Consider the following 117,988-nt stretch of genomic DNA (forward strand, 5'->3'; position numbering starts at 1 on the left):
AGGGGTGACCCTATCAGCCATAAAAGGAGAAGTTGGTAATTCCATGTTTGTGATTTCTAGAATATTGTATCATTAAAACATCACAAACTCATTTAATTCCCCTAAGAAGTCTGGTTGCTCATGAAATGCAAGTGAGGACATGATAATACATAGAATCTTCATGGGGAATTGGTTCAGCACTACAGCTGAAATTGCTCACCAGTTCAGCACTGAACAGGGAAAGAATCTGTTTCAAAGTTTAAGAGCATTTGGACTGAAAGCCCACTCCACAGTGACCAAACTTCTCATTAGCAGAAAGAATCAAAAGGTGAGACTAACCTTTGCTGAAGAGTATGTGTGGACAGAGAAGTGGTTCAGAGTTCTCTTTAGTGATGAAAGCAAGTTTAATTTATTTGGGTATGATGGGAAGTATTGTTTATCGACAAACTGGGAAAAGGCTGAATCCAAAGTATGTAAAGAAGTCAGTGAAAGGTGCAGGAGGATATGTCATGTTTTTTTTTTTTTTCAGCAGCAAGAGTTGGACCCCTCATACAGCTACATGGCAGAGTAAATGCAAGTGTGTATCAGAACATCCAACAACGCGTGGTTACTTCCTTGCATTCATCACTCAACCAGCCAGCAATTTTCATGCAGGACAATCCCCTCATGTCACACTGCAAAACCAGTAAAGCAGTTAATTGAATATAAAACATTGAAACAATGAAATGGCCAGTCCAGAGTCCTGATCTAAGCCAATAGAAAATCATTGGTGACCAAGTTATAGCAAAGAAACCCACAACTGTCACTGGACTGTGGAAGAGACTGCAAGAAGAGTGGACCAAAATCAGTGTGAGACTAGTGATGTCCTGTAGCCACAGATGCTGAAGTCATTGAAAGCAACAGCCTGTACACTTCCTACTGATCGGTGACTGTTGTAACTTTCAGAAAATGTAGTTGTAATCGTTCTGTGCTACAGTCATTGCTGTTCTCTAAGATCATTGGGTGTTCTGCAAAATAAAGGTTTTATGTTAAACATCTTAGTAATTTTATAAACCTGTTCTAGTGGCACGGTGTGCCCCTTACAAATACTCTTCAAGCCTGAGGTCCAGAGCCTACCCAGAATCACTGGGAGCAAGGTCGTGAACATAACCTGGAGGGGGCGCCAGTCTGTCACAGGGCAACACACATTCACACCTATGGAAACTTTTGAGTTGGACTTTACTTAATATATAGAAATACTAACTTGTTTTCCACTACATTGTCCCTTAAAATAGATATTGCAAATGAGAACTTAATTTCCTTTTAAATGATTATTCTGGATAAAGGATTATGACAATGTAAAAAAAATGCATTTTGAGAACGTGTCATTATTATGGGGAAAATTCATTATTTGTAGTAAATAATTTAGATATGTCTAGTTTTACTTTTCAAGGGTAAGGTTGTGTAATTTGGAATATTAAGTAATTTTGAGAGTAATTTTTTATATATTTTTGACCAGAAATTGAGAATAGTGCCAAAATTATTAATTATAAATTACTTAGAATTAGGTTAAAATGTACCTGGTATTATATCATTGAGGAATTGTCTCTCATACTAGTCCCAGTAAAATTGATGTATAAATTCCAAAAGTTATTTCACTCCTTTAGAAACAATTTAACATACACATTCGTCAGTAATATTTAAGGGACTATGTTTATTGTAATTTTACAAATCTGCTGAGATCAGGAGTATAATTCATAGTCTCACTACTCCAGTGGATTGTTCTAGTGCCACACTCTGGCCGAGAGTGAAAATACAGCCTGAGGTGGGTTTACTATCACATCTCCAATGGGGGGCGCTCACAGTGCATCCGATACAGTCCTAAAAGTCTCCTACCAAGGACTTTGTTGTGGAAATTTTCGTAAGGTTCTCAAACCATGTATATGTCATTATCATAATTCAGAATATTATTTAAAAGACAATTTTTATTTTCTGATTCCGTACATGTGGTGTTTCCATTTTATGGCATTTGGTGGACCCTCGTCCAAGGCATCTTACAATTTTAATGTCGTGTCAGAGGGAGATACAGCATTTCTTACGGGGTTTCCTGCCCAGAGGGCAAAACCTTCACATTCTTGTCATATTCTGAACCCTGTAAATACTAAGGTTTGTGTTCTTTTACTCTATAAGGGTCCTTCATGTCCGTTTTTAGTATTTTAGTTTTTCCAGTGTCCTTAGACGTTTCTTGGAATTGCACGGAATTGTTTTTGTCCCCCATAGAAAGTACATAAGTGCATACATAAGAAACTGCCATAAGTACATAAAATGTGTGCAGAAAATGTGTGATAAATTGTAAAAATAAAATGACCCCTCTGTAGTCTTTGGAAGCTAATATTGCTTCTCAGGATTTATCTATTTATGTCTCATTTTCACACAAGCCCAATTTTCTAACTAACTATTTCTGCAAATAGTCGTATAAATGGGTGAATACATCTGAGAATATTGTTTTCTTATTTTTATGTTCAAAAACACACAATGAAGACTTAAATTCACTTAAATTTAAGAATCCTAAACGATGCTTGGACTGAACAACCTGTTATTACTTTAACTTTATAGAGGTATGCAAACCCATTTAATTGCTGGTATTTCCTCACTACAATACCCAGAATGCATTGCACAAATGTAGCTGACAACTAACACAGATGTGTTTTCTGGCTACTTAGCAGGAAAGTTAGCCATATGTCTTCCTTCTGCATTAACCAGCTTAGTGTGGAAAATTTCAAACATCACGCCCCCTGTTTTAGCTGGAAAGGAACTGAAAGCAGAACCTCTTGAGACTATAGTGGCACCACAGTAAGAGGTGCGCAGACATGTTTATAACAAATATAGTACAGAGTAAATTGTTCAAATGGTTGGATTGCTCCTTTAATACACCGACTGCAGATTGTCAAATATGTCAAGAAGCCCCTATCAGTCTACTCTTTAACCCTTCATAGTTGCAGGGTGTATATCTAAGAAAAGGAGCTTGGTGTTTTATTCTCTTGCTGATGGTCTGTGGCCCCAAGACACTCCAAGGACCAGCCAAGCAATTTGTTAACAAAAAGTAGGACCCTGCCTTGTGTCTCGGTGCTTGTAATGAGGTGTTTGGACAGTACACTTTGACAAATTTTCCATAGTGCAGCTGGCATTCTTCAGCATGGCTTCACCCCATGCTTTCCAGTGAGAGATTCATGAACAGCCTTCTGTTGATCTTGACTTTCCTTGAAGAACGGGGAAATGGACACCATCACCATCTACATGGATCAGGAATATCAATTTGCATTGATATCATTACCCCGTAGTGCTTGCTGGAGGTGCAGATTTGAGCCCTGAGTGAAGGAGGTCCATTTAAAGCTTAGCTGGAGTCAGTTATAAATCCAACCATCTGAGGAATGTCCCTCCCACTTCTCACCAACATACATATCTTTGGATGAAATAAACACACATGAGCACCGTCTCTCCAAGTTCATGACAGAACAACGATTGGATCAGGTTTGGTCAATGAATTTAGTCAGCACTGATCTGATCTGTTCATGGTCTTCACAAAACAAGTTTATAAGTGAATTTTGTTTAAGGACATAGCAGAAGGTTTATCATGTCCCAATGCACAGCAGGCCTGTAGTATGAAAACAGGCCTGTGACCCATCATAGACACCACGGCTAAGCCTTTAGCATCAGAAATACTTTCAATGTCAAAGCAAAGTTTGGCAAGAGATGTAAAGACCACTGAAATAAAAACACGTGGAAGAATTTCCAGGCACCCACAGTAAGAGGTGAATCAGACATCCAAGTCATTTTGGGTAGGGGAGGGGTGTGTTGGACCTGAAGAATCACTACAGAAATTAAGTACAAGACAAAAGTCAGTTTCAGAAAAAACACAGGTAACTGTATTTAACAGAAAATTACACAGTTCTAAAGTTCTAAATATTAAATACTACATAACGTCAAAACTGTCCCGCTTTTATAGGCTCCTTACACACTTCATTAAGTTTTATTTTCACTAAGTATCTGCAGAGATATTTTTTTCTCCCCACATCTCTGAAGCTTATTTAACCACACTGGTTACATTTTCTTCTTTTCATTCAGCAATGTTGGGGGTCTTGGTTCTCCTCTTTCACCTCCTTTCAGACCCACAGCATTAAATTACTTCTAATAACAGAGAAGATACAAACAGGTGTGGATTTTTCAGATCTAAAACAAAGGTGCAAGCATCGTGTACTGTTGGTGGTCTCCCAGGTTTTGCATGACTTTTATGAGTCCCATTTTCTCTGTTCCTTTAAAAAAATGTTTCTTCCTCATTGTATTATATCTACTTTCATCCTGAAAATAAGCATGACTGTATTCTAAAAGGAGGGTTCTCTGATTGGTGCAGTTCTGTAAAACATTCTTTAAAGTTTTTTCCCCACTGAAATGGGTTATCCTATATCTTTAGAAATATTGCTTTATAAATGAAGTATTTGCCTCTCACAGTAACTAAATGATTGCACTTATATCCTTCAGTACACTTATCACTCAAACAAAAGTGAACAGAACTGCAAGGGAATGTTTTCATACATCCAGCATCTCTCAGCACATAAACCTCCTATAGACACTACACTGATTAACCATAACATTATGACCACCACCTTGTTCCTATACTGACTGCTCATTGTCTCAACACACTGACCATACAAGAGCACTTTGTAGTTCTACAATTACAGATTGTAGTTCATCTGTTGCTCTACATTCGTTGTTTGCCCAGATTCACCCTGCCCTTCAAGGGCCCTCATTTGTTATGAATGTACACTCTTTTCTAAATCTAGAAATAATGAAACTGTATACAGTAGTGAACATCTTCCACTGCTCCACAGCGCAGTTCTGAGGGTGTAAGATGTTATTAACCTCTAGCTGATGCTGAGTGTTGAGCATGGTGACCTTAAAGCTCACAGTGCTTTAGAGAGTTCCATTTCATGTGTTTTCTGTACGATTATATGAGCTGTGTATGCACAACCGAACATCCGTGTCCAGAATGGGCTGCACCATAAAGTAGCTGAATTCACTCGTTATAAGGAGTGTCTACAAACATTTAGACATATGGTGTATATAAAGAGAGGGAGGTAATGGTATTAAAAATTTACAAACCCATCAAATTTGTATTTAATGACATGGACCTCAGTAAATATTTAATGTTAATTACTGTCTTTCAATCTTACTGTTTTCTCTCAGTTTATTTTATTTTATTTTCTTCCTTTATTCCCTTCTTTCTTCCTTACAACTTCATTCCATCTTTTCTTTTTTTTCATTTTGTGCTGTCTTTAGGACAAAGAGATGTTGTTCCGTTTACAATGTTTACACATGTTGAATTTATGACACTGTCTGTGTTCTTGAGAACTAGATGAGGAAAGAAAACACAGAACTTAAGGCTGTCTCTTCAGCTCCTTACGCCCCCATGAGCAAAGAGAGAGAGAGAGAGAGAGAGAGAGAGAGAGAGAGAGAGAGTGTGTGTGTGTGTGTGTGTGTGTGTGTGTGTGTGTGTGTGTGTGTGTGTGTGTGTGTTCAGTGCCTCTATCTCCACTCACTGAGCTCTTCATTCACTCTGACACCACACACGTCGAGATGGAGCCTCACTGCACTTTCACTTGTTCCATTTAAACTCTGTGGTGAAGGTCACAGTGAGAGAGAAAGATACGAGGACAGCTCTTGGGGCCTGTACTTTAATTCTAAATTCCATCCTAAATTTCTACTTTAGGTAAGTCCTCGGCATACATACAACTCGTTTATAAAAAAAGTGTTTATGAACTGTGCTGCTGCTGGTAACTTGTTTTCTTCTACTGAGGTTTTATAAATGACCACTTAAACAGAATTTGAACTTATCATCTTTCTTTAAAATCAAATCTCAATTTATGGAGGTTTTATAAACGAGGACCTTCCCAGGGGCCACCCTCTGGGAGAACAACTCCAAGAGGAGGATAGCTTTGTTTTAAAACATTGAAATATGTCTGTTCATGCAGACCAGGATTTGAGATCAATGCAATGTTAACGCTAAAATACACAGCCACAAAGTTAACTGCTTATTTCATGCACAATGCTTTTAACATCTTAACAACTTCAGACATGTTATTAATAAAAAATAATGACTGTCAGTGGAGGGGTATTTTATATATTGGGGGAAAATTTAAATACATGTCATAACTTTAGCACAGTCATTTTTATATTTTTTCCATCCCCCTCCATGTTAAATTCAGCCTATAAACAGTTAAAATGCTATAAAATCTTCAGAAATGTGTTCTCTAGAAAATGTATATTTAGTTTCACATGAAAAACCAATATGGCCAGAGAATTCTAAACATTGCTTACACAATTTAATTTTTAAGCATTTAAATGGTTGGTTGAGTTCTATTTAATTGCCTTGTCCTCAGAGCCCTTGAAAAACATTGGAAAATGTGCTGTGATATCATTATAAAAACATAGATTAATTATCATTTGCATATTAACCTAACTATGGTGATTAAATAAACTGATACTATTTCCAGAGTGGGTTTAATGGAATTTTTAATACTAAAAGTGAAACATGACACTGATAATATCCAATAAGACCCACATACACATTAGAGTAGACATTTTATTACCAGTTCTCATACTGGAGTTCTTTGTCATATCACTGAGATATTCCTCACGTAGCTGTCTGTGAGAACATGGTACATATGTGTAAAATGAAAACGTCAATTTTTAAACTTGATTTGAACAAATGATCTGAATCCTACCGTTTTTACTGTTCACTTAACATTGCTCCTCTTTGTTAACATATGAACATTTTCCTCATTGGCCTCTTTATATTAACACTGACATTAACCTCATACTGGGTACGAGTGCGTGGTTTCTGTGTGGCTGTAGGTAAGGGGGATAAATTATACATTAGTAAATGTTGAAACAACGAGCTGTGTTATCACTCTCACTTTAAAATGGCAGCCAGACACTAAGTGCTCCAGCAAGATGACAGGCCTAATTCACATACCAATGTCATTTCACAGTAGCTCACCATAATATTATGAGCTCTGTCTCTATCTCAACAGGGCTGGTATTCCACTATTTACATTTGAGAGATTTAGATACTATACACAGACAAGCATGAACCTTGGCACCTGAAAAAGGTGTGGATATGATTTCTTCTTGTGGATATTCAAAACTTACTAATGGATGATAGAGTATCTAACTGCCCACACACACACAGGAACACAGTTTGCCTTTATATAATTTCAGTGATTTTTATGTGTAATGTTATATATATCAGCACAGAGCTTTCTCCTTGACCCTAGAGTTGTCAGTTGCCCTGTAGTGATTATCTTAAGTTTATTTAATTAGTTTTACCATGAGATTAATGTAGTTAAACAATAATGGACATATTAGGTTTCAATTTATGATTATGCAAACTGAATGCCAGTATTTCTATGGGTTTTTAATGCAGGAATCAAGGAATTCATATTCTTATTAATTTATATTGTGTCATATGTCTTCAGCACTGTATGATTTACCTGTTGTTTTCACCAAATTTATATCAAGATAAATTCTGATGAATCTGTAAACAAGACTAAAATCACACTTAATATTTAAACTAGCAACACAAACTGTTCCGATTCATGATCCAGAAAACTCAGACAAATTGCTAGTCCAGCTGTAACCAGCTATAGTAAAAGCTGATTAACAGTAGGCATTGTTAGCTAGCTAGACGCAGGGTTGTGCTAAACGTGGTAAACCAGCAAAACAGTTAACATTCTAATCATTCAAGGATGTAAAATTTTGTTTGTTAAAAACGAACACCTTTAAAACAGTACTACTATATAAACAACTGTTTCATTTAACAACATTAGTCGTTGGAATTTTAACCGTTTTATCCCTGAAGCTATGTCCTGTGTGAATTTTTTTTTCCATACTACCAAGAATTTCCTAAACCTAATCCCAAACCCAACAAATTTAGAAATATATATATATATCCTATTCATGACCCAACATAGACACAAAGACACAAAAAAACACAAAATGAACCACTGTTCTTTACGCTGTCAAATATAGACTCCAAAGTATGATGGTGAACAGACTGCTCAGCGGTGCAATCTGGAAAACATTCTATAGCACCCCATTAACCTATGAGCATAAAGCCATAAAAAACACTGATTAATTCTGTTTTCACCAACCTGACACAGTCTAAAAGCAGAGAACAAACATGTTTGATCAGTCATTTTCCTTGACAAAAGGTCTATACTGAATAAATAAAAGAAAAGTCAACATATTAGTCAGGTGAAATCTGAGGCTATATTCTTCAAATCACTGTACTTATAACTGGGCTAATTTATCAGCACATTTGAAGCTAATATTTATTTCTTTGAACATAGAATGTTCATAAAGGATTGCAGTATATGAAACGTTCAGTGCTTGTTTGACACCTTATATTGTATTTTCATTAGTATCCCACGCACACACACACCTGGTCTCTTTTCACTTGCTGTCAGTCATGGTCCATGTTGGGTAGAAGGGAATTAAAAGTAGGGTCACCCACTATTTGACAAACAAACTCTCACTTAATAATAGGGGATGGAGAAGGGGTGGCACAGAAATCTTTATCAATGTTGTTTGATTACACAATTTGGTAAACAGGACAACGAAGATTAAGGCCTCTCAGCCAAAACACCAGACTTCTGCAGCAATAGTGTGCTAAAATGTGTTGCTGGTTTGACTTCATGAACTCAACAAAACCCATCAGAATGTAGCCGCAGTACTGTGGTAAGTGTGGCTGATTTAAATTTATATTTAAGGCATTTAGCAGATGCTCTTATCCAGAGTGACCTACAGAGTTGCTACGTGTTCAGCTGGAGTTTGTATTAGAGCTTAAAATACCCTTGAGCTCAGATACTGCCAGGGTAAGGCCAGCGCTGACACCTAGAAGGAAAATAAAAGAATAGAGAATTATCACAGTATAAGTGCAATAACAAGCAATAGTTCTGTGTTCTCACTTAGAAAGAAGGCAGGATATACAACAAAGAGTTTCAACAAATGCTTAGTGCTCACTTACGTAATTCAGGAAGAGATGAGTCTTCAGTCTGCATTGGAAGACTGCGAGAGAGTCTTCTGTTTGGAGAGCCAATGGGAGTGCATTCTTGGTGCCAGGACAGAGGAATCTTGTCGCTTGTCTTCCATGTGTCTTGCCAGGTTGTGGGTCAAGTTGGGCTGTACTTAAAGCTCAAAGGGCTCAAGGCACAGATCAGCTCTTGACCATTACCATAAGGTAGGGAGGGGCTCGTCCATACTTGGCTTTGTAGGCAAGCATCAGTTTTAAATCTGATGTGGGCGGCTGACAGGAAGCCAGTGAAGGGTGTGCAGCAGAGGAGTAACATAAGTGAACATGGGAATGTTGAAGACAAGTTGTGCTGCTGAACTTTGGTTTGACCTCATTATCTACATCATCAACACAACACACCAGAATGTTGCAACGATACCATGCTACTCAAAAAGAAACTTGATATGTGTTGAAATGTTATCTTTGTTGATGAAGTGTACAATGTATGATGATGTGTTTTATATTCTGTACTAAAGGTCATAATGTGGAGATCTTGAGCGCACAAAACAAGAGAAGATGAACTTTACAAACTTTACAATCCATGATGGAAGCCAAAACTACACCAATGTGAGCAGTCCTAAAGGATACACACTGCCTGAGCAGGTTCTCGTCGTTCTGGGTCTGAGCGCCTTGAGTCTGATCACAATTATTGGCAACATTCTCGTCATTGTGTCCATCAAGGTCAATAAGAACCTCCAGACAGTCAATAATTACTTTCTCTTTAGTCTAGCATGTGCTGACCTGATCATTGGCTTGTTCTCCATGAACCTCTACACAGTCTACATTGTGACTGGCCATTGGCCTTTGGGGCCTGTTGTCTGTGACCTGTGGTTAGCTCTTGATTATGTGGCAAGCAATGCCTCTGTGATGAACCTCCTCATCATCAGCTTTGACCGCTACTTCTGTGTCACCAAGCCCCTCACCTATCCAGTGCAGAGGACTACCAAAATGGCAGGTTTGATGATCGCTGCAGCCTGGATCCTGTCCTTCATTCTGTGGGCTCCAGCCATCCTCTTCTGGCAGTTCATTGTAGGCAAGCGCACCCTGAAGATGAATGAATGTAAAATTCAATTTTTCTCCAATGCAGCTGTCACCTTTGGCACAGCCATAGCTGCCTTCTACCTGCCTGTGGTTATTATGAGCGTTTTGTACTGGCAGATCTCTAAAGCCAGCCGCAGCCGCATGAGGAGAGAGAGAGGAAGGGTGTGTGGCACTGGCCAGGACACCAGGATTCAGCCCATGTCAAGCTCTGAGGGGAGTGAAGCAAGGACACAAAGCCAGAGAATTGAGGACATGGTCAGAGCAGGACAACACAGTGGTTCAGATGCCACTACAGGTAGGTTACCAAATTAGTCACAGCTCTGCAGTGACTTTAAACAATCATCCTGTCATATTTTTACAGTTTAATCTCTTTCACATTTGAACAAACTCAGAAATTCAGAATATATTTAGTGTCTGTTAAGTGTGCTTCTTTTTATAAGTAAATAAAATGTATAGTCTCCAATTTAGCAATTTGCAAACTGTATACCATTGTTGCCTTATGCTGTAGAGTTGTTAACTTGCCTTAAATAAATGTGTGGATTCTGTCATTTTGTGACATATCATTATTTATAAAAATCGACAAAGACAGCAGGCGCTGCTGTTTTAACCATGCGGTGTACTTTGTCCATGATAATACCTACCATACAATGCTACACATCACATTTTAAATTTGACTACATGAAATGATGTCATATGAAGCTTGTTGGGGAGTGTGTTAGACATGATCTTTGCAAAAAGCTAATTGCAAACTGGGTGGCATGTTGACGCTGCTCTTCAGAATCTTGGGAGTACTTGGTTCAAACCCCACCATTTAAGTTACTGTCTGAGAAAATTGGTGTGTTCTCCCTGTGTGTGTGTGGGTTTCCTTTGTGTGCTTAGGGTCACTGTATATATCCAGAAATAGTAATTTTTCAGGAGAAGGAAAAAACCTTAACTTTCAGTGGAAAAATATTTTATTCCAACTAATTTTGGAGCATTTCTATTGGTCTATTCATCATACACATTTTCTCAGTGTGAAGGACAGCTGCTGTGTTCAAATGATGCAACAAACTAAAAATCCACAAAAATGAAGTGGAATGGAAAGTGACAATATATTGGTAGGTGGATTGGCTGTGTGAAATCGCCCACGTGTCAGAGTATGTGACTTGTTGAGTGTGTTATGCCCTGTGATGGCCTCGTGCCCTGTACAGTGTGTGTTCCTGTGACTTTGAAGTCATTTCCAGTAATTTTGAATAGGCTTCAGACCCACCCTGACCTTGAACAGGATGGCACTCCACATTACAGAACAAGAATGAATACATGCAAATTCCTGTGTAAAACAAAACAGTCAGACTTCAGACACTACAGTCTTGTTATAGATGAGTACATTTATGTAGTTTTGGGGATTCCACCACTTTAAAATTAATTGCATTTATAGTATAATTTGACATGCATTTTTATTAAGAATACTGCTTCTGAGAAATGTATTCTGAGCTCATTGGATCTTTTAAAAAAATAATCTGGCATATGGCAACTATGCAGAAATAATGTTTAACATCATTACCCTTTCCCCAGGTGAAGACAGAGAGAGTGAAAATGACTCAACATCTGACAGTGTTATGGCCTCATCCAATCAGAGAGGTGAAGACGTTTCTGTAGAAACTAATGGCATCAAGAGCTGCCCAGCTAAAACCTCATCCCAAGTGAAAGCAAGCTGGGCCAAACTGACTTGCTTTACAGCTTCCAGAAAGGGTGGAGATAGTAGGTATGAACCTGCCAGTGCAAATGAGAAGACCAACAATCGCAAAGAAAGGCAGAGACTGATGGCCTTGATCCTCATGCATCCACACAAGAAGAAGAGGAAGAGTATGTCCTCCAGAGAGAGAAAGGTTACAAGAACGATAATGGCCATTCTGGTAGCCTTTGTTGTCACATGGACACCATACAATGTAATGGTATTGATCAACACCTTCTGCGATTCCTGCATCCCTGATTCCATGTGGGTTTTTGGCTATTGGCTGTGCTACATCAACAGCACGGTTAACCCAGCTTGTTATGCTTTATGCAACGTAACTTTCAAGAACACCTTCAAACAATTGTTGATGTGCAAGTACAAAAACATTCGCACAATCAGATAAAGCAATGACAAGGGCTTTCGTTGTCAAAGCCTGCATGCATATTGTATTAAAAAGTATAGAGAAAAAAAGTTCTGGATCAGTATTCATAAAATATTAGTAAGAGTGCTGTTTATGGATCAGACTTTTCCAGCAACAGCACTGACATTAGTAGGCATTCATGTATGTTTAGAGCTTGTAGAGAGGACGCCACATGCAGTCTGGAAAATGATGACGACGATGATTTAAATCAACAGCAGTAGAGAAGGGAAAACAAAAAAAGCACAATGCCCCACAGCAGGGGACACCCAGTGAAGCAAGGAAACCATGAAGTGAATTAAAGTATGAGCACAGATGTTATACGTGAGCTAAATTTGCTTTTCATTTTTGTAACTGTTGTGTGAACATGACACTGAATAGAGCAGGCTGGTACCAAACAACAGCTACATAACAGATAATTAACTATTTAATACCTTTAGTGAAATGATGAGATACATGATCTTCACAGTGGTTATAGTCCAGTACATAGCAAATATATATGCCTCTGAACATATTCAATAATTTAATCATACACCATGTTTGCAGCTTTACCCAAGTTACTACATTAGCAGTTTAATTGCAATGCTTTGCTCCATTAATTAAGGATTTGTTCCTCAGGCAAGATTTGTCTCAGACAAATGTCCACTAATAGACTTTATATGAACTGTGCAGGTGTGATATACTATGTTTAAGAAATCCATTTATACTGATTTTATTATAAAAAAAAACAGATCAATTATTTTATTTGTTTGAGGGGTGTTAAAATCATGAGTGCAAGTAAATATTAACTGGTGTAACAAAAACCCCAAGACATTTAAATAAAATAAAGAGCTGTTAAACCAACAGTGAAAGTGCATGTTTAGTAGAAAGCTAGAGGAAACACAGGAATCTGACATTTCACTCATCCAAATTCTAAACACACTAATGAACCAGCCAGTGTGATCTACACAATTTAGTTAAAGCTCTTTTAAATGAGCCCCTATCCTTTGTCAAGCATTGTACTTGAAGCTCATTAAGGACCACTGTGTTTTGTACACCTATACTCATTTCCCCCATTTTAATAAAATAGTTTTATAAGACTATTATAAAAGACATCTAGAATGAATCCAGTCTGGATAGAAAAATCATGTTTCATCTGAAACAAATTAATATAATTTCCTTGCTCTGAGCATCACTTCCAAATTCTCAAGAAACAACCAATTTCAAAAACAATTTTAATTTTTTAGCATAGGAAAATAAACAGACGTTCCAGACATTATCTTACAAATGAGTTGACCATTTACACTTTATATATAATTTTTTTGTTTTTACAAAGTTTTAAATTGCATATGTTTATCTTACTAAGAAGGACCAATACAAACTAATGACTGTTCTTTCCCCCAAATCATGTTGAAACCATTATCTCCTGAAACATCCAACCACGTTTTATCTTAAGAGCAATAATGAAGGTGAGGACGAGGCTAATACTTTAAGGCATTGACAAAAATCTTCTTGTCAGTATAATCAAGTCAGACAGAGAATGTGATATATTTCCGAACAGGCCCTAAAAACATTTGACTAACCACTTACTAATCGAGAAGCAATTAACAAATATAAACTTTCTGACAATAACACAAAAAGATGTTCAGTGTTCTTATTGCATGCCACTCAACTACTCAAACGTCCCTTCACATACATACATACATAATGTGTGTGTGTGTTTTAAGAAGGTGGCAGTAACATATGAGGTAGTACAGACTAAAATGTGATGCCTGATGAGGTATCATCTAACTCTTTCACCTTCAGTCATCTGCCACAGACCTAGGTTCAGCACTTTAAGGCATGGGAGCTGCGTTATCCGCTCTAGTCCCCTCTTAGTGATTTTGGTGCATCCGTACAGGTCGATCCCAGTCAGCTGAGTCAAATGGTCAGCAATGAGCTCAAGCCCCTTGTCTGTAATGCGCACACATTGGCCAATGTTCAAGGTCTTGAGCTCATGCATTTGTCGCACCATTCTGTTGATGCCATCGTCGCTGATGTGACATGAACACAGGGAGAGGGACTTGAGCTGGTAGAGGCCTTGGGCGATGTAGGCCAGGCTCTGGTCTCCCACTTTGTCACAGAATGACACATCCAAACCAAACAACCTGAGAGAGCCCATGGACAGGTGCATGATTCCTGTGTCGCTGATGTTGTCACATGAGCGCAGATTGAGGGTCCATAGCTGCGTCATGTGCGACAGATGGATCATGCCGGCATCAGAAATCCCACCGCAGAAACTGAGGTTCAGGACTTTTAGCTTGCTCAAGCCCTTGGAGATGTGCTTCAGAGACAGGTCAGTCAGTTTCTGACAGTCCTGCAGGGTGAGGTGCTCCAAGCTGAGGCAGCCCTCTGCTGCACTGCGGGTCATGCCAGCCAGGTGCCCAATGCCCACATCAGAAACATGCCTGCAGCTGCGAAGGTTCAGGCTCTTCAGTCTGTGCAAGCCCCATGCAATGAGAAGCAACCCTGTGTTGGTGATGTTGCTGCAGCCACCAAGTTCTAGGAACTCCAGGTTCTTTAGGTACTGCGCAATTCGCCCGAGGCTGGAGTCCGTGATCTGCTTGCATAGGCTCAGGTTGAGAATCCTCAGGCATGGTATATCCTGCACAAACGCATGTCCCAGGCCGTTGTCTGTTAAATTGTAGCATCCACTCAAATTAAGGCTCTCAATGTTTGGCATGCCCTGAATGACGTAGCTCAGACTGCGCCTCAGACTGAGGATCTGCACTTTCTTAATTCCTCGTGTCTGAAGGCTGGGGAATAAAGAAGGGTTTGCTCTTCTGAGGTGAAGTTTAGCTTCCACTCCCCTCCACACTGATTTGTGGTAGGACGCGTCTCTCCACGCCACACAAACCTGTGCAACTCTGCCTTTGCCTTTAACATCCAGGTAGCTAAAAATCATGGCTAAAATCTCTGGAAAAAGGTTTGAAACGTGCGTCTCCATTTCAGCTCCTGGACAAACTCGTGCCTCACCAGGAAAAATTAAATTAGCCTGCTGGCTAACTGAACTTACTTTGCTACTGCCGAATAAAGTTCCCGCACATTAAAATGGTATTTATTTACTCATGCCTCAGATTAAGTTAAGTTTTTCGGCCCTGGATGCTTGAAAGACACCCATATAAGCGACTTTACCTTCATTTAAAACTCACATCTGTTATCTGCGTTGTGTGAAATTAGCTAAGCTAGCTAGCGTTAGCTAAAAAAACAGGCTAACCTTAACGTTACTCAGAAGAAAAGCCGTCTCCTATATAAAGTAAAAACTGTGAGGCATTGTCTGTAAAATTACATTTGGACTAGACGTCCGCGAAAAAAATCACAACTTAGACACTGAAACTATAAAAGAAAATAGATGGTTTTACGAGAAACGAGATTAAAACCGTCGCTGCCCGGCCATTGTAACTATTAGGGAGTCGATCCTAAAAAGAGTCGGTTCTCTTATTCCAGAGCTTTCTTGTTTGGGTATCGAGAATCGACTCCGAACACTCAACAGTCGGGAGTGTGAGATCTGGCACAAAGAGAATGCAAGGAGAAAAAAAACGGGTATAGAAAAGTTATAATGATCTTTTTTTAAGTGTACATAATGGCATAACACATATAAAAGACACGTCTTCATATTTTAACGCACGATAACGATACTGTATTAAAAATTATTGGAAACAAATAAATATAAAATGTATATTGTCGTTTTACTGTGTTCCATTAATAAGAAAATGTGTTGGAGTTTTTCACTTAAAAAATAAAATCATACATGCGTATGTTTGTTTCGAATGAATTGTGTGGAACTGACTCTTCGAATCGACTCTATTGATTTGAACACCGGGAATCAGACCCGGTATCGACTCCTGAACTTCAGGAATCGAACAGCTCCGCTGTGAGACTCATTTCCGGCGGCCTTTGTCTGCTTCTGTTCAAATCTCACTGCGAGGCAACAATGGATCACTAAAACTGAGTTTATTATAAAAAAAGGGTACTGATAGCATCCACTGTTTATTATCTCACTTATAAAATAGAAAACCCCGCGATATTCAACAGAGAAAAGCTTCAGTTCGTTTAATTTAAGGAATTTGACTTTTACAGTCCCCCCTCAGTGGACCGGCCCGTGCTGACGTCACGGGGTCGCAAACGGCCTTTTTCTGTGGTTCCTTTCAGACTCATTTTTTTAATTCTCATTGTAAAAATTTATTTCGATTGTTTCACAATGGTTCACCGAGAGCCTGGTATTTTTGAAGTCTTACTTTCTTGGGTTTATGCTTCAGATTTTCTTGTGGATAGGGCAGGGTGTTTACTGTGAATATTATGCTAAAGCTATCTAACACAGACGTCCTTCAGCATCTTCAACCTGATCAACTACAACTTGTGTTATTGTGGGTTATGAATGATACATTTATAAGAGACATGTAGTTGTACAATCTCCACAGAACAGCACTGACAAACAGAAATAGCTCCACATAAGTTCACCATGCTCTATGCCAGGCATGGGCAGGAGGAGCATAAATCCCCCAGCAGTGAACTGTGGAATAGTAGCTACTCTCTGGAGTGATGTAGTATCACCCAATACACCTGTTATGAGCTAGAGCGGTGTTTATGAACCAGAACTAAACTTCCAAATTCATCAATACGTTTCTTATTCCTATTGTTAGATAAATGTCCCAAAATCCTGTGTAAACACTGCCCATAAGAGTACAAAATGTTATTGCAACAAATAACACCTTTCAGGATTGTTAATACTCCTGATTTCACAACAAATGCTTGAAGATCATATGTCCATATATATTTTACAATATCATTTGTTTATATTTTACCCTATGGAATAATTAATATAATATTCACAATTTATTGCAGCTATTTTTTTTCAAAGGTAAATTATTATTGCCCACTAATAATGATGCAAATAATTGATATAATTAAATGGTATGAATTAAAATGTCAATAAAAAATTAATATTGTCCTGGTAAATGTGTGGATTGGAATGACCGTAAATGTGTATATGACCAACAAGGCTTAATAAAATCCAGAATATCTTTTATTTCAGAAACATGATTTTGACAATTGTCCAGCATCATACATGAATGATAACAAAAACATAGATTGCCAAAAATACAAAGCTAGGTTTTGCCAGTAGGTTTCATCTTCAACCTCCACAACTACATATCTAAAATCATTACATGTGTAGAAAATTTTTTCAAATTTGTTCTATAAAATAACAGAGCCTTATAATACACACACACACACACACAATATATATATATATATATATATATATATATATATATATATATATATATATATATATATGGCCTGAAAGTCTATTTGAAAAATCTTATATCTACAATCACAATACAGTTCACATTTTCACAATGGTGTGCAAATATAACTTTTAGCTTCCTGTGTCTAAGATTTTTGCATTGAGCCATAAAATTGCTAGGGTAATTCCACACATTTTTTATTAAAATAAGCCTGACAAATGACATAATTTCAGAGGAATTTACTGATCAGAATTGTTAATTGTGGCAATAGATATCTGAAGATTAATTTCTATATCAATGACACACAATGGTCATAGAAACATGGCCTGAAGTTAGAGACATTATTTTCTGCTTTTGTGATATTGTTTAGAATTAAAACAGGATTCCAAAATACATTCTAGACAAAGATGTACATGCAAGAAATACATGCATTACAAATATAAGAACTCAGAAGCCACATGTACAAACCCCATTTCTGGAAAAGGAGCATAAACCAATGGCTCACACTCTGCAGACAAAGATACAAAGATGCATAATGGCTCACCACTTTGTGCCAAATTGTCAAACAGTTCAAAAAGAACGTTCCTCACCTCAAGATTTATATACATGGGCTTGGTAGTAAATTGTCACTTCAGCATTGTCTGCCACTGCATCCAGAAATGCAGCCTGAAACTGTTATACAAGAAGAAATCCATTAATTCTATGTAGAAATGCCACTGAGTTATTTGGACTAAATAAAATTAAAAATGTTTGAATGACATTGGAAACATTTTTGTTTTAGAAATGAGGTTTGCAAATTCACTGGTGTTTCTGGTTAATAAATAAAATGGCTGTATTTATGTTGCTAATATTTTGGTATACTCCATGGCAAAAAGAATCTGAAAAAAAAAAAACAGTCAAATGTTGCATGATTTTTACTACTTTAATTTACCGTTCACATGCCAAGCACTGATTTATCTTTTAAAAATAAGTGGAATTCCCTTTAAAGTGGCTTGGATAAAAGAATCTGATTAATTATTCTTCAAGTTGGTTTGTTAATCAAATATGTGATTATCATTTAGTGTCAGAGCATTAATCAGTGTTGAGTATACCAGCTCAAATATAATATCTGAAGCTTAGGATGCTCAAATATTTTAATATTCTCTACAGCTCACACAGAGGTGGCATTAAATAACAATATGGAACAAATCTTTAAGTTGTGAAATTGTATTTGCTCTATTAATTTATATTTACACAGACCACTGGTCAGATTAATAAGAGCATGGTATAAATACAGCTAAAGTTAATTATCTAAACTCAACTACAAATTGTACAAAATTATTTACTGATGTAATAGGTGGGATCTGAACACAATACAGTATATTTAGCATTTGTCTTAATTGCTGACGCCCCCTTTTCCCCTATTTTACAGTAGTGCAGCTAAGAATACAATAAAGATTTGAGCGCAATATATTTTTTTGAAACTAGCATGCTAAACAGGTAAAATCCCCTTCTGCTCTTGGTCAAGTTTGATCTAAACCCTAAGACAGCCCTAAAAACGAATGAAATGATTATTTTGGATCAGAGTCCGAAACAATCACAGAGTTAACATATTCACATTCATGTCTTATTTATACATATACGGAGGACTGTATAAGCAAATTCAGCTCTCCATATATCAACAGCAGGTACCTATGAAACTCAAATATTGCAAAAAATATTCAATAAATCCATGTAGTGGATTTGTAATGCACATTTTATAAAAGCAATTGCTCTTAAAAACAAGAAGCATCCAACAAAGCCAGAGATGTTTGTCCTGTCAAATAAGTTTGGCAGCTGGAGTTTGAAGAAGCAGGAATCATAATTTCAATTTCAGTATAGATAAAATTCACCATTAATGTGTGCACTTACTGGATTAATCCTGCTGTATTCTGAGTTCACTGAATAGCCACTGAGGCCACTGAGCTGCAGCTGATAATGTTCAATGCTTCGCCATGTAACAAAGTCAGCTGGTTTTCCGGCTGGTCCCGAAAGAGTCGGAGCGACAGTGGGAAAAATCAATGAAGATCCCATCCTGGTCTGATTCCAGAGAATCTACACCCTGCATGACAATAGTTTCTGGGCTGGAGGAGCAGCTGGTGGGTGAGGAGACAGTCTTCTCCACCTCAGAGTTGGATACCTGAGGGCCAGAGTGTAAGGGCCCTGCTGAATTATGGACAAAGATGGTGGGTGATACAAGAGCAGGCTGTCCTGACGCTCCTCGTTTGACCCCAGATATGGTAAGGTCATGGTCCAGAGAGAGGCGTGGGGTGGAGCTGGTCTCTATGCCCACAGAAAGCGAAGAGTAGCCCTGCTGCTCCATGATGGAGGTGACCTCGCAGGCTGAGTGCCGCCGGATGCCCACGCTGCTTACAGAGCTGACCTCAGAGTCGTATTCAGCCACAGGTGTCAGCATTGGGATGTTGTAGCTCTTGGAGCGGACCACTGGGTTAGTGGCCTGTATGTCTCCCCCAGGCTTTGACCAACACCACTGCAGACGCTTTTCTGTGTGAGCAATGAAACATGCAACATTTTGATGTGGCATTTATGAAAACCTTTTATTCTGTTCTGAGCATCAGCGATTAGAGAGAGTGCAAGAAATAAAAATGGAAACAGGAACAAAACAGTGAATTTTTAAATGTTGTTTTACCAAAATCAAGGAAGATAAACCAAATGTCTGACATTTTGATTTGTTTTTAACAGGAGTGCACCTGCTCTAGATTTGTACCTATTTTCCCAAGAGGGGTAAGTGATTATAACGAAATAAAGAGATCGTTATTAACGTATTTAGATAAATAGTGAATATGCATTAGATCTCTGAAAGTAAAACACCACCAAATCTTTCAGTATTTAGTAATGCGTTATCTTGGGAAGGAGAAATGCTTTTGCCCGTTTTGATAAAATATAAATATTATTCACATTCAGCTTTCGTGTCCTACAATTCATTTCTAATCATTGGTGGACATATTTACTCTGTTTATCATCTGTCTTACCAATCACACAGGAGCAACCAGTGGAGTCACAGTCATGAGAGCACAGCCCCTGTGTGCCCAGGTAAGGTGACACAACTTTCTGAATGATTGACTCCAGCTTCATATATTCCTCAGTAACACCTCTGGAGTCATGGACACCCTGCAGATCACAAAAAAAATCAAACAAAAAAACACAGCACACAGATTCACACATGCAGAAGGAAAACAAAGGCCAGCTTTCACAGAGTATAATAATGAACCTGTCTGCTGTGTTGCATTAACAGAATGTGGTCCAGAAAACTCTAGAAAACTGTTCACATAAAGCTATTTTGTTACCCAAATAAACCCTGGTGAGACTTACATAATGGATTTGATCATTCTGGAATGGAACTGAATTGGGATTTATTCTCTACTTTATTCTATACCTGAAGGACCAGAAGCATCTGGACAACAGAAGGTGGGATGCGAGCTCTTGGTCTGGACAGAGCCTCTTCCAGCTTCATGTTCAGGGTGATGGTGTTCCGGAACAGCAGCAAAGCCAGCTGACGCACTGATGGCTCCTTTCCCTGACAAACATACAGTATATACAGGGGTTAGACAATGAAACTGAAACACCTGTCATTTTAGTGTGGGAGGTTTCATGGCTAAATTGGAGCAGCCTGGTTGCCAGTCTTCATTAACTGCACATTGCACCAGTAAGACCACGTGCATCTAGTGGTTCAAACATTGTATCCTGAAGGCAGTGCCATGTATCAGGACGACAATGCAGCAATACACACAGCAAGACTGGTGAAAGATTGGTTTGATGAACATGAAAGTGAAGTTGAACATCTCCCATGGCCTGCACAGTCACCAGATCTAAATATTATTGAGCCACTTTGGGGTGTTTTGGAGGAGCGAGTCAGGAAATGTTTTCCTCCACCAGCATCACTTAGAGACTGGCCACTATCCTGTAAGAAGAATGGCTTAAAATCCCTCTGACCACTGTGCAGGACTTGTATATGTCATGCCCAAGACGAACTGACGCTGTTTTGGCCGCAAAAGGAGGCCCCACACCATACTAATAAATTAGTGTGGTCTAAAACCAGGTGTTTCAGTTTCATTGTCCAACTCCTGTACATAACATAAGACAATAACAGATACAACAAACAACAATAATAACTGTAATCTCTCTATATAATATTTTACCCAGTGGAGAAACAGTGCAGAATCAAAGACTGGTTCAAGAAAGACAGTCATATTATTGGTTAGTGAAACAAATATATGCATGTTAGGATATTTTTAATTTGTGTAAGCTTGGAGCATCTAGTTACAAGGGTCTGAATTATTTTAGCAAACAACATGCTTCATTACATTCAAAGATTCTGAAAAAATTAGAGATTTCACTTCAGATTAATATTTCACTGCAGTCCATTAAATGTATTTCCATAATGGTAAATATACAGGAGAAGCCAAAAACTTTCTTAAATCTCAATGTAGGTGATTTATTGTCATCCATCCATCCATCATGACATTTGCTTGTGTTTTCAAATGTAATAGAAAAATGAAAATGGAAAATAAAGTCGGTTTTCATGGGGCCACAATGATTTGTAACCCTTCAAATTTTCATGACTTTCAAGGGAGATTGCCCTACATATTTTGGTAGATTTATTAAGGTTTTTGCATGTTTTTATTGCCTCAAATATATTTAAATCTGTCTAAGAAATACTAGGTTTTAACTATGCTGTGAATATGGCTTTAGCACAGTTTGACTGTGGAATTCAGGAAAGCCATACACCAACACAAGACTGAAGAAAAAAGCAGGTAATTCCTTCTCGTCACAACTCGGTGGTTATTCAATTTACTAAAGCAAAATGACTCAGACGGTTTAATTTGAAACATGTCTCTGCTCACTTTAATCCACAGGCATGGCTGAGTATCTCACTGCTGTTCTATAGCTGAAGTACTAGAAATGTCTCTCATTGTCAGTAACTTTGAACAGTGCTTCAAATGGTTCTGAAATAATGTTATAAAGCCCAGTCAACAACAGGGTGATTTCATTTTGATAATTAACAGAGCTCTCATTGCAGTAAAAGCTCAATATGAATGAAGCATTGTGCTCTCATGTGTTGCAGTTACAAAAGGAGGATGTCTGTGAATATCACACCTGAAAAATAGCTAAAAACCAGTAGAGGGCCCTGCAGCATTCATGTTCAAATGACCATTCCTTAGTTCACAGCTGGGTGCAAGCTGTGCTCAGTTTCATTTGTGATATTTATGGAAGTCGGTTTTAACCTCTTGGAAATATTTATACCCATTTTGTATCTCACAATAATAATAATAATACGTATTTAAATAGTTAGGACTTGCTATAATCAGTAATGTAACAATGTAATAAACTTGGGTAAATGAGTTATGGTTTTCTAACCCAGAGGCTTTCAATCATGATCCTAACAATCCACTGCTTACTGAGGTAAAATGGATGAGTAAGAACAGGTAGAACACCCAAGACCAGGACAGTGGAACTTCAGAGCAGGACTGAGAACCACTGCACTAACCAGTCATTCAATGTGTACTGACCTGACTAGGCTCAGAGTTGTTGATATGTGCATTCTGGTGTTTGATCAGTTCATGCTTTTGTAATAAGCAGAGTAAAGTATCCTGACCCTATGCTTTGGAATGCCAGTGTTACCTGGACTGGGTGAAATATGGCCTGGAGCATTGAGAGAACATCACAAAAGAAGAAATCCCAGGTCTCAGCCAGAGAGTCCAATAATTTTTGTCCTGAGAAAAAACCAACACAAGGACCTAAAGCTGTTAAACGTGTAAATAATTCAGTTGCTTGAAATATCATATTGAGAGAGCTGCACCTGAAGAGTGAGACCTCTACTGTGTTTGACTATTTACCTTCGTAGAATCTTATCTTGTCCCTCAGAATTACCATGCCTTTAGTCAGCAGCTGATTCTGAGGGAAGAGAAATAAAACATGAGCAAGAAAGAGTTTCAAATCAAATACAGGTTTCAACATGTTTCCTTACCTGAAGGTATTCAGTGAAAAAAGAGCCCAGTTCTGTTTTTAGCAGTTGTCTAATTGGACAAAAAGGAAAAAGTTTAGTGAACTTTCATGTTCTAAATAATTCAAGCAAAATTATTATGTCTTGGAAAAGGAAGTAGAGACTGATACAAAATCATTACATCTACATCATTTTTAAAATGGTGTTATGCAACATTTTATATCATATTAAATTTTAAAAGCCTTCTAGGGCTTCAGAAACTAATCACTGTAAATAAAATTTTTTAAATGTTTGTAATTTTAGCTCAGGTTTAATTATTGTAGTCATTATGCTTGTTGTATTTAAAGTCCATATAATGCTGAATAGTCAATGGTCCAATGAGCATTTTAGAGCTCTGAGGTATGAAGGAAGATACAGCCATGAGTGTTAACTGGTTGAGACTTACTACTCAAAGCTGTGCCCTAGATGTGCAAATGTTTGTGGACACCTGCTTGTCTGATTTTTTTCTTCCAAAATGAAATGTATTAATAGAGATTTTGTTCACCTTTGCTGCAGTAACAGCCTCATCAATCCAAAGCCCAGTGACCATTGTCTCATGTGCAGCTGATCCACATCCTCTAATTCTATTGGCCAATGCTTTTCTATTGAATTTCTTTGGAGATGTTGCCATGTTGTGTTCACCTTTATACAGTATGATTATAAACCTTTGGAGATTCCGTGTATACAGCAAAAATACAAATGATAACGAGCATTTAATTGTCATTGTACAACAAAATATATCTTCCGCATTTAACCCATATGTGGCAGTGAACATACACTCAGAGCGGCAGGCAGCCAACTGGGAAGCAGTTGTGGGTTCAGTGCCTTGCTCAAGGGTTTAGGGATTGAACCGGCAACCTTCTGGTACTAAGCCCTGTTCTCTAAGCTCTATCTACTATTTGCTACTATTTATACCAGCTCTGACGACTGTGAAGAAGGGGGGTGGGGGAACAAATAAGTGAAGGAATGATATGAACTGATATGACAAAGTTGTACGTGCTTTCTGTCAGATTTGTAGCTGATAAACCTCTTAGTTTAGGCCCAGACAAAAATCTGTCAGAGTGAAAGTAATGCATAACTCACAAGCGAGTAATCTGAAAGGCAGCTCACTTTGCAATTGACTGAGGAGGGACTAGTAAATTAAGGAGTGCCTGGGAAGAATGCATGTGGTTCAATGGATTTGACTCACCTTACACCTTCATTTAAGGAATACAGCTCATTGTCAGCCAACCCTTTCTTCTGGAAGACTCCAATAACTGCATTGTGAATGCTGCAATAAACACAGTATTATATATATATATATATATATATATATATATATATATGCAATAGTAAGTATGGATTAAGCCTACGTTGTACTAAGCTTGTAATTTAAAGGTTTGAGCCTTGTCTTCTTTTGTAAAATTAGGGTTTCAGAGATACTTCAGGGATATTTTCTCACATCAGCCACAAAATAATCCTTCTGGCCAAAATGCAATCATTTACCAGGTGCACTTTGACCAATTGTCCTTCACAGGATCCAACACGACACCTGTTCAGGTCACAATCATGGTGTTTGGAAATATATTTCAGTTAAGACAGTTGAACTAAGTTTAATGTTAAATGAACCAAAAGCTATATTTACAAAACCCATTTCCAAAAAAGACACTTTCTTAAAAAATACAATAGATGCATGTTTACCATTGGATCACATCACATTTTCTTTGAATTTTTTAATGATATGAGAATTGTAGACACTAATTACAGCAAATGGAATTCACACATTCTTGCTGTATACAAGACTTGAGCTGCTAAACAGTCTGTGGTCACCATTGTCTAATTATCCTTTTCATAATGCATCACACATTTTCAGTAGGAAACAGATCTGAACCGCAGACAGGTCACTTTCTGTCTACGAAACCATGCTCTTGTAACTCATGCAGAATGAGTCTTGGTACTGTTCTGCTGAAATAAAACATTTTTCTCAGTTCCTAGGAAAATACATCATCTTGTTGGCAGCATATGTCCCTCCAAAATACAAATGTAAGCCTCCACATCAATGACACCTTTACATATCTGAAGATCACCCATGCCATGGCAAATGACACACAGATGCTGATTTTTCACTTTTTGTTCGTAACTTTGTCTGGATTGTCTTACTCATTTTTGGCACGCATAATCTAACAAATGTTTTTCCTAAACAAGCAGAAACATGACCTTTAGACCACAGAACACATTTCCACGTATAACGATGGACTGTGATAAATGACAGTTATTTTCCAAAGTACTCCTGAGCCCATGCGCTATGTCCATTTCAATAGCATGACTGTTACTCAAACAACACTGCCTGAGGACTCAATGGTCACTCACATTCAGTAGTAGGTTCCACCCTTGGTATTAACACATCAAGATTTCCCGTTACTCCCTCAATTTTTTTCATGATATTATGTAATGTAGATGGTGGAAGACTTAAATGATTTGAATTATTGTACTGAAAAATATTCTCCTTTATTTTCTCCCATGAAGTGATGGACAATTACCTATTTTGCTTGCAATGAGTGAGCCTTTGGTGAATGCTTTGATATCTTTTGTATTCACTTACTTATTGTGTAATGCTTCTGAATAATGTCATGAAGTTTCTATAAATTGCTCCCTCTTATTGTCCTCTGTCCCAATATTTGGAGTGTTGCAGACATCAGATTCTAAACTTATGTTTACAAAATACAATCAGGTTGGTCAGTGAAAACATTGAAAACTTTGTACATATGTCCATATAAGATTCAGAAGAATGAATAAATCACAGATTCATGTTTTTACTGCATTTAAAATGTTTTTTTTTGGGGGGGAAATGGGGTTTGTACAGAAGCTGAAACTTAAAAACAGTTCAACTTGTCTGTCACTTTTTATAGCGTAATGTGGGCGACACTGTAAGGCAGCTATCAAAGTATTTTTAGAAACACTGGATGTTTTCTGGATGAAAAACTGTCTGCATGTAGAATGTTCACCTGTTCCATGTGGCGTTAGGTCCTGAACCTTGCTCTTCCAGAGACGTCTTCTCACTCTTTCCCAGCTGACTCAGGTTCGGAGAACTCACTAACTTCAGCCGGTACAGAGTCCTCATGATCCCGAGAGAGAAGAGGAAACATGCAACAGTTAGTCTTAAGCTGACAGCGGGCGTGTTTGTTTGACACGTTCGTGTGTGTGAGTGTAGAGAGTAAGGAGAGAAGTGAAAGGGGCAGCTGAAAGGGAGTCAGAAGATTTCAACGTTTTTCTTGAGAAATCTGTTTCCTTCCTTTTCACACCTAAAACTTTTTTTTTCTTAGTCTCTCGCTTTCTCTCATACACACACCCTCACTCACATTCTCCTCTCTAAATTTGTCTTAGAATCCCTCTCTTTTTATTTCTCTCACTCAGCCTGTATCCTGTATTTCTGTTTTTGTTTTCTATTTTCTCCTTCTATATTTCTCACATCATTCATTCGCTTTCCCTCACTACACTTTAGTTTTCTTTCTTGTTCTCTCTCTCTCTCTCTCTCTCTCTCTGCTTTCACGTCAAGCTACACACACACACACAGTTATATTAGATATTGCTCTCTTCCAAATATATCCTATGATATTGCAAACAAATCTATTGTTCTATACTTTCTGAAACACAAATCGTCCCTAAATTCAGACACATGATTTACACAAACACAGATCATTAGGACAGAGGATATCCCTGCAGTAACAGTTTCACACAGAGAACTCGGGCTGTGTGAGGTTGAGGTCACAGAGCAGCCTAGAGAGCTGTGTGTGTGTGTGTGTGTGTGTGTAGCTTGAAGTGTAAAGCAAGCAGGGACATTATTCTGTTTGATTCTAATCAGGCATTTCTCTACAAATCCACTATAGAGACACCACAGGCAGGAGAAGTTAGTTAAAAACGCTGAAGGTAAATTTCTAACCAGCCACATGCCTGAAGAAAGCTGTTTAGTATGGGGCACTGCTTATCTCTTGAATTATTTACTTTAGTTATACACTTTTCATTAGTGAAAGGTACACGAAGCAGAATATCTTCCATTACACCATGTAATAGTAACTCTACAGAGACACTTCCAACCTACGGTTTTAGAATCACTTTTCATGTAATTATACTATTTTATATGGACAATAACAGATCATACAGTGTACATTTAAATATTAAAATCTCCACATCTCCAGAAAGTATGTTCATGTGTTTTAAAGGAAATGTAATGTATTTGATAAAAAGGAATATAATACATATATATTGTAATGCATATATTATTGTTTTTGGCATAATTAGAACATTCCAGCTGTGCTTTAATTGTAAATCTGTTTTTGCTTTCTTCTGGAAAATCAATGTTTTGAACATTTGAAATATTTGTTCCAACATTGACTATACAAATACATGTAATTATATATTTATATATTGTTTGTCCTCAATTTACCTGCTTTGAGATTTGATTTCCACTGAATTATGCAGAAGTCTGGACATTTTTATAGGTTAACCCTCAGTACAATAGACCTTTTACAATCTGCTATGGACTGATAGCTATAGAGTATATTATACATTGCAATTGAACATATGTCTATATGGTCCATCACTATTTGATTCATGTGAAGTTGCACTGGACTGTATAACTGTGTACATTTCAATTTATAATATTCAGTAATTCCGTAATTCCGAATTTCAGATTGTTTTCAAAAACACCCCCCCGCCCAAAAAATAAAATAAAATAAAGTAAAAACATGGTGTTTTTTTGACTATACAAATGAAGAGTCCTTAAAAACAGCATACTATCTATACTTTACATAACTGTGTGCCACATGCTGGACAGTATATTTGACAATTAAACTGCACTGGTAAATCCAGCGCAATATTGACCAGAGCCTGAAACAGTCGAGCAAAACTTTCCATTGCTCCCATCGACATCCACATTCCTATTGATTCATCAGTCCTCAAACAGGGGACAATACCACTGTTTCACAATAGGTGATACTTTCTGATGACTTCAACTATACTGTATGTCCAGAAGAATCCTGACACTCCTTCTAATGAGTGTGTTCTTACTTGTAAGAACTGTATTCTCTGAAGTGATGAAGCAAAATCCAGTCCATTGAGATAAGCTACAATGATATTTATGATCTAGAACTTATCAATTAACAACAATACCTGACCTGACTCATGATTTTGTGCCTGAATTCAATTGAATCCTTAAAAAATGGCCTAATGTATAGTTAAAGCTTTCCCATGAGCATAGAGAGTCCAGGATTTAGATACAAGTTGTATTTGTAATTTTTTTAACTCACAGATGCAGCTGTGAATTCAAGAACCAACAATGTTTTAAGAGCTCTGAATACTGGAGAGTACTTTCCCATGTTCTCTTGTGTTTAAAAAGCAGAATAAATCATGAACCTGAAAAGAAATATTGAAACAAACATAGGAAATATTTGGTTGATATTCTGCTCTTGGGACCATGGTTCTCCTTGGCCAGAGCTGAATAGGGTGAGAGATTAACTACATAAGTAATACTCAAAAATAATAAATAATCTCACCTCCGGAAGGGGTGACTGCTCCCCTCCATGTGTAAGCAGTGTGGCAGGGATGCCAGTGCAGAGAAACTGAAAGAGGTCGATTTGGGGGTGGGTGGTCTACTGGGGGTCCCACTTAAGTCTTCCAGCATCTTTATCTAAGAAGCGATCCACTCCTGCTTTTACTCAGAAAGTCTCTCAAGCCCCTAAGAATAGAAAAACAGGCAAATCTTTCTCATGAAAACCTGTTTCACAGCTGGTTAAATATAAAACAAATAGCACAAATAAACAGCAGTTACACCTTCACAGAACTACTGCATTGTTTAAAGTGGATTTTCAAGTTCCACTTGTCACTGACAAGGAAAAAAGTGATAAAAATGTATCTCTGTTCATCTCCATTATATATTTAGAAGTTACTGGCTTCAATGCATCATCTGTGTTTCCTTAGTTTATGACATAAGAAATCCTGCCTGTCTGAATCAGCCTGTTGGAGACTGTCTTTGGAATACGGATTTTAAGGTGGAAAATCATCAGTCATTTACAGCTTATTTCGTTCCTAATACAGACGTTGGCCTAAACACTGCAGGGACGTGTAAACTATGATACAAACTTGATTTTGACTGGAGCGGTGTCTTTAGTGCTCAGTATATTCAAACGTAAGGGCGTGTTTAGGTGTTTAAATGCTGTATGTGGTCTTCCCTTTGAAAAAACGCATCGAGAGGAGCGCCATCTCCTGGAAATCCACTGTTCATTCATAGTTCAACAAAAGCCTACAAACAAAGAGTCTTGCATCAGACCAACCTCCTCGCCTGCACACGCTTGCTCTTATGACGGGAAAAATGATATTACAATCCTCACATATTTCACACACAGCGTTACTGATTGGGGTCTTTCTCTGTTTAATTTTCCGTTCCCGTGTATACAGATGCTCTCAGGTTGCCTTTATTCCTTTACAAACCTGTACGTTTTGAACGTGTTAACCGCACTAAACAAGACCATTTACACAACCCGACTGTAAAGTCCTCCTAAGCCCTACTAGTTTTTACTAGAACTCAGGGACGTACTTCCTAATCCCTCAGATTCTAGTTGAACTTTCCCGTTCCACCTTAAATAGTGCAGCGGTTACGTTCTGGAACCTGAGGTGCCAAAATGTAACTGCTGCACAGCTTAAGGTGGAACGGGAAATTCCAAGAAGAAGCTGAGTAAATAGGAAGGATATGACTTCACATGGACTAATTGTTCCTCCAATCGTATTTTTCTGGCTCTAACACTCAAAGTAAACCCAAACGAACAAGAACAGGCATATTTAAGTCTATTCACGCCCTTTCTGTAATTATTTGTAAATCATTTAGTTTTTCCACAGGAGAGTTCATTCACCTGGTACTCAGTGTACTTTAGTGGTGAATGTATAAAAAAAGATACAGGCATGTAGAAATGAATTAAATGAATAGTTCTCAACAGAACAATCATAGTAAGTTTAATATCACAGTGCGCCTTAAAATGGAGTAGACGTCCACGGCATAACTCACCATCATGTGCTCCAGGTATGTGTAAACTCCATTCCAGTGGTCATACACGCTCTGGTTGTTTTTAACTTTGGAGAAAATACACAATGGAGACACAGATGAGATGAAATGGCTGCTTCTCCTTCTTTTCCCATACAGCCCCCTGTTTCCCAGCATTAATCCGTGAGCTCCAGTGTTGGCTGCTGTGAGGTTTGAACGTCCATCATTCCTCTGCTTTAGCTCCTGGTTTTCTTTCCCTTTGCTGGCAGACTCTCAGACAGTTCATACAGAGAGACTCCAGACTGGTGGCGCTGCTCCGATCTAAAGAGCCACAGCAACAATGTATTAAACACACAGAGCTGGATTAGAAGGCTGCACGATGTGGCCAAAAGCATCACGATACACGATAGACATTATCATCATACACGGCACGCATCGTATTTTTTTACAGGCAAAATGTCATAACTTGTAGTGACACATTTATATGCTGCATTCATAGACCACCTGTTTTCAGGAAACAATTTTCAGTTTATTCACATACACTTTGTTAATTTGTCCCACGGCTTAAGTTGTTCTCTCATTTTCTGTAGTATTTGTATTTTTTTCGACTACCATGATTTATTAATTCTTGGCCACTGTTTCTTAATTCATTCAGATCATTTGTAAATGTTCATGATTTTTTTAAAATCCTGCAGATGTTTGGTTTTATTAAACAAACAAGAACGATGTGTAAAATGAATGAACAAATTAAGGAAACTTAAAATAATATATACATATAATTCCAAATAATTATGATATTATTATATTATTACACATTATTCTAAACATTATGTGACTTAATATAATATTTGGAATTTTGGGGTAGTTTTTTAATACACCTGAGAGGTATATCTCTCTAGCAATTATTTTGGAAATATCAACTACATTTTAAAACTCAAAAAAACTCAAAATCATAGAGAATCATAATGCCAGTATTAATTTTTATTATTTTAGTATTTCTATGCTGAAAAAAGGGATGCATGTATTTAGACAATAGAGTTCTTGTTATTTATTTATTTATTTATTTATTTATTTATTTTGCCATGAATACTGAAAGAAACCAGGCCACGGCATTTTTGACCTAAATGCTGAAATACTCAGTAGGGGGTCCATTTATGTCCTGTCCAGTTTCCATCCCATCTGTCAGACAGATCCCCCTCTACCAGGGTTAATCCTTACACTGCTATAGACACACTGATGGATTTTTTTGAAAACATGGAGAATAATTTGGTTATATTTTACAATCTTTCAATAAAATCCCTTGGTTAAAATGTATTTTTATTGACTGTAATGTTATCTGTAATATAATATAATATAATATAATATAATAGAATAGAATAGAATAGAATAGAATAGAATAGAATAGAATACGTTGAATAAAAATCAAAATATATCCCATCTTCCCTATGTAATGCTCTATATGAAATAATAGCTTACATATCTAAACAGTGCTTTATGGCTGTAGAAGCCAGGGGCATGTCTACGATTCCGTTGGGCTGGGCACTCCCCATTCTGCCCTCAAAAGATTACATTCTAACAACGCCTATAGTAGGAGACATGATTTCTTGACTTGAGTGTGCCCTACGTAGGAAGTAGGGGGCCATTTGAGATGCGACAATAATGTGTATGACGCGCTGCTCGACCTGTCACGTGACCTGAGTGCGCCTACTCTCCTTTCTTTGGCGCGGGAAACAGAAAATTATGGGCTCATGTTTTACACTTAAATACTTTTACACGCTAAAACACTTTTAGAATCACGGTGTTCGCGCACACAGAGCTCCGACAGAGGCCGAGTCGCTCAGCAGTGGAGAACCGCAGGAGCAGAAGTGATCTGGACTCGCTGAAGTGTCAGAAATCCTGGAGTCAGAATGAGGCGAAGTCTGTGGGTGCTAACGTTAATGTACCGCAGCTGGGGCTCGCTTTATTCATAGTGTGAACTCTGAAAAAAGAGCTGCTACTCACCTGTTTACAGCTACTGTGTTAAAGGACAAGTGTAACGGAAAATATTTAATGTTACAGTTCGGACAGAATGGACCAAAACTGTGAAAAAACAGGGGAAAGTAACCAGTTCCACACAAGGACCAACAATATGTGCTTCGGACAGGTACTGGAAATATACCAGTTTAAATGGAAATGCCACCCCCTATTAATAATTCTGCATAATTCAATAATTTCCTAAAGTCATTCAGTGTTTTTTGATGTAAAATGCTCAGTTATGGAGAAACCTAGAGTCTTCATAGTCTTCACAGTGGTGGTAATGAGCACCAGACATCTGACATGTTATCTAAAAGAAGAATTGCACACAATATGGATACATGTACACAACAATACGAGTAAAGTATTTTGGTCTAAAGCATGTTTTTAAGCCATTAATGGCAAATTGGTAGACATATCATACATTGTGACATGTTTTAACACAAATTTCAGTCCAATGTAAATTTTCAGCTTTAAACTCACTGCTCCCAGGAGGAGGAGTCAGAGAAAATGGCAGTAAATCCAGTGAGAACACAAGATCTGGCAGCAGGTGTCAAGTGGCATCTGATTGAAATTTGAGTTCTTTTTATCCTTTATGCAACAGAGTTATGACGTAGTGACACAACAAAATCAAATTATTGGGTCCGTTCATTTCTCCTACCAGTCACAAACGTGCTCCCTCTAAGGTCCCCCACCTTTGACTCAGGTTAAGGCATCATAAGCGGCTCCGAACATGGTCCCAAGAGAAAAACCCGGGGCATCATGAGCGGCTAGTGGCTGGAAGTGTGAAAGTAATTCGGACTCTGTCATTCACAAGATGCCAACAAACCTGGAGGGTGAATCCTAGCACATGCTTTCCACTGCATCTTTTCGAACTTCCACCAATGGAACATCACTGGACTGCTGACCGAAGCATTACTAGTTAGTGAACCTCCAGGCTCCCAATAATAGGAGCAACTCTTAGGCAGTTGCACCATTTATACCACTTGAGTTAATCTGGCTGTCAGGCTTGGCCTAGTTTCCAGTGCTTTTAGTGTAGAATTGTACTTATTTCCTGATTGATTTAGTGATTTAGCTCATGGACTTAATCTATTGCTGTGGATAGTAGTCACAAACAACATAAAAACCTGCTGTAGAACTGGACAACTGCACCTTTTTAAAAAAACTGATTTATATTGTGTAATTACAAGAGATGGTGGGTTTCCTCTGGGTGCTCCGGTTTCCTCCCACAGTCCAAAAACACACGTTATTAGGTGGATTGGTGACTCAAAAGTGTCCGAAGGTGTGAGTGAATGTGTCTGTGTTGCCCTGTGAAGGACTGGCGCCCCCTCCAGGGTGTATTCCCGCCTTGCGCCCAATGATTACAGGTAGGCTCTGGGCCCACCGCGACCCTGAATAGGATAAGGGCTTACAGATAATGAATGAATACTTGATATCCAGATCTGTTTAAATGTAGGTATGTCCCTTCTGTAAACTGATTTGTAGTAATGATGATGATGATTTTTACCATTTTTCAGTACCATTACACTGCAGAGGAATACCAGGCAATTCAGAATGCTCTTCGGCGAAGACTCGGACCAGAGTATATTAGCAGTAGACAGGCCGGAGGGGGGCAAAAGGCAAGGTGTCTGTCTTGTTAGACGGCTGTCATAATGTTACTGTTTTTTGCAGAGCAGATTTTGTATTTGTTGGACAACAACCTGACAGTGTACCTGTGTACAGGTGTGTTATATTGAAGGTCATAAAGTGATCAGTTTGGCCAATGAAATGTTCGGGTACAATGGCTGGTCTCATTCAATATCTCAGCAAAATGTTGGTAAGGACAATCTGCATAATGCTCTGTGAATGGGCTGTAGTTAGCTGTATGACTTTGTAAAATGTGAAATAAATTACAATTTCATAGTTGTTTTAGCTAGAGGTTAATACCCAGTAATTCCTGTCTTTAGTTTTGTGATTTTCACATCCATGTTTACTATGCCTGTGTAGCACTCAGTATGTTATATCGATACAGTCAATATACAGACATGTCTGCCCCTGAAATAAATGCTATTATGCTAAAGCTATGTTGTTATTTCTAAGTCAGAGTTTAAGTTTTATTCATTCTTTCCAGACTTTGTGGACCTGATTAATGGAAAATTTTATGTTGGTGTCAGTGCATTTGTGAAAGTTCAACTTAAGGTAAGATCTTTGATTGTCCAACAGCTGTAGCTAATTTTTTATATCTAATATAAGACAGAGTGAAGAGCATGTGTTTATCACAGGATGGCTCATTCCATGAAGATGTGGGTTATGGAGTAAGTGAAGGTTTGAAGTCCAAGGCCCTGTCTCTGGAGAAGGCAAGAAAAGAGGCCGTCACAGATGGACTGAAAAGAGCACTGAAGTAATTGTCAGCTTTTTGACAGAAATCACTTATTTTTGTGATTTGAAAGTGTTTGAAAAGTTAATTTGTGCAAGAAATGTTTAAATGTTATTCTGTGAATTTCTCCATGAAGGTGTTTTGGAAATGCTCTTGGAAACTGCATCCTCAACAAGGAGTACCTTATAGCAATCAACAAGATTCCCAAACAGGTCAGAATCTTATGGCTCCAATTTACGTTAGTACGTATGCAAATATTTATATGTACTGAATTTCATTAACTTTTTAGATTGTGTTTCACACAGCACTTTCACAAACTCTCCTGTTTTAGCCCCCCTCTCCTTTAAAACCAGAAAAGACGAAGCGCAGTGATGTGGAGCCAACAGTGGAGAAAGCCCGGTATGACAGCCTGGCCCACAGTAACTGCAAAGGTTTTAGTAACTCAGCAGAACCTGCAACAAAATCCACGCTCTCCGCACAGACTGGGGTCCAACCTGATCTAGCAGCACAGTGGAACACCATGGCATCCAGAACCTCAATGACAAACATTACTGCGCACTCTGGCGCATTAGCGCAGCAAGACTGTGAAAACAGATCCAGCAACATGTCCAGGTAAGATCTAATATTTCTAGTTGTCTTGATTCTCAACTTAAATGCTTCCCGTTTAACTGTTGTTGAAGACAGTTTAGTGAGAGTAGACTAATTATTAAATTCTGAAAAGGTTCTTCAAAATGGCAAACAGCTAACGATGAGGTCAACTATACATAACTCCAGATTCCACTCTAGATTTATATTACAGCTACGGTACGTGAGTGTAGATCCTCAAGAAAATTACAGGTGTGTTGATAGACATATCTTTTTAAGATTGCCCAAACTCTTAATAATAATTTCATTTTTTCCCCAGTTGTTTTAGTATTTGTTTTTATTATTGCTCATTTCTCTTTGGGTTGGTTTAATTGTTTGTTTGCTATAATCATGTTTTTCTTACTCTTTCTTTGACTTGTAAAAGGTCCTTGTGTGTCCTGAAAGGCACTTAAAAATACAATTCTATTATTATTATTATTGTAGACTCCAGGTCTATTATTTACAATACAAAATTAATAATACATCTTCAGCCAAAAATTTAATCTCAGGAATATTGTATAACAAGGTCTTGGGCATCATGAAACTTGGTTTGCATCAAATATTCATAAGTGCTTAGGGATACTGTGAGGGAGGATTTTTTAAGAATTTAAAAATGTTTATATTGTTTATATTATTGTGGCTTATTTTTCTTAATTTTCTTGTTAATGCAACACTTAATGCCTGGAAAATGCAGTGTGCTCAGAACTGTCACTCCATCTGATAGGCACCTGTACTAGCTAAAACCATGAGCAGAGATATGGTGGAAGAGTTGTCATTGTGTCTTCCAGGACCCCTGGCCTTGAATGTCAGAGGAATGGTGTCTCAGTAATAATTTAACAGAAATATTTTATTGTAAAGGAATTTTAACCAAAGCTGTCATCTTAAAATGACATTTTAACAAAGCTATATGCTGGCTGTTGAATGCTTCAAGTTTGTTGTTTTTAAAACCCACAGCTCTGCAGCTGATACGTTCTTAAATAAAGTCTGCTGACTTGCTTCCTTTGTCCTGGTGGTTAGGTCAGCAGCTGACATGGCTGACCTGTCCTCCTGTAACCCCACAATGGACACGAAGCAGCAGAGGAAGCTGAGGCAGCAGCAGCTGCAGCAAAAGTTTAGGCAGGAGATGGAGGCCAAGAAGATGAAGCAGGGGCAGCCACAGCTGACCAAAGAACACTCAGAGCCTGAGATTAATCCTCAAACAGGTAAAACTGGAAGCTGAATATTTGTTAAGTGAGTGATTTGCTTTAAAGGGGCATTTTGGCCTAAAATAGTAGTTAACATATTTAGTTACAAAATGTGCAACCTGCAGCCTCATCAACTGACAGTAGTATACATTATGCAACTGTATCATAATACCACATGACAAGTCATTAGCTGCTAACCTAGAGCTAATGTGTTGAGTGATGGTGAAATATCAGTGGCCCAGCTGGCAATTATCTTTTTTTTCTTGCTAAAGGGGACATATTATGAAAAATAATTTGTCCATGTTTTAAAAGGGGACATTCTCACCCTTTGCCACAAGTGTAAAAGTGCGAGAGTCCAGGAATGAGGAGCATTAATGTACTCTAAAACTGTGAAAAAAGACCACTTAGAAAGCATGGGATAAAACAAGTGGTTCTGATTTAGTGAAAGTGAGGGCGGAAAAAAAAAAAAGGGTGAGAATGTCCTGTTTTCAAACAATTGATCTTGCTCAAACTCCAACAGCCCAAGTATTTTCCCGGTAAGTTACTTCAGAGGCTAATATAGTATCACTTTAAAAAGCAAATGGTCTTGGTTAAAAGATTTTTAGTGATTATTACATTTCATTTTGGTTAGATTGCCCCTTACGTGAACAGAATCCTATATTGTGTATATATATTTTTAATATTCATACAGAACTAGATGACACTTTCTCATTCATATTATTGACAGTTCAGGTTGATAGATTTAAAATTTGATTAGAGTATTAAACCCTTGGCTACAGCAGCATTTTCCATGGCAAGTCTGTCTTCTCAGGCCAGGCTTCAGTTCCCATTAACCACAGTACCCCCAATGGACATATGGTGATAACAAAGGAAGACTATCTGACTGGTAAGAGCTACTGGTGTGGGTGAAAATATCCATTTCGTGTTTAACACCACTAAAAACATGGAATGTAGAGTTCTTCAGAATTCAGTGTCTACAAATGGGTATGCAATCTCTTTTTCTCTTCAAACACCTTTCTCAGAAGACCCAGAGATGTGGGACTTTACTCTGGATGGCATGGATGTGTTGGATGATCCAGCGAGAGAATCTTCAGGGGCTTCTCGTCCTGCCACTCCGAGTGCGCACATGATGGTGACGCGCAGTAAAACTCCTCAGAGAGTGGCTTCTCTGAGGCCTCCAGTCCAACCTCAGGATCCAGTGGTCAATGGGGGCCAAGTGAGGTGCACACAATTTCAACCACCAACACATATAGAGCCACCAGGTAAGGACATGGTATACAAGCATGTCAAGGTTCTGAATCTCATGAGCAGTACAAATGTTTTATAGCATATTCATGTATTAATATTCATTTTTATTAATAGGTCAGAGTCCCTACAGGCACGGACAGTACATGAAGAGGAGGAAACTGGATACTGAAAGATATGGCCTTAGCTAATTATTTTAGTGTTAAAACTTTGTTTTCCTGTTAATTTGTATGTAATTGAAGATAATAAATATTATTTTGATGTGATTAATTAACAAAGCTAATCATTAGTATATGTCGCTGGAGAAAGTCCTCAGTACACACATTACAACAGCTTCCAGACTGGACAATATTTATATAAATGAAATATCCAGATGGGGTGGACAGTTTCTCGGGTCATGCCCGAATGACTATAAAGAGCTGAGCTTATTTCACCACCATCAGCCATTTTGGTTTATATCTAGCCTGTGTCTGAAGTGACCAGAGTGTGCTCTACAGAGGCAGTATTGAGGAAGGTGTTGAGTCATATTCATATTTAATGCTGCCTGTTTTTGCTCCATTATCTTCAAAGCTGTAATAATTATGGCAGAAATCATTATTGTACAGATCCTAGCTTTGTGCTTTAATATGCTGCTTTTAAAGCTTAAAGCATATGGATTTCATATGGTGACATTTGTACATGGATCTGACAAGTGAGTTTAAGGGCCCAATTATAAATGTTGACATTTTCATTGTGTCCCAATACTCTTCTCACACTGGCTTCAGGGAGGACATGGTAAAAATACACACACTGAATAAAAATGAACAGTTTCCAACATTTCTTTTAATAATCTTTTGTATATACAGTTTTTTAAACAAAATTAACACAGCCATCAATATAGTCACAAAATCCTGGGATGTAAATAACTGAATATTACTACTTTAGTAGTATAAGAATTATTTCTGAACTCAGATTTAATGCTGATTTATTGAACAGATGAGATTGTGGTTGATAAAACATGCACTTGTCTGAGAATACAGAACACAGCAGGGTAATGGTGACAGTAATGGTGGTTTTGAACAGTGTATAAGAATGATTAATGAAAGTCAGATTTAGAAAAAGTTATGCACTCAAGTATCAAAAGTAACATTAACCTCCCGTGCCTGTTTAACCTTTAAAATGGTGCATATTCTGCATTGCAGTAACATTTTTCCTTCTCTAGAGAAGTCAAGCTGATCATTCAGAGGTGAAAGTCACTTCTGTTTGGGAATGGCACTCTTTGTGGTTTTGTAATAAAAATTAAGAGTGGTATTAAGAGCATAAAGACAAATTTGTATTGATGTGCAACACTGGAATCTTAAATTTTTGAAACTGCTAATTCAGTGTCCTTGTTGAGAAACTTTCATCTATTTACAGGGACTGATCTTCAGTTCCGACATCACTGACCAAAAAAGGTCCATTTATAGAAAACAGATACTGACTGGAATATAACGGTGTTCCAAAGCTGGCTCAAACTGAAAATATCTGGTCATTTAAAAAGGCACCCCATATGCACTTAGTCCTGTTTGTACAGGATGCTACACCCTTTAGCCATCCTAGACACCACAACCCACATTGCTTTTGTTTACATCCATCAAATTACAGTATGTGTTTTCAGGAAATACAGGGTGAGTGTACAAGTTTAACACAAGGTATAATCAAAATTAAATCAAAAATACAAAACATTGCATTCTAAATATCACAAATGTAAATTTTGTCAAGTGCTGTATCGCTTTTATTATTTTTTATTTATACCTTCATATATTGCACATTCTTGTTTTTTTTTTTATTCAAATGCTGGCTAACATTTCAATATTATTTTTGCTCAGTTAAAAAAAAATTATAATAATTGGGGGTGCCCCTATTAATCATGATTAATATATAACATCATATGATAAACATAACCCCACTTTACCACCAACAACTTACTTTATCCATCTCCTGCTTATTGCTGCCTTTCCTGGGCACAGATGTGTACTGACACCATTTATGGTCTTAACTCTTGTCAAACTCTTAAACCCTTTTTAATTACTCTATCCAGTGTAGATGAAGGCAAATTTAAATGGCCTTAAATTAAACCTGCAATACAATTTAATTCAGTGGTACATAAGAGCTCCATGTGTCTCCAAATAGAACAGGAAACTTATTTTACCCCAAAAGAAGTTTCAGAGTTGGGTGTATGTCTAGCACAATCAAGCCAATCAGTATACACTGAGCCATAAGACAATGCCCTGCTGCACATACTTCAGATTCTCGAGTTCAATCCAACTCTCAATGCACCTACTTACATATTCCCTCAGGTTAAACTGCGGTCCTAAGAACACCATGTTCTCAAACTTACAGGTTTGTTCATTCTTCGTACTACTTTTGGGACAGAAATCAAGTCGAGTCCTGTACTGAAATCACTCCAGGGATAAGACCTAACCTATTTGTCTATTGCATGCGTGGGATGTTGCTACACCCCATGCCGGTGTTACCACACCCTTGTATCTTAACTTGCCGGAGTCGTCCGTAAGTTTGTCCCTCCACCATTATTTCCTGTTTTGTGAGGTCCTGTAGACAGATGGAAGCCCTGCTGGAGGGCATTGGTGGCCGTAGGCTGCAGCAAGCCCACCTGAGCATGTCCAGCAGGCCCTGTCCACTGTGGGTTGGTATAAGGGGCACAGGGGTAGTTATAATGCTGTGAGGTCAAAGAGAGTGAACCTTTCCTTCCAGTACCAGTGTTAGTGGAAACATGACTGCCCATGGAGCTCAGCTGTGGTGCAGAGAACTTGCGAGGGTTTGTCTGGGGAGGGGGGGGTGAGAAAAAAAAAAAAAAAAAAAAGACAAATTCCATATGAATTATCGTATATGAATAAAACCCAAGTTATCAAGGCCATGAAACAAAAACTTCCACACTAGCTAGACACTTATTATAATCATACACACAATAAGTAAAATATCCTATGCCAATCCTTTAGCACTTTACATAGGGACCACCCCACGCTCTTCCTACCTGCAGCCACAAAATCCCCCTTTTGTTGAATATTTAAATCCTACACCTTGCTGTTGCTGTGGCTGTTTATGACCCAATTAGCAACCTGCTACCTTTAACCACAAAGGTAAAGGCATAGCCCATAATCACCCAACAGAGAGACTGCATCACTAGCTTTTCACAGGCAGGCACCTCTGCTGAATGAAGCCCACAGCCCCTCCAGAACGCTCAACAATGAAGCCTGGCATGCCAGACCCACCCCCTTCAAGCCAGCTTTATAGCCCTACCATACAATTAACCATCAAAAGTCAATCCACACTGGCCTGCCTGGTGACTAAAGCTGTGTCTAGCCCCACTGGCACTGTTAATGCATGCTCATTGTGACCAGATCCCTGTGAGTTTTACATGATACATTACCAAGAACCACAATAACAATTACTCTTCACTCATTTGCTCTGTCCTCCTTATGCTTTTCTTATTCACAAAGATTGACTAGACCCTTCAGCTGTTTCTGCCAACTCCTTCACAGCTGCCCTTAGTTTTTGGCCCCTTATGCCAAACCGCACATGTGGTAGACTTGGCTACAAATCCCCTATAACCCTATAAACCAGTCTTTACACATGCCTTCCACCTGGTTTCCCCTCACCTCAGCTTCCAAGATCTACAGCATCCTCAAATTAACTATCAATTGACTTTCAGAGTATAGCACCATGTCTGCCATTGGTGTAGTCAACACAATGCACTCTGGGACCTGTCATTTATTTATTTACTTATTTAACCTGGGTCTGCCAGCAGTTTCCAATCCTGAATTTCACTCAATCTATCAATACTAATAGCCTAAGCACACTCTCAAATGTTCCTCCTGACACACAAACCTCTAGGCATTTGCTGATTATGTCTCCATGTATACCAACCCTGTGACAAACTAACCTTATCATTCCCTCTACACTTGTAATTGGAACATTATAAACTGTCAGTGGGCATCTGATACGAAGCAGTAAGCCAAACTGAACATACCAAGATTTCAACTTCCCTGGTGAACATGATTTATCAATGCTATTAACAGCCTATACCAGGGGTCGGCAACCCGCGGCTCTTTGATCCCTCTGATGTGGCTCAGCTTTTGAAAATAATTACTGAGTATTTAATTAAAATGTATTTTATTTTAATTCGTTCATTTTCAAAATGTAATTCTATGAAGATTATGGCATCTTGTAACATCTAAAATATTTTAATATTTAAAATATTTTGTCGCTCTTAATACACGTCAACTTCCAATGTGCGACACCCGCCAGTGTGCGGTTTCTTGAACTTTTTGACAGCTGACTGCACGCCGCCAGTAAAAGGAAGACGGCACGAAGAGAGGACAGCATTATTGTTTGCTGCCAGTGGAAAATTTAAGTTTGGCGTTTTTTTTCCCCCCATTACTACAGGGACTCAAATAGACATTGAGTATTTTATTTAACCATCAACACAATGTCTTTTTTTCAGCATTAAAAGTGTTTTGTTGCATGCAGAAATGTTACTTAATTTTTCTGCAGTCGTTCATTAATTTAATAAATGTAACACAGCATAGTTTGTTTATACATAGCACAAAGGGAAAAAAATATATTGTTATATGCAGTGTTGTTTCATGTAAAATTTCAAAAGGATTTTGTGGCTCCCAGTGTTTACTGTGTGAAACGGGTCCAAATGGCTTTTTGAGTGGTAAAGGTTGCCGACCCCTGGCCTATACCAATACAGCCTTTAGCCCTACAAAAGTGATATGTCTTAAATTCAAATAAAATTACTGCTCCTTACCTCATGGCTTTGTGGATTTTGTTTTCCACTTTTCTTGACCTGCACCTGGCTCATGGCATCCCGGGCAAAGTTATCTACAAGTTTGTGGAGGTCATCTGTAAATGTGCCTTTGCGAGGAAGATTAATGGTTTGACTTGAACCGTTCTCTGCTTTATTTGTGCTTATATTCCCTAAAATGACAGAAACATTTACAAAAGAACCGTCATTTTTGTGAACACAAAGTACAGAACTGGGGGTAAACCTTTAAATAATAGACTAACGGCTTTATCATATTCTGGATATCATGTATAAAAATGAAATAAACATGGCAAACTACCCATGCTTAGACTAACTGATGTATAAAAACAGATTTGGCGAGTGGCAAATTATAAAAAAAAAAAAACACATCTAACCTTCTGACTGAACATCCTGAACAGTTGTACACTGACAAACTGGAATCTTCCCTGGAACTAGCTGACTGACTAAAGCCTGCCTAGCCTGTGCAATTTCTCCTACAAACACAGGGAAATTTGGTTTTCAAATGGACAGGCTGCGTGTTATAAAAGGTCCTTTTTGAAGGAAAACTTGTTACCTTGTTGCTGGGGACTGCCATGGTTGCTACCACTGCGGCCTGACTTGTTGCCCTTGCCTTTGGTTGGCCTCCGCCGACCTCCTGCAACAGCTACAGCAGAAGGGGCCACCACAGGTGGGTGACCCTTTCCCATACGTGCAAACAACTCCTCAATCTCTTTCTTCTGCTTAGTTTGCAAGGCCTGGATCTCAGACATATGTCTGCGAGAAAAAAATTAAGAGCTACTAAAGTGAAATGATAAAGGAATTATTTACTGAAAATACCTACACACATACATAAAAAGGAAAACACTTTGGTACATTAAACTAAAAATTCTCACCTTTCCCTAAGCTGACAGATCTCTTTTTTAAAAGCTTCATCCTCTGGCTCAGAATCATTATCACTGCTTAAGTAAGACTGAGGGTTGATCTGGCTTGCTGGCAATGTCTGGAGATCCTGACTAGTGTCTGGTCCTTCCATTGCAATTAGAGAAGCATCCTCCATTCCGGAAGGACTAACCATGAAACGGCCCACTTTGATGTCAGAACTAGAGGTCACCTGAAAGCGACCAATTGTAGTAGAAGCAGACATAGCAGGAGGGAAGCATGGAATGCTGGGACTGGGGATTGTCTTCTGCAAGGTTTGGGACTTATGGAGAGTGTTTTCAGGGCTTGAAGTAGATGAGGAAGATAAGGATGCGTTGGAAGATGAAGAAGATGAGGCCACAGACTTGTGGGCTGAAGCACCATCTACAACTTGATCAGCAGTGACAGAAACCTGTAGAGATGAGGAGTAAAAAGTAAGCAATTTTGGTTGTACGCAATTATATCAGTATTATTCCTCTATAATGGAAATATGTGCTACAAAAAAAAGACAATATTTGTTTAAGTTACTTTAAAAAAAAAAAAAAAGACCAAAATATTCTACCTGAAATCTTCCAAGTTTAAATCCTTCACTATCTGGGGTTACTACAGGTTGGGTGTTCTCTGCAGCCATCTGTCCATTAGGAGGTCCAGTCACAGATGTCTAAATATGTATAGGAAAAATAATTTTTAAAATACCTTTAAAAAAAAATTGACCAAAGCAAGAAAACGCTAACTGTCAAAGAAACATGTGCTAACCTGTAGTCTTTGTGTTGCAGAATCAGTCTGAGGAGTTTGTGCAAAAAGAGACGCTGTTCCCGTCTGACTTTGAGAGGCAAAAGAACCAGGAGCATAGTGTCCACTGGAGCTTAGGGACAAACTCGCTGGAGGGATGTGTCCTGCACTGGAAGTCAGGCCTGATGGTGGAGAGCTGATGGTGTTGGGAGGTGAGGAGGTGGGGGGCATATCGCCTGAACCATCTGTGAGAGCTGAAGCGTTTGATAAAGAACCCTGGTCTTGGAAAAGAGAGCGGAGCTTTTTATCCAATGCGTGGATGTCTTCAATACCTGGTGACTTTCCCTGTGTTTCCCCCTCACTCTCTCCACAGAGGCTGGTGGGAGCTACAGGAAGAGGGGTGGGTGTGGAGGAGTGGGCAGGTGCCACCTGTGGGACAGAGGCAGAAAGACCAGGCAGCTGCTCGCTACTAGATGGTGTAATAGCACTGTTGCTCTCAGGCTGATTGTAGGGAGCTGTTGTGGTGGGTAACGAGGGGCGACGCTGACAGACAGTTGGCTCCGATGGAGCAGGGGTAGGAGACATCCTGCCAGTTCTCGAGAGCTGAGCAGAAGAAGGTGGTGAAGTGGAGCCTTGGTTTATTAAAGGGACAGTGACAGTAGTGTTCTGAGTGACCATCTCTGAGCTCTTATATACAGGCTGAGGTGCCTGTCCTCCAGCCTGTGTAGGTAATGCAGAAATTTGGTTGGCGTTGGACATCAGGCTGCTTTGGTCTTGTTGTGTACTGCTAGCTGAGACAGGTTCACACACTGCATGAGATAAAGAGAAATAGTAGATTTCAAACACAAACTGAAATTCATCTTATACACTACAAGTATGATAGTTTTCGTGGCAGCAGGAGAAATGACCTACCTGGCTGGTCATCTCCAAATGTGGGGTGAGCTGAGGGCGGGCCAAAAACTGGCTCCCGCAGTCGTGCTTCAGGCACAGGGCTAACAATGAATCGCCGCCCTGCTGAGTGCACAACCTGTGTAGCCACATTTGGTGGCACACCTGTAAACCAAAAAAAAAAAATTATTTAAAATAAGCGATTCAAGATTGTCACTATATATTTAAATTGAGTCAAATTTTGTGTACCAGGGATATGAGGAGCTGATATCTCAGGAATTTGCTGGTGTAAGTCACTTGTCACCTAAAACGACAAAGGGCATTAATACTTGCATGTATAAAGACAGAAATAATATTGTAACAAAAAGGCTGTCGTACCTGGGGATAGCTGTCTTTAATAGCTTCTCCTTTCTCATCTGCCATATCTATAACCTCTCGCACATGGTCAATGAATGACTCACGCTCACTCTCCAGAATAAAGTCACTCTCAACCTAGAGTAAAACATTATAATTAATTACTAAAAAAATAATTTCTCAGTCACTTCTGATATTAGAGTCGACCGAGACTACCTTTAACTAGAGGAAACAACAGGGAAATAACTACCATGATCTGTGCAATTTCTTCAGGGTTGTCTCCATCCAGATCAAACTTGAATGTCACCATTTTCCTGTTGTGGGTTTCCAACTGGCATTCAGCTACTCTGTCACCAATATTGGAAATCTGAAACATTTAAATCATGTTAATTTCTAAATATATTTGTAGTATTTTTTACTTTTAAATAAAAATCATGACTGCCACTAAGTTTTTGAGTATATTAATAACTACATTTATTTCCCTTTTATCCAAAAACTGAATTATTCTATCACAAGGAATGCACAAATAACTGAAAGACACCTACATTAAGCACAACAAGCTTGGCCTTGGCCATCTTGTCATGGCGTGAGCGGCTGCGGACAGAGCGTCGCTGGTGACGCTTCATAGAGCGAGCTTCATGCTTGCCATCATTTCCATCACTGAGCCCTGATGCTGCATCTGACAGGCCACTAGAAGATAAATCAAAATTCTCCATTCAATTTGTATTTCAATATTTCATTCAATATATCAAATATTCATAATACTGAGTGAAATCTAAAAGGGGTCAGCTATCATTATCCAAATACCATGCAAAGTGATCACTAATGTAGCTTGTAGATACTGTTAACACCAATTTTTCAGGGCTTTTTAAATGCAAAAAAACTCTTAAAAAATTACAAAACACAACCAACCAAACAAAACCCTTTCTTCAGAAACCATACCTCTCTGTAGATGGAGGAACCAGAACTGACTGGCCTTGAGTCTGCTCCGGAGGTAGAGACTCGGACACTGTAAGAGGAGCCTGAAGGAATGCAAGTGTGTGAGTTAATACTGACCTCAGATTTACCGACTCAAAGCTCATTTTACGATGTAAAACAAACTAAGGACACAACTGGTCATTGGTAGCTCAGATGCACAACTATATAAACAAATGCATGGTTTATATATGTTTTATTATATAATGAAAATTTGTTTTTATATGTAGATTATAACTTTTATCCTAAAAGTTGGTGTTGATGCAGATTTGCATTCTGATCAAGCAGAAGCATATTTGACTGTAGTTAAATGAGGAGTTTGATTGAGATGAAAACCCACAGCTACAGCTGTCCTTTGTGTACAAGGCTGCTGCACTTGTTTAAGCCACACTTGCCCTGGTTTACACTGAAAACAAGAATATGCGTATGGGTTATGTAACTACAACACAACAATTGAACATATGTTAAAAGGGCTAAGCTAGACTACATTCATATATTTTACTGCTTTATACACAACTGTCTCAGCTGCCTACTCTCAAAGCTTCAATTAAAGATGGGTAGGGAAAAGTATGGGGTTTACAGTCTATGATTCACACACATAAGCACACACTCCAGTACTTGGCACCTTGTGTACCTGAGAGGCCTGATATAAGAAATAGAGCTGTTCAGCATTTGGAGGTGGAGAGAAAACAGGTGGGCTGAGTTGGCATGCCCAAATCTGACAGCCAGCATGCAGGATAATGGCAAGTGATGCAAACAAGAGAAAAATGAAGTTAATGAATGTTGTGTATGCTGGATTTGGAAGAATGAGAATATTATCGATGTCTTACACTGTGGGAGTATCTGAAAGATTTATCAGAACATTTCTTCAAAGGCATTTGCATTATTTGAAATGGTATTTGATTCTGTCTTAGCAAAATATTCTGTGATGCAGGAGAAATGGAATAAGAGAAAAACCACAGTTTCATGGTCAAACCATGTGTCTCCTATTAGGTTTAGTGAAATTCTTTTTTTTTTTTTTTGGGGGGTGGGGAGTTAAAAACAGTTTATATTTTAGTAAATGTGATACAAATATGTTGCATTATATGTAGGCTCCACCACCACATACAAAGTATTTGGGTAGCACACATTTACTATCAAAACTCATTATGTAAATAATGTAAAGCACAAGTAGATACAAATGTGTTTAAATTAGAGAAACCCCATATATTGAATCTGTTATTCTAAGAGGCACAATAGCTTTTTGCTGTTGCTATGGTAATTACATGCTAGGCAACAAATGCTTCAAAACCAAAGCAAATAATGTCTGTATGTGATACCAGAATAACACAATAATAACCTTTACTTCCTGTAAAGGTTACTGAATGAACAGAATTACAAAGGATGATGAGTAATAAAGGGTGGCCATTTAATCTTTCAGCAATTGTATGAAAATTTAACATGCATATAGGGGAAAGCAAGAGTCTGCATAGAATTAAAATCCAACTCCTATCAGTGTAAGATAAGATGGTGTACCTGTAGTATGTGAGAGCTTTGTAGTGGTGGGGGTTGACTGGAGCTCTGCTGAGAAGCCGTGCCATCTAGTGGAGGCAGTTGGTGCTGCAGGGACATGCCAGGCTGAACAGGAGCTGGCAGAAGACTCTGCAGGCCAGGCTGAAAATACAGGCGAGTCAAATATTCATTAGCGTCAGCGGCTATAGTGTCTTCCTTAAAGAAACCCCTTGTTCAGCTATAAGCTGGACAAAGGAAAGCGCTGCTCAGAGTTTGTCAATAACTTGCTAGGATGTGAAGGGTACCTGCAGGGGAGCAGTGGAAACTGGGATTGAAGACAAAGTACCACTGCTTTGTGCAGGAAAAGCTTGGGCCTGATAGAAGGACAAAGGAAAAAAAGAACCTTTGGTTCACAAATGGTGTCAAAGGTTACAGAAAACAACAGTAGCTAGAAAAAGACTTACCAGGCTGTGTGTGGGGACCCCAGTACTCTGTTGGGGCAGCTGTGGATGGGTATTGTTTACAGTTACAGTGGGCTGTGGCTGCTGTTCAGGCTGAAGAGAATTATAAGGAGTCAAAACAGGTTGACCAGGATGAGACTCTGACAGAACAACAGAGGACTGGGTTTCCGATCCACCAATGGCTAAAGGAGAACAAATGAATAGATCCTTAACACTTCACAGCATCAAAGTGGCAATGTTCAAGTATCACAGAACTACTTGTACAGTGATGCTTACTTGATGCAGGGGCAACAGGTTGCTGCAACTGGTGTTGCTCCCCCTCTGGCTCCTCAGGCTCCAAGGTAACTAGTGCTAGAGTGGGCACAGGGGGATTTGCAGTGGAGGACTGAGGATGAAGGGTCTCACCCTGAGCCTGCCTTCCCTTCTCCTCTTCCTGCTTCCTCTTTTCTTGCTCGTCTCGCACCAGCTGCCTCTGCTCCCTCTTCCTGCAGATCAAAGCCACGCGATCCTTTATAGCCTTGGCAATGGTCTTATGGTCACCTTCACACACATAGCCAGAGTCCACCTGGGGAGGAAATGTAAGGAAGCGTGTGTGTAGAGAGCATGGACCAAAATATAAAAAGGAAGGACCTAACAATTTGGTTGGTTAACAGGAAAGAGGAAAGCTTAGCCAAATGAAAAAGTCTGAATAGCGAAACATCTACAATAAAAGAACTCTGCAGCAGTTTCCACTACCATTTCTTGTGCCACATCCTCTGGGACGTCTTTGTGGAGATCAAAGGAAAACTCAATGGCTTCATTATCCTTGTATTTCCCTTTAAGCTTCTTGACATCCTCAATGCGCAGCCACAGCTTGATGGCCACCAACTCCCCATCATCTTCCTCTGCAAGTTCGACACGAACCCCCGTCTCTTCTTGGAAAAATGCATGGTTTAACAGATCCTTGATGGAATACCTTTTTGGGAGTGAAGAGAGACCCAAATTATTAAGTATAAGAAATTAATGGTTGATACAGTAAGGTGGCAATTTTTTTTCCATTAACAAACCTCTCGTCTTTGTTTTGACGGATGCAACCTTCAATGATTTCCTTGACTTCAGGAATTGCAACTTTATCAAAACTGCCAGGCTTCACTCCCTGTAAAAGTCAAACACAGTAGATGGTAAAATCAAACAGAGTCTACAGAGACAAATACTCAGATTCTTACAGCACCAAGTAAGCCAGGTCAATTTTCTCTATTGCATTATTAGTATAAAGCTGTTGTGCATCATTCCAAGTACTAATGTCTCAGACTGATGCCATCAGTGAAGTTTTTCCTGACCCTACCACCTCTCTAGAAATATACATTATACTGCAACCAAAAAAGTGTCACCATATAAGGAATTTTAAGTCTGTTTGGATATAATCAGGAATTCCTTGTGCAACTTTTGACTATAACTTCTGTCTGTATTAAAATAATGAAAACCTCCCACATATACGTCTGAACATTTTACTGGCAAACAAATATCATTCCAGTCAAAAGTGAAGTTAAAAAAAAAATACCTCAAAGTGTACTGGAAGACACAACTTACCACTCAGGGGAAAAAAGTAAGAAAAATGCCTCAACACAAGGCCAAAAAGGGGAAGATTAAAAGAACGTAGCGAAGAATGCAGGAGGATGAGCACACACTGCTCTCTCCCTCAGGGATGTAGACTTACACTGGTCACTCTGCGATAGATCTGTGCCGCATTCTGGCACTCGGAGTACGGGTACTCAGAAGTAGCCATCTCCAGCATACACATCCCAAAGGCATAGACATCCACTGACTCGTCATACTTCTCTTCATACATCTCAGGCGCCATGAACTCAGGGGTACCTTAAATCAAAAGAACGGTTCAGAACTCTCTCTCTCTCATTGCCCTACTACACCCTCTCCAGTGAAGTGGGGAGAGGAAGTTGGTGTTGAAGATGCCTACTCCAGAAACCTGTGAGAGGAGAGAGAGGTAGAGAGGGGAGAGCAAAAAGGGATAGAAAGCAAAAAAAAAAAAAAAAAAAAAAAAAAAAGAGGAGGGGGGGGGGGACCATTCTCAGTTAGCCTGTTGTGATAAGAAGCCCAAGTTTCTCAGTGTAAGGCCTTTAGGGCAGGACTATGAAAACAAGGCTGGAGTACAGAACCTACTAGAAGGACTGGACTGGCCACAGACCAAAACTTTGTTCACAATTTGAGACTAAAGACTTATTAAAAGTGTTAGGCATTCAAAAACATTTAAACAAGCTGAGACATGGGCAGAGTGAGGTGTTAGCCAAACAGATTACTGGGAAAAGATGATGTGGAGTCAATGATCAGTCTACAGCCCATAAATAATTGCAGGTAAACTACTTTCCCAGCTATGGAAATAAATTGTCAAGATTTCAATTTTTGTTAGCATAACACCCCCAGTTAAAAGACACCTACCTGTCTGATATACCTGTAAGAAAGAGTGGCAAGTTAAAAATCCTACGCAGAGCAGATTCCATAGCTAGTTACTGATTAGTGAGGTTCTGCACACCAGTTTAAACAGTAAGAAAGCTGCCCATTGAAGAAGAACCTCACACAGAAAAACTTCACATATTTGGAATGGATTTGGATTGTAATGTGTCACATTGTACTGATTGACTTACCAGGCCCATTTTCTGCATACTTACTGTCTGTACTGCAGTACAATAAATAATCCTTAAAAGTAGAATAAGGGGAGATCTGAGGTTAGAACCTAAAGGTTCCCAAAACAATAAAAAGGATCCTAGACTATAACCAAGAGGAAGACGAGGAGACACATTAAGGATGTAATCCTTAGACAGTGAAGAAAATAAATAATTAAATAAATGTGTATATATATATATATATATATCAAAACAGAGAACCTGCCCTTAAGAGAACAAATAAATATGTTATTAGCATTAAAACCATGTTTCATTGAAGAAACAGACCACAAATTCTCCAAACCACAGAACAAAAATAATTCAGAACGGTACCTGAAAGCCCAGGGCTCACCTCTACCTTTCGTGCTATCCTTTTGCCATGATCAGATCTGGTTTGCCTGCAGACAAGCCACAATACAACTACGCACATCACGGACAAAAGGAGAGTTAAGGAACGACTTACTCTCTGGGAGTACCTGAAATAAGCGCCTCTTAAAACACTGAGGACAATATGATGACAAAACTGATTTTTGACCTAGGGAAGGGAGAAGAATCCTGAGTTGAAAGAGAGAGAGAGAGCAAGAGAAGCAGGGGCCCTGGTTTGCTGTGGTTTGGGGGCTCGCAGTAATGCTGTGGTCTGCCTTCGCACCACAATATTACATCATATTTTTCAGAAAAAGCAGAGGAAGAGAAAGAAACTTCAAAACAAGACAGACTTTCTTTTCCTTGCTGGAAAACCCACACAGTGAGTGACTCAAAAACACTATGTCATTTTGTGTTGTACAGGACCGTACCTATGACACTTTTGGCAAAAGAAGCTCTTTTGAGGGTGGCAAGGCCTAGGTCTCCAATCTTGACAGATCCAGTAGGGCCAGTAATGAAAATGTTGTCACATTTTAGGTCACGGTGGATGATGGGAGGAGACCTGGTATGAAGGAAGTGCAGCCCCTTCAGAATTTGCCGACACCAACTGCGCAGGACTTTGATCTTCATCTCCTTAAATCGCTTCAAATACCTGCAAGGAAATGCAAGTGTTGCATTAAACAATCCGCATGTAAAATGTCCCCTAAAAGGTAATCAAAATTCAACGGAAATAGCTTATTTTAGGGTACTGTATCATAGATTGAATAAATATTAAACCAAATAATGAAAGTGCTTGCCAACAGTTCCTACAAATGATTTTTATAGATTGTATTGCTAGCGATTGCAGCCCTACAGCACTTACGTTTTTAGGGTTCCAGAGGTCATAAGTTCTGTCACAAGCACAATATACTTCTTCCCCTTGGAAGGGGACTCCCATGAATCATAGAAGCGTACTATGTTGGGGTGTTGCAGACCCTTCAGCATGCCAGCCTCTTCTTTGAAGCGCTGTCTCTCAGACTTGGATAATTTACGATCCTAAAAATTTTAAATAAGAAGATAAATTTTGTAAAGTCCCAAAATTGTTTAAAAGTTGCCAATGACAAAAATGTCCACTCAATAATACCAACAGTAAAATTACAGCATGCTGAAAAAAAGTGTTTTATATAATATGTAAAACCACACTAACCAAAATTGTAAAACAATTACACAGTGTAATTCACAAAAACTGAATTACAGAAATATATCAGATACATATTACAAGCACAAGGATAACAAAAAGCTATAGTTTTATTGCTGACATGAAAATCCATTTGATAAGCTGATAAAACCATCCATCCATCCATTATCTGTAACCGCTTATCCAATTCAGGGTCGCGGGGGGTCCAGAGCCTACCTGGAATCATTGGGCGCAAGGCGGAAACACACCCTGGAGGGGCTGATAAAACCAGTATGGGTTTAAATATTTCCACCAAAATGAGAGGTAACTGAATTTCTTACAAAACAGTAACTTGTGCCTATTTGTTGCAAACTAATCCACACAGTCATTTTTTATTTGCTCAATTCTGAACGGCAAAGACATTCAAACAAAAAGTATGCTCAACACACGAAGTATGACCTACATTCATGCCATGTGGTTACCCACAATTGCTAGAATGAAAACTATCCAGCATTCCAGTCTTCCAAAGGCACTACCCCCAAAACTGATATTCACATTTACCCTATTCATCATTACTTATTTAAACTGGAGCATACACCCCTATCTTTACAAATCTTTACAATACACCCCTATCTTTTACAGATAAAAAGTGTTACTCAACAGGAAAACATCCCAATGCAGGTGGGATGGCACTAGGAGGGCAATGGAGGTGAAGAGCAGGAGGCCATCCTAACCCACTGACCTACTTTTACTCTCAACTCTAAATTCCAAACATCCACAGCTCGTCATGGCCAGCAGGGCCAGCTCAGAGAATGTAGGGCTATTTCCCTTGTGGAACAGCACACAACAAAAGTATTCAAAGCTTCTCAAAACAATGGACCCCTCCAAGGCTTTATCAATATTGGAATAAAGGAAGGATTTGTGTTGCTATACAATTTACTTCTAAATGAAATGTTTCTATATATAAAATCCTGTTTTAAAAAGTAGAACATCTTAAAAAGGTAAATTTGTCAAACAACTCCAACAGGTTATATACGCATTAAATCAGCCATAACATGAACCTGCCTAATACATTATAGGTCTCCTTTGTGATTCCAAAACAACTCTGACCTAACAAGGCATGGATTTCACAAGACCTCTGAAGGTCCACCAAGATGTTAGCAGCAGATTCTTTAAGTCCTGTTAGTTGCAAGGAGGGGCCTTCATGGATTGGATTGGTTTTCCAGCACATCCTTAATCGGATTGAGATCTGGGGATTTTGGAGACCAAGTCAACACCTTGAACTGTTTGTCATGTTTCTTAAGCCATTCCTGAACAAGTTCTGCTGTGCGGCAGAATTTTCCAGATGAAACAGGCCACTGCCATTAAAAATATAGTTGACAAAATGAGTTGTAACTGGTCTGCAACTACATTTTTGTAGCTGGTCCATGTTAAAGTAACATCCACATGAATGCCAGGACCCACGGTTCACAGAACAATATGGTGTTTTTTTTTTCCAAATTACCACTTTGACCTGTCTGTGGCTATGCAGCATGCTACGATACATTACGTGTGCTGACACGTTTTGTTTTATAGCCACCATTCATTTTTAAACAATGTGATACAGTAGCACTTCTGTCATTGCAGCAGCTATGCTAGCCTTGGCTCCTCAAGAATATGCCTTGGACACCCATGACCATATTGCAGGTTATCCTTCTTTCCTTGGACCACTTTTTGTAGGTACTAACCCCAGCATAATAATGTGAACAGTGCAACACACTGCTCATTGTTACTGCAGTGCTGAGAATGATCCACCACACATAAAATACCTTCTCAGTGAGTGAATGTTATGGTTGACTGCTATATAAAAAAAATAATTAGCCCATAAAATAAAAGTGGAACATTTTGATAAAGTTTTAAAATTTGTTTTACATTCTGATGGGACAAAGCATTGCTTAAACATGAATATGTCAAGATATGTCCATGGGGATGTACCCGACAAAGCATATGAACAGTGTTTTTAGTAGTTCAACAAAAGGCAATAATTGTGGAAGGAAAAAGTAAATTTCCATAAAACAAGACAGAAGTGATACCTACCTAAAAACTTTCCTGTGCTGTGACCTATATATTATTTAAACATATCTGTCATGTGATATGAGACTATTGTGGGAAGGGAGTATTCCCATGCTTTGCAGAAGTGGTGCATGCATACTGCCTTCTGGTACAGATACCTGCATTTGCTCAAGTACCTCTGTGGTGCTGTTTTGCACGAAGCAAAACAAACATTTAACAAAAGTAATAGAACCTCTGCAGATAAATCAACTGTCATAAATAAAGAGAAAAATTAAGAATTATGGAAAGGAGTCAGGAACAATGGAGGGGGTAGAACTGATGAGAGTGTGTAAGTAACAGGAGCTTAAGAGAAAAGTGAGAGTAAGACTTGGGGGGGGGGGGTGGACAAAAACTGGTAGAGAGTGTGAAAGAGATACTGCAGCTTTTGTTTCAGCAGGTTCCTGAGCTAGCTAAACCTAAGGGCTGTTTGCAGCAGAGATGAAGCTCACGTGATCACAGCCCATGCCCTGCCATCTCTCGGCAGCAGCAACAGCAGAGAAGGTGGGGGTGGAGAGGGCAGAGGCAAGCCTCAGCAGGCCTCATAGCTGCTCCTCAAACAGAAGATTACACATTCTTTGGCAGGAAATCTGACCCACTTTTTCAAAAATGAACTAGTGTGTTGCAGCCACATTCACAGAGTGAAATTTCTCACAAGTGCCTAGTTCATTTCCTCTGTTAACCCCGCTAAAACAGGAAACAGGATGTCAATAAAGGCAAATAGACTTAAGGGATGTGGGTCATAAACCAGTGTTTTTCTGACAGATACATTTTATTTCTGCCCATGTGGCCTGGCAGTGTCACTTAGAGCCACATTCAGCATTAACAAAGACACAACAGCTGGGTTTATTCAATTTTCCCACTGCAACTTAAGCATATAAACCAAATCAAGAAACAATCAATCATGAATGCATTTTTATGACTGTCATATAATAACAGGTTTTAAAATGTATCCCCACTATACATCTTACTTCCTTAGCAGTCAGCCAAACAACACAAATCTAATTCTGGTTTGTAAGAAGTTGCTAATGCACATAACATTTAGGGCTGTCCCGAATACCATTTTTAGGGCTTTGGGGGCCCCCCTTTAATAATTCAGCGAATATTCAAAGTTTTTCTCTCTCTCTGTGTGTGTGTGTGTGGGAGGGGTTATTGTGGGACTTTTATGTTCACAAGACTGAATACAGGTGGAGGTCTTTATTATATACACACACCGCTGTACAGCCTGAATACAGGTGGAGTGGAATGTTGCCTTAAATACATACATACCCAATAAACGAATATCCGAACAACCAAATATTCAGGGCCAGCCCTAATAGCATGAAGTAAACAACCCTAAAGTTCATTTATTTTTTAAAATAGAGATTAGGGCCTGGCTGATACTGTTTTAATAGGGCTAAAACTCCAATGCCTGATTTTACCTGCTGATAATGTGTGCAATGATTCACATAAAACATTTAGGATGCAGTCATGTCAGCAGCTCTAATAAAAGAAAAAAAAATTCTAAGGCTCGCTCTCATTAAAATTAAACAGAAATTAAAAGCCTTTATTGAATATCAGTAATTCTCAGGAGAAAAGAAACATCATCTTACCTGTAATTCACACCACGCCACCTCCACAGTAGTCTCAGTATCCAGTCCTTTATAGACAGTCTTGAATGAACCACGTCCAATCTCAATATCAAACTTCAAAAATCGACCATCAGGTGAGGTGCCAACAGCCTTCGTCTCAACCTCTTCAATGTCCTCTTGTTCCTTTTTCTCTGCCTCACGCTGTTGCTCTGCCTCCACTCGAGCCTTCTCCTTGTTTGCCTCATCTTCCTCCTTTTCACATTTTGCACCTATGTTACTCGATGCCAGCCCCAATGCCTCATTGCAGGACCCCAGGGTAGGTATCTGTGGTGTTGGAGCATTACAACCCAACAATGGCACAGGTCTCCTTTCTGCAATGACCTCTTCATGGATGCCATCACTTCCACCATCTCCCTTTACCAACACTGGTCCATCAGCCACAACAAGCTCAACTGAGGCAGGGGTTTTGGTACCTTCAGCCCCATGTTCGGTAGAGACTGTTGAGCAGTCTGGTGGTGAGCCCAGTAGGCAAACTTTGCTGGGAAGATCCAAAGCAGTAGCGTTGGAGTCACAAATAACACTGCGACGAAAAAAACGGTGTTCGCCTTTCAACTGATCTCGCTCCATAGTGTGATGGCGCCGACGGACTTCAGGACCAATACGCTCACCCAAGAGTGAGTCTGAGCCAGAGCCATTGGGGTTTTTTGAAGGGGGTGACAGGAACTTGACCATTTTGTCTCTGAGTCTTTCAGACATATCTTCACCCACGCAGAGTGAGCAGGTATTCAATGACTATATCACATTCGTACACCCACACAACGATAATGAAAAAAGACTGAAGGACCTCTGTGCTACTCTCTTTTCTTTTCTGGAGGTAGACAATTCAGATTATTCTCCCTCCTGAAGAGTAATTCAGATGAAGTCAATACTCTTACAAACTAAAAGGTTTGAGGAACGCACAGGAAAGTTACTGGGAAAGAAATGGTGTGGGACCAGCTTATAGTCAAGCACAGACTGATAAAGCTCAAGGCCTTTCAAACTTAGGTCATCCATTGTTGGTGGAAGTGATGGCAGAAATCACTCAACATGAGGGGTGACTCAAGATTGCTGGCCAACGGTCAGCTGTAAAACTTGATGATTTCCTTGAGTCTTACAAGGTGCCAAGGAGGATCTGAGCTTCCATTTCACTGCAATAAAGGCAAACTATACTTTAATCTAAGGTTCAAGATAGACAAAGAAGTTTTTGCATGAATAAAAATTATTGTACATTTTGATAACACAAGAGAAAACAACAGTCTACTTTGATGAACATTTAAATACATAAATCACAATCAACAGGCAAGCTGATATCCTACAAAATTTTGTATTAGAGTGAAGGAAAAAATTCTTAATGTTTCTCAGTGTTGCCAATTTAAAGCAACTTATCTATAAACAGAGACATCCGTTGTAAAAGAACCTGTCATCATAAAACGTTACCATGAATTATAGGATGGCAAAGGTCAACAAAGGGACTTCTCAAATAAACCACGTGAATGAGCTTATTTGTGTCTGCAGACATGTTCTGCCAGAAGATTTAAAGGCTTAGTATTTAGTGCAACCATGGTCACATTCTACCTGTTATAAGATGTTATTCCTACAACAAATCTCCCTTGGTAACTTAAATGTAACTTTATACTTTTGTCTTAATTCAGCATGCAGGGATTTTTAAAAAATGCAATTAGCCCCAGTCTCTATCTTTACGCATATTTTTACTAAATGCCTGCAGCTCAAAAGCCCCGCCCCCTAAGTTGAGAGAACTTATTAGATTTATGATGTCAAAAAACCCGGCTTTGACCGTTTAGACTGTCCCGTGTACACTTGGGTTTCAAAGAGGAAATGCTCAGCAATCGGGCAGATTTATTTTAATTGTCCTAGCGTATAACGTAACACCACACGGACATGTCAAAACGTTTTCCTTGCATTTTTTAACAAAGGAAGCACTCTATATGCGCCATATATGTGTTAAAACACTGTTATGTCTCGTACAATATGCAAATAACGTTATATTGCTGCCACGTAGCCTTCTTTCATTCAATACAAAATGTATAGGTAATAATCGCAAATAACGCATTTTCTTATGATTAACTGCGCAGTAGATTTATGTTTTAACATGTGGTGACTAAACAAATGTAACGTAGAGACGTTGCCGTTAAGGTAGCTGTTTAGCTAACAGCTTCCTTTGAATAGCAAACATTATACGCGTACTATCCCTCGGCCTTTCTGAATATATTAAATTACTCCAGATTAGCTGAACGTGCTACTGCTAGCTAACGTTAGCCATCTTGGCCTGAATTCACAAGTTTGCTTCCTTTTTCGCCAGCGGCTTATGCGAATTTCCAATTCCACCTTAAATGAGGCAGGCGCCAAATTGTAACTGTGGCACTTCTTAAGGTGGACCGGGAAATTAGTATAAGACGCTAGCGAATAGGAAGCAGACTAGCGCTTTCAAGAGCAATAATCTAGCTACATCGAATTCAGATCAGTCAACATTACTAAGGTAACGGTTTAATAGGAGTGACAGAGTCACACAGCTTCAGAGAAACGCTGGAAAGACGGGATTTTCCTTGTGAGACTCACCGTCGTCATCTTGAATTCTCTCCTTATTCTGATAAGACGCGGGATCCGTCATAAATCCTTCGGCCTAACTCATTCAGCGGAGATACTCAAACGCAGGACGGGTTCCAGTCCTTTAATCCGTACAAAGAATTGGGCTTATTTTTATTCCTGAATACCGTTTCAGTGACCGAAGGCGAAACTGAGGGACTCCGCTCCGTCGGCTCAGCACCAACCGCCGCCGACAGACAAAGTTCGAATACTAGCACGCGCTCCTTCCGCGCTCACGGCCGCTCTCGCGAGAATGCGCGGCTCCTTTTGTTGTGTGGCTGCTTTACCTTCTTACCTTAATCTACAGATAAAAACACTTCGCACCTGGAAGAGACACGTTAGGACCCCGAAAAGAATGAAAAAACCCTCACTTCAGCGCGAAGCCGCAATTGCTACTTATTGCAAACGATGCCACTATCCTTCAGTCCATAATTTACCGGGCTCCTTCCCGAGGATTTATGTCCCTATAACAGCCATTTTATAGCATTTCCATCTCACTATAACCTCGCAAGTGCCTCAGAACTGCACACAGCTTTCACAAATCCAACATGCACTCTCCTCCACCTCTAGTCCAGACAGCCCAAATAAAACTACAATAACCTCGGCCTCGGCGCCCCCTCCCGGTGAGGCCAGCCTCCTGCCTTCATACTGTAACTCCATCTGGCCTTTACTCTATAATTACTTTAAAATATCTAGATAAGGAAAAAAACACGCCTTTATATTTTCTATACGCCTTAATATTTACATTATTAATCAATTTTAAATGTTAAAATAGTTGTTACATTCTGGTTTCTTTAGTTTAATATCTTATTTGACTACCTTATATTCTTTCTGTTCTGTCCACTCTATCCACTGTTTGATATAATAATCATCATAATATAATAATAATAAGAAAAAGAAGATAAATAATTAATTCATCCATTCATTCACCATTTGTAACCACTTCATGCTGATCGTGGTGAATCCAGAGCCTACTCTGAATAATTTTGTGGCTGCCGTTATTAGGATTATTAATAATAATATTAATAATAATAATAATAAACCTTCTAAAAACCTGACCTTGTTATGCCTTTACATTATATTCACTTATGAATTATTTTCTTCTGTATTATTTTATCATGTCTGCTTTTTATTTAGGCTATTGCACTAGTTACACATCCCTTGAATTTGTATTACTTTTTCTTCCTGTTAAGACGCCCCGAATATGCAGTTTTTACTCACAAGACCGTGCACAGGATTAACTTTTCAAATATGTTGTAGGATAAACCAAAAATAATGGATTATGCAGGGGCCTGGAGGTTGTGGGTTCGATTCCCGCTCCGGGTGACTGTCTGTGAGGAGTTGGTGTGTTCTCCCCGTGTCCGCGTGGGTTTCCTCCGGGTGCTCCGGTTTCACAGTCCAAAAACACACGTTGGTAGATGGATTGGCGACTCAAAAGTGTCCGTAGGTGTGAGTGAATGTGTCTGTGTTGCCCTGTGAAGGACTGACGCCCCCTCCAGGATGTATTCCCGCCTTGTGCCCAATGATTCCAGGTAGGCTCTGGACCCACCGAGACCCTGAATTGGATAAGCGGTTACAGATAATGAATGAATGAATGAATGGGTGTGTATGTCATACCAAACACTACTTTAATGTTCTGATAAAAAGCCTGTATATTTAACTTCCGATATAAGTACAGGTATATCTGCACAAGTTTGTGTGTAGTTAATTTTTTTTTTTGAAAGTGATCCTAGATCCCTAGTTTTGTTGTATTTTAGAGAAATTAATGGAACTCATGAAGGGGCCTTCCTCAATGTTGGGGCAAAATGTTATAATCTGTGAGCTACTACGGTTAGTACAGTTAACCCCCTAAAACACATTATCTGTTAATCTAAGTGACATTTTTGGGTATAAAAAATCTCTTATTTCCTTAAAAGTGACTTAGATGCGACTCCTCACTTTCACCTTCATTAGATAGCTTATATACTCGCCCCCAACCCACCTGATCTCCTGAACCTAAAATTAGCTTACCTTGAAAGCTAACAGTATTGGTTTCTTAGGCTTGTGATGTAAGAAACCATATTTGCATATTTGAGATTATTTTGGCTACATGCAGTCTGCAGTGGACTCAACCATGGCATTAACTGCTTGCTCCTGATACATATTGTAGCACATAAGCAACATTTACATGTTAAAAACCTGATTCTCACTGAAGGGGTGTCTTTAAGTGTTAATAATGTCCATTTACATTGAGGCTAATCCCACTAAAACAATACAATAAACCTTCGCTAGGCCAGTAAAGGCGTTCCAAAAACCTTCACAAAAATAAAAACATACCAGTCTATCTGTCTTGTGCCTTTTACCAAAGAACAATTAAAATATCATCTAATTAATCACTATTTAAGCTCAAGGCCATTTGGAACATATTGCACCTTTTCCGCAAGCGCCTCGCATCTGTGAGCCCTCTTTTCTCCAGCATGGCGCTCAGAGCTCCGCGGACACGAGCATCGGGAGCGCGCAGAGCTGCGTGGGCGTGACGTCACCCAAGCCCTCCGGCTCTGGCAAAGGGATGCTGATAATGTCTGCAAATGGAAAAATGCCTAAGCAATATAGAGGAAAATAGACGGGAGTCTTCTTCTTCTTCTTCCTACGTTGTGGACAGACAGCTGCAGAGGCGTCTTCGTTTTTTCTTCGTTTACTGACCAAATCGGAATAAAGCCACAGATGGTAATTCGTTTTTTTTCTCCTCAGACGAAATTGCGATGAATGAATTGACCGTGTAGCTCGCGTCCAGGGGAAATAACGTCGACTGTAGACGTTAATTGTTGTTTGAAATATTCTCATTTTCACGAGTTTCTTTTAAAAAGGGGAGCGTTTATAATGTGAGAGCAGTGCTGTGGTGGAGAAGGGCAGGGGGAGCTTGCTGAACCATTGCAGCTAGGCTCGTCTGCTTTTAGTGCTAGGCGCTCTGTAAAACACAAGACGGATACATTTACGATGTTCTGGGCTGTTTAAAAAGGACAGGCGTGAACTTTAAGTAGTCAAACCCTCAACTGTTGTGGTAGTATGATGGTCTTGGTTATTGAAGCCTGCTGAACCATGAGCACATTGTGAATATGGTGTAACCCCACCTTTCTTCTCATAGCCTTCACTTGGTGCTTTATGGATGTATGTCAAGGAGGGTGTGATTGGTTTGACCGAAAAATATGGAACACACTTTGCATTTTGCTTCTCATATCTTATCATATTATGGAATATTTACTAATTGGATTGAAATGTATTTATGTGCCTGTAAAGCCCATTTCCAGTAATATAAGATATAAAAGTGGTCTTGAATATAACTTATTTGTTGATTTAAACCCTTCATTTATTAAAGGTAGAGTCACTGAAGCTACTGTTAGTGACTGTGTTAATGTAAATGGGTATAATAGGCCTATTAACTGTAATAACCATTTTATATTAATTACATCCCTTATATTTGAAGATGTTTCTTTGTCTGTTCAGAGGACGCCATCTGTAACCCAGGTGTGGGCTGTTTTTTTGTTTTGCCTGTGACCCATATGACAACATGTGACCCATGTCCTTTGAGAAAGGGAAAGCTGCCATCAAGCTACGATTAAATAAATATTATGCTCTTATGTCAGTTTGTCACACTAAGGCTGTGCTTTTTTGTTTTCTATATTTATTTTTTTATTGTACAGGTCACAGTAAGTGTTCCACGCTAGCCACAAAAGACAGGGTGTCTTTGCCTGGCTGAGAGAAGCCCCCATCCTGGTGTGAATAGAAAACCAGGAGGCACGCCTATACACAAGAGGGAGATGAGGGTTTGTTAATGACAGCTTGTGTGCTGTGTTAGAAATTGCTGCCGTCTCCTCTGCTCTGTCTTCAGCTTGAAGCCTGTCAAAAATGTACGGCAGTTCCCGCTCTGTGAGCAAAATGGACGCCAATCACAGTGGGAGCCGGGCCAATCAGGGCAACTCTGGTCGCTCTCCGAGGCTGCCTCGCTCACCCCGAATGGGCCACCGCCGCACCAACAGCATGGGGGGCAGTGGGGGTGGTCCTGGGGGCTCTGGAGGCAAGACCCTCTCCATGGAGAACATCCAGTCTCTCAATGCCGCCTACGCCACCTCTGGCCCTATGTACATGAGCGATAATGAAGTGGCCCTGGCCACATCCTCAGACCTCCCCAAGAGTGGTACGGCCACTGGACGTTTTGGAGGCAGCATCCCATATGGTGTGCGAGGGACGGTCATGGGAAGCACCCCAGACATGGCCATGGTTCCTGCCGTGTCCACTGACTCCATGGGCTTCAGTGCCGAACTACATGCCGCTTCCACTGTCCCGCACTCCCTGCGCCAGGCCCGTGACAACACAATAATGGAGCTCCAGGCGCAGCTGAAGGAGATTTTAAGGGAGAATGAGCTTCTGCGAAAGGAGGTTGAAGTTAAGGAGAGCAAGCTCAGTTCCTCAATGAGCTCCATCAAGACCTTCTGGAGCCCTGAGCTGAAGAAGGAGCGAGCCCTGCGGAAGGACGAGGCATCCAAGGTGGCTGTGTGGAAGGAGCAGTACCGTGCAGTCCAGGAGGAGACTCAGGTGAGGAGGCTCATAAATATGCATATAGGTCTGTGTGTGCGTGTCTGGTTTAAATATTTGTTGTATTTTAAGAAAAACTGCCTTTTCAGTGCAAACAAAATGGTAATGACTTGCTCCCTGTTTCATTGTTTCAAATGGCATAATTATTTCTTATCATTTATCTTATCATTTATAACATTCTCAGCTTAACATACAGGTGCATGTTGTAGTTACACAATGTAGTTCACTTGTTACTCTGCATAATTTGTTAGCCTCTTTTTACCTGTTAGCCTTCTGTACTGCAGCAGCTATTATTTGGTTAATGGATCATTCTCTGCGCTGCACTCACACTGATGTAGTGATGGTGTGTCAATGTGTGTTGCGCTGGTACAACTGGATAAGACACAGCATTGCTGAATGAGAATAGTTCATTAACCAAAAATATCCAGTCAACAGCATCCAGTGTGCAGCGTCCTGCAGCCACTGATGATGAACTAGAGGATGACTTACAAAAGATGTACATAAAACTGATTTGCTTCTACCATGTGGATCAACATGGTGGGTATGTTTAATATAGTGGACTAATAGTTAGCACTTTTTTAAAAACTTCAGCAGCACTACTATGTCTGATCCACTTATACAAGCACCACACACCATAAACACACCACCAGTATCACTGCAGCTCTGAGAATGATTCCACCACCCAAATCAAATCTTATCTGTGATGGTGCTGTCCTGACCATTTGAAGAACTGGGTGAATGGAGAAATGAGGAACAAATTATGCAGAGCTTATTAATAAATATTATTAGAAATTAATAGATAGACTACATTCTGTAATTGTAGAACCACCAAGTGTACTTGTGAGGTCAGTGGAGCTGATGAAAAATACAATGAATGCAGAAACAAGGCAGTGGCTTTATTTCTGTAGTTGATTGGCGTAGGAATATGTATTTATGCCTGATATATTAATTCATTCATTCATTGTCTGTAACCACATCTAGTTCAGGGTCGCGGTGGGTCCAGAGCCTACCCAGAATCATTGGGCGCAAGGCAGGAACACACCCTGGAGGGGGCACCAGTGTTTCACAGTGCCTGATATATGATAAATGTAAATGTATCTTGTATTCTTCAGAACGCAGTCCAGACTTAAACACCCCTTATGACTTCATTCAAAGCATTCAAGAAGAATTAAGGCTGTTACTTAATCAAAAGGGTGACAACCTGCCTAGTAATACACTTGATTTCAGAAGAAGGCTTAGATGAATCTGCTTCTATAAATGTCCAAACGAAGTGAATAATATTTCTATAAAATGATGTCATCCAAACATAACAATTTTCTGAATATTTTGTCACTTTGTATTTTTGTGAAGAAATGTAGGAAATGGTTTAGCTGGCAAATGTTTCTAGGTCAACCATGTCTTCTACCGTATTTGTCCTTATGTGTTTGTGTTTGTTGTGAATCTTAAGCCAAGCTCTTCATAAGAGTGTGTGTGAAATGTGTAGCTTCTTTGCATTTGGATGCAGTAAGTTGTGTCTGCTGTTATCCTCTTATGTGGTATAATTGTGGCTTAGAGATTAAAGGCTGTATTAGTTTAATGGCTGCATAAGCCATCATATATATCCTATGCTAGTGTTAGCCATGGAGATGAAACATGGACGTGCGCTTAGAAGGAATTAAATTTTGATGGCTAGGAAACTGAGTTTGGTAAACAGATTTGTGTAATGAAAAAATGAATTTGAATATGTTATCCTTGTCATCTGGTGTAGAACTCACCCGCTGACAGTACTTTGTTATTGGAAGACATATTGCACTCTGCTAATATTAGAGACAGCCCTTACATTTATATAATTGTTTGTCAAAATGGCTATTAAATAAACGTTTTTCATTTTTTAGTGTGGGTGGCATGGTGGCGCAGCAGGTAGTGTCGCAGTCACACAGCTCCAGGGACCTGGAGGTTGTGGGTTTGATTCCCGCTCCGGGTGACTGTCTGTGAGGAGTTGGTGTGTTCTCCCCGTGTCCGCGTGGGTTTTCTCCCACAGTCCAAAAACACACATTGGTAGGTGGATTGGCAACTCAAAAAAAAGTAGGTGTAAATGTGTGTGTGTGTGTTGCCCTGTGAGGGACTGGCGCCCCCTCCGAGGTGTATTCCTGCCTTGCGCCCACTGGACCCACCGCGACCCTGAACTGGATAAGGGGTACAGATAATGAATGAATGAATGAATTTTTCATTGTGTGTCTCGCTTTTGATTTTATGGTTATTTTTCTACAGTCTCTACAAAACTCACTCTTAGAAATTATTTGCTTTTCTGTAATCCCACTTACAAATATAGACTTTTTAATGTTTAAAACACAGAATATTTTTCTGAGATGAGACACTGAGATACAATGCAGCTAGATTGATTGAACCCACTGTTTTTAAGGTCTGAAATTATACTTGATGTTGGAGGATTTTTGTTTAAATACATGACATGGTAATGTTATCACACAGCTACACGTTAGTAGGTGGATTGGCGACTCAAGTGTCCATAGGTGTCGCCCTGTGAAGGACTGGCGCCCCCTAAAGGGTGTGATCCTGTCTTGCGCCAAGTGATTCCAGGTAGGCTCCGGACTCACCGTGACCCTTAACTGGATAAGCGGTTACAGATGATAACACCACAATGATAACACCTCCCAGAAATGTTCTTTTGGACGCTCTCCTATGATGTTCTTCTGTGGAAAGAAGAACATCATAAAAATAAGCTAGATTTAAGTTGACAGTTCCAGCATTGCTAATGAGCTCAAAATGATTACATTGATTTGCACATTCCAGCTGATAAATGTTTATGATCTCGCAGCACTCAGCATAGCACAGTTAACCACAATACACTGTTGTTTGCTTCCCAAGGTTTATAAAAGTCAGGAAGATTTTTATACAGAAATAATTCTGAAATTCCACAGCGATTGTCTTTGTCACACACTGAATAGATGTCATTAGCAGAGTAAGCTGCTCAGAACACAGAGTACGCTGAATCATCCAGCCACATCAGTTAGTACATAATTTATAATTTAATACAGGAACACAATTCAAATGACCTAACCTAATGAAACCGGTTTTATATTACTGGATTATATTTAAGTATTAGGTACATGATTTGAACACCATTGGTAGGTTTTAAACAGCAAAAATACCATGCACTGAGCATCATTCTCCTAACTATTGCTGAACGTATATTTTTCATCATTTTATGTTAGGTGGTTGGTCCTTGAAGTACTGAAAAGTAATTTATTTTCTCTTAGTAGGGAAGAACATTGTGGGATTTATAGGTCCATGTTGATATCTGATGTTTTCTGTGTACCTAGCTACTGATGTTGATTCGGATATATTTATAAAATGTGGAAACTGGAAAGTTGACATTTCATTATTTTACGAAAAACATTTAATGAAACAATTGCATCTGGTTCCTCCCCATTCTCTGATTACCTCCCATAGTGTGACATTTCTACAGCTGTGAGTGAGTGAGTGAGTGAGTGACTGGGTGAGTGTGTTGTGTCCTGCAATGGACATGGTTTGGTCTTTCCTTGCTCAATGAAACCAAACAGATTCCAGAACCACTACTACCCTGATCAGGATGAAGCAGTTACAGAAGATGAATGAATGAATTGATGAATAACTGCAAGAGACTAAGCATTTTGTCTTCCCTGAGCTGTCACACAAGTCCTAAACGAACTACATCTCATGGGGGGACCAGGTGGTGTCTCATGATGTCATTGATAAATTGTATATAACTTCAGAGTCTAATTTGTTGAAGGGAGCTGCTGGAGATTTTGATGAATTTGCTTTGCTATTAAACTGTCTTCCACGTGATCTGTTTTTGCAGATACTTTTTATTTATGAGAACATTATTCTCAGAGGTGTGAGCAGTATTTTATTCATTTTCCAGACATTCTGTTTAGATGATCATCGAAGTTGTTGTGAAACCTCAGGCCAATGTTTGAAAGAAATGAGCCAAATCTACTCACAGAGGGAGAGGAAACTGACTCAAAAGTCAAAATGTGTGAAAAAGCTGTCCACCACTGTGAAAGGACGGTAATGGGCTGGTCCTAAAATGGCCATTTTGCTCCTGCTGAGTTTAACTTGCTGATGAGCTGATGCTTGAAGAGCTGCCTACACAAAAGTGCGTGAATGTGTCTTAATGTCTCAGCGAGCAATATGTCTCTGCACTTCTTTTCCTGCTAATTGAAGATGGCCGTTTGCAGCTTTCTTAGCAGTCCTCCTGAACGCCTGTCGGGTTAATTACCCTCCCAGCTAAGATGGGTTTTTGTTGCTTTAGTGTTGCCATAGTCCCCCTCTCCCTTCCACTGCAGTATACAGACCCCTCTCATTTTAGTGATTAGCCTCAAACTGTGATTCACAGCAACATGGCTGTCTTGCCACACACACAGATGAAGGGGTGTAGCGCAGAGAGCTAATGATGGCTGTGTAATTCAGTGTAATATGTATTGTCATACTACTCATGCTACAAATTACACAGAAATGTTCAGAGACATTCTTTACTTGCATTTATTAGTAACATGTTGTGTGTGGTAACACTTGGCCAAAAGCAGCATGCTTATTTAAGCTTAATTAGACCTTACGATCCTGAATCTTGTAACAGAGTGTGTATGTGATTACGCAATTGCTTAATAACTGCTGTTCACTTTCTGTTCAGCTGCTGCTGAGAATGCAGTGTGGGGAAGGTTCTCTTAAATATGAAGCAGACAAATGTCATCCTGTTTGGTGACACCTTATGTGACTGGGGTATTATTTTTGCACACAGCCTACGTGTATGTCAAGCACATGACGACATTCCCTAGTAATATTTATAAAGATGGAATAACTATCTATGGAAACTATCTGTGGGAAATATTATTAATCCAATCATTAAACAAAGTTCTTTAAATAGAAAAACAGTCAAAGGACTTAAAGGGGACAAATTCACCACTTTTTTAACACTTAATGAAAAGTGTGATGTGCTTTGGTCAAAATACAACAAGGACAAAACAAAACAGCACTGTTCTCACTTTGACCTGTTCAGAGCGACCAGTTTCAGTGACTGTTCCTTTAAATGATCAGCTGACAAACATCCACTGCAAAAAGAATTTAAACCAATGGTGTAGTTATTATATCCTTTTTCACAGAAGAAACCTGTTCTCCACTTTCCTTCTGTATAGAATGAAATTAGAGTTCTTCAGTGTGTTGTAAATAAAGTAGGCTTTCCAGATGGCCCACATGGGGGCTCCATCCTCCCTTCTCTCCGCCTCACTACTCTACAGACATCCTGCATCTGCCACCAACACCTACGCATGCTTCGCTTCTGGGAACACGCTATTCTTCATATTCCTTTATTCTGACCAGGAGGGAGGAAGAGATTCCTGTGGAGAGATACACACATGCACTGTAGAAACTCAGCAAACATGCCATATGACTCTAGGGATTTAAGCTTAGTCAGAACCTATTATTCAATTTTTAATGTGGCCTCTAGATAACACAAAGTACACAAAGTGCTGAGAGTATATTGTACAAATATACAAGCCTCATTGTTTTTTTACCATGTCCAAACAATTTCAAAAAGCAAACAATATATGTGCATAATTAATGTAGATTTCATGCCTTGTTCTCCTAGGATAATGTAGTTTATATACAGATTTTAAGATGCTAACAGTTCTGATAAATATGACCAATATAATTTTATGTGGTTAAAAACCAAACTCCAGTCTGGTTTAATGAACGGTTTCCTTAATCTTCATATGATAGCAATTCTCTGTATTCACAAAGAATTATCTGCAACCTGCTATCTCAATAGCTATTCTTTCTGGGGTTCGATAGAAATACTTTATTACATTTGTCAGTGTGAACAATAAGCAAGCCAGGATTAAACTGTAACAATGTGTCATTTTCTTATTTGGCCCAGGCCATGGGAACTAGCCGAAAAGTATAAACACAAACTAAACACATTCCGAGTTACTCTGGCTAGGAAAAAGATAACTCACTGCTGCTACAAAATGTAAGAATTTCTTCTCCCTTCTTGCCTCCTCCTCACACATTCAGTGGGTGCCCTGGACTTCATTGATGTTGCATTACATTTATAAAAATCTTCTTTGCATGTCCAAAAACACATGTTGGTAGAGGGATTGGCTACTCAAAAGTGTCCATAGGTGTGAATGTGTGAGTGTGTATGGCCTATGAAGGACTGGTACTCCTTCCAGGGTGTATTCCCTCCAGGCGAGTATGAATACTCGCGCCCTGTGATTCTGGGTAGACTTCGGACCCTGAACTTGATAAGCCATTGCAAACATGAAAATGTAATTAAGCATGAAAATACTGCTTTTGTGTCTGTTAATGAAGTCAAACTAGGACTGGAGTTATGAGCATAGTGCACAAAACATATAAAACAGAAAGAAAAAAGGAGGAATCCGACTTTTTTCATAAATTAATTATAATTCATAAGTGATCTTTGTGATCCTGATATAAGTCTAATATATCGGACACTCGGCCAGATTGACTACCGTGGATCATTTTAAAGGAAAATTTCAAGTTTTCCCAGTTCCAAAATAGACCAGAGGAGGCATGAGATGCTTTTGAGCCCAGAACAAAATGATAAGTTTTTTTAAAGCTTCAAACTGAGAACGTTCTTAGTGTTGGATGAGAATCCTTTGAGTTCATGTCTATAGTTTAACTGCAAATAAACGTGATAACCTCTCTTAGCAAGTCTGAGCACAGTAGAGACTTTGTTGAAATCTCAAGGTCCCACTAAAAGTGGAGTGTCCTTTTGTATCTCCATATGATTTCACTGGTGTATAGGTAAAACTCCAGAGATATTAATAATATTTTGTTGGCTATCTTTGCACTATGGGATGATTGCACAGTAGCAGCTGCCATTATCTTGGAATGAATCTCTATACTTTCATGGATTCTTGCTCCAAATCTTTGTCATTTACCTCTCATTTCTGTCTTCTTCATGGCAGCACCTCCAGACGACTGTGCAGGCTCTCCAGGCGGAGCTGCGTATCCAGAGGGATCTGAACCAGCTGCTGCAGCCTCCAGGTGAGCCACTGGCCTGTGAGCCAAGTGAGGAGCAAGAGCGGCAGGCTCGGGAGCTCTTCCTGCTGCGCCGCACGCTGGAGGAGATGGAGCTGCGGCTGGAGACCCAGCGGCAGACCCTGGCCGCGCGAGATGACTCCGTCAAGAAGCTGCTGGAAATGCTGCACAGCAAAGGGCCTTCCACCAAGGCCAGTGAAGAGGACCACGAACTTACCTGCCGCCTGGCCGATGCAGAGATGCACGCCCATCACCTGGAGAACCTGCTGGAGCAGCGTGATAAGGAAATGGTGACTTTGCGAGAAGTGAGTGACCCATTTTTTTTAACCATAAATGAATCCATCTTCGTTTTTTTATCTATTTAACTTTATGACCCCCATGAAGACCTGGCAATATGTTGGTTACTGGTAGGAAAAGAGGGAGCTGGGCCTTATGGACTGGCATAGGCTATTTTTGTCTTATCCTATGTATAATTACAGTAATGTCCAAACTTTAAAGTTATCTGTTTTACTTATGTGTTTACAACCTGGGAAAACACTTAGTGCTTAACTTCCAACTTCCAACTTTCTGTTCTAATATACAAATATGCATGTTTACAATCAAAGTATGGTTAAAACTTTCATTCTGGATGGATAATCTTTTTAATACAGCCTAGAGGAAACAAAGATATAAATGAAGGTCATAAATAAAAGCAAGTTATTATATTCATTCCTGATATTGTTTGTAAAATATGTAATAAACAGGGCCTATTTTATATTGAATATTTTAACACTCAGTGGTAACTAGTGTAAGCCGATAGCTAGCATAACCTCACCCTATCCCCTAGGGGGCACAAACTCTCCACTACCACTAGGGACTTTTAATGTTTGCAGATGGGTGATGAATTTTAGTATACACGTATATGTCCTCATACAATGTAAGATATTTGACAAATTGGGAACATCAAGACCCAAAATTAGGATGAAATCAGTATACCAGATTATTGCATCACTTCGTTTTCATATAAAACACATGATGTCTGTTATCCTGTGAAAACAAAAACAAATCCACATTAGAAATAGATTCCAGTGAATATTGTTTGCTCTTACTGTGCTTCGCGCTGTTCATGACTCTAGCTGAGCAATAGAGTGTTGCGCCAAATCCGAAGCCCAGGCACAGTTCCCCCTAAAGGTTTGATGACACATCTGAAAGCTCTATTTCTGGCAGTGGTGTGAACAACGTGCCAAACATGTGCCTCTTATTCCAGGAGCTGCATCGTCGCCTTGAGGGGACGCCAGAGTCTACAAAAACCAAAGCTCTGCAAACCGTCATCGAGATGAAGGTATCACAGTGTGCCAGAAGCATATGTTTAATATTTAAAAAATGAATAAATCATCTTGTTAAGTGGTTAGTTATTGTAAAAGGCTTGTTTCAGGTGAATTTATGTCATCAAAAGTGTATTAAACAAATCGTTGAATCGCTAAGAGAATGTAGTGTTAGTCCACCCCTCTATTCCACAACTTTTGATTGATAGGACCATTCTCACCATAACTGTGATTCTGGTGTGTGTTAAAATAACAACACACACACACACACACAAACACACACACCTACACCTACCCTCATGTCAGTGATGTGCAGAAAATGAACCATACCCAAAATAATATGCTGTTGCTATTATGCTGTGATGGACCGTCTAAAGCTAGCTTATAAATGTTGCAACAACCAATGAGCTACAGTCAGTAACTGTAAACCTACAACTTACCCCTCAGACAGATTAGATCAGTTGTCATTAAACTTACAGTTTTTATGAGCAGGACTGTCACCAAACAGTGCAGGAATCCTACACCCCCAGGTCTTTATTGCCCTTGATTACAATCTAACATTCTGATTTACACAAAATATCATTTTTATGTTTGTCCTCCAAGTATGGATATGCGATGTGGCTTTTGTTTGTGTCTGTAGGACTCCCAGATCAACTCTCTGGAGCGGGGCCTCAGGGAGTTAGAGGATCAGGTGATGATGCTGCGTTCCAGTAGCATGCTCAGCTGTGAGGAGCGACAAGAGGAGGTCAAGCAGATGGAGGTGTACCGCAACCACACCAAGTTTATGAAGAACAAGGTAGTGCCCAGCTCCTGTTTTACAACTGTAATCTGACAGCAACTTTTGCATTTTGGCCTAAATAATGTTAAATAAGCAAACCCTTTTAAACATAAATACTGGGACATACATTTTCTGCTTATTTATGCACAATTCCAGCATTAGACAGTTTTTACTGGTATATATGTGTTCATAAATGCCATGAAAATCTCATTAAATAGGAGAATTTTAAATGCAATCTAATTTCTAAATCATGTACAAACATATGCACTTTTGCCACTGTTGTCTCTCATGAAAAACACATGAACTCTGCTAATAATTTTCCAGTTATTGCACTTAGTGTTATTGCACGAATGCATGTGTTAAAATCACTTGTAGTGGATGTGCATATGAACATTTCCTGTGTTTCAGATGGACCAGGTGAAGCAGGACCTGTCCAGGAAGGACACCCAGCTCCTCGGGTTGCAGACCAAACTGGAGACCCTGACCAACCAGTTCTCTGATAGCAAACAGCACATTGAGGTGCTCAAAGAGTCTCTGACTGCCAAAGAGCAGCGTGCTGCCATCTTACAGACAGAGGTGAGAGCCTGCTTTAATGTGTGGTCTACATTCATCAAATGGAATTCCTCATAGGGCTGCAAAAGTTATGGGGTGTATTACTGCATTTCCGTTGTCATGATGTTTGGATCTGAAGCGGCATCTCAAATTATCAGTATTGGAATGCTACAGAATAGTACATTCATTACAGCATATGCTCATTTTTGGCTATTCATTATGTTTCTAAGATTACATTATATTAGGCTATCCAGTGTATTCTATAAAATAATCTTTAATCTTGTCTCTTCTTGTTGTATAATGAAAAAAATCACCTCCCAGGTGGATGCATTAAGGTTGCGCCTGGAAGAGAAAGAGACCCTGTTGAACAAAAAGAGCAAACAGATCCAGGACATGTCAGAGGAAAAGAGCACACTCAATGGAGAGATCCATGACCTCAAGGACATGCTGGACGTCAAAGAGCGCAAAATCAACGTGCTGCAGAAAAAGGTTAGGAACTGACTTTAGGAGCCAGTGTAGTTTGTGCAGTTGCTAAGTCTTTTGATTTGCATTTGATGTGAATGGGATTTTATGCTTGGTTTTGCCAGATTGAGAACCTCCAGGAACAGCTGAGGGACAAAGAAAAGCAGATGGGCAGCCTGAGAGAAAGAGTGAAGTCTCTGCAGACAGACACTTCTAACACAGATACAGTTCTCACTACCCTGGAGGATTCACTGGCTGAGAAGGTGAGATTTGCAACAAAAGAGTCTGTTTTGAAAGGCAGAAGACTCAGCTCAAATCAGACATGAAACTGATCTTATACCAGGTGTCAGGCTAATATCAGCAAAAATAATCAATCCAATCCATTTATGTAACAGATCCATTCTGAAACACAGCACATTCTCTGTACTCTTTTTTTCTTTTGTGGTTCACCTACTTAGCCATTGGAGCTTACATGAGTTTTGACTAATGCATTGGTCTGGATTTGGGATGTGCAACATAATGCGCCTAGCTAGATGTACTAAAATAACACAGATAGGCATTCCAGTGAAATTCATTAAAAACCTTTAGGTTTATGAATTATATTAATACAAAATAAAATGTATAAGTACCAACTTATTAATATTGTTATAATTTAGCTACTACTATATATTTTAACAACATAACCAGAGCAGCATTGTGCTATTTACTTTCTGCTTGTGCTAATTTTGCTGCTTGCCACTATAGAAAGTTGTCCTATAGTGAGTTTGGTCGGACATGATGCTTAGTGCTACTCCATGAAATCTCTGTGATGGTCTGCAATGACACAAAACCTAGACATTCCTCCCTAAATTAACAGAATCATTAATATCTCTGTACCAACCTCACCTCAGACTGTCTTCTGTTGGTTATAGGAGCGTATTATTGAGCGTTTGAAAGAGCAGCGTGACCGGGAGGAGCGGGAGAAGTCAGAAGAGCTAGACAGCAGCAAGAAGGAGCTGAAAGAGCTGAAGGAGAAAGTGAGCTTACTGCAGGGTGACCTCTCAGAGCGAGAGGTGAGCGTTAATTAACATAGAGAGATAGTAGATTTAGCCGAGACTGAAGGCTAGTCTCTGACCAATATATGGTATTAATGGTGTTTATAAATCCTCAAGTAGCACATTATGACACCTTAAATATTTTGAGTAGATTGCTCATGCAGTGACACTGTAATGAAAAGCAGTCATGCTATTTCAGACATCACGGAATCAGTCACAGCAATGTACCTGCCAAAGCCTGCTGAGACACAGCTATCTGAAATGATGGGACAACCTAGAGCTTGTCCAAACAGATTAGCAATAATGTGCCAACATAAATTGTCATGCCTCCTTAATGCACATTTGTCGGCAGTTGCCGTGCACAGACAATAAAGGCTAGGTTCTTACGAACAGACTAAAGACTAGACTAAGGGGCAGATCTACTGACACAATGTAATATAATGTTTGTGTGACCTTCACAAAATCATGTATTTATAGTCATTTTGCATGTGCATTTATAAATGTTCAAATGTTCAAAATACGGAATTGAGATTATTATAAAAGCACCTACCCAGATTTAGAAGTTGCTATTGTGTTTTTTACCTGATGGACACAGGGTTCTACACAAAAAAATGGAAAGGAGCAAATTGGCCACACCCACCAGGGCAAAATATCTGTAGGCCATTGGAAATTAGCCATGTTATTTGTCCATGTATGACACAGATAATAAGAACACAGCTGAAGTTAGCTTTACTCTTGGACTAGGGTTAATAAACAACTTGAAACTTTAAATCCCACTTCAATTTGTCAGTAAACTAATATTTACTGTTATTTCAGACTTCACTACTTGACCTCAAGGAACATGCATCCTCTTTAGCCTCGTCAGGACTAAAGAAAGACTCCAAACTGAAATCTCTGGAGATTGCCCTTGAGCAAAGGAGGGAAGAGTGCTCCAAACTGGAAAACCAGCTAAAGAGGGTGAGAGATAAAGTCATGACTCTTGTAATGTTGTTATAACTATAGATATATTGGAAGGTTATAATGTTACAGATACTATTGCGTGTATAGATTAACACTCAAAGCAATTTTGCATGTCCTAATTCTCATTATTTACTTAGTATTTGTGAAACAATATATAAACATTGTAAAATTATAGGCATAAGGAATGAAAGTCTGTATCCACAGATGATTTCATAAAGGCTACTTAATATATTAATAGATGCACATTTATGTATAGTTATGCCATTAATACCACAATCACTTTCAGGCCCAAAACGCAGCAGTTGAAGCACAGGCAAACTCTGAGCTCTCTGAGCGAATCTCCTCTCTGGAGGCTGATGTGGTTAGGCACAGAGAGGAGTCTTTGAAGGCCCAGGCTGAAGTGGACCGCCTGCTGGAGATCCTGCGCCAGATGGAAAACGAGAAGAACGATAAGGACAGAAAAATCAATGAGCTGGAGAGGTCAGATGTTTCAAAGTCTGATTTCGTTCAGCTCATGTTGACATTCCTGTTAAATGTCAGCTTCAAAATATTTACATATTTTCTCCACTTTAACTACAATGTGAAAGTGCCATTGTCAAAAACGTTATCTGTCTTTTTCTGTTGAATGGTGTTGTCCCCTTGTGATTTTCTTTTAAACCACTTTTAAGTTTCTGCTCTCACTGAGTGGCATTTGAATTTCTGCTTTTGTCTCCCTTCTTTTTACTTTTCACCCGACATTCTGCACCTAGTGTGGCTTCCAGGTTAGTAGACACAGTTTGTACATTTTAACAAACTACATTCATTTATTAATTTCACAGAGACATTATTCAAAAGTTTGCCAATAACACGCATAAGGAAAAAATAGCTTCTGCAATGGGAAGCGAGGGCTGAATGGTTTATTTTGTTTTCTCAACCTTTGTAATTTAAAAGTATGCAGTTTTCAAAACACAGGAGCTGCAGGTTTAACTATATGCTACATGGCTAAACATTTGCAGACACCTGCTTAGCTGATATGTCTTCTAAAATTAAGAGTACCAATAAGAGGGTATTAATAAAACAAGCCCTGTAAGCCTTTAGTCTTCTGAAAAGGCTTTGAGAAGTGAGGACTGGTACCAACTTCGTAAGGTTAAACCCCAAACACCATCCCAAATGTATTGGACGAAGCTCCATCTCTCCAGAGAACACAGTTCTACTGCTAAACAGCCCCAGTGCTGTGGGGTTTTATCTCTAGCTGATACTCGATTTTAGGCTTGTTGATCTTAGGCTGGTGTGTGGCTGCTCCAGAGCATCCCACACTATTGTCAATGCTTGTTTTATGAAGATTGTAAAAACTGGGCACAGAATGCCTATGTTAGGGGGTGAACTTTAAATCACAAATAACCCTTAGTAGACATGGTGTCTACAAAAATTTGGATGTGTGGTGTATAGTATATATAGTATTTACTATATATAGTAAAGGTTGGCTGAAGACATTTTAAGTGGGAAATTTTAAGCTGATAACACAGAGCTGTTGAAATGACAATACAGGAACCCAAGCTTTTAAGCTTCTAGCCTTGACAACATATCCAAACAATGGATATGTTGGGTCTTGTTGGCTAAAAACCCCCTGAAACATATTTTATAGTACATAATTTTGTTATTAATATAATGCATATGGTTCAGCCTTGTGAGACAATACTCTTAATTATTATTATACACATTTTTACAATTATGGCCTAATGTACCATCAGCAGGATGTGATTATCTGAGTAATTCAATTTTATGACATTGTTATAGATGTAATAAACAGAACAGTACTCATGTGCTTGTTTAAGTCACCAATGCAGAAACGATGTACACATTGCACTGGACTGCATTTCCCAAAAGTGTTGCAACATACCATCAGTTACATTTCAGAGGCTTTTGAAGAGTGCAGCCGAGGAGGGAACATCCTGGGAACACTAAGTGTGTAAGTGTTTAAAGTTTTCCTCTGGAAGCAGTTATTCAGAGTCATTATGCCCTTTGCTGTTACAGGCAGATGAAGGAGCCGGGGAAGAAGCCCGCTGGAAAGCACAGGGAGCCCGCCAGCAAGGGCCGAAACACCAGCGACGCCCCGCAACAGGTCAGAAGCAGACCAGAGAACAGAAAGAAGTAGCAAACAATCTGAACCAGAAAAGGCTCAGAAATTCCAGAATACATAGAGAAACAGAGCGTGTAATCCCCGAAGGAAAATAAAAGTTAATAAATAATAGTGAAAATGAATACATTAGCCTTTAACAAGAAAATACATCTGCACATTGTAACTCTCAGACACTGAAAAAACAAACATTTGAGAATGTTTTTCAGAAACAGAAAAAGTGTGAGTGCAAAGGTTGTGGCACTATCTATACATTGGCCCTTTCACCTGGTGATTTCAGTCCCATTAAGGCCACTCTAACCTAGCTTTGTCTGGATGAGTAGTATGGCCATCTCTCCCCTTCTCCCCTTGAATCAGCATAAAGCTAGTGAATATGGGTGTCTGTTAGCTAACAAAGTCCAATCATATTAGCAAATATGCATTACAATTTGTAGACAACTGCCATATTTATGTTTCAACAAAACATGTCCTTTGACCATGGGTGTTTGATTTTGCACACAGATGATTTCACTATGATGGTAAAATATATCAGTGCATTGTGAATGTTTTAATTACAAAATGGTCCACATATTTATTTGTTCAATTGTAATCATTGGTGTACTAGTATATATTGGATGTATTGTTTGCGTGACTGAGGTGCCTTTGAGCAAGGCAGCTAACCCCCAACTGCTCCCTGGACTAGGGTTGCCCACCGTTCCTGGCATTTGTGCTCACTGCCCCCTAGTGTTCACTAGTGTGTGTGTGTGTGTGTGTGTGTGTGTTACAGTGCATTTCCTGAAGAATGGTAATGTAATTGAATGGCTGTATTTGTATTCTGATTTCCCCCTGCTGGTGCTCTATCAGTCTCCGGAGTCTCTGCGGCTGAAGTCTGAGCGGATCGAGGAGCTGGAGGAGGCTCTGAGAGAAAGCGTACAGATGACGGCTGAGAGAGAGATGGTGCTGGCTCAGGAGGAGGCAGCACGCACCCATCAGGAGAAACAGGTCAGTGTCCGTTAGTGAGTCAGTCTCACTGAGTATACAGTCATGTGCAAAGGTTCGAACACCCCTGGTCAAATGACATGTTTTGTTGGATTTGTGATCTGGGCATTTTTCTCTGGAATCTTCAGAGCATAATTTTTACAAATTCTATAATTAACCTAGTTCAAAGACAACCCAAAATTCCTTCTTTATCTTAAAAGTGATTAACTTAAACGCAATTTCCACAGGTTCACACAGTTCCCTGGTGTGTTACCCATGTGTGATATGCTGTGTTCAAAATACCAATGTCTGTTACATTAAATGGCGGCACGGTGGCGCAGCAGGTTCGATTCCCTCTCCGGGTGACTGTCTGTGAGGAGTTGGTGTGTTCTCTCCGTGTCTGCATGGGTTTCCTCCGGGTGCTCCGGTTTCCTCCCACAGTCCAAAAACACATGTTGGTAGGTGGATTGGCGACTCAAAAGTGTCCGTAGGTGTGAGTGTGTGAGTGAAGGTGTGAGTGTGTGTGTCTGTGTTGCCCTGTGAAGGACTGGCGCCCCCTCCAGGGTGTATTCCCGCCTTGCGCCCATTGATTCCAGGTAGGCTCTGGACCCACTGCGACCCTGAATTGGATAAGTGGTTACAGATAATGAATGAATGAATGTTACATTAAATGATAAGGAGCCATTGCTCACCTTAACCCCAAACAAGCAGCAGTGAGAAGCTAGGGCACCAAAGCCATTTTTTTTTTGGTTTTCTTGGTTTCTTTCTTTGCTACACACGGTTTCATGTGTATGCTCAGTTTCTTATTTTCTGCTCTGGCTGTTGTTCATGGTTTAACCCTGCATTTGCACTCACAAAAGCAGGACTAGAGCTGTGATTGATATGATCAGATGGGGTTGAAGTATGATTCTAGAGAGTATGATTTAAAATGGACTAGCTTCTTGAATCCTATATTTTCTGACCTTGGCAGCCCACAAATAAACTGGCTGGTTCTTATTTCAGAGTTTGCAGGGTGGTAGCCTTCAGTTTCCCTAATATATATTCAAGGACTGAAAAGGGAATGATAATCTATATCCTTTAACAACAGATCTCTGTATTAGATGCATTAAATCATCTGCTTGTAACTCACTCACTCACTCACTGACTTACATTCACAGATCAACCATAACGTTATGACCACCTCTTTGTTTCTAGACTCACTGTCCACAGGAGCACTTTGTAGTTCTACAGTTACAGACTGGAGTCCATTTGTTGCTCTGTATACATTGTATGCCAACTTTCACCCTTTTCTTCAATGGTCATGAGCCCCACAGGTCAAGGATTTGTTGCTACAAGGCAGACCTACAAGGTAGGTGGGTATAACAGAGTGCACAGTGTTTAAAACCCCAGCAGCATTGCTGTGTCTGATCCACTCGTACCAGCACAATACACATTTACCACCACCACATCAGTGTCACTGCAGGGCTAAGAATGAGCCACCACCCAAATCATACATGCTCTGTGATGATCCTGTGGAGGCTCTGACCACTGAAGAATAGAGTAAAAGTGGGAAAATAAAGTATACAGAGCAACAAATGGACTATAGTAATAATAAAACTAAAAGTGCTCTGGTGTGGTCAGTGGAACTTAGAGAACGGATAGTGAGTGTAGAAATAAGGAGGTGGTCATAATGTTATGGTTGATCAGTGTACATGCTCACTTACACACAGTTATGTATTGCACCCCAAGAGGCGCTATTACTCAAATACTCGCCCACATTTAGAGACTGCTCCATAAAGGATGCTATTGTATTTTGCATCAGTGACACTTTAGTGTCCTTATTAATCTTTGCATATCATGAAATTATAAATAAATGTGAACTTGGTTTATCACAATGCAGTTGTGATAGGGTACACTTACTGACCACTGGAATGTGTATTCAAATGTCCAGACCTCAGTATTTAACAGACCTGAGAATCATTACATGAGCTTAGTGCTATTCTCAGTAGAAGGCGTGCATTTAAAAAAGGTCCGATTGATTAATTTTGATATGAATATGAAAGTTAGAAATACACATTCTTACACATAATCACACTCTTACACAGCTTTGTCTATTTCAGTCACACCTGTTACATCATATGCACACGTTTGGGCATATTCATTCTTCCATCTTCTGTAAAATCTTCATGTTCAGAATCACTGGGTGCAAGGCAGGAATACACCCTGGATAGGGACCTTGAGCAAATTGTGAAAATAACCTAACAAATCTTTTGTATATGTTAATTCACAGTTACTGTGAATTAATATAAAAATAAAATTATTTTAATCATTCATTCATCCATTCATTCATTGTCTGTAACTGCTTATCCAGTTCAGGGTCGCGGTGGGTCCAGAGCCTACCCAGAATCAATAGGCGCAAGGTGGGAACACACCCTGGAGGGGGCAATAAAATAATTTAATATTAATAATTATTACATTCATTCATTCATTCACTGTCTGTAACCACTTATCCAGTTCAGGGTCATGGTGGGTCTGGCGCCTACACAAAATCACTGGGCACAAGCACAACCCGGAGGGGGCACCAGTCCCTCACAGGGTGACACACACTCACAGAAACTTTTTAATCACCAATCTACCTACCAACGTGTGTTTTTGGACTGTGGGAGGAAACCGGAGCACCCGGAGGAAACCCACGCAGACACAGGGAGAACACACCAACCCCTCACATAGTCACCCGGAGTGGGACTCGAACCCACAACCCCAGATCCCTGGAGCTGTGTGACAGCCACACTACCTGCATTACATTATATTTTTATAAATAATTATATTAAATTAGATGTTTTGTTAAACTAAAATTTCCAGAAAGATCGGTTTGATAGAATAATAGAATGAGTTAACTTGTTTTTACTTCGATCAGTTATATACCTCTGGGGCTGTTCAAACATTTGCATATGACTGTACATGTAACCTATGTTATGTATCCTACGTTAATCCTATGTTGCCTGCTTGTTGAGTATGGGTACTGGATTACCCTAAAAAAAGCTCCAGTTCTCAGTGGCTCTTTGCTTTTGATAAACAGAAAATAGTTATACCATCACAAGCTGTACCAAACTGAACAATGCCATATCAAGAATGTTTGTCCAGCTGGTGTTTCTGCTTTATAAACAGATGGAGGAGCTGCTCGGAGCAATGGAGAAAGTGAAGCAGGAGCTGGAGTCCATGAAAGCCAAGATGTCGTCCACCCAGCAGTCTCTGGCCGAGAAAGAGGCCCATCTGACCACACTGAGGGCCGAGAGGAGGAGGCATCTGGAGGAGGTGCTGGAGATGAAGTGAGTTGTTCTCTCTGCAGTGTGACGCACTAATGTTGTTGGGGTTTGTAAGAGGGTTGTTAGCCCTCAAGCTTTTCCTTGAAACAGGGAGTTATTTGGTTGAGCCACTGCAAAATGAGTCAAGCAGCACCGTAAAACCACTTAACAACAACAATGGGGAAACTGATGCAAAACAGTCAGGCTTGTAAAAGAGAAAGTTAGTGGACCTCAGCAGACTCAGAATCACAGTTAGTCTCCAGCATTGCACATGTCAACATGTGACATAAAGCCAACAATTGAAAGCAGACTGGATCGTAAACGGAGAAGGTTTACAAACAGCCAGTTGAGCTGGAGCCACATTCACAGTGCATGAGATAATGAATATGTCTCACATACAAACAAATCAAAGATCAGAACAAATGCCTCTTCATTCCTTTCTGCGTATTCAAATAAATAAGAATTTGTTGAACCTCCAGTGTCGCTATAGTCCAGTCCATTCCTTTGACTTTCCCTTTCATAATGCAGCTGATGTCATCTTATCTCATCAGAAATATCTTAAACAACTGAAAAAAATTCGACTGAAAAATAATCTCTTAATAATATACCAGTTTTGTATTTTTAGTGATGTACATATTTGTTTTATCATTTTTCCAATCTGTAGTATTCTTGGGTTGTATGTTTTATTTAATAATGTGTACATTGTATAGTCAGTTTGTTTTGGGTTAAAACAAGGTGTACCTAATAATAATAATAATAATAATGGTTCACCACTTCATTTAAAACATGTTTTAAAGCAGTACCAAACATTGTTTTATTCAACATAGATTACATATGTATGACCCAGGGTCAGTGATATGGTAGGCAGAGAATGAGTCACCACACACATGGCTCTCATCTATTTCTGTCTCTTCGCTTCTGTCTGGCTCATGGGAAACCGTCAGCCTTCTGATATTTAGAAAATGGAGCATAAACAGTGTATTCATTGACCATTATGTGCACAGAAAATTTATATTTTATATATTTATATTTATATTTGTGAAAAAGAGGCACTCTATACTTTAAAGTGAACTCCCAAAGATACACCACAGCTTCAGAATAACTGTCCTTTGCTGAAGGGGAAATAGTACTCAAGGGCCATTTGACTTGCACCCTTTTTAAGTGATAGTATTTCTCCCCTATAGACAGGAGGCTCTGCTGGCCGCCATCAGTGAGAAAGATGCTAATATTGCCCTGCTGGAGCTATCCTCCTCCAAAAAAAAGAAGACGCAAGAAGAAGTGGCCCAGCTGCGAAGGGAGAAGGACCGTCTGGTGCAGCAGCTCAAACAGCAGGTATGCAGTGTGTCACAGAGCTGTGGCAGAGAGACTGTGGCCTTGTGATTATGTGGTCATGTGCAAATGTTTAGGCTCACCCCATCAAAATAAGATTTTCTAAGTAAAGTACATGTATACACTACATTCACTAGTGCACACTTCCAAATGTTTTAATGTACGATTACTGAAAATAAAAACATTACATTTGTTCAGTTTTATTTTTTCCCCAGAAAATAAATAGAAGCTGGCCAATAGACATTAGATAAATACCATATTTCTTTTCCTTGTTGAAGATGAGTTTACTTATTTTCACTTGAAATATGAACAGATCATGCAAGCAAGCCTCAATCAAGAATTATGATTACTGAAGACACGTTTAGGCTGGGGATTATCCATTTTCTTCACAGTTGGGCGCTGTTAGCAGTTAGGAAGCTTTTGTTCAAAATCAGTCTAGTAACTAAAACTCGTTTATATCTCATATATCATTTAAGCAACTCAAAACCAATACAGAGTGCTTTGTATTATTCTGTATATTCTCCTCTAATGCAGTTTGTCTGCTTTTGCCCTCCTCTTTTCTCCTCCTCACCTCTTTTTCTGCCCGTTCCTGTCCTCCTTCTGCTATACTTCCGTTTTTTTTCCCCCTCACATCTGCGCCTCCTCTTTTCACCTAGACACAGAACCGGATGAAGCTAATGGCAGATAATTATGACGATGGTCACCTGAAAACTCCACCAGACCAAACCAATCACAAGCCTCCAAAATCTCCTGATCAGGTCACCCTCTGGCACCCTGGCACATTTTCTCCATTTAATCATTGTACCTTATCACGGTCATCAGCTTGTTTCCCTTTAAAATTTAATATTTAACACGTGTTAATGTGGCTGAATATGAAATGTTGACACAAAATAGACTATTTCACATTCATAGAAGCAAGCCTTATAAGGGCACCAGACTGCTCATCAGAGCTGGGGTCAGTTTCATTCAACTGCTGCTTGTTGAAGGCAATTGGGATAGAATTTGGATTAGAAAGGGATGCTCTGTTGATGCTGTGGAGTGTCCATTTCCAGTTCAGTTCTCCTACCACTGTAAATGAAATGGAACTGACCCCAACTCTAATGCAGACTCATCTCTTTATGAACCATGAACCTTATGAATCTTACTCTTACTCATGTCAGTAGAAGTTGGCCCTAAGTTCAGATCTAGGAAATGTTTTATCTTTATTTAGCCAATAACATGAAGTCATAGAGGTGCCTCGGTCTGCACTTCCTGGTCACTTCTATCTGGATCTGTTTGCATACTAACCGGATCTTTTCTTCCATGCTGCACTTGGCAAAATCCCCGCCATCTTAACCAATAGGATGATGAGGAGGGCATTTGGGCATAGCCGATCTGGCAGCCTTTTTTTTTCTTTTCTTTTTTTTTCTTTTAGGAGGGTGAGCACTTGTTTGATGGATGTAAAAATCAACCTCAGCTGCCCTTTTCCTTTTCCTTCCCATGCTGCTCCAGCTCCAGCTCCTGTGTGGGATTTCGGGGTTACATCATAGCAGCACTAATCACCGCCCTGAGGGGCAGTAAACTCTGGTTAATTTTGTAATTCTTACCAGTTTACTGCCGTATAATATTACATAACAAAGTCTCTGTTCACTCCAGAATATATCAAGTGGTCTTTTATGGTTTGGCAATATACACAGTGCCGATGTTTCAAAATTACATCTCAGTGCTGCTAAGACATAGCCTCCTTTATATCTCATTGCCCTTTTTGTTTAGTTTTGACACTCTCCTCATTTTGTGGTGCAGTAATGCTCTGGATCTGCATGAACCATTCTCCTGCCTTTCATTCACCCCACATCAAAACAAATTTGTCTCACTTGTGTTAATTAAGTGTACAGCTTACATTAGTCATGGAGTAGACGTGTTAAACGCTTGTCCTTTAAAGGTATTGTAGTGGTGTTTCTGTCATTGTGGCTAAGGATGGACAAAGTGTGGCTGGTATAATAAAGGAAGCACTCATTATTTGTGTGCCAAAAACATGGCATTTAAATCCTTTGAAAGGCTTTGATGTATTAAATTTAATTGCAGTATACAATAAGACACAATAAAACAAAGGAACCAGTTTTAACATGAGGATTAATGAATAAAACAAGTTCAAATGTCCTTGAAGAATTAAAAAAACAAGGCACAACCTTCCAAATATACGTTTGTTATTGCCACCCAAAATGTGCATTAGACCCAGTTGATTTTGCCATGTTTCTACTGTCCAAAAGCATGGGTTTGCATGTTAAAATGCATGCTAACATGCTTTGTCTCGTCAATAAGCATCCTGAATGGTCTGTAGTGTCGTCTGTTTAGAAATGATGCTGTCTGTCTTTAAAGGATGCTTTCATGATCGACAAATGTAGATGATGTTAATGCATGTGAATAATAATATTTTTAAATGTTTATTTGTGGTGGTTGTGGATCATCCACTCTGTGATCATGGAGCGTGTGTGAATAATACTGTATGTGGTGTGCAGATTAAACCTGGGCGGAAAGCTACAGTGCACAGGAGCTCCACATTAGCCAACTGATCATACTGTATAACCAGAGAGGACCCAACCCACCTCCCATCTGTTTCTGTAGAGACAACCCTGCCCATTTATCACCACAACAAGGACCAAGGACACTCAGATGGTGCCTACAAACCAGCTGTTATTGGTAACACTGCATTTTTTACTTGAAAAAGCAATATTTTTTCCAGGAATAATATTTTTTGTTTGATAATGCGTGGATAGTTTAAATGAGGGTTCATATAAAGCCTTTCAATTTTGTATCTTTGGATGTTTCACTGTGACAAATCTCCATCTCACTTCAGTGGGAATACTGGTTAAACTGCTGTAGGCTCAACAGGAGCTTATACAGGTATTCATGGTTGTGACATCATAGCCATAATAAATTAAAAATAAGCTGCTTCACGTGTAGTTTCCACATATGCAGTTGTGTTATTTTGGAGCATTATGAAGTATTTTGGCACTGTGGTGGGTCTTGTGTGTGTTCCTACCTTGTGCTCAGTGATTCCGTGTGGGTTCCAGATGGATTATATAGATATTAATACTAATTATATTAAATATATATTTTTATATTTTTTTCATAACATGCATTTTACTGCCATGAAAATTTAGTTTACAATGTGCCCCATTTTACAATCCAGGTACTGGAATAAAGTATAAATATGCATTTTGATATGCTTGGTTGAGAAGTAGTTTCTCCAGTTTTATAGTCCCTTTAAAGTTATAAGCCTAGTCATATTATAAAGACTAAAATCATGGAGATGTAGAATATGCATAACTCACTCATCTTCTTGGTTTCACTTAGTCTGAATCTGGGTTGGTGAGAGTCAGACGGACGCTGTGATCGTGGCCTGGACTCTTCTGACGACCAGCAGTAAATGGGCCTATCCTCCAGAAGCCAACAGCCGTGATCTGACCCTCCTCTCTCCAGCTTCATTTTTCTTTCTCGATTTCTCTGCCTCTCCTCTCTCTGCTCTTATCCTATGGCCTCAGAATCACAACAAGCCTAAAATAGTGCATCTCCTGGTCTTAGAAGTCCTAGCCTAGAGATTTTCTATCAGGAGTTCACTGAGCTGAAGGACCTGTAAACTGATTCTATTGATCAACTTAATCTGTACCTGTACATATTATGGATAGAAGTCATTGCTCAGAACCAACTCCTAGATAAATGAGGATGTTCAGATACTGGGGGCACTGGATTCACCAGTATAAAATTAAAAGTAAAAAGAAGAATAAATAATGGGCCACATACCCTTGTTGGGACTATATGGTTGTTGATGCAGCTGTCAGATTCAGCAGTGTTAGTTGAATTGTGAATGCAATTTTTCATTTTATATTTTGATTACTGTGTAATGTCATCATGGTTGATTCCAGACTTAGAATGTCCAGCAACCTGATGGTGGTGGTGCTATGTAAACATTTCTGAGTAAACCGAATGCCAAACCGTTGTATAAAGTCAAAAGCTAATTTGACAGCTGCATCTGGAGCCCGAGTTTAGGTAGCTACCTTCTTGCACTTCTTCCTTGCTGGTTGTACACTTCTTTTGACAATACTGACCTGAGAGAAACCTTTAGGACACATCCATAAACATCATCTGTGTCGAGAGATCTGTCATCTCACCACGTTCTGTACGTGGTGCAAAATCAGGTACTGTACATGTCACCTAATCCAGACGTTAAACAGCTGCTAAAAATCAATAGACAAATATAATGTGTGTGAAACTATTTTGTAGTGCTAATGATGGAGTCATCCAGCTCTCGTGAGGTGGCTGTGGGGTTTAAGTGTTATTACTCTCTGTAAAAGCAGAAGAAGCACAGAGGTCCACTGTAGCAGCTCTTTCAATAAAATAGGCTCCAACTTATCATTGTATCATCGTATCTAGAGTTCTGCTTTATGAGAGCACATTGCTGGCTTTATGTCCTCTCATAAACAGAGATATCACTCTCTCTCTCTCTCTCTCTCTCTCTCTCGCAGTAATTTTTTATGTTGCATTTGTGGCCTATTGTCTTTGTGTATTGAAAATAAGATAGTTCTCTTCAGAAAACAAACTACAAAAGATATAACACATAAAAGATGAAAAGACACGGGTATGAGCATTCTGACTTTGTATAAATGTGTATGTATATAAATATGTATTATCAGTGTTTTCACTCTCTGTGTTTTTATTAAAAATGTCATATTTCATATTACACTTTAAAATGAAAGGTTGGGTCAATGAACACTACTGAGGCAAAATCTTGTATCTCCATTAATACTGTTTTTCATAGTTTTATAATTTGCAATCATCAGTGTCATGAGTACTGGACAAAAGGAAATGACCTAACACGACTTGGAATGAAATGTTTTTGCAATAACTTCCATTAGAAATTAGGAAGATGTTTCTCCACTTGAACTGTTACAATTTTGGAGGCACTATTTTGTTTCCAAAGTTTTAATCACCATTTATCACATCTAGAGCCATTTAAATTACCATTAGACCTATAAAACTCCACCCAGTCTAGTCAAATCTTGCTACTAGAAATATATGCAAAAGCTGTTGACTTTACGTCACCTTTCATAATCTTTTATTATCATATTTCCATTTAAATGAACCTACTACAAAGTCCACTTTCCAAACACACATCAGCTGCAGATGTAGAGGAGAGTTTGCAGTGACTCATGGCTATTGTAATGCACTTAGTGAAAGGAGAAACCTCTGATGTTAATGCAGGTGCGCCATATCAGCAGTGAACCACAGCTAGACTAAACACAGCCTTCACCTTCCATTCAGAGATTATATAATATAAACCCAATTCAAAAACAATAGCATTCAATCTCTTCAATCAAGCACTAGACATTATTGTTTTTCCACTCAGCAGTGCGAAATCAGTCAAAAACTAATCAATGAGTGTTAGGGCGCAAATGTACTGTCATTTTTATTATTATATAATGTAATAAACATAGTTTGAAACTGAATGAACTATTTAAACTCAACTCAACTCAACTTTATTTATAGAGCACTTTAAAAAACACCAACAGTTAAAACAAAGTGCTGTACAAAAGATGTTTATAAAACAAACTAAAACAAAATAAAATAACCAATAATGAAAAATAAATAACTTAAATAAAAACAACACTAATAAAATTAATAAAAGAAAACAAACGTCTCATGCTGAGTTGAAAGCCAAGGAATAAAAATGGGTTTTAAGATAAGTTTTAAAAACCGAAAGTGAAGAAGCCTGCCTAATCTGTAATGGTAGGCTATTCCACAGTTTCGGCGCAGCAATTGAACAACCATACTGGATGCATACTACTCAATTCAACCGAACCCATTTAAATAATGTATTGGATAAAAATATTTTGCTACAATATTTTATGTTGAGCCCCTTACCCCAAGCCTTTGTGAAAAATAAAATATCTAAATGGGTTTTCTCATGTTTAAAATATTTTCATAAACATTGAGTTCCTACAGAGATTCATTAGAAATAAGGTTCCAAAAAACGCTAAAAAAAAAACATCTGTTTTCAAATCACTCTGGACCAGATGTCAGGATGTTGCTTATTGATACTGACCAAAGAATCAGTAAGTGACAAGGAATAAACTACCAACCACTGTCTCCACCAAACACGCTGAGTCAGTGTCTTTCAGCATTTTTATGTACAACTGTTCAACAACAAAAACCCCTTTGTTTTTATGTTTTTAGGTGTAAAAAATGTCTTTGATTCACTCAAATATCTACTTTCACTCACATATTCATTCATTTACACTCACCTATTCATTCATACTCAAACACACTCACATATAAGAAACAGTTTTTGATATACAGCACTGTGCAAAAGTTTTAGGCACCCTATTTTTTGGAGTAAAATTCTGTTAAAAATATTGGGTCAGTACAAAAATATTTTAGATTTACTTTACCAAAAATGTTACAAAATAATAATAATAAAAATAATTGTATGTCTGTAAATAAAGCAACTTATTAAAAAAAGAGGTTACGTTCAATTAAAAAAAAAAAACATAATGAAAGCTCCTGAGTTTTTGCCTGAAAAAAGAAGTGTGACAATCCAACTTCTTAAAAGAACTGTGGCAGATTCTGCAAGACGCTCAGTAAAACTACTGTCATTATAACTACTTACAATTTATTTATAAAACTGTATAAAGTGTACCTAGGACTACAATTTAAGAAAAAAAGCAGATAGTCGTCATATAACACTGACTTTCTTTCGTTTTTAATGTTTACTGAACATTGTTGTCTTTTTCTTTGAAGTAATAAAGAATTATTTCCATTATTTGTGAAGTCATCTTTACTTTCTAACATTTCTTGCCTAAAACTTTTGCACAGTACTGTATATATATATATATATATATATATATATATATATATATATATATATATATAAATACAAACCCTAAATAAAATTAACCTTTACTGATAATCTATAATGTTTCAGACTTGTCAAATTATGACTTAAAATAATGACTCTGGAAAAATAAATAAAGTCCCATCAGTGAATTCCTGTATTACTGAGTGCACAGCACTAGAATAATTGTAAAAATAGAAACGACTCAAGTTCTTCTGTTGAATAAATTATAGAGTTTATGAAGTTTATATAAACTGTTCATTTTCTGTTCATTAAATTGACTATAAATCTGACCCTGGGTCTGTTGTGTAAAATGAACCTCACACATTTTATTCATTATGGAAAGTAATTAATCTGACATATTTTTTCATAGCTGCTGTTTTCAAACAGCTGCCCTTGAAGAATTGCAGATAAATGGCTCTTTAAATCCGGTCCTTCCCAACAGTGTTACATAGTACATTGTTTACAGAGCACTTTTCAGTGGAAAATGAATGTCTAATGATATTATTTGGCAGAACTTTCAGTAATCCTTATCAGAATGATACCTGCATTAGGAATTAATAAATGTGCATATTGTTGCTGATCAAAGTAAACATGTATCTCCAAAATAATAACTTCACAGGAGAAGAAAAAAAAACATTCTCAGATTTCAATGGAAGTTCATGTAAAATGATTTCATTCCAAGTGATTCTGAAGCATTTTTACTGGTCCATTCATCACAACATTTTCACACAAGGTGAAGGACAGCTGCTGTGTTCAAGCAATGAGGTGAACTAAAAATGGACAAAAATAAAGTTACTTTATTTACTACATGTTTTTCTTTGGACAGAGACAATAAGCCTTGAGTTACATTTATAAAGCAGTACCTGAGTATTTTAAACAGCTTATGTGGTAATTGCAAAATGTCATTAGCTCATTTAAGAAGTCAGTGACATCCTTAATTAGGACTTTGACTTATAATTGCTATTACTTGTTAATGATACTTCATCACCTTGTTATAAATACAATATCAGTCACTTTAGTTTACAGCTTGTTATATCAATATAATCAAGTTTACTTTATGAAATATCTTATGTCATCTTGCAGTTATTCAACTAAATATGGTATTCAATGCTTATACATGTGTCACAACATGCCTTCAAATAAAGGGCGTCCAAATATTCAAGTTTTAAACTTTTGTTGCATTCTAAAATGATTCCTCGGTCTCTGTGGAAAGAAATGAGACCAAGAGTATTGTGGGTAAATTATGAGTGACTATTTCCATTTGCATTCACAGAGGAAGGTATTTTAGTGAGAATTAGCCAAGGGCTAATGAAGTCAAAGATTGCAAGGCAAACAGCTGGACCTGACATTATCGGTTGTTTCTGGTTAAGTGGCAATTAGATCCAGATGTCTGTTTCATATTTCTACATTTTGCAAATCCTAGTAAGTAACACAGTAAAGAGAAGCATGAGAGTTCCCACAGTAAAGCTTTCAGCTGAAATGTTCTGGTTGGGGATTAGTGCTGTGTAATGCAATGAGCCCTAAGGGTCCATATGTCTGATCAGACCTTACATCACTCAAGGATAAAGACCACAGTCAAGAATTGTCTGAATGTTCCCTGCACCCAAGTGGCGGCGAAATGTTTGTGTGAGCTGGTTTATGGAAAGACCGCAGTGTTTACACAGCCAGTGTCACTGATGGGTTGGTCCATTCCAGAGGGAATTCAAGCCATGACGTGGTCTGGGCACCTCACAAAAATAATCCTGACCATAAATGGTAAATTCTTTGTGATTAGACCCGTTAACAAAGGCCTAGGGGTCGCCGTTAGGACACACAATCCAGGATTGTGCTCAGTATTTGTGAGAGATACTCACAAACGGATGAGAGTCTTTTAGCTGAACAAAACAGAGTTTGGGATATTCCAGCCTTTTCCAGTTTGGCTTAAACGTTAGAGTTCCAGCATTCCTATAAATGACAGCTACTTCCATGTGCAAGTGAAGCACTATCTTTAAGTGTGTTTTTATACTTGGAGTTGGGTTCCCTGGCACAAAGCACAAAATGATTCTGTAGTCATCAAACCAGAGTCACAGCTTACTGGACAGATTTCATGATGTCCACCATATATCCTCCTCTAATGAGTGTTTGCCTCTACTTTAAATTGCATTCACTGCTCTTCATTTCTGCAGAGAAATGCACCTAGCAATATATGGGCCACTCTGGAGCAGCTGCACCTGAGCCTATATTCACAAACTTTTTTATATGGTAATATAATACATATGCAAGTTTACAATTTGCTAATGTATTGAAGTAATATCACCTTCTGTCTCTAAATCAGTGGGTTTTCATTATAACACCAGAGGCAACATTAACATCAATGTTCAAAAATAAAAAAATATTGAAAATTGGCCTACTAATTAAACTGTGCTTCAGTTTCTCACGTTTCAATCTGTGCAAAAATGAGCAAAGGCAGGTGAACAAATGACTATGGCTTATCACAGCGTCAGTGACTGCAATGAGCCTGTTTTGCACTACACATTTTTCAAAACCAGTATAAGGTCGCGGTGGGTCTAGAGCCTACCCAGAATCATTGGGCGGGAACACACCCACCTAGAGGAGACCAGTCCTTCACAGGGCAACACATACACTCACACATTTACTCACACCTACAGACACTTTTCAGTCGCCAATCCACCTACAAATGTGTGTTTTTGGACCGTAGGAGGAACCCAGTGGCGGATGCTGGTCTTTCAAAGAGGGGAAGCTCAATTTCGGCCTACATCATAAAATGTGTCGGTTTATTTATACGTAAATTCTACCCTCCGTTCCTTTTCAAGAAAATGATCTGTGACCCTGTCGTACCAACAACGGGTCTTTTCCAGGGACTTGACTAGTGTCCTCTCAATGGCCAGCAGAGCTAGGCTGCTTAAACGGCTTTGGCCCATGTGAAGTGTGTCCGCCTGTGCTCCCACGGATCTTTACACCAGAGGATCGCTGATTTGCTTATTTCGCTGTCAATCAAAAAGGGATTCAGCCTCAGACAGATCATCCAATCATCATGCAGAAGCTGAGCGTCCGGGCCAGCCGAGGCCAGCTCACTGCCCCATATACCCCCAGAGACGCTGAGGGTCCGATGGGCGGGACAAAGCCCAGCATTTATTCAATGACTCGTCTCGTTTCACTGCTTCGCTACTGAACTCAGCGTCCTCACTGTTTAAAGCACTGTGAAACTGCGCAAACGATTGAGAGGAAAGCCGCGTCTTTACCAGTGATAAGAAGCTGATTCTGAACCAAAGTTGAGCGCGTTGTAGTGCATATTTATTCAATGACATGTACACACAACAGTATATATTTGATCACTTATTTTTTGACATTTTAGGGGAAGCTAAGCTTCCCTTGCAGTCTTAGAGCAATTGCAACTGGAGGAACCCCACGCAGACATGGGGAGAACACACCAAACTCCTCACAAACAGTCACCCGGAGCAGGACTCAAATTGCCTCACTAATGCTCTAGTGGCTGAATACAACCGAATATTCTCAGGAATGCTTCAATATCTTGCATAAATCTATAGATACCCTGGAATTCAGGCAGGTTGGTGTCTACAAAGTTCCCAGCTCTAAATCAGTTTGTGCGTTTCATGTATGTCTATTTGTCTAGTCTTCTACAGCAATAAGTGAGAAGAAACCATACAGTACACAACACACTCCCTGTCTTCTACACAACAGGGAGTGAAGTTACTGTAACACTCAGTCTATGCAGTGTAGCCATGGCCTTAAGGTTAGAGAAGTGTGTTTGAACTGGTTCAGTTTCTAGGACCAGCAGGAAAAAAAATCATCCATGGCTGAAGTGCCCTAAAGCAAGACACCTAAACCCCAAACTGCTCCCTGGACAGACGCTGAGGTGGTTGGCAGCCAACTGCTCCAGTTGAGGTGACTCTTCTTCTTCTTCTTTACTGCTTTTATAAATCTTGGAACATTAAAGGATCACTAGGTAGCAGGGCAGTCACTAGAGATTAATGATTAGGGTGCTAAGCTTTAACCAGGGGGGTCTAGGGGTAATTGCCTCGTAGCAGCAAACTTCTTTGACGAGGTACAGATTAAACAAAGCCACAATGTTACTTACAGTAGCAGGTCCCAAATACTGAGAATATAGACTGGTACAATCAATGTGCATTTGCTCTTAGTTGTAGATCTGCTTAATAACTGAATGTGATATTTGACTTCGTGTCTCTCAATTACATTTTTATTTATTATACAGTACAGGATATATTACAAATATTTTTAAAAATCAATTTTATTTTATTTATTTTATTTTATTTTTTTAAATAATCAACAGCCAATTATAACTAATTTGAATGTTTTCACCTGACTGCTGCCTTTACAAAAAATATTTCTAATTTACATCTTCAGTTATAAAACAATTATTAACTCACTATATACAGGTATCCGTAAAATACAGAGTCATAACGTCAGGAAAGAACACAAACATCAGTTCAGTCTGCTCTAAATACTTCAGTGTTTAATGCATGAACATTTTAACTGGCTTTTTCAGCTGCTAACTTTACCTTCATCAATAATCAGGTTTCCTCTGCTAGCATAATGCTATTTCAGCTAGTGCATCAGTGGCTTTACAGTTTAGTTAATTAAAGATTGTTACTGTCTTTCAGTTAATGTTGTTTTCTTTATTTTTGTACTTTATCACTCCTTTATTTTTGTCTTGAAATGACTTCTATCCATATACACCATGTGTGGATTCTGTCAAGAAAGCAATGCAGGTGCATTCAGTTACAGCAGCAGCTCCCCCTGGTCCTAGTGCGCCCAAGTTTCATTACATTGTTAATATGTTAAACACGTTAATTTGTTAAAAATCAAAGACTTGGGGGGAGGGGGTGCTACAGCTCCTCTAAAACAGGATTAACAACGTTAACACTATGCAGTATTTTTACCCTAAAAATTACAGCTTCATAATCATTATGATATTTCACTGACATGCAACAGAGAGAATAGAGCCACTCCCACCTTGATTTCAGGACAGTAAAAATTAATTACACTCTTTAACGACATGGATGAGCCCAAGAGCAAAAATATTAATCTACCGTTCCTTTAATACATAATATATTTGATGTGCAAGGGGCATTCAAAAGGTTCTCGGGAAGGTTATGAAGTAAAACATATGAAATAGATTATATTTTGATTTCCCTTCTGTTCATTTGATAGATTTTATTTGAATTTCCTTAAAAAATAATTATAATTTTATCTTTCCTTAAAAAATTATAATTTATTGCTATGACCAGAAAATCACTTTCCACTGAGATCTTTCTTCAGATCTGGGAGCAGATAAATGTCCCTCAGTGCTGTAGGGTGGAGGATTAATGTCCTGGTATGATGATGTATTGAATGACACTGTAGGGGAGGACTGGATTTTAAAGAGCCATTTATCTGCAGTTCTTCAGGGGCAGCTGTTTGAAAACAGCAGCTTTGAATAAAGATTTCAGATTTACACAACAGACAAAACAGGGTCAGTATTATGGTTAATGTCCTACAGTCTCACACAGTTCCATCATCATACTTGTGTTACTCAGAATAGTTTTGTTTTCACAGTGAATGCAATAAAACCAATGATCTAAACATAGCACACAAAGTAAGGAAATTTGTGTTTGGTAGAATATTTCTTTGTTGTAATAAATCGTATACTGTTGGAGAACCTGATAGTTTCCCTTTTAAATGGTGCCACATTTGTAAGAAACATGCATTTGTGGGATGTACAGTAGAGCTGAGTATATGGGTTGTGCCCAAGAAAAATTTGCCAAATCCTCTCTGCCAATGACAAACAGCTTATTTTGTGTGATGGTGTGGGGCGGCGTCTCCCTCACTGGAAAAACGGGGTTTGTCTTCATTGGAGGTAATCTCAGTGCAGAGAGTTATTGAGATGAAATTCTGCCACCAGTGGCAATCCCATATCTCCACAGTCTGGGACCGAACTCTATCCTCCAAGATGTCAACCCTCGCCCCCACAGAGCGGGGTTTATCTGAGACTACCTCCAGAATTTGGGAGTGGAGGGGATGGAATGGCCTGCCTGCATCCTGAGTTCAGCTGCATTGAACTCTTGTGGGATCAGCTTGGATCTGGACCCAGATGTGTTGCTGGAATTCAGCAGCTGGTCTTGAGCCATTTTAGTTACTGAAGTGGAAGGTGAGATTTTAACATGAAGAAACTCATATAAAATTACAAAGGCTTAAGAAAACTAAAGGTAGCCAGTGTCTTAGAAAACAAAACAGCCCTGTGTGCGTGTGTATGTGTGTGTGTGCTGGTGATAGGATATAGAGTGTGTTTCTGCCAGCATGAATGCCACACATGTGTGCTTGCATACTTGAAGCTGTATTATACGCTGAGAGAGCACTGTGTGTTCCAGATTACAGAGCTGTACACCAGATTACACCTCCATAAATCAGCCACTTCAAGTGGGAGCACATTGCACTGAACAGACTTTTCTCTGTAAGCTCACAAAGATATTAACAATTAATTAAACAAATACTCTGTCCCAGGGTATTTGTTTAAATCACCAGGGCACAAGGCAGATAAAACAGGGTAATATCCAAAACAAGTCAACAATTTTAAACATGAACATGTGCTTTTGTTTGACAATATTTAAAGCAGAGAGAATATTTAAAGCCTCTGCAGCTGCAGACAACTGTTGTTTCTGTCCTTTCCAACAATTTCTGTATTTAATTAAATCGAATATATATATATATATATATATATATATATATATATATATATATATATTTATATATATATATATATATTTATATATATATATATATATATATATATATATATATATATATATATATATATATATATTTATATATATATATATATATATATATATATATATATATATATATATATATTTATATATACAGTATATATAAAGTATGGTGCAAAATATATTAGGCAAAAAATGTTGGAAAGTAAAGATGACAAAAATAATGGAATTAATTCTTTATTACTCGAAAGGAAAAGACAACAATGTTCAGTAAACATTAAAAACGAAAGAAAGTCAGTGTTATATGACGACTATCTGCTTTTTTTCTTAAATTGTAGTCCTAGGTACACTTTATACAGTTTTATAAATAAATTGGAAGTAGTTATAATGACAGTAGTTTTACTGAGCGTCTTGCAGAATCTGCCACAGTTCTTTTAAGAAGTTGGATTGTTACACTTCTTTTTTCAGGCAAAAACTCAGGAGCTTTCATTATGGTTTTTTTTTTTATTATTGAACATAACCTCTTTTTTAATAAGTTGCTTTCTTTAAAGACATACAATAATTTTTTTTGTAACATTATTATTATTATTATTATTGGTAAAGTAAATCTAAAATATTTTTGTACTGACTCATTCAGAATTCATAAAATAAATATCTTTAACAGCATTTGTACGCCAAATATAGGGTGCCTATCTATCTATCTATCTATCTATCTATATATACATATATATATATATATATATATATATACACACCATAACTGTCCCAATAAAATAAACCGATAATCTTACTCTTACAAATCTTTCCTCTGTGAAATAAAAAGAGAAAATTAAGCTCCACTTTCATTTCAGATCAGGTGTTTCTGTTCATCCTTCCACTGTGAGAAGACTCAACACTATGGGACTGAAAGAATGTCACTGTCAAGAAGGTAAGGCAGACAAGACAGTTTGCACTACAATTCCAAGACTGGAAACGTGAAATGTGGATTGAGTTGGGATTAACTTGGTGTCAAATAAATAAATAAATAAATAAAAATAAATAAATAAAAAAGTATATATATATATATATATATATATATATATATATATATATATATATATATATATATATATGCAAGTCGTCTGTGTACTTTAAATAAGTTTTCTGCTTTTAGTCATTAATACTGAAAAATAGGAGTTGGTTCAGGGATAAGGTATTACTAAGGAAGTCTATTCTAATTCTAATGCAATGTAATTAGCTGTCCATCACATTGTGTAAAAAATTCACAATGGATGGACCACTAGAAATGTTTCCAAATAATCTGTAATAAAATCATTTTACCTTGATTTCCATTTAAAATGAAGAAGATTTTTTTCCTTCTATTAATTTCCTATTTTGGACATAAATATTTTTCATTGGACAGCAACATTATGAATGTTTATTAATTCCTAATGCAGGAATCCTATTTATATCTTAAACTATTTATTACATTAAAATTAGAATTATAATGTATGTTATAATGTAACAAATTATTACATTATTATATTTAAATAAATATAATAATTATATAAAATTATTATATATATTTCTAATATAAATCTATGTACATAATATAAATAAATTACATAATTCATTGTGTATGTATATAATGACAATATTTTTCAATGTGCTGAAAAACTACTCAATCACGTTTGAAACAGTCCCTCTGTGCATATGCGTCACAAAGCATTGCCCCCTTCTCTGAGCAGAAACTCACAAAGGGAGGTGGTCCTCCTGTGTCTCTCCCTCTCTCTCCCTCTCACAGTCCTCAGCAGATGCAACATATCCACTTGCTAAAGAGAACAAAATGTGGCCAGCTGTGCTGTTAGTATGGGGCAGCCTTCTGCTACTTGCAGCTTCTGAGAGCTGCCCGGAGACATCTGAGGACCCTTCTTCATGGGTGAGGCTGAAACCTCTGGGGCATTGCAGGGATGGAGAAAATACATGCCCCTATCGCCTCTCTCTACCTCCACTCACCATTCAGCTGCCCAGGCCCTTCAGGGACCTGGAGAAGATGGCCAGAGAGCTGCAAAGCTTGAAACAGATAGTGAACCAGCTGAAATCAGACTGTCAGGAATGTAAGGAGAAGCAGAGAATGCAGTGGAGTACACGGACGACCGACAGTGGAGAAGATGGAGAAAGAACACAAGCTTCCAGGGGCACTGTCAACACCAAGGAGAGACAGCAGGACTTACCCAAAAGGGAAAAAGTGATCCAAAGCATCACTCAAGAAAAGGACGAAGAAGACACAGTGCTTATCAGTAATGGATCAAAACAGGTGACTGTAAGAGACATGGAGAAACAAAGGTGGAACGCCAGTCTGGAAAGGACCCCAAGCAGTATCAGACACAGGGGTGAGATCAGTGGGGGGACTAAGGCATCTAATCCTGAACAAATAAAGACGACAACAGGGGGCATGAGCAAACTCAGAGAACCAGTTGCATATTCATCTGAAGACCTAGAGACAGAACTGCAGTCCCCAAGGACTAAAATGACAGAACCATCCGTGCCTGGACAAGACAAGGAACAACAAGAACAAGTTTCAAGGGGCACTTTCAACTCTGCAGTGGGAGCGCCGAACATACCCAAGAAGGTCAAGGTGGTTCAGGGTACTGTTAAAAAACCTGAAGAAGACACAGCGCTTATTAGCAAGGGGACAACAAAGATCAGTCTAACAGGACTAGAAAAAAGGAGGTGGAACAGCAGTCAAGAAAGGAACCTTAACAGCACCAACAGATATGGGACCAGTCGAGGGCCAAAAGGATCCAATCCCACCCACATGGAGAGGAGAACAGAGACCATGAGTAAGGTGAGAGTATCCCATACCCCTTCAGGTGACAAAAACGGGACTGAACAGATTGTATCACCTTTGATTGGACACAAAGATAAGGAACAACCTAGCAGATATGAAAAAGAGACCAGTAGACGGCCAAAAGGATCGAGTCCTGCGCACCTGGAGGGTATAACAGACAGCACAAGTAAGGCAAAAGATCCATTCCTACATTCTGCTGGAGAGAAGGGGAAAGAGGTGCAGGCTCCAGGGTCTAAGGTGACTGAAGCATATTTGCCAGAAAATCTTGATGAAGAAAAACCTACACAAGGTTCTAGCGGCACTGTAATTGCCAGAGTAAGACAGCAGGATTTACCAAAGAATGTAAAATTGGGTCAGGGTACAACTCAAAAAACTGAAGAAGAAAAAGAAGAAGACTCTATATTCATCAGTCATGGCACAAAGGAGGTAGATCCAACAGGAAAGGGAAAACAAAGGTGGGACCCAGACAATACTGGACACAAGCAAGAGACAAGTGGAGGGCCAGAAGCGTCTAAACCTGCACAACCTGACAGAGGAACAGACAGGGTGAGCAAAGTCACACAACCACATATATTTCCAACTGTAAAATATGGGGAGGTACTTAATTCTCTAGACGATAAACGGCATTATGAATCACTACCTGGAAACCAAGATAAGGAACAACCAACTCAAGGATCTAGTGGCACGGCAAACCCCAGAGTAAGACAGCAGGATGTACACAGGAGAGTAAATGTGGTCCCCAGTACAACTGCAAATCCAAGAGGCATAGACAAACACAGCTGGGGTACCACCGTTGGAACCCTTAACCAGAGCGGTACTGAACACAGGGAAGAGACTAGTGGTGAGCCAAAAGGACCTAACAAAACATACATCGACCACAGGACAGACAGTGTGAGTACAGCAAGAGGACCACCCCATCTCACAGCTGCAGAACGTGGGAAAGACCTGCAGTCTTCAAGAACCAAGCAGATTTTATTATCTTTGCCAGGAAAACAGAACGAGAAACCGTCAAGACCCCATCAAAGCCATACGGCCAGCTCGGGCAGTGTAGGGCCAGGACAAAACACCAGTAGGACCCTGATTGAAAAAGACATGATAAGGAGCAGACCTAAAAGTGTAGTTACAACAGTTTCAGAGGAGACTGAAGCAAAGCAGCTAAACCCACCAAAGAAAGACAAACCAATCAGGAGATTCCCTGGACGACCTGGACTGATAAGTCCCAACAGAAAAGAAATCAGGCTGAATCCAAACTCTGAGGACAAATTTGCAAACCCTGGTGCCAAAACAAAAGTGTACTCACCAACTGGGGACAGGACAATGAAAACTGTTTCTGCAGGAAGTAGATATACCCCAGTTAGGAAGAGACCAAATGAGAAGAGGCCACATAAAGCTGACAGTGGGTGGATTACAGCAGTTCCTCACACAAAGGATCAAGCTGCCAAGCTACCAGACAATGTCAGGAATAGCTCCAAACTAACGAACAGGACGGACTCTGAAGGAAGACAACCAGTAACTGATGCTAAAGCTCAAAACAACAGAGAGCCCAAGTTGGACATGACAGAAGTGCCTAAAACAATCTTTAACCTGAAGGGTGGGAACAAAGAGGACCTAATACTGAACATGAACCCAGTCAACACAGTTGAGACAGTTAGTGGGTCATCCACCTCAGACACTGGTGGTGCCACATTTGATGTAAGATTCACAACCGCACTAACTCAGGGCACTCCTTCTGAAAGCTCATACAGACCTAGCGCAAACACAGAAAGTGACACCGGAGTGGATTTAAACCCAATTACCCCAGCTGGGGAAATCAGAAGACCAGGGAAGGTTACATCTTCCATCACAGATCCCACAGACATAAGTCATTCAAATCCATCAATGTGGGACAGAAGATCTGAGACCCTGATCAATCCTCAAATGCATTTCACTGGAACCGTTTCAGCCCCACCTAACACAATTGAGGCAGTCACTATATCTGAGAAGATAGGGTTGCCTATCTCAGGTAAAGCTCATGCTGCAGTAGATGTGAATGGTACAAAGTGGCCCCAAAGTGTGCACAAAAAAGACGTTCTGCCAAAAGGACCAGACCTTAACACCACAAGGCGAAGTAGTGAGGAAGATAAGCTTTCAAAACCTGTAAAAGCTCTGAAGACTGATTCTGTGAAGACAACTTCTACAGCAAGAGATGACAAGACCCCAGTGGAAAGGGACCTCAAGCCAGGACCACCTGCTGGGGTTCCAAAGGTGAGGGGCAGGTTTAGGCCCAGCAGACTGATGCCACTGAGGACTGAGGAAATAGACCCTCATCCTGTGAATAGCACTACGGACAAAGGCAGGGCAAGAGAACTCAATCAGCCCCACTTGAAGATGGTGAAAAACGTCACAAGAGCAATCCCAAGCCATGTTAAAAAACCAGAAAGAATTACTCCCACAAAGGGCTTTCTAAATAAAAACCCTAAACAGAGAAGGCCATATATTTTCCAAAGAGAGCCAGGAAATGATAGCACCAGGACACCTTTAAAAGTAAATTTCACCACTGTATCGACTCAGTATGTGACGGACCCAGTGAGGACGCATCCTCAGACTGAAGACTCTTCATTCAGCACTAGAAACAAGTTCAAGAGCTCAACTGATGACATGACTCCATCCGTCAGTCCCACTGTGGCAAAACATCCTACTGTAGAAAAAATCAGATCTGCTCCCACAGCTGAAGCCTTCCACCCACCGGATAATCACAGACTCCAAAACCCTTCTCAGAATACAGAGATAAAACTCTTCCATGTGGCGGACCCTGAAAATCCCGGAGGGAAGAGAGGACTGGATCCAATTACAGATGGTGTTAAGGAGAAGAGTGTGGAGACAGCCATGAATCAAAACACTGTGAGCCGTGACAGTAATCGTAATAGAGGTCCAGACTCACACCAAGCTGCTGTGGAGAAGACAAAGAGCACTGATAAAGGGACCACAACAAGCTCATACAGAGCCGGCAGAAAAGACTCCACACAGGAAAACAAAGAGTCTCTAAGAGCGGGAGGTGCGCAAAACATTGGTGAGGAGCCTTGGCCAACAGTGGAGGTAGTAATAACTGAGAGGAATGAGTTAAACCATCCAACTACTACAGCCAGCACATACACCACAACGACAACTGTTAAGGATAAACACAGCCAAATGACTCCGCCCCCCACTCCCATTGTTACAACACCACAAATCATGGCCTGGGATCATGTTGAAAAATCCAAAAACACTTCTCCAGCGAAGGTGTCAAGTACACACATTCATCACAGAGTTAGAAGCTCCAGCCAGGATGTGGAGTCCAAAAGGCTGACAGGGACGAGACTGGAAAGTAACAGCAGAAACAAAGAGCAGCACCACATCTTGCATAGTACAGAAAAAGCTGAAAGGTCCAGTAAAGAGACAGTGACATATTCAAGAACTGTGGACAGTGTCCCAGACAGAGCGAGCTCCTCAAACATAGCAGGGCCAAAGGGGTCAACCCCGTCCTCAGACAGCACTCTACATGCTTACCATAAAAATAGCACAAGTTCAATGATAATCTCAGCATCTCTGAGGGGCAATAATGGAAACAGCAATGAAGCTTCCTTCCCCATTGCTGTGGACAGGGCTAGGGACACTGAGAGAACGAGTGAGGAAACATTATACAAATCCTCAGGAGATGATGATGATGACAATGATGATAATGATAAAGCAAGGCTACTTAACATTAACAACATGGACAACAGAGATGACTTAGAGGACCAGACGCTCAGCACCTGCCATGGCCAGTGTGATCCTCCTCCAACTCCTCAGCCTGTGCTTAACACCCAGAGGTCATCTCAAAAAGACAAAGGTACAGAGTCACATCATTACCTCAACAATTACATTGCTGAATGTTATTTTTTTGCACCCTTTGAAAATACCAGTAATCTTTTTTGCATTCATTTTGTGAGGACTGGAATACTATAAAAATCCCATGACATTTCATACATTAAAAACAAACATGTTTTTTTTGTTACTAGGGATGAACCGATCTGACTTTTTCAATTCCGATTCTGATACAGATACAGATACAGATACATACAACTCTGCACATTGGTCGATATCTCATACCGATTGGATAACATTGCTGAAATAATAAATCATATACTTCACCTTTCAGGAGAGACTTAAGGCCTAATGATTGACTTAAACATCACTAATAAAATATTAACAAAATATAAAAAATTAGCACAAACATATTAATGTACTGAAATTCTGTTTATTCATCACTAAAATGAACAATTGTGCAGGCCCTTGGTGCAGCATTCAAAGTCCCAATAAAAAACTTCTTAAATATATTAAAATAAATAAAATGTATGAGCCAAAAAAGAAAATAAGCATTCATTCATTCATTCATTCATTCATTATCTGTAACCCTTATCCAGTTCAGGGTCGCGGTGGGTCCAGAGCCTACCTGGAATCATTGGGCGCAAGGCGAGAATACACCCAGGAGGGGGCGCCAGTCCTTCACAGGGCAACACACACACACACACACATTCACTCACACACTCACACCTACGGACACTTTTGAGTCGCCAATCCACCTACCAACGTGTGTTTTTGGACTGTGGGAGGAAACCGGAGCACCCGGAGGAAACCCCCGCGGACACAGGGAGAACACACCAACTTCTCACAGACAGTCACCCGAAGCGGGAATCGAACCCACAACCTGTGGGTTCGATTCCGCTGTGTGCCGCCCAAAATAAGCAATCAGTAGTTCGATATTGTAAACATGCAAACATTTTGTGCAATTCATAAAAAATGTAGCAGCTAAAAAAAAATATAAATAAAAAAAAGAAGTTGCTTAAAAAGTTTACTTAATAGTGAACAGAAAGCCTATTTCTCTGATACCCGATCCGGCTAATTTTGTTAATATCAGGACTGATATCCAATCCTAATATCGAATGAGTGCACCCCTAATTGTTACCAGTTTGAAAAAGGCAAATTATTCATCAGTGCATTCATTATGTGTTGATCAAGGAGTTTTTATTGAATCCAAAAGTATGTGTGAGTTTTGGCTTAAATGATTTATATATAATTTCAACGTCAATGTAGCATATTAATACTTAATTATTCAATTTATTTTAATAAGACGATGTCGTTTTTAATACTAGTTACAGTAAAATGACATGCGTGTGAGAATGTTTGAATTCAGAATCACAATTAGAGTTACACAAAAAACACGTATACACCTCCTAAACTGTTATAAACGTGTTGTAGAATATTTGGAGGCATTTTGCATTTTTAATGTTTAAAAATGTCATGTTATTTACTTGTTTGTACACCTTTTGTATTTAGTGCTTTAAGGGGACTCTTTTTATTTTTAATATCTGCATAATCCTATCAACCCATTCACAGTGGTTTTGTGGGTGTGATGTGTACATTAGGAACTCTTCACAGTGCTGCTGTTATTATCTACACTATCTACACTAACCAACAGTATAACATTTATCACTGATGTGCAAAAGCTTTTACTTTTCTGAGAAGGGTTCACACTAGATACTAGAGCATTACTGGGTGGATTTGATTGCATTCACTCATTGTATTAGTGAAGTCAGGGAGTGGTGTTGATTAGTAACACCACTCCAACTCATCATCAACACACGGAGTGCGTCTTCATCACCTCAGACGCCACAGTCCCACTTTTCAGTAGACTAAAGCTGCCAAGGCTTGGCAATAAGCATGGTAAACTCAGGTAGAGCTACCATCTCTCTCTCTCTCTCTCTCTCTGGAGTTCCCCTTTTAAAAGGTCTAGTTGCATTTGTGTGCTTGAGATTATATAACAAGATAAACTCTGAAGCTCAGAATTGTTTATACTACTATGGCATAATGATTTATACACATTCTTTACACATAAAGCCCTTGTCCTTGAGAATGTCAGTGGTGTGAGATGGATTATGCCTGTGGTCCAGTGGGTTCATGTGGGGACAGCTGTATCCCTGAGAACAAAAACAAAGTTGAAAACAAGCAAGGTAGATAACAGGAAATGACCTAAGCCCAAAACATCTTCTGACCAGTCCTCTCCAGCTTTGCTCTATCTCTGTAACTCTGCACAAGATCTGAGTGGTGTGAGAGGACTAGGATCAGTGACGATGATAAAGGGATCTGGCCTTTCATCTGAGCAGCAGATGTGGGTGTTTTTTAGAAATGTGGGAGATGGAGGATAGCGAGAACAGCTGCATTGTCTCCCTTTAGTCTGTTGTAGCAAGATGGAGTTTCCTCACTAAGCCTCCACTAATTAACCCCTGATTGAAAGGTTAAAATGGGTGGCATTAAACAATGAGAAAGGAATGCTACCCCTCTCCCCAATGCTTTTGTGCTTTGCTCAACACACGTGTAACTTTCTCTGCCTCCACGTTTCTGTTCTTTCAGGAAAAACTTAGCACCAGGACTGAGTCTCCTTCACACATTATTCATTTATCTTTCATTAGTAAATCTGCCGTCAGAACAAAGCCTCACTTTACAGAGGGAAAAAATTGGAAATTTTGACGTAATGTGACAAGATTACATTTTTAATCATTTTTGATTGTTTCTATTGGTCGTTTAATCATGTGATTTGACACAGTATAAATAGCAGATGGTCTATTTAAAACTGGACAAAAATAAGTCTAAAACTGAGAAACATTTAAGCTCTGATGGATGTAATTTACACATGCTGCACAAACTAGCACTGTGCTGTTAGAGAGTCGTAAGTCTCTGAAGAAAATTCTTAACATCTGTCAGTGCAACACTTCTCTAAATGTCGGACGATTTTTATTGCTTCATTAATTTAGATTAGTTTTCATGAGTTTCATGAGAATTACAGGAACACAAAGCTTTTTTAATATACAATATTACATCGTACACAATTATTAAGTGTACAAATAATTTTTATGGGGTTTTTGTGTAACATTATTGTAATTCAAAATGCAAACATTTTCCTCTCCTTTGTCATTTGATGCTAACTGTTGTGTAGTATTAAATATGACAATTGCCATTTTCTTAAAGAAATAACATATTAAGCGAGAATTTATCACTGCATTCATTATGAGTTCCATCAAGGAAAAAGCTGCAAAAGATTTGTTCTGTTCTTGGGGATCCTTTCTTACGCCCTGTGGTTCCAAGTAGGCTCCAGACTCATCTGAACATGAACAGCGTGAAGCAGTTAGAGAAGATGAATGAATGAATGAATAATAATAAAAGCCTATTTTAGCACAAGATTTGTAACAAAATTAATATTTTGATGTGCTACACCTTACGTCCTTTGGTTCCTCTCTCCACAGATAAACCACCTCGAGACTGTTTTGATCTCCTCAAGAAGAACGTAAAGAGTGGCATCTACAATGTGACTCCAGCAGGATCAAAGAGTAGCACTTTCCGTGTCTTCTGTGACATGGAGGCCTCTGGTGGTGGGTGGACATTGATTCAGAACCGCTTTGATGGAAGAACCAGCTTCAACCGCTCCTGGGATGCGTACAAGAGGGGTTTCGGCAACGTAACAGGAGAGTTCTGGCTTGGAAATGACAAGATCCACTGGCTGACCACAGCTAAAGCCATGGTTCTGCGGATCGAGCTGGAGGACCTGGATGGAGTGAAGGAATATGCCCAGTATGAACGCTTTAAAGTAGCCAATGAAAGCCACAAATACAGACTGAGCATTGGAGGATACTCAGGCACCGCTGGCAATGCCATGCAGTTCAGCAAAAAGTTCAACCATGATCAGAAGAACTTCACCACTCCAGACCGGGACAATGACCGATACCCCTCAGGGAACTGTGGGGCCTATTACAGCTCTGGCTGGTGGTTTGATGCATGCATGGCTGCTAATCTGAATGGAAAATATTACCGGACAAGATATAAAGGAGTGCGAAATGGCATCTACTGGGGCACCTGGCATAACATTTCTAACGAGTACTACCCAACCAACGACAGACAAGCTTTTAAGAAAGTCAGAATGATGGTGAGGCCGAGGACTGCCACTGCCAGAGACTAGTGAAGTTACTTCCACGGTCAGCCGATTTCCTCTCGCCTAGTGGGGGATGCTGTACATGTAATGTAAATGTGCTTAGAGACTTTCAGTGCCTTTCTTGTCTTTTACATTTATGGCATCTCTTATCCAGAGAAACGTAGAAATAATATTACAGATTTAGTGTAGTTTGAGGAATCTTGCCCAAGGGCTCATATTGCTGCAGTGTGGGGAAGATGGGGCCTTTGAGACATGAGAGGCCAGACCTCTGCTTCTTCTTGAACAACCACTAATGTAACACCAATGAAGAACTTATCATACAGAAGAAAAACACAAACTCTGCTGACACATCACAGCACATCCATGCTAGCTACAATGATTAGCAGAGAGATAAGAAGATGTGGTCCATCCCAGCCACCCAGAGAATCAGGCCAATTGTGCTCTCTAAAACTCCTGCCCTCAGATGGCTGAGGTATCTGTAGGGATCCAACTCATGAACTCCTGATCACAGGGCCAGTGCTCACACATCTTCATTACTCAGGAACCCCTGGAAGTCAGGTGGTTTTCTTGATTGTTTGTTGTTTTTTTTCTAGTTTTATGATCAGATCAGGCCCAAGACACTGTAAATATATGTTAGCTTTATTTATTAAAATGGAATTCCAGCTGTTGTTCAGAAACTCTGCGAGGAGATGTTGAGTGTAAAATGATGCAGCACCTGTGAGGTTTAGACATTTAAATGTTGTGGATGCTACAATAATATTGAATCTAAAAAAATAATTTGTGTCTACTTCTCTGTCATGGGTCCATCTGGAAAAATTAGAGTTTTGGCAAAAACCTTATTTCAGAACAATTGGAAAACAATGTTCCAGGCATTAAACCCTGGAGACGTCTGGTTCCTATCACCACCACTCAACAGTTCTGAACAGATCATTTCACATTTCATATTAAACCACTCTGAATGACTTTGTTTACAGCTTAAATATAATCACGGAAGAATTCTGAACAACTGGTGATATTGCCCTTTCAGCTTCATATGCAGCTTTCATACAGCTCTGAATCATGGCTGTAGCAGGTGGGTTACAGAGTGCTGATGGCCTCAAGAGAGCTGAAAGTCTAATGCCAAAGTATAATGCGTCCAAAAGATTATCTAATCTGAGGGAAAGAATGCACAGAGATGCTTTTGTTCAATAACAGAATATTCCTACCCCTGAGAAACCTATAACCCTGTGGAATGTGAGTGTTATTGTGTTCATCACTGATTCATAGGAGATGGGATTAGGAAATGTATTTTGTCTATTCATTAAACATAATTTGATTACGGTAAGATTACAGCACATTTATGATAATAAAGCCCTGCAGGATCTCTGCAGACAAATGTTCTTACTTTAACCTTTATTTAAAAACTAAGCTCTACCTTTTCTTTCAGTTCTACGTTTGATTGTGAAATCGTCAGTGTCCAAAATGTCCTTTTTCCGTTATCATTTTTAATAGACCAATCAAAATGCTTTGGATAAAAAATGACTTGTAATAAAGTACTTACATTAATTTAATTTCACATACATTAAAAGCAAAGGAGATTTTTGCATTCTTCCATAAATTTGCCAGTTTAGAGACATGGCTTTTTCTTTTTTTGGACAGTGACACTATAGCTTTCAAATAACATATTGCTTTAAAACGAAAGACTATATAAAGAACATATAAATGTTTTTTTTACTAAAATTAATACAGACTGTATTTACCATGTACAATAATTAAAGTTTTTTTTTTTTTTTTCATTTTTAGATGCTATACATCTCTAGGAACTGGCTTCTAACTCACATACTCACTCATGTTTAGGAACCACTCCACAAGGGGGAGGAGGGCAGGGGCATACACAGTGCTTTGAATTAAAGTCACTGTGTCCTTGTTTTCATATCAGAGTGATCTAGCTTTAATATACTTACAATTAAAGTGTACAACACATATTTACATTACAGTTTGAATTTGTGTTTTATATCATGGAACTATTGGAAGAATATTAGATGAAGCAGTGAGTCGTAAGTAAGATGTTAATTATTACTAAGACCTGTGCAAGATTCAAAAGGAATTTCCTTCTATTAAAAGAAGGTAGAAGGTTAGAGAGAATCCTAGGGGCTGGGTTACTCTAAAGTGTAAGTTAACCTCAATAAAAAAATGAAAGAAACCTGACAAATAAAAGAGCCTTTGTTTATTCTTTCTTTTGATCCTGAAGTATAAAGTCCAATAAAAAATATCCAGGCATATATACAGCTTTGATTTAACAGTTATTTTAAAGCTTCACATGTTTTAAGTACAACCCCAATAAGAAGTAGTCATCTGCAGCAGCTCCACACTGGACCAGAACACTTTGCTTTGCTCTAAATCCTTGAAATCAGTTTCACGTACCCGCTCCTGAGCAAGGGTCACCATGCCCAATGCCAAAGGTCGGCAGGAGAGATGTACAAGGTTCCCTCAGCATTGGGATGTTAAGCAACTGAACTGCATTCACTGGAGTGAGGGAGCACCATCCAATAACTCTGGGATGAGTTGGAGTGGCATTTGTGATCCAGAACCAAATCTCACAAATGACCTTAATAATAAATGCTGTCAAACCTTCATCAAATTATGTCAACATCTGAAGTCGTTCCTGAAGAGTAGATGCTGTTAATACAGAAAAGGAGCACAAACCTTCAACTCTCACTACTGATTTCCAAGAAATGAGCTGGTATCCACAAATGTATGGCCATATAATGCTTGCTGATAATACTTAGTGTTAGTCTCTTGACTTGTATAGTATATGAAAGATATGTGTAAATGCTAATATGCTAACTAAAATAAACCTGAAAAGGCACCTGCCCTTTAAATTTCTAATCTGCTGTGGCTTGAGTCAGGCTTAAGACAAATGTAAACACCTGTCTTGCTGTAAGACCTGCAGACAGTGAGAACAATGAGGCTTTCACTGTGAAAGACAGCTTTTAAAAATGCCAGCCGTAGCCAACAGGGGACACTTAAGCCAAAATAGTAATTAACCTCTCATTCTGGAAGCCCTGGAGCCTTAAAGTAAAACTAAGCATAAGAAAGTAAACACTGCTTGATTATTAACACGTCTTCTGCGAGAGAACGGCGAGTGGTCAGGCTGAAGGTGAGGGTGTGTTGTGTGTACACTTTGATAAATAGTCAATGAATTGTTGTAATTATGGACAGAGTGTACGGCTATGTCTGAATTCAAAATGACTTCCCTCTGTGTCCAAAAACCTCCCCATGCACAATATGTGAAACAGATTGCAGCGTACAGTGGTTTACAAGTCTGGTGAGGCTCTCAATCATTCCAGCTAGGAATGCTAATGTTAGCACTTAAAAGCCAGCAAAACCACAGTCTGGAAACTATCAAAACCCCATCCGTGGATGTGTCACCCTCTGTGAGGATTTTATAAAAACCTGACCTTTTCTCCATCACTAGGGTGGGATATTTATAGAAACAAACACACTGTTGATTTTAGGAGAATACGGGAACTGAGCATGTTATTTTCACTTAAGATTAACATTTCCTTTTATTTACACATTGCACAGGAAATAGCAAAAAACCTTTACATCAGACATTCAGAGGTAATTTAACACCAAAACAAGACCAACCTCAGCCAGACACTGAAAGTCCATGCTCTGCTGTAAACAATATTTTTACCAGTTCCAAGAGACACAGCCTTTGGAGTGTGAGTATGTCACTGTTTAATTGTATGCATTCATTTGGGATTCTTTTGTAGTGCGGCTGTGTCCATTTTGGATATTTTTAAAGAAAGGATCAGTGAGTTTACTGCGTGAAAAAAAAAATCACTCAAAATTCAACCAGCTGTGTCTAAATTCTGTGCAAGGAAAAAAAAAAAAACAACGAACATCTGTAGGCATGTTATTATATGCAAACAGAATCCAGTCCACACTTTAAAGGGAGAATTTTACAGATTTTTCACAGCATCTAAATAATGTTGTATTTGAGATGTTAACAATAATATTCATGGTGTTTTGATGTGAAAATATTTCCTGTTGAGAAACTTAGCAACTGGAGACATCTTACCAGCAGTGGTGACAGAGACCAGGGGTTACAATTTGTACAAGACAAACACTGATATTTACTGGCAATTCAGAAAGACTTCTGCAAGTAATGCTGACAATAATTAAACAGTGATGAAAAATACAACAAACAAAATAAAGCTTTTCACACTTCAGATGTGTGTTATATACACTTCTATTATACAGAGAACACAAGATGAAAATACGTTCATCAGGTTTTCACATCCATGCGCTCAGTCTCTTCGGAAGTGGAAGACGCTGTAGCCGAGCTCCACCAAGGCTCCGACCAGAAGAGTCCAGAGCGGAATGCAAACATAACTGAGCAAGATGTCAGGCGGCTGTTCCAGCTTCGCACACAGCGCCAGACAGAAGGCCAGCTTTAACAAAATAGCCACGAGGTACCACACCCGCTTCTTAAGGTTCTCCGCTCCGTTACGGGGATCAAAGCCTGGCTTGCATCGACCTGCCATTTTGATGATCAGCATGAGCAGGAGAATGGTGTCGAAGGTCCACACAGGGAGGAAGACGAGGAACCAGCTCCACTGGATCTTTTTGTCCAACTTGAGGACCAGCATGATGAGGAAGATGAGGCTGAAGATCCATGTGAGGAGCACTCTCTGAGCCAGGGACATGCTCATTCAGAACAGCTCGGGGAGGGGAGCGCCTAACTAATCTGAGAGAGACAGCAAAGGAGCGTTTGGTTCAGACATTAATGATAATCTTGTCATAATTGTAATGAATGTTTATAATATACTCTTATATAATATAGTGTTTAAAATGTTTCTCTTCCGAGTTTGTCAAGCCTACAGCACAGCTATCGGCAACCATTTTCCCACAGATTTTCTCATGAATAAGCAGAATGCTAAGTGAATAGAACACTTTAAACAAATTAAAAGGGTCATGTACGATGCAAAAACTTGCACCATTCTTACCCTAGAGCATAAAACTAAAAAAGAAACAAAGGTGTACACGTGATCTGGTTCAAACTGATTGGTTTTGTGACATCCTTTACACTGAAGCTAAAAGGAGTTTTCCAGGCTCGTCTAAGATATTCACTGCACGACAGACATAATTATGTAAAACCTCATTTAGACGTTTCTGTTCCATAAAATAAACAATCAGAGAGAAATAAAATAAATGAGAAATGAAGGACAAGGGCCTTTAAAGCTGACAGAGACGTGTAGGAACCTGACTTGAGGGACAGGTTTAAGTTTAAGAGGAGTCTTTCCTGTTCATTGTTCTTATTTAACAAAGCTTCTTAGAGCAGTCAGACTAATGGAAGAGAGGAAAACCTGTTAAAACCTGTTCATTTGGCTGATGCTGGTGAAACTCTCACAGAAATAACGATAGCTGCTGAAAACACCACGTAGATATTAGTCAAACAGAAACTCATTTAAAAACCCCGACAACAAGAACTTACCGAACAAACAGAGACTTGTTCTCCGTTCAGTTCAGAAAGATGAGGTATTCAAAAGAAGGTTTAATTTATTCGGAGACTTCATCTCTGTCTGTTTTCAAAACACTTCGGTTCCGAGTCCTGTCCTGGCTCTCCGCTCAGAGAAGCGCTGCGCCCCCTAACGGCCCGGAGGAGCCGCGCACACACGCAGGACAAGTCCACCGAGTTTCTCCATAATTCAAGATTTTACATTCGTTGTAGTGATATTTACCGACTCTTTTACAACGCAAAGGAACCACTGTCTCTAACCTACAAAGAATTTGTAGCAGAAAGCGACAGAGTAGGAGAACTTTCCCAAATCCACGTTTGCTAGGCTAATTTACAATTTCAAAAGTCCAGAACCTCTGCTGTTTATATCAAATTCTGAAGGAATTAGGAACTTCTACTAAGCAGCTGATAATAAACTGAAAAAATGTGTGACACATGCCCAGAGGTCAAATGTGAAGCCAAACCCTTTATTTAAAAATAGATGTCTTTAAAATAAATATACTATTATATTGTGTCCACAAATCTTTTCCCAGTTTGTTTTAGTGGTGTTAAAAACCTTTTCTTTGAGAGGAACTGTGTGTGTTCTTTGTACTGAGCTGGTATGTGACAGCAGACTGGTAACTTTAGTTGAAGCAGGTGGTGTGGCAGCTAGCTTATATAGCACACTGAATTTGGGAACTGAAACTTGAACCAGATTATAACAACTCAAACTCAGAAAACTTTCATGTCTTCTTTACATGTGTACATCCATCACCTCTCAATTTTCCCTACAACACTACTATGTGTTTACTGTTTCATCTGAGTGTTGACCTTCTCCCTTGCTAAACCTTTCCCAGGCTGGTATGCTGTTCTGGAACCACTCATCCTGCACTATCTGCAGCAAATTAGGGCTCCTGGATGGTGGGTACTGCAGGCAACAGAACATCAGATTACAGCACTCTGTGCAAAGCAAAGTAGACTAGAAATGCTTAACCACAGTGTTTTTTTAAAACTACTCAGAAAAGTATAACGAGACTATAACATGCAAAATACTTAACCGTAAACATTTAGAAACATCTCCCATTTACAGCAATGCTTTTGCTTAATCCCTGTAAATTCACAACTACATTTTTCTTTCAGCCTGTGTTCCTCTGTTGGTTATGAATCAGATTTGGTTTTTCTTTGGATATGTGTCTTCCTCAATGGAGTCTCCCAAGTTTTCCAGTCTCCAGCTCCACACAAGGGTCAGGGCGCTCCACGATCATTATATTAGAACTACTCCTGGAGGCACAGCTTGGGCTCAGCATTCTGCAGATGTGTAGGAACAGACCATTGTTTCTCCTACTCTGATCACTTTCACTGAACACACAAAATAACCCTCATAGAAGAACATATTACTGCAAACAGTGTTTGAAAGCCAATGTACTTGCCCTTTGTTAAGGATCAGTTATACTAGCACATTTGATTTTAAAACCAGTGAAATAAGGGAGAAATAATTATGATTATGAGACCATGTGACCAGTATTATTAACTTCAGACATGACTAAAATAGGTGTGAAAGTAAATGGGTGGAATAAAATACCAGTGGAGAATAAAACAAATGGTGTGAAATAAAAACAGGTGTAGAACAAAATCTGGTGTGAAAAGAAAACAGAAAAAGGAAATATTACGTATGTATGTATGTGTGTGTGTGTGTGTATGTGTGTGTACGAGTTTGCTGCCTTTGCCACGTGTCTAAATCTCCATGTAACCCCATGCTGTCTTATGGTCCAGCAGGCCGGCTGGCTGTGCTGGACACCGAATGTGAGGATCGGAAGCAAGGGTCCGGCTGTAGGATCAGGGGCTCAGAGCCTCAGGCGTCAGCGCAGCTGTCTGTGTCTCCTCAGGCATTATCCTCAGAGCATTTAAGCCTGTCTACCTGCCACCCGGCACGTCTGGATTCATCCTTCTCTCTGTCTGCTCTCATCTCTTCATCCGCTACTCATCACTGCTCCTTGAGGAAGACTTTGCTGTGCAGTTCCAACAAGGCCAGGGAGGAAAAGGATATAGTCCCAGATTCAGAATCAGGTTCCCACATTAAACATGTAGGAGCAGTGGTCAGAACACTTACATCCACTGAGACCAGGAGATACCCAGAGCTTTCCCTTGAATTAAATTATTCATCAAATACTGAGCATTCAAAAAGTATTAATAACGGACTCAATTACCACTGTCAATTATTCAGTAACAACAATTAAAATATTAGTAAAATGCTTTAATTATTCATCAACCACTGTACATTTGTCAGTAACTACCACTTTGTAACCATTATGAATTATTCTGTATTATGAATTTCTATCAGGAATGTATTTGGACTAATACAAAAGACTTATTAACAAGTTTAGAATTATTCTGCAACTACTACAATTCATTCATTATCTGTAACCGCTTATCCAGTTCGGGGTCACGGAGGGCCCGGAGCCTACACAGAATCCCTGGGCGCAAGGCAGGAACACACCCTGGAGGGGGCGCTAGTCCTTTACAGGGAGACACATTGACATATTCACTCACACTTATGGTCACTTCGGAGTCGCCACTGCACCTACCCCCGTGTGTTTTTGGACTATGGGAGGAAACCGGAGCACCCGGAGGAAACCCGCACAGACACAGGGAGAACACACCACACTCCTCACAGACAGTCACCTGGAGTGGGGCTCAAAACCCTGGACCTTGGAGCTGTGTGACAGCGACACTAATGAACTGTTATGACTTATGAATAAGCTGAAAAAAAGCATTATGAATAATTCAGTAATCTTTATTATGCTTTGTTGTGGTTAAAAGTATAACTATTTAAAACGGCAATGGAAAATAACAAAAGGTGAATGTTCAGAACTCTTGTCAAACTGTATCGCTGAAGCCCACTGATCTGTCATCCTTCACAGAAGAACATCAAACCTACTCAGGACATGAAAGCAAGCCATAGTAGGGTGTGAAAATTAATGTTGAAACACACATACATTGATCTGCCATGACATTAAAACGGTACATGTCCATTTTATCAGCCCCAGTGACCATACAGGAGCACTTTATAGATCTACAGTTACAGGCTCTGCATACTTTGTTAGACCCCTTTCATCTTTTTTTTTTCCACCAGTAAGGTATTATTGAGGTGGTGTGTCATTTTCAGGGCTACAGTGACACTGATGTGGCATCTTTTTTGGTAAGAGAGGGTCAGCCTACCAACCCACAAACATGACCACCCAGTTGGTTTATTACGATCTGTCCAAGTCAGTCTTCTGAGTCTCACAGATCACAGCCCTGGACTCGTGTTTATGTGAAAGGGCAAAGATGGGGTTAAACAAAACAAAAGTGCGGATAAACATAACTTAAATAAGGAGAACACTAGAAGGTAGAAGAAGGAAAACGGCCAGTGCTTCTGCACCTCGCTGACGTGAATGTCACTTTCCTTCAAAAGAACAGGCACTGAAACCAGTTCAGACAGGGGAGGATGGAGCTGTGGAATTTCGACCAAAGCATGTCACACACATTTCAATAAGATTCCAGTACTGTGTTCACTTGTGGAAAAGCAGATAATATATTCCTTTTAAAGCAGGTTTTTTTTGCAATAGCTTAGTTTTGACAGCAGAGGTCACTGTGTCTTCACATTAACAACCAACACTACAGGAATAGAACTGAGAGTAAAGGTTAATCTCACAATTACAGCAGCTTTTCTGATTATCCACATTTATTAAAACACACACAGCAGATTTTTTATGTCACTGTTCATTAATCATCTCTCTTTTTAAACCCTCAATTACAATCACAGGAAGAGGATTAAAGGGCTGCTGCCTCTGCAGGAAGATCCCTTCAGAAAATGGAAGAATAAATACATTAAATTTATTTGTTACATTTTTCAATGTATTATTTGGTTTAACTGATAGAGATCTGCAAATATCAGAAATTATTTTTCATTCATTTAGTTTCTATTCCAAACAGGAATAAAAGTGCATTTTGTTTAACCCTAAGGAACCGAATCCCACATTTTGCGGGGTAAATGCACACCTTGTGTTCTCAGCTTTACAACTCAGTGCCTAAAAGCATGGGTGTGATCCGCATATCATTAGAAACCCCAGATCCTACCTAAAAACAGAGCTCTCATCATGGTGTGTTGAAGCCACTGGGAGTAATCCAGTGTGAAATTTTATTTTACTCAAAAACACCAACGACTGTGTTTACTTTCACAGTTACATTTTGAGTCATCTGACGACAACCCTACTGTCTCTGGGCAGAAAAAAACAAGTCATTCAGCAAAAACTGAATTCTTTTTATGTCTACTATTATTTATTGATAGTGTTTCAAAGTTTTTGTATGAGGTTTCTCATCAGATAACACTGGATTATATTTGGTGATCTAATCCAAAGATTAAATATTTGTTCCAATGTGTGTATTTTAAATAAACAAGTATAATTTCATCATATTTTTAAAAGATTATTATAATATGCATACATACCTTTTTTTTCAACTGAGTACAAGTATGTGTATTTTTGTACTTGCTGATACCAATACTAACTTTTTTATTTAGCATTTTCCCACATTAAACCACCAATAATTTAAATTTCCCTCTGGGATCAATAAAG

General features: G+C 39.1%; 7 protein-coding genes across 18 annotated transcripts; 3 read left to right on the forward strand and 4 right to left on the reverse strand.

The window, feature by feature from the left end:
- Positions 1 to 9,604: 9,604 nt before the first annotated feature.
- On the forward strand, positions 9,605 to 13,156 carry chrm2b (cholinergic receptor, muscarinic 2b). The gene is made up of 2 exons (XM_066649964.1): positions 9,605 to 10,424; positions 11,684 to 13,156. Exons 1-2 carry the CDS (start codon positions 9,605 to 9,607, stop codon positions 12,244 to 12,246), a joined length of 1,383 nt encoding a protein of 460 aa, XP_066506061.1. The 3' UTR covers positions 12,247 to 13,156.
- Positions 13,157 to 13,465: 309 nt separating this feature from the next.
- Positions 13,466 to 15,706, reverse strand: fbxl14a (F-box and leucine-rich repeat protein 14a). The gene has a single exon (XM_066649597.1). The coding sequence runs from the start codon at positions 15,224 to 15,226 to the stop codon at positions 14,024 to 14,026; it is 1,203 nt and encodes a 400-aa protein (XP_066505694.1). The 5' UTR covers positions 15,227 to 15,706; the 3' UTR covers positions 13,466 to 14,023.
- Positions 15,707 to 17,298: 1,592 nt separating this feature from the next.
- On the reverse strand, positions 17,299 to 30,847 carry prr5a (proline rich 5a (renal)). Of its 2 annotated transcripts, XR_010795946.1 has the most exons (11): positions 30,587 to 30,847; positions 29,082 to 29,263; positions 26,535 to 26,645; positions 24,740 to 24,820; positions 23,536 to 23,584; positions 23,405 to 23,462; positions 23,190 to 23,281; positions 20,944 to 21,084; positions 20,540 to 20,678; positions 19,419 to 20,051; positions 17,299 to 18,200 (listed from the first exon to the last, which is right to left on the reverse strand). XR_010795946.1 is itself a non-coding variant. In XM_066649193.1 (10 exons), the coding sequence occupies exons 2-10, from the start codon at positions 29,207 to 29,209 to the stop codon at positions 19,513 to 19,515; spliced, it is 1,338 nt and encodes a 445-aa protein (XP_066505290.1). In that variant the 5' UTR covers positions 29,210 to 29,263; positions 30,587 to 30,847; the 3' UTR covers positions 17,299 to 19,512. The 2 variants fall into 2 exon arrangements, 1 of the variants encoding a protein (XP_066505290.1); XM_066649193.1 differs by having other exon boundaries at positions 17,299 to 20,051.
- Positions 30,848 to 32,205: 1,358 nt separating this feature from the next.
- On the forward strand, positions 32,206 to 38,736 carry rad52 (RAD52 homolog, DNA repair protein). 4 transcript variants are annotated; one of them, XM_066649820.1, is made up of 12 exons: positions 32,207 to 32,483; positions 32,621 to 32,705; positions 34,093 to 34,194; positions 34,298 to 34,391; positions 34,686 to 34,753; positions 34,837 to 34,955; positions 35,068 to 35,143; positions 35,263 to 35,543; positions 36,573 to 36,757; positions 37,551 to 37,625; positions 37,765 to 38,001; positions 38,102 to 38,736. In XM_066649820.1, the coding sequence occupies exons 1-12, from the start codon at positions 32,470 to 32,472 to the stop codon at positions 38,173 to 38,175; spliced, it is 1,410 nt and encodes a 469-aa protein (XP_066505917.1). In that variant the 5' UTR covers positions 32,207 to 32,469; the 3' UTR covers positions 38,176 to 38,736. The 4 variants fall into 4 exon arrangements, with proteins under 4 accessions (XP_066505919.1, XP_066505917.1, XP_066505918.1 ...); XM_066649819.1 differs by having other exon boundaries at positions 32,209 to 32,483; positions 37,762 to 38,001; XM_066649822.1 differs by lacking the exon at positions 37,551 to 37,625 and having other exon boundaries at positions 32,206 to 32,483.
- A 147-nt stretch (positions 38,737 to 38,883) lies between these two features.
- wnk1a (WNK lysine deficient protein kinase 1a) lies at positions 38,884 to 61,404 on the reverse strand. Of its 3 annotated transcripts, none has more exons than XM_066649816.1 (24): positions 61,387 to 61,404; positions 56,449 to 57,614; positions 52,475 to 52,647; positions 52,044 to 52,264; positions 50,289 to 50,446; positions 49,639 to 49,727; positions 49,328 to 49,547; positions 48,869 to 49,157; positions 48,596 to 48,774; positions 48,437 to 48,505; positions 48,156 to 48,293; positions 46,608 to 46,687; positions 46,211 to 46,355; positions 45,916 to 46,032; positions 45,690 to 45,803; positions 45,561 to 45,615; positions 45,336 to 45,476; positions 44,448 to 45,232; positions 44,254 to 44,352; positions 43,667 to 44,103; positions 43,348 to 43,547; positions 43,169 to 43,267; positions 42,777 to 42,946; positions 38,884 to 40,787 (listed from the first exon to the last, which is right to left on the reverse strand). In XM_066649816.1, the coding sequence occupies exons 2-24, from the start codon at positions 57,181 to 57,183 to the stop codon at positions 40,494 to 40,496; spliced, it is 5,007 nt and encodes a 1,668-aa protein (XP_066505913.1). In that variant the 5' UTR covers positions 57,184 to 57,614; positions 61,387 to 61,404; the 3' UTR covers positions 38,884 to 40,493. The 3 variants fall into 3 exon arrangements, with proteins under 3 accessions (XP_066505913.1, XP_066505912.1, XP_066505914.1); XM_066649815.1 differs by lacking the exon at positions 61,387 to 61,404 and adding an exon at positions 59,044 to 59,628; XM_066649817.1 differs by lacking the exons at positions 43,169 to 43,267; positions 61,387 to 61,404 and adding an exon at positions 59,044 to 59,628.
- Positions 61,405 to 61,628: 224 nt separating this feature from the next.
- erc1a (ELKS/RAB6-interacting/CAST family member 1a) lies at positions 61,629 to 88,146 on the forward strand. Of its 6 annotated transcripts, none has more exons than XM_066649977.1 (20): positions 61,629 to 61,776; positions 62,751 to 63,642; positions 70,608 to 70,985; positions 71,927 to 72,001; positions 72,625 to 72,780; positions 73,171 to 73,338; positions 73,636 to 73,803; positions 73,902 to 74,039; positions 74,688 to 74,828; positions 75,627 to 75,767; positions 76,057 to 76,250; positions 76,520 to 76,531; positions 77,784 to 77,871; positions 78,730 to 78,867; positions 81,991 to 82,151; positions 83,312 to 83,459; positions 84,113 to 84,214; positions 84,799 to 84,874; positions 85,955 to 86,135; positions 86,793 to 88,146. In XM_066649977.1, the coding sequence occupies exons 2-18, from the start codon at positions 62,956 to 62,958 to the stop codon at positions 84,823 to 84,825; spliced, it is 2,922 nt and encodes a 973-aa protein (XP_066506074.1). In that variant the 5' UTR covers positions 61,629 to 61,776; positions 62,751 to 62,955; the 3' UTR covers positions 84,826 to 84,874; positions 85,955 to 86,135; positions 86,793 to 88,146. The 6 variants fall into 6 exon arrangements, with proteins under 6 accessions (XP_066506074.1, XP_066506075.1, XP_066506072.1 ...); XM_066649978.1 differs by having other exon boundaries at positions 84,119 to 84,214; XM_066649975.1 differs by lacking the exon at positions 84,799 to 84,874.
- Positions 88,147 to 111,280: 23,134 nt separating this feature from the next.
- On the reverse strand, positions 111,281 to 113,526 carry tmem60 (transmembrane protein 60). Its single transcript, XM_066649641.1, has 2 exons — positions 113,370 to 113,526; positions 111,281 to 112,622 (listed from the first exon to the last, which is right to left on the reverse strand). The coding sequence occupies exon 2, from the start codon at positions 112,585 to 112,587 to the stop codon at positions 112,183 to 112,185; it is 405 nt and encodes a 134-aa protein (XP_066505738.1). The 5' UTR covers positions 112,588 to 112,622; positions 113,370 to 113,526; the 3' UTR covers positions 111,281 to 112,182.
- Between the last annotated feature and the right edge of the window lie 4,462 nt (positions 113,527 to 117,988).

Source organism: Hoplias malabaricus, chromosome 17 (assembly GCF_029633855.1).
Source record: "Hoplias malabaricus isolate fHopMal1 chromosome 17, fHopMal1.hap1, whole genome shotgun sequence".
Lineage (NCBI taxonomy): Eukaryota > Metazoa > Chordata > Actinopteri > Characiformes > Erythrinidae > Hoplias > Hoplias malabaricus.

Bases quoted from the DNA above. Each gene is read 5' to 3' on its own strand.
- chrm2b (XM_066649964.1), top strand. From the start codon at position 9,605: ATGAACTTTACAAACTTTACAATCCATGATGGAAGCCAAAACTACACC. The intron at 10,425-11,683 runs GTAGGTTACCAA...CCCTTTCCCCAG, and splicing joins TGGTTCAGATGCCACTACAG to GTGAAGACAGAGAGAGTGAA.
- fbxl14a (XM_066649597.1), bottom strand. From the start codon at position 15,226: ATGGAGACGCACGTTTCAAACCTTTTTCCAGAGATTTTAGCCATGATT.
- prr5a (XM_066649193.1), bottom strand. From the start codon at position 29,209: ATGCTGGAAGACTTAAGTGGGACCCCCAGTAGACCACCCACCCCCAAA. The intron at 23,282-23,404 runs GTAAATAGTCAA...GTTTTTTCTCAG, and splicing joins CAAGATAAGATTCTACGAAG to GACAAAAATTATTGGACTCT. The intron at 20,052-20,539 runs GTAAGACAGATG...TTGCTCACACAG, and splicing joins TGGTTGCTCCTGTGTGATTG to AAAAGCGTCTGCAGTGGTGT.
- rad52 (XM_066649819.1), top strand. The intron at 35,144-35,262 runs GTCAGAATCTTA...CTCCTGTTTTAG, and splicing joins TCAACAAGATTCCCAAACAG to CCCCCCTCTCCTTTAAAACC. The intron at 37,626-37,761 runs GTAAGAGCTACT...CACCTTTCTCAG, and splicing joins AAAGGAAGACTATCTGACTG to AAGACCCAGAGATGTGGGAC.
- wnk1a (XM_066649816.1), bottom strand. From the start codon at position 57,183: ATGTCTGAAAGACTCAGAGACAAAATGGTCAAGTTCCTGTCACCCCCT. The intron at 52,265-52,474 runs GTAAGTGCTGTA...ATTTCCTTGCAG, and splicing joins ACCTCTGGAACCCTAAAAAC to GTATTTGAAGCGATTTAAGG. The intron at 45,233-45,335 runs GTAGGTCATTTC...TATCTCATGCAG, and splicing joins ATTTGGAGATGACCAGCCAG to TGTGTGAACCTGTCTCAGCT.
- erc1a (XM_066649975.1), top strand. From the start codon at position 62,956: ATGTACGGCAGTTCCCGCTCTGTGAGCAAAATGGACGCCAATCACAGT. The intron at 77,872-78,729 runs GTCAGAAGCAGA...GTGCTCTATCAG, and splicing joins CCAGCGACGCCCCGCAACAG to TCTCCGGAGTCTCTGCGGCT. The intron at 83,460-84,112 runs GTATGCAGTGTG...CTTTTCACCTAG, and splicing joins TGCAGCAGCTCAAACAGCAG to ACACAGAACCGGATGAAGCT.
- tmem60 (XM_066649641.1), bottom strand. From the start codon at position 112,587: ATGAGCATGTCCCTGGCTCAGAGAGTGCTCCTCACATGGATCTTCAGC.